The sequence below is a fragment of the Typopeltis vanoorti genome, chromosome 17 (genome assembly GCF_054136105.1).
Source record: "Typopeltis vanoorti isolate ZY-2024b chromosome 17, IOZ_Tvanoo_1.0, whole genome shotgun sequence".
NCBI classification, from domain to species: Eukaryota; Metazoa; Arthropoda; class Arachnida; order Uropygi; family Thelyphonidae; genus Typopeltis; species Typopeltis vanoorti.
Genome location: NC_143565.1, coordinates 35,932,771 through 36,051,783, shown reverse-complemented (window position 1 = coordinate 36,051,783; position 119,013 = coordinate 35,932,771). Strand labels below are relative to the sequence as shown.

Here is a 119,013-nt window from a genome sequence, read left to right as displayed (position 1 = left end):
GAGACTAAGTGGGCAGTTCATATATATATATGAAGTTATATATATATATATATATATATATATATATATATATATATATATATATATATATATATATATATATATATATATATATATAGGTGCAAATTTGACTTACTTGTCTGTTTGCTTACTTGGGAAATAGGAATTAAAACCAAGTATAAAATTGCTTGGTATCTTTAACGCATAGCATACCCAAGGTAAAAAACTTTCTACATTTTTCTCTCATCCTGAGATTTTTATTTAATAAGGTCAAAGCACCTTGTGGCAACTTCTTTAGGTAATATTTATAAGCTCTGCATTACTTCAACCTTGGCATTTTTTGGCTATGGCTCCCACAGACGAGACCTCAATAAAGGTCGAAACCGGTCTGGGTAGTGGCTCTTACCTTTAATGCATTGCATCATACATCTCCTCAAGGGAGATGTATGATGCTATGCATGTATGATACTCCTTTGCATTAGGGGAAAATACTAAGGAAAGTGATGGGATCTTACTCCACCTTTACCACGAGTTGCCTCAGACTCGTGGTAAAAGTTCATATTATTCATATATGAATAATATGAACTCGATGAGTCCATAGACTCATCGAGGAAGGCCCTAACATCATGTCAACAACTATTCGACATCCACACAGTATCTATCATACTTCGCCTTGAACTCATTTACAGGCATGGCACTCACAACAGACTCTGGAAGCTTATTCCACTCATTCACCACTCTCCAAGTAAAAAACCTAGCTCTAACACCCTTGGTAACCACACTCTTGCCCAGCTTCCATGCATGGCCCGTAGTCCTTCCACCACCGGTCCTATTCTCAAAAATATCTTCTGAATTAATCTTATAGAAATCCTTCAGTAATTTGAATGTCTCAATCATATCCCCCCTTTTCCGCCTATCAACCAATTTCTGCAACCCACAAATCTTCAACCTATTCTCATAAGGTTCATTCCATAGACCTGCTATCATCTTGGTCACTCGTCTCTGGATCCTCTCCATCTACTCCCCATCAAGAAGAAACCCAGGCGCAAGTATGGATCAACAAAAAATGGGAACGGAATAAGCTCATAAGAAAAACATCCAATTTAGTGAATCTACAAAACCTCTACCATAAAAACTGTTATAGAGAATCACTCAAAAATGAACTAAAAAAAGTTAAACACACCTACTACCATCGATGATGCTAATAAAATCCTAACAAAATCTATCTTGAATTGTGCACTAGAAATAGGAGGTATAAAAAGGCACCAAAGAGAGGAAAAAAACTAAGATAGGAAACCTTATATCTGATGAAGAAAAGAAGAGATATGAAAAGAGATTTGAATGACACCAATAAAATAGAATATGCGGAAATTTGTAAAACTATACGTAAAACGATAAATTAGATGGTATAATAGTAGGAAAATTAAAGAAACAATAGTAATATGAAGACGAACATTATCAGTTGGAACAAAGGAAATAGCTGCTGTAAGAGGAAAAAATTGTGAACTTATAAAAAATAGAGATGCAATAATCAAAAGAATTCAGGAATTTTATACTGAACTCTATGAAGACAAAGACCGAGACATCCAAGAATCATCTATGGATAACTCGAGTGAGGAAGAACACGATGCCACTGAGATCTTACAAGGTGAAGTGGAAATGGCACTGCGGGAAATGAAGAATGGAAAGGCTCCTGGAGAAGATGGAATTACGGTAGACTTCTTAAAATTCGGAGAAAGTCCTATTATCATCAAACAGCTGACTAAACTCTTTAATAAATGCCTAAAACAGAGAAAAATTCCAAAAAATTGGAACAAATCACTTCTAATATTAAATTTTAAAAGGGGCAATAAGGGGAGAAATTAAAAACAACAGACCTATAAGTCCTCCCCACCATATACAGGGTGTTCGGGATAAATTTGACATATTTATAATTAATTATATTTTTCCGTAAGTTACATGTATTAACACACACTTCTCTTCATTTAAAAGTTTGGACCCTTCTTCATTCATATACAAGATGTCAGAAAGGATGGATAGCTGGAACCCACCTGAATCATGGAAGAGAATAACTTGTATCATGATGATTCGTGCCCGCCATCAAAATAAGGATATTACGACTGCTGCCCAATGCTCCCTGAATACAGTAAAAACAATCAGGCATGAACTAGAGACTTGCAATGGTGACTACGAGGATGTAGCAAGAAGAAAGATCCCTAGCAGACGATCTGATTGCGTTCGTACAGCAGAATTCCTCGCAAATCTGCAGGAACAGGTGTTGAAGAACCCTGGCATTGGAATTCGGGCTTTGTTCGTGGAGTTGCTAACTGTAGTCAAGCCCTGGATAACAAGGGTAGCCAATGGTAGACCGTATGTATGGCAGCAGGATTCGGCCCCTTGCCACACCTCTGGGAAAAGTCAAAAATGGTTGTCTGAAAATTTCTACGACTTCACCAGTCCAAATGTTTGGCCTCCAAACTCCCCAGACCTTAACCCCATGGATTATTTTGTATGGGGCGCAGTTGAAAAAGACACCAATCGCACTTCCAGTAATACAAAAGCCCAGTTAATGGATAAAATTAAAACAGTTTTTGCGGCCCTTCCCAGGGAGACTGTAGCATCAGCTTGTTCGAGGTTCCGAAGCAGAATTGAAGCTGTGATCGATGCTAATGGTGGTTATTTTGAGTAAATCTTGTTGATAGTATTGTAATTAACTCTGCCTGTAATGTTTTTTTGTCAATTCATTAAATTTAATAGATACAAAGAAGATTTTCTTTTTCCTTACGAAACTGTCAAATTTATCCCGAACACCCTGTATAATGTCTCCGCAAAAATTATAAATAATAGAATAAAATCTAAACTAGAGGGAATGCAATCCTGTGAACAAGCTGGATTTAGAAAAAAATTACAATACTTTGGACCATATTCACACATTAAGACAGCTCATTGAAAAATCAATTGAATACAATAAACCTTTATGTCTGGTTTATTCCCATATAGACTACGATAAAGTCTATATGATTCAGTTAAAACATCTGCAACACTAAAAGCTCTTGAAACTCAGGGAACTGAGAAACTATATATTGAAACACTAAAACATATTTACAATAATGCAACTTCTGTAATTAAATTATATAAAAACAGTGAAAAGTTGCCAATACAAAAAGGCATCCGGCAAGGCGACACCATATCTCCCAAATTATTTACAGCTGCACTTGAGGAAGTCTTTAGAAACCTCGATTGGGAAACAAAAGGAATAAACATAAATGGAGAAAGGCTGCATCACCTGAAATTTGCAGATGATATTAACCTAATAGCAGATAATCTTGAAGATCTGAAAGAAAGGATAAATCAGCTAAATGAAGCCTCCAAAGTAATTGGATTAAAAATAAATAGAGAAAAAACAAAAATAATGATGAATAAATACATAAACCATAGAACTGTCAAAGTTGAAAACCATGAAATAGAACAAGTTACTTGTTCTATTTCATGGTTTTCAGAATAATTTAATTCTTCATATGTATATTTGGGCAATTGTTATCGTTTGAGGATTGCCAAAGATAAGAGATCGAGCGAAGAATTCACCTTGGATGGATGGCGTATGGGAAAATGAGAGACATATTAAGAAGTGACATCCCTATGAGTCTAAAAGGAAAGCTTTCAACCAGTGCATACTTCCTGTCCTAACATACGGAGGAGAAACATGGACTTTAACAGAAGCCCTAAACAAAAAGCTGATAACACAACACCGCATGGAGAGAAGTATGATAAAAATAACATTAAGAGATAGAAAGACAAATACCTGTATAAGATCTTAAACAGGTGTAATGGATATTGTAAAATACATTAAACAGCCTAAGTGGAGATGAGCTGGCCATATTGCCAGATGCAGTGACGGCAAATGGACTAGAAAAACAACAGAGTGGAGACCAATGGATGGAGCAAGACAAAGAGGAAGACCAAGAAGGGGGTGGAGGGATGAACTGGAACAAATTGCAGGAGTGAGATAGATGGAAGAGGCAGAAAACCGAGTGGTCTGGAAAATCATGGGGGAGACCTTCGTCCAACAGTGGACAGAACCAAAAGGTTGAAGAAGAAGAAGAAATGCCATAGTAAACATACATTTGGCATGCTTATTATGGCATTATATATATATATATATATATATATATATATATATATATATATATATATATATATATATATATATATATATATATGTATATGTATATATATATATATATATATATATATATATATATATATATATAAAAGACCGATGGGTGGTCTTTAAATTTGCTTCATTATTTTTATTATTATTATTATTGTAACACCTCAAATGAGTTCAAGGGCTCATCATGAGAATGCATACCACATAGCCAACACTATTTAATTCTCCAATAACACAGTGGCTTATGCAGCGCCATCTACTATTTACCAATACTATTTTTGTCTGTAATTCGTTTCATGTGTATCGTTCGCCCACCTTTTGTAGGTCTCTCCTTGGCATTTTGTCAAGAATAGTCGATTCATGCTGAAGGGGAGAAAGAAATGAAGGATGTACGAATTGGTCGCCAACATGCGAAATCACGTGCTTTCTTGTCTGTCACTCTACTAGTACTAGCTTGATTTTTGCTGTCGCTTTTTTTGCATTATTTTTTTATTATTAATTTGTATGATGGATCCAGTACAGTCAACAAGTTCTGCTGTTAAACGTTTCAGTAGCTCTTGCAAAAGAATATTGAATAATGTGCTGACATTCTGCGAAAAAGAATCGTCAGAAAGCCGTCTCCTTGTTCTCCTTTCTCAAGTCATAAAACGTGCAAGTGCAATTGCGGGCGTATCGGGGTCGACTGTTAAAAGAATTCGTAGCGAATCAAAAGGTGAAGGTAAGCCAAAATTTAAATCTCCTTAAAAAAGCGCCAGAGAAAGAAAACCATCGAAACCGTAGCTTTGAGTGATTTTAATGTAGACGTTACAAGAACACGAATTTTACGTGGTCGAGAAAAGAGTGCCAACTGTTCCGAAATTGATTCCTGCGCTTAAAAAATTAGAAAAATAGAAAAAAATAATTTTCCTTGGAAAAGAGAAACTTTAAGAAAAATACTTCATGAAATCGGGTTTTGTTTTAAAAAGTCCCAGAATAAAAGGGAAACTTATCATGGAGTGAAGTGACATTGTTTTATCTAGAACGCAGTATTTGAGAGCAATAAGACGTTTCAGGGAGGAGAAAAGACCGATTGTGTATCTAGATGAAACTTGGATTGATAGTAATTTAACTTATGGAAAATGTTGGCAGTCTAAAGAAAAATGTGGAGTGCTACAAACCGGAAATGCCTCGCGGCGCATAATAAATTTGTGTGCGGGTGGAGAAATGTTTTTTTTTTTACCGAATTCAAACTTACTACACAAAGCCAATTCAACTACTGGAGATTACCATGGGCAAATGAATTCTACGATCTTCGAAAAGTGGGCAGAATAAAAATTGATTCCCTACCTTCCTAAAAATTCTGTTGTTATAATTGATAACGCTTCATATCACTCTATTCGATTAAACAAAGTTCCAAATTGGTCTAATAATAAGCAAGTTCTTATGGATTGGCTCTCTGCAAATACCATTTCTCATTCCTCAGATATGCGAAAAATTAAATTGCTTAATTTGGTCAAAAGAAACTCGCCCACAACTAAACTATTTAAATTCGACACGATGCTCAAAGAGCATGGATTTCTAGCTTTGAGGCTACCACCATATTATTGCGATATTAATGCTATTGAGTATGTTTGGGAAGAAGTGAAAAGTTTCATTCGCCATTGTAACGTAACTGGGGATATCGACATGTCGAAACTTTTTAAGCTTTCAAAACGGGCGATTGAAAGTATTACAGTTCAAAACGGGGGAAATATTGCTTTCGTGTCACCTCATTGGAAAATATGTATTGGGACAGAGACGGAATTATCGAAGAATTATGCGAACCTTTGGTGATCAGTTTAAGTGAAAGCGATGGTGATTCGGACACCGATCTTTTTAATCTTCAGATGACTCTGAAGATTAAAAAGATTTGATAATGGTATTTTTTTACAACATTTTTTTTGCATGGGTGTGTAAAAAAGAGTCACAACAAGTCATAAATAATTAATCGGTTTAAGACATTAAAGTGTCTCAGTTCTCTCAACTGTAAGTTTAGAATATCTAAGTTCATTTGAAAAAAATTCTGTTTTTCTGTATAATTATTTTTATTTTATAGAAAACTTTCTTAAAAATAAACTTAGTTAAATTTTTGTTTTACGCTATACCTTTTTTAATTTTGTTAATATTCTACGTACATTTTTCCAACTGTTATACAAGCAAAATAGTTACACTTTCAAAACTACAATGTTCGTAAAAGAAAAGCTAAATTTTCCGACCTGTAATTATAAACAAACTCATCCCAGAAGACAGATTGATTACCCTATTATCGGAATGGATTCTCCTTTTTCTGACATGCGCAGAAGTGTCGAGGGATCTCTAATCTGTGGGCGAACTATATCATAAAATTCTTTTGCCTATAAATAATTTGCTACTCATAGGAGATTAAAAACATTTAAAATAATTAAAAAAATAGTAGAATATAATAATAGACTTGGTTTACATAATAGCTTTTATGTTCTAATTAGAAAATATTAGGGAAAAATTAATGTATTAAACATTTTAAGAATTCAATATATGCTTACAGAAGTTTGTCTAGAAACTCTGGATAATCATTGTGGGGAATAGTGTTATGATGTATTCGAAACAAATATAAAGAATGCTCTGACCATTACCCATAATTCCACACTCGAACCAAAGACTCAACGTGACGTCACTTATCTAATTCTTATCTTATCAACATCTCAATCTTGTCAGAATTCCATACTCTAACCATCACCCAGAATTCCATACTAGAACCAAAAGACACAACCTGACGTCACAGAGATATATCATCCTGATCTTATCTCTAACCATCACCCACAATTCCATACACGAACCATTACCCAGAATTCCATACGAGAACCAAAAGGCACAACGTGACGTCACAGACAGATGTGTTCCCCCAGAGAAATTCCAAGCATTCCATATTCATGACGCCACGAATCCTTATCTTATCTTGATCTGGTTCATAGTGACAGTGAAAGTAAAGCGATATACTGAATTGTACGCCGAATTGTAGAACAGAATTATAAAATTGTAAAATTGTACAGATTTGTCGTCGCCGTCTTCCTGACCAGGTTCTAGGCCAAGTGGCCTGTTCTGGATTCAGTCCATCTTTTTACGCGCATTATCGTTCAGTAAATGCCGTTAATATACATAGCGAATGTATATGAACACTGCGGAATTTTAAAAGAAAAAATACGATATAATATGCATTTACAATATACAATTATCTCTCCAGAATAATATTCATTATTCTGGACAGATAATTCAATTTTAATCAATAAAACAAGAAGAAAAGACTATTCTATACATGAAAATATACAACAAGAATTCTTTTCAGCATGTTTGATGTTTTACTTAACTTTAGAATTATATTGATATGTAATCAAAAAGTCATATAATTTAAATAAAATTCGATATATCCAACAATGTTCTCGGTAGAGGTCAGTAGATGTTCAGTGATTCGGTAACAGTGATGTTTACTCGTACAATTTCAATGTGACTACATAAATCCTGAATCAGATACCTCAAAATAAGTATCTGAAGATAACAATAAGATAAAATGGTTAACTAATATCAGCCTTTATGTTATCTAGGTATATTGCAAACACAATGGCTGGAAGCAGTCGGTAGAATTGTAAATATATTACACTTGGACGTATTAAAATGACAGATCAGTCAAATTATCCAGTCTGGAATGAAATTAAATTTGGAGGATATTTTCGTAACAACCTCAAAATCGAATAAAGACTTAAAAAGCTGAATGATATCCGACGCTGAACTGTTTATTGCTATTTCTCTAGTAAAAACATGCCTAATTAGAAATGGTAAAAAAAGTCAATAAAGAAACCACAAGAATAAACTATTTATAAGTTATGTCATTGCTAAGCGAATTCTGTCACCCATGCTGAACATCATTACAAAGAAACGACGTTCCCGCTTGAATATTATTACTATTACTCATAGTAATAATATCGTAAACCAATCACTGTCTTTTATTCCTTGTTTATTTTATTGTACTGTTCTGTTCAAAACGCAGACAATCACTTACATGTACACTGATATCTTCACTGCACTTGGATTTTTCAAGCATGGATTTCAAGGACCATTTAATGGTATGATTCAATGCCCCAAGGAAATAATGGTAGCTGATATGTGGAGTGAATACCGTTTAGACATAGAAGACGTGTCAACAACCCCTCAAGGTTTCTCCCTGGACAATAAAGATAGCGGAAATGGTTAATATTTTACAGTTTGTATGAACAAGTGAACTATCAAAATTAATTTATGTTCCCATTAGAAAATACTAGAAAAGAAAGAAAAATCTGTATATATTAGCAAACATCAAAGACTGTCTCTGATCGCCAAGAGAATACAAATAGCCCATGTTAAAATATACACACATTAAACAACTGCAGTATAAATAATAATAACACTAACGTCTTATATCAAATTGCTGCATATGAATTAGTTTGTACAAAGCTATCGTCTGTATACACTTGATCTGCAGGTGAAAAAAAAAATGGAGAAAATCATCGAGGACTGGATCCTCTATGAAGTTCTCCACATCCTGACTCGGATTTGAATCATTTGTCAGCACTGAAGTCCACGCACAGGAAAGGGCCACGTCTATGCGGAGATGGACACGTTTAGTTTGAACTGGATTTGCTCTACCAACTGATCTACTCTTTCAGACTTTCCTGCGAATTTTCCAATATCTGGACCAAGCATCTGGATTAGTGCAGGGACCTGAAAAGAATAATTTACTTGTCATGTGCATCGTCAAAGCTTTAGATTCGGTTGATAGTCATGAATTGCACATTTCTGGGAATTTCTATTCAATTTTATCAAACTATTAACTCAATCATATTCATAAATAAAAATTATTCAAATCGCTTGGATAATTGGATTTTGTGTTTTTAAATTTTTTAAATTAAGCTGAATTAACTAGCTTTCACAAACTGGTCAATGTTTAATGGCAGCCTGCTTTTTTTTTTTAATGTTAATCCCACCCACGACTAAACTAATAGCACATTAGTACAGTGGGTGGACTAAGGGTTTATAGAATTCCTTATTATTGTTATTATTATTATTATAATTATTATTCAGGACAATGTGACTTCAAATTTATGGAGTTACATGGTACTTCGGAAATCTCCGTGGTTCTGGGTCGTAAAACTTCTGCGAGTTCTGTCCTTTGCAATATCCTGACAATAGAATAGCGAGTTGTACATCATCCATTTGGCGACTTTCTTGGTGAATGTTTCTAGGACAGGAGTTTGTAAGTCTGCGTGTACGCCTCTTGTCTTCTTGAAATGTGTTTCGATTGATGTAGTTCGTCATTATTACAACTTTGATGTCGGATCCTTTTTGAAGTATTGTATGTTGCATGTGATCTTTTAAACTTATATTGCATTTTCTGTTGTTTGCTGTGTGCGTGTTTTTTTTTTTTTTTATTTCTTTCACAATAGTGTTTAGAGTTTCAGTTTCATATCTGAGAGAGGGAAAAATGTGACTGTTGAAGAATTTAAATCTTATTTTAATGCTGTTGATTTGCGATACACCTCAAGGACTCACTTTAGTGAGGACGGGCGTGGCAAACCCGAGGTGCCTGATGCTGGATCATGCCTTACTTCATATAATATACATCTGTCATATTATCAGTAGACTGATCTCCTTCCCTCCGTTTTTTTCTTCCTTTCGTTCTTTTCTTTTGTCTCTTTGCCCCCAGTGCTATTATAGTATTCGAGGGCTAGAGCTGAATCTTTCCTATTTTGCTATTTCATTTCATCTTATGCAGTGGGAGTCTGCCTAACCCCGTAGGTGGAAGTCCCAAACCACCTGACCAACGTGGGATGAATTGCAGGACAAAACTTCCCATCTATATGGAAAGAGGCCTCTGCAATTCTACCACTTTTTTTCTTGCAGTGACTTCACTTCAAAATGCTAATATGGTTGTGCCTTATAATAGGCACAGGGTTCAGGGCTTAGGCAGAGGGTCCTATTCGAGAAGCATATTACACTCTCCAACAAAAGTAAGTGATATTTTGAATGAGGAACACAGAAGGTATAGGATTAATCTTAGAAGTAAATTTTACATAGCCACTTGGAATGTTCGGGGTCTACAGAAGGAGAGTGTCTGTAAAGAGATGGATAGGTATAAAATTGACATCCTCGGAATTAGAGACCAGATGAAATGGAGAAGGTCACTTCAAAAGACAGGAAGGTAAGCTAGTTGTTTACTCAGGAGGTGACTGAAAACAATGGGATAGCTGTGATACCAAAAACAGCTCAGGCAAGAAGCCTTCTTGGTTATAGCCCCATTAATGATAGGATACTTTCTATTAGACGTAAGGTTCAGCCTACCAATCTATTAATCGTGGTAGTTAATGCACCCACACGGATAAGCCTGATAAAGAGAGTGAGGAATTCTATGAAAACGTACAGATTGTTTTAGACTGCCAACCAAGGAGACATACTTTACATCTTAGGGGATTTAAATGAGAAAGTGGGAAAGATTATCAGAGTTAGGCCGGTGTATGGCATGTTTGGTCTGGGTGAACGTAACACCTGTGGTGAAAGACTGTTGCAATTTGTACATGATAACATATTAGTAATTACCAATACCTTCTTCTAGTAACACCCACGACGGACCTATACTTGGATATCTAACAATGATAGGTCAAGGCAGCAGACTGATCACATTCTGACTTTCCAGCGATGGAAGACGAGCATCTTTGATATGCATACTGGAGCAGATTGTGATACAGACCATCAGCTAGTAAGAACCAAAGTAAGACTAAGACTTAAAATTTCCAAGTCAGACACATTCCACTAGATTGGATGTTAGAGTAATTCCTAGTGGATTCACAGAAGAAATATCAACTCGGTTGGATGATTTTTTTGGAGACCAATGAGGAGAGCTCACCAGAAATGCTTTGGGAAAGAGTCAAGGTAATACAGGATACAGTCAAGAAGCATCTCGGCCCTACAAGACCAAGAAACCCATGGGTATCAGATTTAACATGAGAACTGATCAAAAGAAGGGGGGTCGGAAAAACAAAGAAACACAGGGACTGAAGAATATAAGAAATTAATAGAGAAGTCAGAAAAGCCATCAAGCAGAACAAGGAAACGTTTATACTAATAAATATGAAGAGAGAGTTCCAGATGAGGAGGCACAATTATAAAAGGATGTTTTATTTAGTTCGTGACCAAGTTTAAGCCCAAATTAAATGTCATCAAAGACAGGAATGGACCATTACTAACAGAAGAATTGGAAATTAAAAATACATGGAAAGAATACTACGATGAGCAATACAATAGAGTGGATAAAGACAATTTGGAGCTCTCTCACCAGGCGGTTCCGACTTGGAAACCACTTATACTTAGGCATAAAGTTTAAAGAGCAGTTAAACAGCTTAACAGCAATACGGCCCCAGGTGCAGATCGAATTCCAGCAGAATTAATTAAGGCCACAGGGGATGGGCGGATAAGAGTTTTTCATAGATTAATTACAATAATATGGGAGACAGGATCATGGTCTAGAGACTGGAAGAAGTCAATTTTCATACCACTACTTAAGAAGGGAGATATAAGGCTTGCAAGAACTGTAGAACTATTAGTTTAATATCTCATGCAAGCCAAATTTTATTGACGATCATGCTGAATAGGATTGAAGCCAAAGTTGAGGTAGAGATGAGAAACAGGAAGGTTTTAGGAAAGTTAAGGTACTAGAGATCAGGTCTTTGGCCTTAGACAGATCACAGAAAAATATAAAGAATTCAGACTCCCTCTGGTAATGTGTTTCTTAGACTGCTCTAAAGCATTTGACTGTTAAAAGTTAACAAAATCAGTAATAACAGAGGACTTCAACTCAATCCTAGTAAGACAAAGATTATGGTTCTCAGGAAATACAAATAGGAAAGCTCTTGAGAAACAAGTGTACCTTAATGGAGAAAGAATTGAGGAAGTTAGCAAGTTTGAGTATCTGGGATCCATTATTAATGTGAAGAATTGCTACTCAGAAGACGTAAAAAGAAGAATAGGAATGACTAAAACAACAAGCTTAGACTTGTCTAAAATCTGGAAGGATGGATCTATCTCCATGCGAACAAAGTTGAGGATTCTGGATGCAGTTTTTCCAACAGTGACTTATGGACTTGGAACCTAAAGAAGTCAGATAAGAAAAGGATAGCTGCTTTTGAGATGTGATGTTACAGAAGGCTGTTGAGGATATATACTGAAAGGCATACAAATGAATGGGTGTTAGAAGAGATCTTTAAGTCGAACTTTAAGGCTCCTTAAGGATATTATTATGATTATTATTATAATTATGTGACACCTCCAGGGAGTCCAAAGACTCATCGAGGGAGAGTGTGCCAACAGCATCGAACGATTTAACCACTTCCAACTACTAACAGCGTTCAAACCTGCTTAACTTTTTGCATGAACCATTAGTAGCAGAGGCTCTACCAATCGACCAACCTTTGCTGGCAATGACAGAAAGTTAAAATATTTTGGATACATTGAAGGATGGAAGGAGGACTTTTGAATAGTAATAGAAGGTAGAGTTCCTGCAAAAAGAGGAAGGAGCAGACCGTCAGTGAGATGGATGGATGGTCTGTGTAGGTGTGTAGTGACTGATCTTCAGCGAGTTGAAGCCTCCAGGAAAGCATACAAAAGGACTACATGGCGAAGCCTGGTGGGGCACATCACCAAGCATCGGAGTGACCATACAGCATCTGTGGGTGCACAGTGAACAGGTAGATTTGTGATAGCTTCCTTGATGCAGTCGAAGGATACAAGCTGCTGTGTTTTAGCTTATTTTCTCTGGTTACATTATTCTCCATTGGGATGATTTACCATAAATATTTATAATCATTTATTATTTCACGTATTATTTAACTATTATTTCGTTGAATGATGTAGTTCTGATAGTTATCGTTCTTCACTCGTCATGTTTTTTTTTCTTTTTTTCCCCTTTCTTTTCTAGATGAGAGAAACTTCAATATACTCTATTGGCATTGCTGATCAGTCCCATATAAGAGAGTTTCCAATTCTAGTACGTTCTGATAAGAGATTAGGATAATATCTTCGACAAAGAGAAGTATTTTCAGTGTTTCCATAATTCGTTTATGCTTTTTATAGGCTGAAGACAGTCTCAGAGGACAGATTTCAGATCGACAAGGAAAAAGTTTAATGAAAATTAAACTTCTTGGCAGATTCTATTTATTTTGATCTCGATAGGATACTTTGTGTGACAAATGTTTCCTTCTGCGTATATTTTTTGCTTATATAACTGAATATAAATGTAGTTGATTCCTCATTTTTAAGGGCATTGCATTGTGGGCTGTACCTCTGTTAGCCATGCAATGGTAAGGAAATGACTCAGATTTCAAAAACCCATCTTAAATCCAGCTTGTTATCAGAAAATATATTATTTGAATTTTGTTTAGAACAGGCTTGCAAGTGAACAGCTAATGACACTATAGTTTGTTATTTCTTGTTTATTATTTTTTTTATAGGATCATTATGGTTTTTGATGGTTTCCACCATTTTGGAATTTTCTCTACTCTTAGTTACAGTGATATCTTCTAAAGGATCTGTGTAGTTTTGTCTTGTTTTTCTGTCCTAGCCTGAAACTTGGTCAGATTTCATTTACTAGATTTATTTCTACATCATTCACATCTCTGCGAATTATATTTTTATTGGAACTAAACTTTGCTAGGATAAGAGTAGATCGTTCTATAATTCCGTGATTTATATTTTCATGACTTTTTTGTGTGTGTCCAGTGAATGGTACATCCAGAAACGCGTATTATTGTTTCCTTTCGTTTTATTTCTTTTTTTCACCTTTCCAAATTAGATTGCCTCGTGTGGCGCCAATAGCCAGTTATTAAATTACGAGCGAAATCAAGCATCACATTGATTGCCATTTGGAGAGCAAAGTATGCGCCATTATACAATGATGTGAGCATTGTTGTTGATTTTAAGCTGTTATCTAGCTGGGAAAATGGCCTGCAGATATAAACTTCTTTATATCTACAGTAGCAAACAAATTAATCCGAATACTCACATTTCAAAGAAAAATTTTAATTTCGCAACAAAATAAGTACAAAAATTAAACTCCAACTTTACCTAATAATTTATATGTGCTTCACTATTCCTAATAAGCTCATTAATTCACTTAGGCATGGACTCTACCAAAATAGAACACACTTTTTCCAGATATCAGTTACATCATGTGTTTTGACCATTTTGAAGTGAAGAGTTAGTTTTGCGTATGTAGACTTCAAGGACAAAATGCCATTGTATTAGATGATTTCTTAATTTGTAAATTGAGAAAAATGCATGAATTTTCTACAAAACCCGCTACTAAAGGATAAAATTTCTATTTACTGCCTAGGTCAGGGGTTTTCAACCTTTCAGACAGTACGGGCCGCATTAAAAATTTCAATGAAGCCCGCGGGCCATTAAGCTATACTGCGGTATTTAGAATTGTAAGATGCTTTCCAGATTCACAAGGAAAGCTGTACATTTGATACGTTACATAAAATCCTATAAAAATAAACACACTCAGCTTTAAGAGTGTAGGTAGGAGTCGGGTTCATGATAACTACAATCAATACTTGAAAAAAGATAATTTAATGAAGAACACATTGATTTTTTACAATGTCAATTTGGCAATGTTTTTTCTTGACCAGTTTGTCGATGTTGGCATCAATGTTGGAAGTCACTATGCGCAGAGTATTCTCGAGATGTTGGTGCGTAATCTGAATTCTTGTTCTTGGACTTCATTCTGGAAAAGAATCACATAAGTATGTGCTTCCTAACAAAGCGCAAATCTTCAAAGCATGGCGGCGAAGATTAGGGAATGCGTCCTCAGAAATGTAGTCTTTGTAAAATGTAAGTAAGGACACACTGAATAATTTTTCTCTCAAAGAAGAGTTTTTTGGGGCTTCAAGCAGCTCCATTTGTACTAATTTCGGCAGCATTGACACTGAATGGCATTGAAAATAAATCTAAAGAAGACTGTTGGTTACGAAAATCACTAAATCTGTCTTCGAACTCACCTCCCAACACGGCTCATTTTATAGCATATTCATCAAAAGACGAACAGTTGGACTCAGTGAGAAGCTGAAAATTAGTTAAGTCTTTTTTTGCGAGTTGTGTCTCTCAAAGTTTGAGCTTGGCCAGAAAACTTTGATGTGATCAAACAGAGTGTGCACACCAGTTGATCTTTAGATTGTAGCCGCGTATTTAGGTCATTCATATGCAACGAGATGTCGGTCACAAAGGCCAAGTTTGTCATCCACTTCGGATCGTTAAATTCCGCAATCGGATTCCCCTTGATTCATGAACTGCTGTATTTCGCTCCTTAAGTCAAAGACTTTTTTAAGAACCTTCCCTCTGCTCAACCAACGCATATCACTATAATAAACCACATCGCCTTGATCCGCTTTGCACTCTTGGGTCAAAAACTCCTGGAATTGACGATAATTCAATCCTCTTGCCCTAATAATGTTGACGACAGTCACAATAACTTTCATATATTCTCAAATCCAATAATTTTCGCGCACAAATTCTCCCGGTGGATTAAACAGTGGTAATGGACGAAATCTTTTCCTTTTAGTTCCGGTTCTTTCCGTAACAGCGCAACAAACCCTTCGTTCTTTCCCACCATAGCAGGGGAACCATCAGTTACTACACCCCTCGAGGTTGGTTAAGCTGAGGTCGAAACGCTGGAGAGTTTTCTTACCGGCTTCAAGAATATCAGTGCCTTTCGTCATTCCATTCATAGTACGAGCGCTAGCAGCTCTTCTGTCACATTGAATTGTTGATCAATGCCACGGACAAAGATAGCTAATTGTGCTGTATCCTTCTCATCTGTGCTCTCATCTAAAGCAAGTGAATATGATGTAAATTCGGACGACGTAAAGTTCCTTCAATGTCATTGGCAAGTTCTTTGACACGTCGTGCTACAGTTACCCCAGACAAACTCGGCTTTTTAAACACTTCCTTATTATTTGGGCGGAGAATATCCCCAGCAGCGATGAGACACTCTTTCACCAATTCGCAGTCCAAGAAGGCTTTTGATTTTTTAGCAATTTTTCAGCTATTACATAACTTACTTTGACGCACGCTTCGCTCTCTTCACACTTCACCGCCCTTGAAGGTGATCGAAATTGGACGCATGCATTGTCTCATATTGTCGTTTTATATTGTATTCTTTTGATACCGACACTGACTCGACAAATTAAACACACCGGATTATCCTTGATCGGCACAAAAAAGTACAAATTGGTCCACTTTTCATTAAAAACCCGACAAGAATCACTTGATTTACGCATTTTACTCGTAGACGCCATGATGGAAGATGAACCCAAAAACATGATCCAAAATGGCCGTGTAATGGTTATTATTCACTGAATATAAACACTAATGAAAAAAGTCTGGCAATATAAAACCACAATAGGCTATAGCTGACACGACGAACCTGCGTGCGTTTATACACAAATATCACATTGTTCATGACTGGCTGTGGATAAGATCCTCTTGTATCTATAAGAAAATAACGAAGTATCGAGAGCCTTCGAGATGTATCTGGAAGGCACTAGACAGCGCACTCGAACAAACTACTGCTTCAGCCATCTATCTGCGACGTTATTACTAGTACTTAAGTACCTCTTGGCACTGGTAGATGGCTGAAGAAGCATGTCTATTGAATATTTATTTTTATAGGATTTTATGTAAAGTATCAAATGCACAGCGTCCCTTGTGAATCTGGAAAGCATCATAAAATTCTAAACACCGCAGTATAGCTTAGTGGCCTGCGGGCTTCATTGAAATTATATTTTATTTAATGGCGTTTTAATGTTAAGTAGTTAGTTTTTCAAAATGGCCGGTGGGCCACAGCAAAGAGTCCCGCGGGCCATGTGTTGAAGACCCCTGGCCTAGGTAATAATGCGTCTGTGTACAATTTAAGGTTTAGAAAGCATACTTACATCATTATAGCTAATAAATAGAAATCTCAGAAGAGCAGTGAGACAGAGGAAAGCTAAAAAAGAGAAACAGAAAAGCAATAAATAATTAAAATTTAAAAATAACAGTTATATATGTAAAGAAAAAATGATATCATGCAAGAATGGATTTGAAAGTTCAGAGATCCGTGATCACCATTTATTCTCTTTTATTTTTGAACTTTTTAATTATAAGCACTTATGAGGGAAGCAATTATGACATACTCTCACGTTTTATTTACACAAAATAAAAGAAAATTTCATAGAAACAAAAACAGTGCTCATAAAGGATAATAATAGTTTATTTCGTTATCATTTATAACAGATTAAAGAAACTGAACAACCCAAAATTGAGACCTCATTTTGGGTTGTTCAGTTATAGGAAGAGAACAATATACATCCATTATTATTTCATAGGAAAATGATTGAATTCGAAACAAAAAGTTTCAAGGCACTATAAGAGACTCTAAATCGTGCAATGCAAAGAAAAATCCGATGTCAAAGGTTGTAACCTCAGACCTCCCTAGTCAATCCTGAAACTCTTTAAGTTTAAATTCAGTTATGTAGAAACAAAATTCAATTATGTGAAATTATGATTATGGATTTATATCATACATTTCTGTGCTGTTATTATTGGTAAGACAGAAATCCTATTTTCAATTTAAAACATACTGATATTGCAATTAAATATTATTTCCGTTTAAAAACATACCGGAAGTTTTTTTTTAATACTGAAATTAAAACTGCATATAGAGCTATAAAATATTTTTTCAGTTAAAATATTGAAATTAAAACTAATACTGTTCGATTATAAAATACTGTTTCCAATTGCTATTCAAATAGATTAATGTCAAATGATATGAAACATAGAAGGGATTTCATCTTGATGGATATATCTGATTATAAGTCTGGTAACTGGATTATAGTTTTTTAACATTTTGTCGAAACTAGAGCGATAAAGCCTTGTTCTGAATAATCCTCTCTAGGGCGTGAGTATATAAGGGTGAGGTAGCCCAAAAAAGCTACCGTACTTCGGACTCATTCGTACTTCCTGTGTCGTAGATAAGGCGAGATAAAAAGACTTTTTTGTTGAACCGAGTAAAACAGAATTTAGTACGGAGTTTCATCTTAATGAAAAAGAAATTACAAACACATAGAATAGGTGGCAAATACCACTTGATTTTTTAATCATGTGGTTATCTGATGATGTTTTTTTCATGATATAAAAAAAGAAAATATTTCTCTCGGGAAATGCGTATTCATTTAAAATCCAATGCAGATCTTGCTCATACTGGTATCTCATATGAAATCAGACAGTTCACCATTATAAAATGTATGTTTTTTTTTATTTATTTACGTAAAAGGACCTCATAAATTCTGCCAAACTAAAATTGTAATATTGAAGTTCGCATCGGTATAAAATCGGAGTTCAGTGGAGTGTGCAAAACTATTCTGCATGCTATCATGTTCCAGATTACTGTCGTGAATGAAACAGAAGTCATATTATCTTGTCTTTTCTAAATTTTGTTTAAACTGTTCCCCACCCTCTTCCTCCTGTATTCATTTAGACAAACGTTCTTAGAAATGGTATTATTAAAATAATAAAAAGTAATCATAACCAGATTTCTAATTAGAAAATAACTAACCTGATAGGTTTAGAATACAGGATCTATATTTACTAAAATAAAGAGCCAAAAGGCTTCACTTCGGCGATGCAAAAATTATAAAAATCAAGTGGATATTAGATCCAGCATTATTTCAAAGCTGAATGTAGAAACTGTGAAAGTTTTGTAAAAAATAAGTTGCCAGACGTCTGTTTTCTAAAGTGGTCCGCGCTAGGGCCACTCGTAAATGGGATGTATTCCCGTAAGCTCTCTGGTCAACTTATTTTTACAAAACTTTCATAGTTTCTATATTCGGCTTTGAAATAATGCTGGATGTAATAGGATCTATATTGTTTATTTTGGAAACTGTGAGCTAGCTTATTTATTTATTTAGCGTATCATGATACAACGACCGTGATTTTTTTCAACCTGAAACTCGGGTTTTTCGTCCCCCAGAACAGGCAAACCGGCCCTGTGAACACACACAAATTACTGTCAGGAATACTTGAGATGCAGCCATAGGCCTGATTCATCAGCTATGCCGGTCCACAGCCCGGATAAAATTAGGGGTGGGGGGGGGGGAATGAGATGGTGCCGTACTACCCTGTGAAAAGGGTAGTACGGCACCATCCCTCCCCACCACCACCACCTAATTTTATCCGGGCTCTAGACCGGCATAGCTGATGAATCAGGCCTACGGTTGCGTCTTAAGTATTCCTGACTGTAATCTGTGTGTTCACGGGGCCGGTTTGTCTGTTCTTGGGGACGAAAAACCCGAGTTTCAGGTTGAAAAAAATCCCCTTACCTCCGTATGAGACTAACTCACCTTTAGTCGAAAGAGACCAGATAAAGGTAACTCACGTCACTGAAGGGAATCGAACCCAGGTCTTTCCGACGAAAGAGCTTTGTCTATAGCGACTGAACTACGGAGGCTCTGAGAGCTAGCTGATTGCCGAATTAGGTATAAAAACATTAATTACTCATAAAAAGTAATTAGATTAAAAAATTATGCATGGAAATTATATCCACAATTAAGACCTCTTACCTATTTCTTCTTGAATATCGTTGTGTAGATATTGCAGCACTGCTGTTGCCAGTTCAGTAGCTGTATCGTCAAACAACTGCAAAAAAAAAAAAAAAATTACACAGATCGCTTAAGTTATATTATTATAACTCCAATGTTGCACATTTATTTATAAGTTATTCATATCTATTTATTTTAAAATATCATAGGTTATTCAGTAATGCAATGCCACCACTTTGTTTACTGGAAGCGTTCAAGTAACTAAATATGTTTATTCTCCACAACATGATATATATATATAAATCCACGCGTTGTGTATATTGCAAAATACATCGAGCAGCGAGATGAATGAAAAATCTCTCCATCCACTACCCCTGTATCTGTAAGACGTCTGAGGACTATAGCAGAGCATTGCTGAAGCATGACTTGCTAGGAGTTCGGCGTCCTCATCTTGTATACAGTATGCAACAAAAGTTTATTGTATCCTATATCATTTGCTAATTTTTAACCATAATTATAAGAAACAAGAATGAGAAAACAAACACAGATCAACTGTGGTAAGAAATCAAACATTTTACATTTTCACATACATATTCAGACTTGCAATTTCTACGATGCAGTCTGACTGTATATAAAATATTTGAAGGTAATAAATGCAGTGTTAGTTTTCAAGCGTAAGAAACACAGGGTTTCTACTATAGTTTTCAGGTGTTTTAAATGCAAATATTTATTGAGAAAATTAAGATATAGCAGCATACAAACCAGACAGAAACACAAACGCGATCAAAAGGCATAAAATCATACCCCTATCCACATTACTTTGATTGCTTCGCCCATGATTCCAAATCTAAGAGAATTACCCCAAAGAATTACTTTGGGGTAATTCTCTTTGAAAGCGCAGATATTCAATGGGAAAACTAGAATACGAAACTTGACAAACGTTCCATGAAATGCAAATTTTTCTTCATCTTAAAATCAGCTCTCTGAAGAAACTGCTCTCTTTTTTTCCATCTTTTCACGCATGCACAAAATTCAAAATGAGTTTGTCTATCATTATAAGTGATATTCGAAACAGTTTGCAGCTTATAAGACTTACACTGCACTCTTTTAGAAATATTTATATAGTAAATATAGGGAAATGCACACCTTGAAATTTGCACAGCTCCTCTGTACTTCGTAAACATTTCCAAACTCAGCGGTTTCTTGAGAGCTGGTAGGGAGTCCTGAAGACACGATCCTCAACGTTGTCACTTCTTTAAATGGATTCAGATACTGATAATATGGATAAACTGATACTGCTGGTTGACCATCATTATCAGGTGTGGATTAGCCTGACAACAGACTCGGTTTTTTGTGTATGCACCATAAAACACGCGCACACACACACACACACACACACACTGAGTTTTTTTTTTTTTTGTTGTTGTTGTTGAACTGTCGCCAACTTGACACCTACTGATTAGAATCGGGTGAGCAGCATGCACACAAAATTCCGAGTAGGTGAACAAAATTTTGGTTTTGAAAAATAATGACATTTAAGCAAAATATTTAACAAATAATATATATATTTTAAATTTCTTACCTCCTTCAGGGCCAGATTGTACATTAGGGCTGCTCCTTTTTCCTGCATAGAAGGATGGTCGCTGAGAATGCTGTGTACTGCTACTCTGACAGTTACTTTACTGTTATTACAGGATTTGCCTTCTTCTGACCATTCAGAAATATACATGAGCCAGTCGAAACTGCTACCATGGTAACACAGGTTGCACATCTTATGGAATAGAGCAACAAACAACAATCAAACTTGGGAACTGAAAAAAAGGGCTATGTAGCAAGTTACTTAACTCCATAGAAAATTATCATATTACCTGTAAAGTTGAATCTGAAGAAATATGTGTCATTTTAACTCCCAGATATCCTCACCAGACTATTTTTTAAATATCTTCATGCCTTTATGGCATCTGATGCAAAAAAACTTAAAACGGCTGTGTTCAACAAATTCGGGAGTCGTCGTCTTTAATTCGCCAATTGGCCAGAAAGAAGATATTGCCTCTCCCATTTACTTTACTTTGTAAACTCCACAGTAAATTATCATATTACCTGTAAAGTTGAATCTGAAGAAATATATGCGTGTGTGCGTGTGAAGATGTTTGAACAAAGGGATTCAAGCACAACAAGCTTATCAAGTCAAGCTTGAATTTTGTTGGTACCCATAACAAAATTCATTATTTAGAATGTTTAAAATTGAATGGGATCTTGTTATTGATTTAACAAAAAATGTGCCGTTTTTATTCTTGAACTGGAAACCTGTCCTGAAAACGTTTAATATAATTTAACATACAACAAACTCTTGTGTAAAAGAAGTACGAGTAAAATGAAACTCTTTTAATTTTCATACATATCGTACGCGATCCATTTTTTTAAGTAATCCCAGCACACGACAGGTTACAAAACCTATAGTCCATAACACAGTGAATGGATAAGTGGATATGAGCGACGGATCCTGTTGATATTTCCTCGAACAGTTGGAGGTTTAAGTTCTTGGGGAACATTACGTGAGGAAGGTTATTTCAGAGGGCAGAGATAGGCGAAAGAGGATGAGGAATTAAAAGATTGAAGCTGTACTGTGAGTGGGTAATAGAACTATCCATGAACTAGATGTCCTTATTCTGAAGATAATTTAATAATTTATTGCGGTTTTTTGGCATTCTAAAGTTGAGAAATTTTGGATTTGTACAGTATTAGTTGATTTGTAGGTGAAGACTAATGTCTTGGACGGACTAGTGTCTTGTCTGCAAGGTATGTAGAGAAGAGAAGACTTTGAGTGTGATGGTTGTGTCAGAAAAGAGCACATGTGTAGATCTGCCATTTGGTATTATTCAGATTTTGTCTGAAGATCTAGCATTATATAATATAAAGTGGGATTTTTCTTGGGCGAAAGAGCAGGATCTGTGTTTTTATGGCATTGGTTATGAAAAATCTTGAAAAAAAAACATGGGATGGTTTTGTATTACAATGTTTATTGAATGAAGAAAATGAAAATACTGTAAGCAGGAAAATCATGAATAGCATTTGAGGTTGGTGAGAGATAGTCACTTAAACACAGAAAAAAGAACTTGTGAAAAAAATACGCAGGTTGGGTTATTCAGGTTATTCTGGTATTGGTTGAGAAATCTGAAGAGGGAATGCTATCCGCTTATTGCACTCAGAGAACGATGGGTAAATGCTTTGTTTCGCAGTATCAGAACAGTTTGTACAGAAAACAATTATTTGTTGTATGTGTTTCTTATTAAGTATTTCAAATTACTTAAATTTCTAGTGCAGCAAACTACGTAGAATGCAACTACCAACTCGTGCAGAAATACTTACTAGTTTGGCTACTTCTTCCTGTTCGTCGATTGGTAAATTCTCTATCCTGTACAGGAAGCTCATCAGGTGATGGTCTTTCCTGTCTTGGTGAAGTAGGAGGATGATGTCTTCTTTTAAAGCAGATGCTTGAAGTACTTTAAGAATAAGAATAGGAACATCCCCTGGGAGGTTTCTGTCATTGAGAAAGCGTCCTAAATTAGGATAAATAGTCAACGATAGTTTCATTCAGGGTAGCAATAAATACATGATTCGTGTTAATTTCTCTTTTTAAATCTATTTCAAGTGTTTTAATATGACTAGCTAAACGGAAAAATTAAATCTAATCTGATTTTAAAAAAGTACATCGGTGTCTTTGTGGACCTATGGAAATGAAGTTTGCACTAGACAGCACGAAGAAATACCCATATAGATTCAATTCTAGTTGTCAAGTAAAGGAGGAACTTTTTTAAAATTTCTTAGACCCCTTTTCAGTCTATTTTTGGCACAGACAAGTATGGTATTTCCTCCCAGAAAACTCTCTGGTTTTCTGTTATTATTAAAAATAACAAATAAATAAATCTGCGTAGAATTCACATTATGTTATACACCTGTTAGAAGCCTCTCAATCTTCAAAAACGTCAGGAACTTTTTTTGAAGGGAAACCTGCTTCCTTTAGAAATAAAAAGCGTTAGATAATTTATTTCTTTGTTCATTTATGTTTAAAAGTAAAGGAAGAACAGTTAAGCGAAATAGAAACATTCCGCATTATGGATCCTGGAGATCTAATAATTGCACTGATGCCGTGTTTTCGCTCTCTTGTACTATTACAGTGTTAACGTATTTGAGTACACCAGAAAATGCCAATTATCACCAGCCGTTATGTTAAAAATGGCAAGAAGCTGTGTTTTAATATAATTAAATCTAAGGGTACTGGGGGTATTATTATTTCAGTACAGAACTCCCTTGGGCCACGTTTTGACAGTGGATCGAATCACCTCTCCTCAATAATGTACGTAACGTTTTCACCCAGGGTGTGAGTCAAAATGTAGCTACTTCCACTGACAAATTCATTCTCTATCCTGTAAACATTTAGCCATTTGCACCTGTAAAGACGTATATTTAGAAACCAAGAGAAACCGAACAAGAGTTTCTCCTCACCAATCTTTGAAATCGAACCTTTGTCAAGATGCTCCAATATTCATTAACGTACTTCGAATTTAGAGTACAATACCGTGGCAGAATTACCACACTAGAAAACTCTGAAGTGGGGCATGAGATAGAACGTAGAGGATCCCAAATGGAAACACACATTGATCCCAATAAAAAATATGTTTCTGATCGGACAGTCGAAGGAGTTACAAGCTCTCCAAAGCCGAGGTTTAAGACAAAGACTGTAGGTTTTTTTTCCCGAAACTTTTCTCTCGTTTGCTTAAGTTTGGTCTGTAAATGCGAATTTGTTTTAGTATTAGTTTATCATATATAAACTAAACATAAATTTCAAGCATGAAGTCATTGTGATTACAAATGTTTAGATTCTTCAGTTAAATTTGCTTTACCTGCATGGCTTTGAGGCCAAATTTTCAGAAAAAACATACCTTATAGATTGTATTGTCACCGACTAGAACTCACAATAATGGTAGTTAGAAAGACAAGATTGTGTCAGAAACCGTCAGCCATATTGATAAGTCTCCTTCATTTATGCATGCTGGTTAGTAATCACACTCATCCGCAATGACGAAAGTGATGACAACACACTGCCAGCCCGTTTCCTAAAAAGTTAGGAACTGTTTCTTTACTGTCCTTTGGAAATGAGACGTCACACAGCAAATGCATATAAGTTATTAAATAATTTCTTAAAGATAATAGAATTTTGAGTTCTTAGAATTATTTTCGTAGAGTGTTTGAAAAATAGTCAAATCGAGACTATCTGTATGGGGGTGTACAGGGTGTTCGGGATAAATTTGACATATTTATAATTAATTATATTTTTCCGTAAGTTACATGTATTAACACACACTTCTTTTCATTTAAAAGTTTGGACCCTTCTTCATTCACATACAAGATGTCAGAAAGGATGGATAGCTGGAACCCACCTGAATCATGGAAGAGAATAACTTGTATCATGATGATTCGTGCCCGCCATCAAAATAAGGATATTACGACTGCTGCCCAATGCTCCCTGAATACAGTAAAAACAATCAGGCATGAACTAGAGACTTGCAATGGTGACTACGAGGATGTAGCAAGAAGAAAGATCCCTAGCAGACGATCTGATTGCGTTCGTACAGCAGAATTCCTCGCAAATCTGCAGGAACAGGTGTTGAAGAACCCTGGCATTGGAATTCGGGCTTTGTTCGTGGAGTTGCTAACTGTAGTAAAGCCCTGGATAACAAGGGTAGCCAATGGTAGGCCGTATGTATGGCAGCAGGATTCGGCCCCTTGCCACACCTCTGGGAAAAGTCAAAAATGGTTGTCTGAAAATTTCTACGACTTCACCAGTCCAAATGTTTGGCCTCCAAACTCCCCAGACCTTAACCCCATGGATTATTTTGTATGGGGCGCAGTTGAAAAAGACACCAATCGCACTTCCAGTAATACAAAAGCCCAGTTAATGGATAAAATTAAAACAGTTTTTGCGGCCCTTCCCAGGGAGACTGTAGCATCAGCTTGTTCGAGGTTCCGAAGCAGAATTGAAGCTGTGATCGATGCTAATGGTGGTTATTTTGAGTAAATCTTGTTGATAGTATTGTAATTAACTCTGCCTGTAATGTTTTTTTGTCAATTCATTAAATTTAATAGATACAAAGAAGATTTTCTTTTTCCTTACGAAACTGTCAAATTTATCCCGAACACCCTGTATGTGTTTAAAAAATTAACAATTTTCTGTTAAGTTTATTAACATAAAATTAACAATAAACCTATCTTTAGTTTTAACTGCAGCTTCAGTCCAGTGGAACAATTTCCTACAGCAGGCAGTTCGAATTCGTTTCACTTAATAGCAATGAAGTGGAACAATTTCGTGGTCGAAGGGGATCTTGTATTTTATTAGTCATTATGTACAATGATTGCAAATCGCTCCATTATGTGCAACGGTCAAATATCTCCATCGTTTGCCGGAAATACAAGTTCGAATACATTTCCCATTTTCGTTTTGTTTTAAACTTCACTGGCAGTTGTCAGTGCTTCCAAAAAATATCTTCCGAACCAGAGTAATTACTCGTCTTGTGAAAAACGTTTGAAAGTTAAACCTCAGCTTATGAAACTTTCGTCTTCAGTTCCAAGTTCTCCTATAGTTCACTGAATCTCTTTTCATCATATATTATAGAATCCAAGGATCCGATATTATATGCTTGGATATCTTTCAAATTTAGGGGTATTACTAAACTATTCGTAATATGCTTTTCAATACTTACCAATTACGTCGAGATGTGCAGTTCCAAGAGCCCATGCTCCTCCTTCCGACATAAGATACTCGTGAAATTCGCTAATAGCTTGTCTCTCATCTGGATTCAGCACATCCTGCACTATTTCGATTAGATTCTTGATGAGCGTGACTCCCTGTTAAATATAAATCCGTTTTTATAATTGGGATTTTTCTTTACTTTAAAAAGTTATTTTTAATTTGATCATTATTATTTAATATCAAATATGTGTTTTCTTTATTTTTTTTTTTTGGAATGGCATGAACAGTTGACTGTTGTAGATTTCATCTTAAATGGCTTTCTTTCATGTGACTCCCATCCTATTGTACATTAACACCGTTGGTGGGCCATGACGTTGGATTATCTCAAAGCACTGTTCTGTAGACCAAATCATGGTACTTTTAGGTACTTTTATAGCTCATAAAGTATCTAATAAGTGCAATGTGACTCCCATCCTATTGTACATTAACACCGTTGGTGGGCCATGACGTTGGATTATCTCAAAGCACTGTTCTGTAGACCAAATCATGGTACTTTTAGGTACTTTTATAGCTCATAAAGTATCTAATAAGTGCAATGTGACTCCCATCCTATTGTACATTAACACCGTTGGTGGGCCATGACGTTGGATTATCTCAAAGCACTGTTCTGTAGACCAAATCATGGTACTTTTAGGTACTTTTATAGCTCATAAAGTATCTAATAAGTGCAATGGTAGTGGTCTCAATAATTTCCGTGAAATTATTTCTTATTGTAAATCTCAAAGCTCTATAACTGAGAGGAGACGTCCACATAGCCTTTAAAGTAGTGTTTCTCAACGTTTCTTGGATCATGCCCCACCTCAACGTCTTAAAGATTTTGATGTCCCCCCCCCCTCTAGCATAATAGTCAGCCAAGTTCTGAAAAAGCATAATATAAATATGTATAAATATGTACATGTACATTTTCTAATTGCCCCCCCAAAATATTCAAATTGTCCCCCTGTGGGGAGTATGCCCCACAGGGAGACAATTTGAATTTGAGAAACACTGCTCAATTTGAGAAACACTGCTTTAAAGGAATGCGGAGAACCGACCAGAGCTTCTGACCTAATGTCCAATCCTCACCTTCTCGTGCTGCACCCTGTTAGGTATCTACCTGGATACTGAACGAACGAGGATGGGCTGACAATTTAGGATTTAGCCGAACAAATTGTATTCTTATTGGCTTAAACCAAAATACAAAATGATGGTACAACATGACAGAATTTCATGCCGGCTGGGGTGCCGCCGGTTAAACAAAGCCCCGTTGTTTTCGCAGGGGAATCAGGGCGAACAGCGAAAAGTCAGCTACTAGAACAAATCCTGAACACATTCCAACTCAGAATCACCAGAGATCAAGAACAATAATATCAACATAAAAAGTCTGAATGGCAAAGAAATGGAGCTAGCTGAGGAATTGGATAAGTACCAGAATCGACATAATAACATAATAGGGGTGGCTGAAACAAAAAAGACAAAAACTGGTGAGAATCTGAGCAATAAATACAAAATGTTATATTCAGGCAATGACAATCAGGAAAAAGAAAGTGTAGCTATAGTATTGAACACAAAATACGAGGCTAATCTTGAATGGCAAGCAGTATCAAGCAGAGTGATGTGGGCAAATATCAGAATGGGGAATTGGAACAACGAGACTTATTTCTGTTTATGGTGCCACAGAAGATTCAACTAAGGCAGAAATGGAGGAATTTGTTGAGGCTTTAGAAAAAGCAATTGGCACAATGAAAAAGAAAAAGTTGATCCTTGCTGTGGATCTAAATAGCAGAGTAGGAAATAATTGTCACACATGTAACAATATTTTGGGAAACTTTGGAGAAAAGAGCAAAGTTAATAATAATGGAAAGTACCTATTCGATTTCTGCTCAGGACATGAACTGGTTATTACTAACACAATGTTCCAAGAAAAAAATGTGCACAAATTCACATGGAGAGAAGAGGCAAGAAATAAGAAAATTCTCACTGACTATTATTGTTGATAGCGACGTTTTTTCATTGGTGTAGGATACTAGAGTGTACAAAGGATTTGAAACTGGAAGTGATCACCATTTAGTCTTGAGCAGAATAAAATGAAATTTCATATTGAAAAGAAGTAAGAAAGTTTTAAAGCGAATAAAAGTTGATAAGCTGTCAGACGTGAACTGTAGACTAAAATACACAAACGTTATTTAAGAAAAAATCAACGAGTTTGAGAACAGAAACCAAACTTGTAAATTCAGTGGCAAATCCTGAAAAAAACATTGACTGATTTAGCCAGAGAGAAATGTAGTGAAGTTGTCTGCAAGGATAGAAAAATCAGAACTCCATGGTGGACACAGGAAGTTTGAGGTGCTGAAGGAAAAGAAGGAAGCATATCAAAAATTCCTGGCAAATAAGTCAGCTTGTGCTCTTAGAGAATACAGAGACAAATGCAAGAAAGCTAAATAAACACCTCGTAAAATTATCTAAAACAAAAGTCATGGGAAGACTTTGGCAAGAACATAGATATTCTGGAGGCTGTTGAAAAAGCTCAGAAACGGAAGAAAGAGTCCTTTAAAAGAGATTAGAGATGATAAAGGTGACATGAAAACCGGAGGAAAAGATATCCTTGATATATGGAGTAATTACTTGAAAAATTGATAAATGAAAGAAGCAGTGACAGAACAGCGGTAAAACACACTGACCATGCATACAGTCAGGAATACATATCTATACTTGAAGTAGAGAAGCCATCAAAAGCCTGAATTGTGGAAAGGCAGAGAGAGTAGATGATATTCAACTAGAAATGCTCACGTATGGGGGTAAAAGTCTTACACTGGCTGCAATGCATAGTTCAGAAGGCATGGACAGAGAGACGAATTCCAGATGATTGGAGTAGAGTTCTCATAGTACCCATATATAAAAAGGGAAATAAGACTGAATATAAGAATTCAGAGGTATTTCCCTAGTGAGTGTTCCTGGTACGATTTATGCAAGTATACTTGAGAAACGGTTGAGAAGGATTGTGGAAAGGAAGCTTGGTAAAGAACCAGCTGGATTCAGGACAAACAGAGGCTGTCAGGATCAGATTTTCACTTTACGACAAATAGTTGAGAAATCGTGGAAATATAACAAAGATCTGCATTTAAGTTTTGTAGACCTGCAAAAGGTATATGACAAGGTGTTTCAAGAGAAAAGCTATTCAAAACTCTACTGTTATATGGTGTCAATGGGACATTATATTAAGCAATACTTAGTCATTATTTGATTTGTAAGTCGGGAGTTATAATTGAAGGAAGTACAGGAAAATTGTTTGATGCTAAATCTGATGTCACACAAGGATGTACATTATCCTCTCTGTTATTCATTATCTATATGGATCACATTATGAAGGAAAGTGGTATTAAACCTGATATCAAATTAGAGATGCTAATGTCAGCTCTTAGCTTTATGCGAACGATGCTACACTTGTAAATAAATCCGCTACAAGTATGCAAAGATTCCCTGACTAAATTCAATAACTGCTGTAATAAATTTGGTATGAAAATCAGCCATAAAGAGACAAAAATAATGAAAATAGGCAGAAGCATTGAAGATATCAACTGCATTGTGAATGGAGGACCTATAGAATAAGTAAAATATTTCAGCTACGTAGGCACAATTTTCAGTGAAGATGGTAAATTAAATATGGAAATAGACAACAGAATCAACAAAGTTGGTATGGTAGGAAGTCAACTGAATAAATATCTGTGGAATAACAGTGAAATTAGTCAAAACATTAAATTAATGTATGCAATTTTAACTTATGGATCTGAGAGCTGGGTCAGAAATAAAACGCTTGACCAAAGACTAGAGACCGTAGATATGAGAGTCCTGATAAAGATTAGGGACATGAACAGATGGCATTAATGGCAGTATCATATTAAAAAGGAGGATATAATGAAAGAACTTGGCATTGTTAGCATCCATGAATGCGTTAGTAGAGCTAATCTCAGGTGGTATGGTCACTTAAACCGAATGGGAGAGGAAAGATTAGCAAAACAAGTGTTCTCTGCCAGAAAGACAGGAAAAAAGATCCATCCAGAGGAAGACCAAGATGTAGATGGATTGATACAGTAAAAAATGCTTTTGAAGACAGAAATATAAGATCTGATAATATTGGAGTCTTGACAAGTAACAGACTGATTTGGAGGAAAATTGTCGATAGGAAGTTAGTAATGATGTAAGTTTTTCCTATAGTATTATCATATCCTTCACACTTGTTGAGGGTACATATCAGGAATTTGATGACGATGTAAATCTAGTTGCTTCGGTTCATCTAACGATGAACCGAAGCGACTAGAAATATTCGTTCAACATTTATACTAACGTTTAAAATCGTAATAGTCTCGGATAATAACCGAATTAGATCCTGAATCGATACAAATTTGAATAACTCAAATAAGATAAATTCAGTTGAACAATACAGCTTGTACGTTACCACGTTAGTTACCACGTAAGTTATTCACTACAAATGATGTTCAGCGAATATATGATGGCAAAGTTCTGGCTGTAGTTCAGGTCTGATTATTTCAGATTATAGAAGAAAGCGCACTGAAGTATTAATTCCGTTTAGTACTAGATGAATATGCAGAAAAAAAACAGCATTCAGAACGAAAAGAATGAAAAGGCATGCTCCAGACCAGGTTTTTTCTCAACCGGCGTTCTGCAAAAGATCAGAATAAAAAAATAAAAAAAACATCGTATAAATAACACAGGCCTGCAAAATTCGAGTCATGAAAAGTTGTCTTTAAACTATTAACTGGTTTCTGATTTATTTTTAACCGCTGATTTCAAATATCTCTTCCATTTTTCTCTATCACGTAAGGATAGAGTAAGTAAAAATAGCTTTAAAATAGCTTAAAACGTTTTAAAAATAGCTTTAAAGTAGCTTAAAATTATTGCAAAAAATTTTAATTAAAGTAATTAAAGACTAATCTTTAGTACATACTTTATATTTCGTTGTGGTGTCTTTTCTTTTTCTTTCAAAGTTTCTTTTTGAACTTTTTCTATGAAATTCTTTTCCCGGGTCGTCTCTGTGCAACATTCAGCAATCCGCCATCATGTTGACATTCCACATGCCCTGATACCTTCTTTCCATCTCCTTGATGTCTTGGTGAAATCGCTTTCCTTGCTCTTCGCCAACAGTTTCCAGATTCTAAGGAAAGTGGTCTAAATGAGAGTTGAGAAAGTGCACTTTTAAGCTCATGGAGCATAACCAATCCTTGAATTTCTGTAGCATGTCTTCCACAATCATTTTATGGTTGGGGTCCTTGTGACTTCCTAAAACTTTGGTCCCTACCTCTTTCAAAGCTTTCCACGCTTCTTTTTCAACAGTTGCCATGTTTTCTTCAAACAGTTTATCCTTCATAAGTTTCCTGATATCCGGACCGATAAAAATACCTTCTTTCAGTTTTGCTGTAGATAATCCCAGAAATTTTGCACAGTTGTATTTAAAACACTCGTTCTTTTAACAAAGCCTTGACAAATCGCTTGATCAATCCCAGCTTCATGTGAAGCGGTGGTAAAAGGATGTTTTCCCGAGTAACCAAAGTTTCGTGTAACACATTTTTATTTCCAGGCTCTAATGTGACTCTTTTTGGCAATTCCTTATTGATCCAATGTTGCTCTCGATCTCGGCTGTCCCACTCGCACAAAAAGCACGGGTATTTCGTGTATCCTCTTTGTTGTCCCAAAATCATAGATATGACTTTAAGATCACCGCAAACTGTCCATCCATGATCATTGTAAAAAATTGTAAAAAACCGCAAACACATTAAATTAAATCTTCACATTAACTTAGAAAATATGCCACCTTTCAGAAATATGATAACCTTAGTAGTCAACGACTAAAGTTCAACTAAAGAAATCACACAAAAAATATGTCTGTGACAACAGGAAAGTCATCCGTTATCTCGGCGAATCAGATTCAAAAGCCATCTGCACTTTTATCTGCATCCCTTCCTCCCTCCCTCTCCTATCTTAAGAATAAGAAGTTTCATGGAAATTTCTTTATTTACCATAAAAAGGCACTTATACAACTAATTAGCTGTAAATAAAGGAGAATGAAAATAAATACCAATGCGCTGAATTTAAATCCAAATACTGTACTACTAATAAAAACGATAAAATTAGAAATTGGGTAAAATTGGTGCGCGATGGAATTTTTTTACTATTATATATAAAATATATATATATATATTTAAATAACATACATGTATTTATACGATATATATACTTGAATTTATATATACCGTATGTATTTGAATGGGAAAATATATAATTGAATGAGAAAACAAAAATCTACTTGGAGTGCCAAAAATCAACTAACTTCAGGAACCGAAAAAGAATAATAAGAAGAAGAAAAGATCCCCAAAAAGTTCGTATATAGACGCTACAAGAAGCAATTCCACAGGACATTATTAATAGAATGTTTACTGCCAAATATAATTGAAAGGGTTAACGGGAAAGAGAAAGAAAGTGAACTATTGTCACAAGCATTGTTCAGAATTTCAGTAAAATAGAATCATTGACCTTATAATTAATAAGTTTCAATTTATTTAATTAATCAATAATATTAATTTATTTCATTTATTTATTAGTTCTTAAAATTAAATAACGTTTTCGTTCAAATACAGTTATCCTGTTATCTATAATCCTTGTAATCAGAAAACATTTCGCCGAAAAATCATTAAATTTTGTCAAGTAAAATTCTGTAAAAAGTTTGTAGTTAAGTTATAAGATCAAAAGTTCAATGGAAAGCTCATTCATTTAAATTTTACTCGACTGCGATCTGCTTGTATTGATGCAATTTAATCAGACACAGTCAACTTTATTAAAACAAGAGTTGGAGAATTGGAGATTACATGTCATAAACACAATTATCTGTAATGTATGCGAAAGGTCACGTTTTTTTTTTTTTTTTTTTTTTTGTATGTAAGAAGTATTGCTCCTTCGACATATTACTGTTTTCACACTTGGCTTAAAAAACAAACAGAACTGTTTCGTTTTTAAAATGTTCACTCAGTCAAACCTTTATATCAAGGCAAAAGCGTATTTTAAAGTATTTTTAAAACTTGGATTTTAATGTAAAACATTTTTAACAAACATTATTAATAAAATAAAACGGCTGAAGTAAAGTTTTCTCAATTAATAAAGTTAATTAATAAAGCTAAAAATTAACAAAGTTTTCTCAATTTTATGTATGGCGACAAGTTTATCCTTTAATAAATAGAAATCTATTTAGGCGAAGTTAGGTTTCATTGAATTTTTAAAAGCACATATTATATGTAAGAAATGTTGCATGCCTTAACTTCATTACTGTTATATTATCTTGCAAATGGTTACTGAAATTAATACTATTACGAAATAGGAAGTACGAATAAAATTATTTCGGAATCAAATGATCTTTAGTTTCAATATTAATTGTATCAAACAGTATAATTATAATTTTTTGTATCAAAAAAATATAAGAACAGTTTCAAACATATTTAAGCTGTGAATTCAAGGCCGTAACTAAACTCATACGTGTGCCTGAATGATTTCCAACATCTTAAGATTAGTTTCTCCATGTTCAAGAAATACACGAAAATATACTCACGTCGACATCTTGATATACTACTGGAGGGTCCTTGTATCGTTTTGATCTTCTAGAAACATACACGCTACTATCTCCAGTCTCTTGGCTTGATTCATCGCCAGAATCCGATGTTCGAACAGCAGACTGCGTGCTTCCTGCAGATGTTGTCGCTGGAGTGGCAGCTTCTTCATCAGGAGATTGGAGAGGCGTCTCAGGACTCCCAGCTGAGTGAGAACTGGGTTGCTCGTTTGGGGGTATTTCATTTACCTGTTCCTTTTCGGATGATGTGACAGAGTTAGGCTTTACCTCCTGCGCCGACGCGGTGTCACCTTCGCCGCTACTTAATGCTTCGCCATTAATTCGGTTACTCGTGTCAGGTTTCTCTGCAGTATCCAGAGGTGGTTTGCCCTCGGATGAACTATCCTGTTTTTCTTTAACAGTTGCCTGTACTTCACCATTCACTGCTGGCTTCACTGCATTACTAACTGGCTCAGCCATGTTGTTGTTGATTTTATCCGATGATTCGCTCTGAGAATCGTTAGGACGCCCGTTACTGAATGTCCCGTTTAGAGATGAAGAGGATTGATTACTTGATGTTCTTCTGCCACCGCCGTAGAGGGAGCCAAAACTCAGCCCTTTCGATCCTTCCGCTTTTAAACACAAATTCTCGAAGTATTCTTTTAGACTTTCATTCAGAGGTCTGAAATTAAAATAAAATGGATTAAGTATTATTTATTGATTCCTCAAAATACACTTGACATATATTACAGACACAGTGTATATCGACAATTCGCGTACACTTGAACATGGGCAAAAAAAATTATAATGGCTTAAATAAAAATATTTGCTGAATAAGCAATATTCAGTCTACACTTCATTTTAATGGCAAGATCCCATAGCAACGAATGCCAACGAAACAAAACATGACACAATTAGAAGGCTTATATATGTCAGTATTGGAATAAAGCAGAAGTGCAGCGAAAAATATTTTGTAATGGAGTACGCATCGCACTCTGTCATCTGTGCTGCTTATTGTGTATTAACCCATCTTCAAAGCAAAAGAATTAAGACACAAAAGAAATACTGACGCACCCAAGAATAATTTTTGGTGCAGGGGAAGAATGGGTTAATCATAATAAATAAAACGAAAATCCTCTTTATTTTTTTTTAAAAAAAAAAACTTCTACGATTTCTAGCCTTACATTTAAAACTAAAAAATTTGCATCACTTCAATGAGAGCACCTATGAAGGTATGTACAAAATTCATAGCATATCAAATATCAGGACTTTTCAAGTAAAGGTTAGTTAGCAGATCTCACATGGAGATGAATTTTAATCTGGGCGACATGAATTTTAATCTGGGCGACTCGGATATTTCATACCACAAAACAGGAAAAACAGCCAAAAGAACTCACATAGTTTATTACAGACATAGCCGGCAATGCAAATAGGATTAATCAACCTGTCATAAGCAGTAACCAGGTTTCCAAGAAGAGAAGTTATTTGGCCGTGACAACACACCACTGAGCCTAACACAAAACGGAAGATGGAAGAATGGAAGGTGGGCGATATATATATATATAGCTGATATTATTTCTTTATACCTAGTAATCTATGTGATGCAAAGTGCTTGTACGCGAGATCAAATAAGACCTTTATTTTATTGGCAAGGTAAAATATTTTCTTATCTTAAGGAAAAGTCTCTAGGACATATAATTTAATCTACAATGTTGGCTGCACATAAGAATATCATTTAAAACTTTCTTTTGTTCTTTCAAGGCCAAATGCGTATGCTATACCTTGCTTTCGTTAAGTGTAAGTGATGGTCACATGATACAAAATGTACCAGTTAAGCAGTTGTTTTCGCAACGTGAATCAGTACCGGAGGGTGATATAATTTCTCCCATTCAACGACTTCCTTCCTGCGAATCCAGAAGGTAAAAAAATAAAAATAATAGATAAACGAGGATCTTAAATTTCATAGTATAATGAGCAGTTTTCTTAAGCACATATGTACATTTAGTTGGAATCGTTTTTTCCTCCTTCAAAATAGCCCAACAGACCAAGCGAACAAACGTATTCAGAGAAATAGTAGATTATGAGAGGTAGTACTAGATGCCCTATCATTATTAGAATTAGATTTCTAAAAACGCCAGTTAACGTGGATGCAGATCCACGTTAACTGGCTGTAATATGTCAAGGAGAATAAGAAAACTAACTTAAGTAATAATTATACTGCTTAAGTTTCGTTGAATTATCAGAAAAGCGTTAAGGTAGAAAAGAACAAAGTTTAGAGATTGACGCATTGCTATGAAAAGGAACTAGAAATGGTTGTCCAGTTAAATAGGAAATTTTCTGAAAAAATTTTCTGAATGTAAATTTTCTGAAGCCAACCAAGGCTGGAATAGGATTTCTTATTAATTTACAATGGCTTTGCAAAGCGATATGCAATTATGCCCTTCATTCAGACGAGACTTTTATAGAGATTAACAACTGATAGGGGTGCTATTCTTATGAATAATAACTTCGATTTTGTAAGTTGTAAATCTCAGAGTCAACGAATCATATAAAGCTGTTAAGAGGTAGAATGAATTGAATTCTAAGGATATTTTCACATCCAAGAAATCGGAAAGCATTCAGTAGTTTTAAGAAGGATTTCCAAAAAAAAAAATTATTATTATTATTATGATAAGGGAATGCTAATTTAAAATGTCAGCCATTGAGATAAACTTCTCGATTATACAAATATAAAGAGATCTTGAAAAAGTATTTACAGACTTAGTATATTATTCCCCGTTGTTAGTACTTTTAAGAAATAATTTAGAATGAGATCGAATGACGACCAATATCCCAAACTTTCTTGGTTTGAACACAAGAAATGTTTTTAAGAATGTTACGATTCTTAAATACAACCAGTTTATAGTAGACTCAGCTCGCCAGCAGAGGGCTACCAATCAACAATGCCTGTATCATTACCAGCTTTAAAATACGTTGATATTTAAAACTGCGAGTGATCTGAATATTTCAGTATTTATAATACTAACAACAATTGCTTTACTTGTCCAAAATTAAAGAGAGAATAAATATAAGACTTATTATTAGTTATAAACTCTAAAAAAATTTTTTTCCAGTGAGGTCAAACTCTGTGAATAAAAGTTGCCACATTCATACACCAGAATTTAGCTATTAAAACTTGTTTTATAGCTAAATATTTGTTTTATAGCACTGAACAATATGGAAAAGTACATATTGTTATTAGAGTTAACGTTTTAATTTTTTAGACAAAATATGTTTAGAAAAATAAAATGATGGAATACTTACTATGGAAATATAATTGGGAAAATCAAGAAATTGCCGATAGTGCTGAAATATCAGTGGGACGACCCAGTGAGAAAAATGGTCTGTTTTACCTAGCGCGCAGACTTCTCTTGCAACTCTAAATAAAGAAGAGAAGAAGTGAGGAAGGAGCAAAGCCTGTGAAAGCGACTGCTCCTAACTTCGTTTTCTGGGGAAGTGACTCACGACTGGAAAGTAGTCCTGTTCGCGAAGCATGCCAAATATCGTAAAACACGCACTCGAAAGGAAAATATTTAACTAAAATACAAAAAAAAAAAGAGTTCTATAAAGTAAACTGTCGGAAACCAGGTAACTGTGAAAAAGGGGATGATGAAAAGGAGAAAATAATGGCGGAAAAAATAAAAACAAAAATAAAGCATAAGAGCTCAGAGAGATGGCAGCATTTTGAATACACGTCACCATGAACGATGACAGTTATTTTTAAGCTCGGGAAGGCATTCTCATGTACTCATACTTCATGGAAACATGACACACCCCGTGATGTTTAATTAGGTTTTTGTGGTAACTGAGAAATTTAAATTTCTAGGATCATTATCTTCATTGACATAAAGAATTGCTCTATTATAGACATAAAATATTTTAATGTAATTTTTTATCAGTATCCATTTATCAAAATATATAGAGGTAACGTATCCGTTCTTAAACCAACAGGCTGGGCTTCGAATCCCAGCAAAGATGTTTGTAATTGTCGTACTAATTCTCTGTATAAAGAGAGCTAAGAATCTACCAGGTATCCTTTTAGCAGAGACTTCACGCCCAAAAAAAAAAAAAAAAAACCATGTGAGGTAGAATTGGTCACAGGTCGCATTACTATCACTTTGGAAGTGATAGCAATGCGACCAAAAAAAAAAAAAAGGAAAACGATTAATGTATGTAACAATCAAAAAGGCAATGATCTCTGGACGTGCAAGCATTCTAAACGTCAACTTTCTAAGATCTATTTTTCAGTAGTTCCACAGTGTCATTACTTGAAAAGACTACAAAACCAATTACTTTCTGGTGATTTTTACTTCCTTTTTAATGACACTTAAAAAAAAAGAGTATGCGTGGGGCCTCGAGCGCGCGCGCACACACACACACACACACACACACACACACATATTATTTTCATTATTATCATTTATAAGGGAAAATTAGTAACCAAGATTGGAAATAATACATGCTGCTTATAAAAATGTGCTGTGCAAAACGGACATTTTTATAAGCAGCCACTAGTCATTGTCATGATATTGAATTTAGTATCGCCTTTAGCTTATGTACCCAGTTATTCGTCCTTTTTAGCATATACTTTTATATAATTTTGAGTAATTTTGCCACATATGAGTGATTTTTTTTTGTATCTACATCACATCATTTTACCTAATTCGGCCACTAAAACGATTTGTTTTAACCAGATTCCAGATTATTTAAGGCATGAATGAACAGATATTTTAATTAAATTTGTCGTTTGGATCAGATATTCAAATTAAAAAAAAAACATATTTGGTTTTTCCAAATATGTTATTTTTATTATTTTACAAAAAGAAAAAACAAAAAGTGTTTTGCCTGCGATTCAAAGTGCTGACGCAGTTTGTGAAACTCTCATGAAAAAAATAATAACGTCATAAGTGTTTCTTCAGGTATTTTTTCTCCTCTGTGATTAGCAGATTACAAACGGAGAGAGAGGAACAGTTTTCGAAACCTTATGACCAAGGAGGAGTGAACAAGTCACGAATGGAAGTCAGGATTGTTTTTATGACGGAAACTCTAGCTTATCCCACACGGCAGGCAAGCAAGTAAAGCAAGAAAAACACACGCGACCGATGGACCACAACCAACAGACAGCCTCATCTTAACTGATTTAATGTAATATAATGCGACCAATGTGAGGTATGCTGATGATACATACCACCTTGCTAGCAGAATGCAAAGAAGATTTGAAGGAATTTTATGAATTTTATGAACGTTAAAGAACAAAGTGCTAAATATGGTCTTAAACATAACCTCAAAAAGACAAAAGTTATGGCAACGTGTGAACTTAAATTTTGAAGTCGATGGGAAGAAAATGGAAGCAGTTAACAATTTTGTGTTCCTAGGATCCCGAATTGATAAAGATGGTTATTGTACCGAAGAAGTTAGAAGAAGATTATTACCCGAAAAAAAAAAAATGCCAAATTTAAACAAGATCTTTAAAGATATTAGCCTCATAACAAAAATCAGAATCGTGAAAGCAATGGTATTCTCTGTGGTGCTGTATGGATGTAAAAGTTGGACCCTGAGAAAGAACGAAAGAAGGAAGATAGATGCATTTGAATTATCGGTTTGGAGACGCTTACTAAGAATACCATGGACTGCAAAGCAAACCAATAAATCAGTGATAGACAGAATAAAGCCAGATTGCTCCCTTGAAGCTATGATCATCAAGCAAAAATTGTCATACTCTTCGGACATATTATGCGAGCAAATGACAGTCTGGAGAAGAAGATGATGATGCTTGCTAAAGTTGATGGAAGCAGGAGAAGAGGAAGACCAAGAATTAGATGGGTGGATGGAGTTAAAGAAACAACTGTAGTGCGCTTGGAGATTCTGAAAGACATGGTCAGGGACAGATCGGAATGGGGAGTGTATGTTGGTGGAGTTCGTGGAGTATGTGTGTTTCTGCCAATTCAGAAACCTGTCTTATTATATAAAAATAGAACTTTTAGTTATTTGGCCTTTCGAAAACTCAAATTTAGCCATTCCCAAAGCCAAAATCTTTCCCAATATTTGTTATGTATTCCACTTTTATATTATAATACTTTCAAAAAGATTTTTTTAAAAAAATGAATGTAGAACAGTTACTACGTTATTAATAAATTATATACGACAACAGTCAAAAAATAAGAAAGCGGAATATTGATCAACTAAAAATGAATTTCTCAACAGAAAAAAAATTGAAAAACATTTCTCTAAAAAAAAAAAGGGGGGGAAATTTTTGCCAAATATATTATCCCTTAAATGAATGAATTTTCAGTCATTCCCATTATGATTCCATTGCTGTACTGATATTAACTTATTTCAAAAAGCAGTTACTTTGCTGTATAACGAAACTTTAATGGTTTTGTTTTTATGGCGGGCTATATTAATTACTTAAGAATGTCACCCAGTCGATGTTAATGTACCTTGAGACAATTAATAGACTAATGTATATGAGCATAGTATATTTTGAACATTACCACAACATATCTACCAGCACTCTGATGCGTATCAGAAATTGCACTCTTTCAAAGAACGACTGCCAAATCTAGAGTTACAAAATGCATCCCCCCCCCTTTTTTTTTTTTTTTTTTTTTTTTGCTTATCTTCTAAAGTTTGTTTCTGCAAGTGATCCATGCCTTTCGTTTCAGTACCAGACGTGCCACATCTAAATTTAGCGTGGACCGAAAGGACTTAAAAATAGCATAGAAGAAACGATCGTGTCAAATCCACGCCCAGCAGACAGTTTGAACATTTCCTGTAGGTTTAAAGGACACCGAGAAACTCAATTTATGCTAACAAATATGAAGAATAATGCACATATTTTTAATGGAGAATAAATATCACAGTAAATTTAAAAATAAAACAGAAAAATAAATAAATAAAAAGTGTAGGGACTACTTCCATAAAGAAGTAGACGTTTTTTAAAAGACATAAATATGCAGTCAAATCAGAAGTGCGTTTAAAATACTTTAGAAAACTAACTATTCAACGCTGACCTTGAAAATGACACTTCCGGGTGAGGGGGTGGAGCGTGAAGGGATGTGCGGTGTTCGACGCTCGTAGTTCGACTTCTACAGTGAGCATGCATATTATTAAGAATGAATCTCTATATAAAACGAAAGCTTGATTTTGATATATATTTTTTTCACTATTGTATTTCTTTGCACATTACATTTTCATGTATAATAATGCTACAAATTCTATGCTGCTTGCAATCAATTCAATTCTATTAATTCAGTCAATTATATGCTTCTTATTTCTTGCTGATTTTAGCAACTTTGTTATCATGAGTTTTTTTCAGTTCTATCTTTTGAAGCCTTCCATGAATTTGTAAGATGTAAAAATATCGCTTTCCTCATTATTACAATTTAGTTTTAAAATCTTAAGATCAGTGGTTAGTTTAAATTTTCCTTGCAAAGAAAATCGCTCTCTTTTATTTACAGCCTGTATTTAGTTTTTTTCTTATTGCTATTTCTACACTAAGCTATTTTAGAAAAATAGAAGGAACACGATTTTATAATTCAACTCAATAACAGAAGTCAATAATGACCATAGTTTTTATATAGTAGAAAGAACAGTAATAAACGAAGTCCCAAGTTCCAAATCACGCAGAGAGAATAATAACAATAGTAATAATAGCAAGAGAGAATAATAACAATAGTAATAATAGCAAGAGAGAATAATAACATATAATCACATCTCGATTAACCTTGCCATCGTCAACCTGTCATAGCACACCAAGAATCTAAAATACGAATTGATAATATTCATTACCGAATATGCACAATGTATGTTATATTATTATTATTATTATTATTATTATTATTATTATTATTATTATTATTATTATTCGTGACACCTCCAAGGAGTCGGAAGATTCATCGCGGGAGGACACCTACTGTACAACTCTCCGTCTCCATTACTACACCGAACCTCTACTACCAATCACCTACATCAACGCCATCTACTGCTCACAACCACCACCATAGCTAGTATTTTTGTCTGTAAATTGCGTGTGTTCTAAAGGGCCGATCTGTCTGTATGCGGGATGAAAAACCAGAGTTTCCGGGAGACAAACCCTGCTACCTCCGTATGAGATCGGCTAACTCACCTTCAATTGAAAAAGTCCATATAAAGATTCCTCCCGTTATCTTTATATTTTTTCTCCCGAACACTATGTTCTCAGCTATCCTTTGAAGTCTTGTGATATGGTAATTAGATTACTGTGATATGGTAATTAGATTTGTCCGGGAGACAAACCCTGCTACTTCCGTATGAGATCGGCTAACTCACCTTCAATTGAAAAAGTCCATATAAAGATTCCTCCCGTTATCTTTATATTTTTTCTCCCGAACACTATGTTCTCAGCTATCCTTTGAAGTCTTGTGATATGGTAATTAGATTACTGTGATATGGTAATTAGATTTGTCCGGGAGACAAACACTGCTACTTCCGTATGAGATCGGCTAACTCACCTTCAATTGAAAAAGTCCATATAAAGATTCCTCCCGTTATCTTTATATTTTTTCTCCCGAACACTATGTTCTCAGCTATCCTTTGAAGTCTTGTGATATGGTAATTAGATTACTGGGTAGTGATAAGATGGGTAAACTGAGAAGGATCTAGAAAATCAGATACTGCAAGGAAACATAGTACCACTGTAAGCTTTCAACTAGTATTTCGAAAACTATTACAATTATACAACCAAACGTTTAAAGGTATCAGCAGTCGCCATTTTGTTATTTAAAAATTTAATTAACGTCAAATGTGACTGAGTGGGAAGAACTATTTTCATGCAAAACTTGATCCAAATTGCCTTGTGGAAGTTAATAACTTTTTCATGCAAAGGTATCGTGCATGCAATGAAGGAGGGAGAAAATCTAAATCGTAAAGCTGTGGTAATATTGTGTCCAATTCATTATGACAATAAAGACCTCGTAAGAAGAGAAAGGTAAATATGTGATAGATCACTCCATCTACCGGTATTTATAAGAAGTAAGGTAGTTTTCTTCTATCCATATGTGACATTTTGAAAACTTAAGCAATCGTTGTCTGCTTTTTCTAAATGTAACTTGGTTCCAGAGGATTTCTCTTATGTATAGAAGAAATACTTAAGAACACTTCAGTAATCTTCGAGAATATTTGTTTTGAAAACATCCTCAGAATTAGCTTCTTAAGACTGATTACATTATTTTAAGATTGATTGCATTTATATTATAATCGACAAATTAAACACTATGATTCATATAATTTCTTTCCGTTAACTGAAGAACATTATTATTATTATTATTATTATTATTATTATTATTATTATTATTATTATTATTATTATTATTATTATTATTATTCCAGGCAACTCCAAGGAGTCCTTAGACTCATCGAGGAAGGCCCTAACATCATGTCAGGAACAACTATTCGACATTCACACAGTATCTATCATACCTTGCCTTGAATTCATTCACGGTCATAGCACACACAACATACTCTGGCAGCTTATTCCACTCATTCACCACTATCCAAGTAAAAATCCTAGCTCTAACACCCCTGCTAACCACATTCTTACCCAGCTTCTATGTATGGCCCCTAGTCCTCCCATCACCAGTCCTATTCTCAAAAATATCTTCTGGATTAATCTTATAGAACCCTTCAGTAATTTGAATGTCTCAATCATATCACCCCTTTTCCGCCTATCGACCACTTTTTGCAATCCACAAATCTTCAACCTGTTCTCATAAGCTTCATTCCACAGACCTGCTATCATCTTGGTCACTCGTCTCTGGATCCTCCCCACCTCCTCCCCATCAAGAAGAAACCTTAGAGCCCATATCTGGGCACAGTAGTCTAGATGGGGTCTTATCAAGGCTCGATACAGAGGAACAATAACTTGTTTGTCTCTGCTTGTTAAAGTATTTTTCAGAAGCCATGTGATTTGATGAGCTGATTTAGCCACTTTTGCAATGTGCCCCCTAAACTTCAATTACCCTATCCACCAACACTCCCAAATCCCTGGCCTCATCAATCTCCTGGAGTACGGTTCCACCAATGTGATATACTATTGCTAATCTTTTCACCCCAAAATGCATAACCTTACACTTTGCCATTAAATTGACATCCATTTTTCCTAGCCCAGTCCTCCAAACTATCCAAATCATCCTGCAAAATTTTGACATCCTGTGCACTCACAATTGCCCTACCCAACTTTGCATCATCAGCAAACAAGTGAACACTTCCTCTCAGATCCTTTCCTATATCATTGATGAACAAATTAAAAAGTAGTGGTCCAAGAACAGAACCCTGCGGCACACCACTAGTCACAAGCCGTCCTTTGGACTCAACTCCTGAATAAACCACTCTCTGGTATCTCTCCATCAACCACCTCCTATCCATCTCACCAACCCTATATCCATCCCCATCTGCTCCAGTTTACTGATTAGAGTTCCATGTGGTATCCTGTCAAAAGCCTTGGCAAGGTCCAGTAGAATCACTGTAAACCCATTACCCTTATCCAGTTCGGCCGTCACTGTGTTATAAAACGTGAGCAAGTCACTGAGGCATGATCTACCCTTCACAAAACCATGTTATCCCCCATACAATATCCCATTTTCATCTATCCAATCCTGTATTCTTTTCTTGACTAATTTCTCCAAGACCTTGACAACGATTCCGGATATGCTAATCGGTCGGTAATTTACAACAGCAGTCTTGGAACCTCCTTTATGCAGTGGAACTATTTTTCCCTCTTTCTACCCCCTCAGGATAACCCAGACCCGAGACTCAAATTAAACAAAATGGTCAAGGGTACTGACAATTCTTTAGCTGCTTCACGTACGACACGAGCTGGTATACCATCCAATCCCACAGATGTATTGACATTGAGGTTTTGCAATAGACTACTCACCTCCACTTCATTCACCACAATTCCCGTATAATCTATCGGTTCATTCATTTCTGCAATGTCACCACCTGTATGATATATTCTTGCAAAGTGCTCGCTCAGTAGCTCAACTATATCAACTGATTCGGTTACCTCCCTACCATCGGCATTCTTTAAAATCATTCTGCCATATACATTTTTTCTTTTACTTGCAACATATCTAAAAAACTGTTTAGGATTCTCTTTAGCCTGCATGGCCAATGTTCTTTCGTAATCCTTTTTTGCTTTTCTTACCACACTCGTTAAACATTGATAGTCATATTACCATAGCCTCTTTGTGAGCGGTTTAGGAAACCCACGTTCAGGAAAGATTTCCTCCCCCATTCCATCTAAGGTGTGGAGCTCGCTTCTGAAGTTGGTCTTGCAAGTAGAGCGGCAGTGAATTGCATGAATCCTGACCTCAGATTGTTCACACAGATGTGAACAATCATCAAAGATGCTTCATCGAGAGAAAATAAAGAATACTAAATGATTGTAGTTATTTACAATACCCGTAATGAGGAGAATTTAGATTTAACCAGTCTTCATTAAGTGCTGTCATAAACTGCTATATTAGTCATCAATCAGTTCGTGCAATTACAACACATTCGGAACATCTGAGATTAACTATAGCGGAAGTTGCCGAAAGACGGAAGACTGATTTTGAAAATTAAACAAAGAAATGGCAGACCACATAAACTAACGGAAAGGGATAACAGGCTGCTATAAAGGTTTGGTCTTTCCTTCAGTGCATCGGTGGTTCCTTGCAAGCAGAACATATAACTGCACGATTTTCTCGGTTTTAACAGAAGGGCTGCTCTTTAAATCAGACGAACATAATTGGAGAATGATGCAGGCCAAAAGAGCATCAGGCCAGCTTGGTTGAACAAGTGGACACCGTATCCGCTCTCCGATCAACAGGCAGGCCGTGGAAATGATGTCGGTGAATGCCTTTAGGTGGGAGATGAATTTCATTTCCGGTATATGAGACTACCATCTTGTCTATTGGAGGCCTGGAGTGGCTTGAAAAAAAGTATTGTGTGATATTATTATTTCGTCATACCTCCAAGGAGTCCGAAGACTCAGAGAGGGAGGACACCTACTTTACAACTCTCTGTCTCCACCACTTCATCCAAAAACTACACCGCACCTCTACCACCATCATCATCAACACCATCTACTGCTCACCACCACCACCACTAGTATTTTTTTGTCTGTAAATTGCGTGTGTTCTGAAGAAAAATATCTAGAGCAAGTCTTTCAAATCATTTAGTCCTTAATCCACCCACGATACTAGCTGTACGATAGGTTTATAATTTTTCATGAGTCGGATTCACATAAATTAATAAATAAAATGAAATACCAGAGTGCGTCGGTCTCACATAAATTAATAAATAAAATGAAATACCAGAGTGCGTCGGTCTCATGTGCTAAGTGTTGACAGGTAGTAGGTAGATAATTCTACGTTATCTACCTACCCGCCATTATGGGTTGTAGATAACGTAGAATTGGAACTCTTCACAAATCTACGTTACCTACACTGTGGTGGTTATAAGAAAAGAACCCAGCTAGGTATCTATATGATAATACGCAGTCAGATCTCACAGCTGTGGAACACGATATGAGGAAATGGAGGAGAGCAAAAACCTGCTCCAGCTGTCTTTTTTTTTTTTTTTTTTTGAGCTACGACGTCAATTAAGTGCATATAATAATACACCCAAATTTATTATGTAAACTGGCTGCCATTTCGGTAGAGGAATTGGCCAAAATATCAAAACGTGCGAATATATTTTCCAATAGTACATGATGTGTTTGCGTTTTTACTGAAAAACAATAGCCTAAGTCGTAAATAAAAGAAAAATTAATAATACAGCGGTACATTTTAGCTCAAGCTTTAATAAAGCGGCAAATAGAATGCGGCACTCGTCAATGCATTTCAACGATGACAATGAATAAAAATGAAAAAAATTATGAATCCTAATATTACTGGGTGAATAATTGAATGTGTCGATTTTTCTACGTTAAGAATTCAAGTTTCTTAGCAGAGAACAAAACACGCTCCCTACTACCTGAACACTTAACGAAAGACCAACTACGGGAAAATACGGAAACGAAAAAAAAAAAAGGTTCCTCAAGTCGAGATTAGCATATTAAAATATAATATGTTAATCTAGCATCATAGAAGTTACCAAAGCCTTATATCTCTGATTGCAGTTCTGCGCTGAGGATCAGTCCAAGTTATATAAATAACAACAACACGGATCAATGGCCTCATTCTCCATTAGGTGGCAAAAGTGGAAACACCTAGTGATCATGTAAGAGCGTTTTCATCCCACATGTTAGTTGTCACCCCCCCCCGATAATAGTGGTGATATGTCTCAATACTACGATCTTACCTGCCGACTACAGCATTTCTTCATGCTCCTATTTTATCCATCTGTTTAAAGATCACTTCCAGTGTTGGATAATAAACTATGCCTCAAGACAATTCATTCTTAAATGCTTCAAGGAGCAGGATGGTGACTTATCATAATTTATTGGCAGTCTGTTTTAACTCGAGTAAGCATTTGTAGAATGAAGTGGAACAAGCTTTTCGTGTACAGAGCAGTTGTCCAATGCGATCTCTTCTACATGAGTTAGAATAGCTGAGAAAAATCCTTTCGTAGACTATATATATATATACATATTTCTTTATTTATATGAGGCTTAGGTGACTGTATACCACTAAAATAATAATAATAAAAAAACGGTAATCCAATGCCATATCAGGAAGAGCAGCATCCAGTTTATAAAACATAACACGGGAATAAGATGATAACATTTATATTAAATGACAGCACGACGTTTCATCCTACTTGTATAGGATTTCTTCATACGTTTCCACCGGAAGAAATCCTGCACAATTAGGATGAAACAGCGCGTTGTGAATATATATATATTGTTAGAATAGAGCCTCCGTAGCTCAGTCGGTATAGACGAACCCTTTGATCGGAAAGACCTGTGTTTGATTCCCGTCTATGAGGAACCGTTACCTGATCTCATTCGATTAAAGATGAGTTAGCCAGTCTCATACGGAGGTGGGTTTTTTCCTGCCGGAAACTCGGGTTTTTCGTCCCTCAGAACAGGAAAACCAGCCCGTGAACACACACACACATGGATATGCAGTCATAAAAATACATACGCAATCCTTCATTAGGAGAGCTCAACCAACGAGCCCTCCTAATGAGGAAAGAGGGAGGGGAACACACGCGAATAAATAAATGATATGTTAGCTCTGTCAGAAATTCAAACCAAGTTAAACAATATCTGAGACAGTTGTAATTCGTGACACTGGTTTTATTAAAATGATATGTAGGACCCTTAGACGTGGAACTGCTGTATTTTGATATTTTTGATATTTTAAAATGTAGATAATACGTCACTACATCATCTAGAATGTCAGAGTATGAGACTTAGGTGACTACTAAAGTAAAAAAAAAAGTAAGGTCAATGCAGTTTTGCCGGAACGTTCACAGAACTATAACTAAATTCAGGCTCTTCTGTGTGTATAAGTATTTTACATTTACCTTTTACAACCTTTCACAATTCAACTATTTGCCTACATAATATTTATACTGACATTAATGTGGTATCGTATTAAAGTAGTAAAGTCTTCTTTTTGATAGAGGACACTCTTTTACTAAGGTAATGATATGTCGAACGTAAGAAACATCGGGTAGATTCTAGCAATCACCGTCAAAAATTGGGTGATCAACAGGCTATTTAACACTTGCAATAAAAATACAGAGGGGTGATATATGAGTGTGAAATCTTAGTAGACAGTGTCTTATTTTCTTCCTACTGATATCATACTACATTAACATCAAGAAAAAAATGTGTCTTCTTTTAGCTGAGCTCTGGTTGTTTTTAATGACGAAATATATTCTGTTCTCTAAAAATCGGTTTCTAGACCTTCTCCATAATACCCCCCCTCCCCCACCAAAAAATAAAAATAAAATAAAATAAACACACAGTTTAGACTTGATTCTTTCACGAGTCTTCTTGGGAGTGATTTTGGAAAGTTTTTAGCATATTTCTTTCATAATTGCTTCCTTAGAAAATTGATCCATCTTCTTCTTCATTTTTCCAAGGAAACAGTTGTAAAAGAAATATGCTTTAATGAACTTTCCAAAATCACTCCTAAGACTCATGAAAGAACCAAGTTATGTGTTTATTTATTTATTTTAGTGGGGTAGGGGAGATTATGGAGAACGTATAGAAACCGATTTGTCGAGAACAAAATTTCTTTCATCATTAAAAAATCAGAGGTCAGCTAAAAGAAGACACATTTTTTCTTGTGCGAATACTAAGCACTAAAAATATACAGAATAGCATAGCTTTTAATTTACGTTTAAGATTTTACGAATAGAGAAAGGAATTCAGGGGGGGAAAAACAGAGGATGACACACGTTAAGACAAAGAACAAGGTTGGCTGTTTCTTTATCTTTCGTTTCTACTCATTCTGAGTATGTGAAAACCAATGTGCAATTCCAATTCCATTTAGAACACTAAACAGAACAAGAATGGATTGTGAATCTGCAAAATTGCTGCGTGAAACTAACAGTTGGCATTTTTACGTTCACCAGAATGTACGTCATAACATTACACATCCTTCGCGCAGTGAGTCAAGAATGATTCAGACTTACAACATCCACGTGAAGTTTTACGTAAGAATGCCGTAAAAAAATCAGAAACCCGAAGAAGTTGGTAATACTGTGTTTAGCTAAGAAGCAAACAACGAATGATGGAAACACAACGCGCGCGAGCGAGCGCGCGCGCGCGCGCACACACACACCCACGCAAATAAAAAGGAAAGGGAAAAGTAGGAATTATACTATGCAGTATGAAACTAAAAATAGGCCATAAATGTAACAACCCAAAGGTTCTATTAAGGAAAGCAATAAATTAAACGTTTAATAAAGAATTTTTTATTACGAAAATCCGAAACTGGAATAAATTTTTTTTCTGTCAATTTTAAAAAATTATGAGCTGTAAAACTTTTAAGCTGTTTACAGTTTTAAGCTCTAAAACAGCTTAAAACTGTAAATATTATTACAGTTTTAAGAGCCTCCATAGATCAGTCGCAAGATCATTGCGACATTTGTCCTTCGATTATGTGAGGAACTTGACAGTTTATTAACTGAAAGTGAGTTATCTGGTCTCATGCGGAAGTGGCAGGTTTTTTCTTACGGAATCGAAAGTTTCATCCCTCATGATATAGAAACCACACATAGAATACAAGCTATTAACCGGCTATTATAAAGAGAATAAGGACCAAGTGATCTATTCATTCAAGTTTGGTTTCGAATGTCTGCATGATATCGTGTGGATCTGATCGTAAAGCTTCAACTATGATAATCATAATTATGATGGGCAAAAAATATAAATCAAAAATTGGTGGCAAAGAATACACTGTTTTGCCAAAAATAAAATAATAATGTTTTTACAACAAGGTTGTAAGAGAAAGAAATAGTTGGTATTTAACATAAATAAATAAATAAATAACACCTCCTCGTGATAGTGATTGGTGCGCAACATTCTTGGAGAAAAGTGGAACTAGAAGATTTATACTTCAAATTGTAAGCAGATTTTGTTCCAAATAAAACAAGAATTGAATTTAACTATTAATTCGCATCATAGATATACTGGATGAATTCAAGAACGAAAATGATTATATATGAATAATTACATACCTTTACAAAGATTTAGAGTAGAATGGTTGAAGAAAGTTTGGGTTAAAGAGGGAACTGAAGCGCAAAATCAAAGCCTAGGATTTTTTAGGGGGGGGGTTCTCTCTCTCTCTCTCTCTCTCTCTCTCTATCTATCTATCTATCTCTATCTCTCTCGTGTGCGTTTGCGTTTTTCTCCCAATAGTAAGTAACCCTACCAGGAGGTAATTTATTCTTAGATGCTCTATTGTATACGATGCATATATTACATGTAGCTTCCAAGTACTGATTAACATTTCTATTTATATTTTTGTAGGAATATTCACATTTGCATTTATATTTTTACATCTATATGTACATACAGAGCTTTCGTAGCTCAGTTAGTATAGACGAAGAGATTTGGTCGGAAAGACCTGGCTTCGATTCCCATCAGTGACGTGAGGAACTTTAATCTGGTCTCTTTCGACTAAAGGTGAGTTAGCCGGTCTCATATGGAGGTAGGGTTTTTTCCACCCGGAAACTCGGGTTGTTCGACCCCCAGAACAGGCAAACGGCCCCGTGAACACACACACACACGGATTACAGTCATGAATACGTCCAAGCCATATGCCGGTCCAGAATCCGGATAAAATTGGGGAGGGGGGAGCAATGGTGAACTACCCTGTAAAAATTTCACCAGGAATACTTTGTGGGCAATGCCTACAAAGTCACCTACGGTCGGAAAACGACTGAAAGGGAAGATCAGATCAGATATGTACATATTCCGAACTTTACTTCCATATTTATATTTTTATATATGCATATATTTACACTATATAATTCATACAATATCAGTAATTCATGTTACATTACAACGACTGGAAGTTGATCTTATTGGCAAATTGAATTATTTCTGAGTAATACTTTTCGATAAGTCTCTGTTTTGACACCGGCCAGTTGTCTCCGGAAGTGATGATGCGCGTTGTATTACGGGCATCGGATGGAGTCCAGAAGCTGACAGTCGTAAAGCACGTGGTCAACAGTCTGTTGAGGTGTGGACTACAAATGCTTGATGGTAATTCCAGGATATGGAATTTTTGTAAGCAGTGTCTTAGTTTTCCATGGACCGTTAGCAGTGTGGTTAAACCTGGAGAAATGGCGTTTTTTCTGATGCTTGGCAAGAATTCTTTTGTTGTTGATCCGTTTTTTTTTTTTTGATATTTCCCATTCTTCTTCCCACAAGTCTAGGCTTCTTTCTTCCTTCTGCAAGTGTTTTTATAGCAGATTTCGAGTACTTTTGGTAAATTGTTTCTAGCCATTTACGTGTGTGTGTGTGTGTGTGTGTGTGTGTGTGTGTGTGTGTGTGTGTGTGTGTGTGTGTGTGTGTGTGTGTGTGTGTGTGTGTGTGTGTGTGTGTGTGTGTGTGTGTGTGTGTGTGAGAGAGAGAGAGAGAGAGAGAGAGAGAGAATGAAATAATGTAGTTCCAAAGATCCCGTATATCCAAATGGGACAGATGGTAAAATATCCAAGGATGTATGTGGGTAGAAAGGTATATTAAAATTCATGCATATCCAGAAGTACCACGAATGGAGTGAGGAGTTTGTGCATTGGGAAGTATGACTTGGACAAACACTACTGGCATTAGTGAAAGTTCGTTGAAGAAGCTGCACACGGACATGGATTCGGGGTTTGAGATGCTGAATTTCTTAATTAACATAATTAACATTAGAGGATATGTGTCCATTTAACTAGCTACCTCGGATTGGAGAGAGAGAAAAAGAGGGAGAGAGATCATATTCAGTATTAATTTAATCGAGAAAGTGTCCGAGTATCGTAAACTTTTCGAGCAAAAATATGTACATAGAAATGCAAAACAGGTGATTATAATTTTGTCAAACTTACAACTTAGGAGATAGACTAGACAGTACCATGACAAAATCTGCAAGGGAAGGACGTTGGCAGTGTCTACAAAACGTTCACAGGGTATTTGAGAATGCATTATCGGACTGCATATCCAGAGTAAGGGAATTAAATCATTAGTACTATATTACTGAGCACTAAGGGAGATTACTACGTGAGATTAGTACTAGTCAATGATAGTACTCCATCACTGAATAGTACAAAACCTACAGCATGGTAAGGAAGGCAAACCAACCATGAGAGAATAAATATTGAACGAGCAACCAAACTTTATCTCAGTGGTGAATAAAGGGAGAAATAACTGATGAATACAGATGGTAGGAAGGAGACAAAAGCAAAAGATATAGTTTAGTGGCTGAATGTTAATTTTTGCAGAAGTGGATATAATGCAATGACTGACACAACAGGAATGAGAGTAGAAAAATTGAGATGTTCATTAGATTAATGAATCTCGATATGTATAAAGCTATGGAAAATTATCCGTGTGTTACGAAAAAAATACAAGGTTTAATTTAATCCTCAGCATTGTAAAAGTCCCAAGCAAGTGGAAGATAAATAAGTTTACCGGCTGGGTGGCCTAGTGAATACAGTCTCCGCTAAGGAACCAGGAGCTGTGTTTTGTTCGAATCCCGCCTTGGGAATGGATATTTGTGAAGGTATTTAAGTAGAAAATGAATTCCATCGCCTGGTATGAGATCCTTACAGCGCTTGAAGGGACTTGAAAAAGTTCTCTTTTTGATGCGGGAGCAGTGTTTTCCTGGATGAGCTAACGGGAATTAGTTATAAACCTTCGTGGGTGGAATGGACATAAAAGAAAGATAGTTCAACATATAAGAATGGATCTGAAAAAAAGGGTAACAAAGTATAATTTCTTCTACTATCTCAAGAGTGATTGCTGTTTTCGAAAAATAAACTAGAATTCTGGAATGGATACATGCGAAATATGATACTCAATAAATGCAGAAGGATTTTGTGACTGGAAGATCTTGTCTTAGCAATTTACTCTCCTATAATGCAGCGTTCTGTCAAATGCTTTTGTTAAGTTAAATAGCATCATAATGTAGCCGTTTCCTTCATCCAGCTTGACTGTTAGCACCTTATTAATCTATTATCTGTAACTGGTATCTGTTAAATAAACTGGAGTAAATGAGGATGATGGATGATATGGATCAAAGAGAGCACTTGATCAGTGGAGTGGTATGCTGCAAAGCTTTGTACTCGGCTCTCTGCTGTTTAATTTTTGTATTGGCATATTAATAACACTTGAGAAATCATGTGCTTTATGATACTTGCACATATGGACTAGTGTGTTCAGATTTGGTTGCGTGAGGCACGAGCAAGTTGCTCAGAGGATTTTAGAGGTGGGTACTCGTAAGGGTGTGACCCATGCGATGCTTCTTATAAGAGCAGAGCGGATTCAGGATTGCAAAAATTGGTTTGATCTAAATAAAGAAAAAAAGAGATAAAATAGAAACGCATAAGTTGCTAGAGGAGTTCTGCAGTTAAGTAAAAAATTTAAATAGATAACAGGATGGGAATGAATGAAGATGATCCTTGTAAATTGAACCGGAGTGTGAATAAACAGGGATGTGAGGACTAGAAATTTTCGTCTGTAGTAGTGAGAGCTTCTGGAAGTGGTTGCGAGTAAAGTTTCAGGGAATGAGTTTAAAGAGGGAGGCATGACAGGTATTGTGGAAAAATAGTTATTGTAAGCCTCCAGCGATGAATCTTTGCTAAGTTAATAATAATTAATAGAATAATTCTAATTATCCATCTTCTTTTCGAAACAAAAAAAGGCAAATAATTAGACCGAATTAATTCATTAACGCAAAATCCTTTCCAAAACGTAATCATTCACATTGCTTTATCGAATTCAAGCACAAGTTAGCTTTTATTTGTTTATTCACACACATCTTCACAACACCTCAGCTAAGTGAGACCCTCTTCCTTCCATGTACCAGCAACCCACCGAATTCCGAATCTCCATAGACACTATGTAGCGAGTTTGAATCCCACTACGAGAATGGAGGTTGAATGGTCTTTAGGATGATGATGAGTGATTTTCATCATTAAACAAGAGAATGGTTTTTCACGAGAGACCAATATCTTACTTTAGCTGCTAAACATTTCATGTTTGTTTTCTAGAACACTTCTAAGGTGCTATATAGGTGTCAATCTTTCGTGGGTAGAATAATATAAACAAACAGAATTTCAGAACTTCAGATAAAATATATACAAAACACCTATGGATTATATTATGCTATTTTAATTATTTTCATTCAAGTCAATTTGTAATTTAATTTTTGGTTAATTTTTATTAATGTAATTGTAATATTTTCAAGAACTCTCACTTAGATGTTATCTCAAGTGCTCAAGATTAAGAGTGCTTGCTATAAGTAAATTTAAGTGACTATAATACAGTCTCATGGATATTCTTTTAATTATGAGAGAGAAAAATAGAGAACAAATCGCCAACACTTAACCAATGAGGTTTTTAATTTTTTTTTTTTTACTTTCAAGAATGTGTGTGTGTGTGTGTGTGTGTGTGTGAGAGAGAGAGAGAGAGAGAGAGAGAGAGAGAGAGAGAGAAGAAAAAAAAACCATAACTTAATTCTAGATGCTCCTTTTCATAAGTCCTTACTTTCTGACGCTTTCATCAAATACCAAATTCGGAGACTATCGGGCAGGACATTACTTGAATGAAGGTTGCCTAGGGTTGCCTAGTACAATGAAAAATAATGCATTCACAATAAGAAGAAAATAATTTCAAATCTTCTAGTATGAAGTTCATTTCCGCTGGTAAGGTTTAGAGGAACTTTTCAGTCGATTAATAAGTTCACATCCCGTTCCATTTCGCTTTCTTATTAGTCTCAATGGCCTGTAACGGCTAAGTAACTTTGCTTCTTAGAAACCTGCTACCGCTTATGATAGAGCGGTTAATCTTATCTGCACTCTCTTCTTTGGCTGTAAATTGCACATGTTTTGCTCCTGTTTGCCTGTTTTGCGGAATGAAAAAACCTTCCACCACCGTACAAGATCGATAACTCAACTTCCTTCATGAAAGTTCTTTGCATCATGGTCTATACCAAATGAGCTAGGGAGGCTCTATTAATCAATGTTTAGTGTAGGTAAATAGCGTCTTTCTTTAATCCTGCAAGAAATTGGGGATTTTAACCAACATCTCACAAATCGACAGCAAACACAAATAATGCTGCTGATGATTAGGAAGGTTGCCTTTCGTTACCGAGCTGCAGAAATGCAGCGATGGTGAAAGGCGATTACCGGGTACCTATTAATTTCCAAAACGTTAACCTAAAATAGAGTTGTCTAGTCTCTTTTATAAAAGACAAAGGTGTCAAAGAATTTATTTTAGTTATTTATAATAACTAAGAGTATCAAAAAGCATGTTGTTTCTCTCATCCCCAGAGGTTTATCTTTCTCTCTGTGCCAGGTCTGGATTGACGTTCGGAGAGTTTTCACCGAGAATGTATTAAAAATTGACCTTTTACCTAATATTATGCAGCTTTAACTATTATACCCTAACAGCATCTGACTGAGCTAAGCTAAAATTCTGAAAGATCAGATTTCCATTTCTTAATCTTAGTATGGATCAGAAAGGGGAATCGCTTCGAGGGTCGCTTAAGAGTGAAAGCTAGATAACTGAGAGAAGACCTCCATGCATGTAAGGAACAGAAGAAAGCTTCTCATCCAAAGTCCGATCTTCAACTTCCCAGGACTCACCCAGTTGGTAGGTATCTACATAGACTTAAAACCACATATGCATTATGATAGTATAACATAATGAAATATCATGTTTGCTGGGGCATCAGTGTTTCTAACGTGTGGTGCGAGTATCCCTGGGGGATACGCGAAAGGACTGTAGAGATTATGAAGCACTTTTTTTTTTTTTAAATTTGATTATTTCTATTAATTAATTTATTTTTTGCCACCGTATTGTCACAGATATGTGCATGTCTATAATTAATGTCTACCTAAAAAGTATAAAGCAGTTTTAAATAAAATGTCTCTTGGCATGCATCGACTGACTTCTGTCAGGGCCTGATTCAAGTCACGATCCTTCCAACTGCCTAGTTCAAATTGGTTGCATTATTCGTACTTGTGTCACAAGTTATGACGGAGTACGGGTTATAGCAGAGATCTCTTATTGTGTTATTGGTTATTTACAAATCTTAAATTCATTATAATTAATATTAAAATGTTTAATTAGTATCAATATCTTTTGTATATCTTAAACTCTTTAATATGGATTAATGATTAAAAACTGGATTTTTGAACTGCACAATAGATAACAGAGAAGGAAATGAAAATTCTTGTGGTATCGGTGAGAAAGAACTCCTTGATGCATTAGGATCAAATATTTGTAATAAAATAATGAGTGTGAAACATAATTTGTTATATCCCTAATGTTACAAAATAAAGACATCTTGATAATTATTTGTGTTTGAATGACATATTATTATAACTTCTCCCAAACTTGCATTTGCCTGATAGGGAGTACGCTGGTGTTACTAAATTATTAAAAAGGGTACGTGGGCACTGAAAATTTGGGAAACACTGGCCTAGTTCAACATGGTTTCTCGTTGTTTTCGCCTGGAAACCAGGGTGAATAGTGGGAAGTCAACTACTGGAAGAACCTAAAACTCAGCAGAACTGTAGATAGGTACTATTAATGCGAATTTTCATTAATGAAAAAAAAAATAGTTAGAGAAACTTCATAAATTGCATAATACCAGATCAACAGAATTGGTGTTACGAAGAAGAATAAAACATGTAAGATACCGCTAAGGAATAACCATACGGCTATTTATTTAAGCAAAGGAAGGAGAAACTATAGTATTCGATATCAAGCACAAATCTGTCGAATGTCAGACAACTTCAAGTAGAGGAACGGGGGAAATTTGAAAATGGGAAAAATGGAAATTTTTTCTTCTTTCTACATGGCTCCAGTCATGTAGAAAGAGATGAAATGTCTGAGTCACTTCAAAGGGCAACTGAACAAAGAAAGAAAATAGTTTTTTGTTTTTTTTACTTTTTTTTATCCTCTTATCTTAATATTCTCACATTTTGTCTTATCTGCTTTTTACAGGTGGACAGTTTGAAACTAATTCAGTCATCTGGAATTCGCGCTTCTGACCGATATTTCCAATTTATACAGTACAGCTGGTGTAAAACTTTTATACCTCCTGTATGAGTATTTCCACCTCCAGACATACAAAATATCCTTATTTTCAATTTTCATATCACCTTTTATTATCTTTGATACCTCCACAAGTTTCGTTGAAAAACTTTGTGGAAGGACAAAATGAATTTGCGCCAAATACATGTTATTAAAAACGGATTTTTTACTTTAATAAAAAATTTGTGAAACCATGAGAATATAACAAGAATCTCTATTTATGTTTTGAAGATCTAGAAAATTAGGATGTATAAGATAAATGTAAACAGGCCATCATACGAGGGTGGTCTGAAAAATTCTCGGCCTAACAATGAAAAACGAATTTATAATTTCAAATTTATTTTTATTTTTCAACATAACCCCTTAACACTACTACATTTATTCCAGCGATGCTCCAGCGTCATTATCCCGTCTCTGTAGTGGTTCTCAGTAAGATCTGCAAAATACCCCTCTACAGCTGCAATCACTTCTTGATTCGAAGAAAAACGCTGCCAGCGAGGAAGAGTTTTAGTTTTGGGAAGAAACAGAAGTCAGAGGGAGCCAAATCTGGGGAATAGGGTGGATGTGCCAACAATTCATAGTGCAGGTACCTTAATTTTCCCATTGCCAAAACATCTTTGTGGCAGGTGCATTGTCCTGATGAAAGATGATTTTTTCTTCTTTCTGCAAACCGGGTCTTTTCTCACGAATTTTTTCGTCCAGTCTGTTAAAAGATCGGAATAATATTCATTCAGTTATTGTTTTACCCTTTTCAAGATTATTAATAAACAAAATGCCTTTATCATCCCAAAACACCGATGCCATGACCTTTCCTGCTGATGGAACCGACTTTATCTTCTTTGGCGCTGAACAACCGGTTTCTGTTCATTATTTTGACTGCTGTTTGGATTCTGGTGTGTAATGGCGAATCCAGGTCTCATCCATAGTAATAAATCGATGCACAAAATCAGTTTTATTCTTGTTAAAACGCTCTAAGTAATGTGAGCAAGCACGGCACCCATCTTGCGCAAAGCTATTTCATTTGCAATTCTTCATGCAAAATATATCCTATATGTTCTTTTGAAATGCCTATAGTCTCAGCAATTTCACGCACTTTGACTCGCCAGGCTTTTATACTTTTTGGACGTCATTCACGTGGATGATCTTCAATGCCGCAATTTCACAGGGATGCTTATGACAGATGTACCAAGTTTGAAAAAAAAAAATCTTATCGATAATATTGCCATCTATGGTCGAGGCCGAGAATTTTTCAGACCACCCTCTTACAGAGCAATAAACAATAGGGAGTATTTGAAAATGTATACTAGCGTGCTGTTATTCACCATTTATACGCATCACCTTATTATAGAAGGAGGTGTTAAAGCTAGTATCAAGTTCACAGATATTAAACACATAGCATTACTTAACACAGCTATCTTTGGGTTCCTAAATAAACTAACTAAATAAATTAACGGTATCCAACTTATCCTAAATAAGTTGGATACCGTTAACTTAAAACTAAGTGAACAACTGCTGCAAGCAAGGTGTGAACATCTATAATAAAGATCGAAAACTAAGAAAATAGATAGCAATATGGAAAACATTAACTATATTCTCAATATTTAATCTAAAGAACAAATTAAATATTTCAGCGAAATAAGCATAGTTTTTAGTGAAGATTATGATATTAAATATATAAATAAATAATAACAGAACGAGACTGGTATGGTAGGAAATCAGTTGTACAAATCTCTGTGGAATAAGAGAGAAATTAGTCAAAATACCCAACTAGCAATGTTTAAACCGATTTTTAACTTACAAATACATTGGTGTCGAAAAGCTAAGGACGAACTACATTTTTATCTGTATATGAAAAAATTTTCATTACTACAGCATACTAATAAATTATATTATTAAGTATGTGACACCTCCAGGGAGTCCAGTGTCTCATTGAGGGAGAGTGTGCCAACAGCATCGAATGATTGATTCCCTTCCAACTACTAAACGCGCTTAACTTTTGTGTGAACCATTAGTAGCAGAGGCTCTATCAATCGACCAATCTTTGCTTTTACACAAAAAATGCGTTATAAATTTCGTACAAATTAAATTGCAATATACTTTTGGCAAAATTTACAAATTTTCTAAGGACATAGTTAAGAATTAATGTCCAGTGTTTACAGAAAACTATCCGGAGAGACATTTCAGTATGGAATATGTCCACCCCGAACCGCGATGCAGCTCTCACATCATCATTCTAGCACTCATGATCAGGAGTTCTTGAGACAAACCGGCCCACTGCTCCTTCAGAGCAGGATAAGGCCTTGTTTGTTTTCTGGGGGGAGGGGCAATTTCGAGAAACAATGCATCTCCCTATTGCATCCCAAACGTGTTCTATAGGGTTGAGATCTGGGGAGTATGCTGGCCACACTATTCGATTTTTATTCTCGGTCTTCAGAAGTATGTATCCACTAATCGTATACGATTTAGTGTGATATTGTCATCCAAAAAAGATGAATTCTTCGCCTACAGCACCACGGGACTATCGAACATGACGTTGAAGAACTTCATTGCAATATTGTTCACAAGTTATAGTCTCATATTTCAGCAATTGAATCTCGGTGCGTTCATTAAGCATAATGCCTCGCCACACCATGACCCCATCACTGCTGTATCTATCCGTTTCAAGAACGTTCTCGCGATGGTGAACAGTACCAGTAGTAGTAGTGTCACTTCTGACAAGATCAAATTCAAGATAAGATAAGGAATCGTGACGTGATTGGTTGATAAGAAGATGATGTCATTGTGAGCATGACGTCATGAGATTGGAATGTTTGGAATTTCCCTGGGGGAATATGTGTCAGTGACGTAAGTTCTTGTGTTTTGGTTCGCGTATGGAATTATGGTAGAGATAACGATTCGTGTTGTGATTGGTGGTGCAGTTCTGACAAGTTCAAGATCAAGATAAGATAAGGAATCGTAACAAGGGTGTGTGTTGTTATGAGATGTAGATAAGTGACGTCATTTGTTAGTTGTAAACAAGTGACGTCATTTGTTAGTTGTAAATAAGTGACGTAATTGTTTTGAATGGAAAAGGGAGATATATTAGTGAATAAGGAATCGTGTCGTGATTGGTGGGACACTTCTGACAAGATCAAGATCAAGATAAGATAAGGAATCATGACTTGAATGTTTGTTGTTACGAGATGAAGAAAAGTGACGTCATTTGTAATTTGTAAATAAGTGACGTCATTTGTTATGTGCAAATAAGTGACGTTATTGTTTTGAATAGAATAGGGAGATATATTAGTGGATAAGGAATCGTGTCGTGATTGGTGGGACACTTCTGACAAGATCAAGATCAAGATAAGATAAGGAATCACGACGTGGATGTTTGTTATTATAGAGTTTGGAATCTTTGGAATTTCTCTGGGGCCATCGTCTGTCAGGGACATCACGTAGTGTGTTTGGTAATATTTAGAGATAAGAATCGTGACGGTATGTGTTTGGAAATTTCTGGGGAACATATCTCTCTCTCTCTGTGATATCACATGGCGTTTTGGTTTGGCTATGGAATTGTGGGCGATGTTTTTGAGATAAGATATCTTGGAATTTTCCCATGGTGACACACATCCGTCATTGTCGTCATGTTTTGTTTGGTTGTCTATAGATGGGTGTACTAATTTTCCAATACATTTTGGGGTATTTCTTTCCTGTTAAAGGGTGAGAATTCTTAGAAAACCGTGATGGCGGCAGTGTTTCGAGCTTTTCTATATAAATGAATCTCGGTGCATATTAATTATATACTGGTGTCCCTCAAGCACACACCTTTTTTTTCCATGGCTCAACTGTATTTTCTTCTATATTCGTATTCTAATTCAAATTCATATTTTATTCATAATTCATCTGAATATTTTGATTTGTTTAAAATTAAGATCTTAAAGTTCAATAAATAAATAAATAAACAAATAGTGTGTGAATTCACGGCGATTTCGAAAGTGATCTTACTTAAACATATATAATACATCATGTTTGTTCTTTTAAGTTTACATATTTATTTCACAGAATCATTTACAATGCAATATGCAGAAATAGGAATTTACAGATATCATGAATGCATAAAAACTATTCAGTATTAGAATTATGCTTACCGAAACATATGAGCGTTGATTAATGAAATTACAAATATCAATTATTATGTTTAAGTTAAAAGAAAATTAACTTACATTTCTTTCCAAAATGGGAACATTTTGGCACTATGCTTCTCTGAATAATTTAATTATATGCTGGTGTCTCTATGATATTTTAAAATAAATTAATTAAAATAAACGGACAGTTAAATGGATTACAAAACCTTTTGTATGTATTCTAGAAATTCTAATGATAATTTAAAATTACTTACAGCTTTCCAAAATGGCTCTTCTAAAGACGAATATTCAAAAAATATATATATTCCAAAATAGTTGAATTTTATATCCACACCACAACACAAAAACAAAAACTACAAACAACGAAATTTCTGTAAATACTGTAACCTGAAATAGTTGAGTACTTCGTCCTTTAGATTTCAGCCCGTAGATGCTAAGCTATTGTCAAGAGCAATATCTTCCAAGAGAATGTTTACTACAAATCGCGGTTTTCTTCAAAGGGATCTTTCATGAAGATGACATGAGTCACATCCGTAAATTGAAAATTGCGGTATTGCTCAAAAGGTATCATTTTCCCAAGTTTGGATGTTTCTCAAATACTTACATTTGACTAAGTGATTATCATTCACATCATTGTGATGACACATATCCTAAAATTATCTATTCTTCGTTCCCGTGGGAAATTATTGCTGTAGTAAATTAAGGCTTACATTTAATTTTTTAAAACCAATATTGACTATTAATTTTATCTGCGATTCCTGTGCTCTTAACCGATTTCTGTAACTGAAATTTATTTATTTTATTTATTTTTTTCTTTAGCATTAGTAATTTTAAGTAACAGATACATGCAACAAACAAGGTTCTGAACTCGCCATTGCCTTTTCTTTTAGAAATTTCTTTTGCCAGCACACAAAATAAATAGTTAATTCTTATTATTTCAAATGAATATTAGCTTTGTAATATATACTTTGTTAATTTCTATGATACCTTTTATTTGACTGTAATATTATTAACAAATGGCTCTGTAAAATAGCCAAATTCTTACAGTGTTGTAACTTTTCAGGTGAAATCTTCTCCACTAAAATTCTGGCTAGTACTTTAATACCCCGTTTATTATTTCTTTTGGTTCCAAAAGTTGAGAGTTTCATGAAATATTTGAGGAGTTGCATGAACAAATAAGACTTTTAATTCACTGAATCAAAAAAAAGTCTCTGGTTACTTTATGGCATGAAATTTCACAAGGAAAAAAAACGTTATGGTCTTACTTAAATTTGAATAACACATCAATGACACCCAATGTGTTCATTTAAATTTACACATTTTATTTGAATGAAATATTATTTACAAATTGTATTTACTGAATCTAACATACAGAAAATAAATAAATTGAAAAATACATCAAAGGTTCTCTCCCATGCTTGTGGAATTGCCATCATGTGGTGTTTGACAATGTGATTCTCATCTGAAAGTTAATTTTTCATTAGGTGATCATTGGGAATTTATTACTGTAATAAAATTAAGGGTTACATATTTAGTTTTTTGAAACCAATACATATACTTCTGAGAATTATTAAAACCACAGAATCTTCCATTATGTTTCCAAAAGCATTTAAACATACACGTTATGTTTTCATGTTATGGGCATCCAATTTCATTTAAATCAAGAACAGGTATTAACCTCATTAATGCTTTTGATTTTTCTCTTCCTTTGGCGAGTAATATTTGATATTTGCATGTTGATTCTATCATCCAATTTTTACTTTGTCCAGAGATAGTGAACCAATTTCCTACTTCAGCTGATGGTTATATTTTATTAACCAAGAATTCTGTTTTTTAGCTCTTTCAGGTAATTCTTTCCAACTACAAGGTGATTTTGTCAATGCATATCTTACAATAATTCCATCAGAAATACAAATTTCTTTAGTCTTATTTGTTCATGCAACCCCTCAAATATTTCATGAAACTCTCAACTTTTGGAACCAAAAGAAATAATAAAAGGGGTATTAAAGTATTAGCCAGAATTTTAGTGGAGAAGATTTCACCTGAAAAGTTACGACACTGTAAGAATTTGGCTATTTTACAGACCCATTTGTTAATAATATTACAGTCAAATAAAAGGTAACATAGAAATTTACAAAGTATATATTACAAAGCTAATATTCATTTGAAATAATAAGAATTAACTATTTATTTTGTGTGCTGGCAAAAGAAATTTCTAAAAGAAAAATCAACGGCGAGTTCAGAACCTTGTTTGTTGCATGTATCTGTTACTTAAAATTACTAATGCTAAAGAAAAAAATAAATAAAATAAATAAATTTCAGGTACAGAAATAGGTTAAGAGCACAAGGATTCGCAGGTAAAATTAATAGTCAATATTGGTTTTAAAAAATTAAATGTAAGCATTAATTTACTACAGCAATAATTTCCCAAGGGAACGAAAAATGAATAATTTTAGGATATGTGTCATCACAATCATGTGAATGCTAATCACTTAGTCATATGTAAGTATTTGAGAAACATCCAAACTTGGGAAAATGATACATTTTGAACAATACTGCAATTTACGGATGTGACGTCATTTTCATGAAAGAACCCCTTTGAAGAAACCGCGATTAGTAGTAACCGTTCTCTGGGGGGATATTGCTCATGATGATAACATAGCATCTATGGGCTGAAACCAAATGAAGAAGTACTCAACTATTTCAAGTTACAGTATTTACAGAAATTTAATTAATTTTTCAATTTAAAATTAATTTCATTCTTTGTGGATTTTGTGTTTGTGTTGTGGTGTGGATATAAAATTCAACTATTTTGGATTTTTTTTTTTTTTTGAATATTCGTATTTAGAAGAGCCATTCTGGAAAGCTGTAAGTAATTTTAAATTATCATTAGAATTTCTAGAATACATACAAAAGGTTTTGTAATCCAATTAACTGTCCGTTTATTTTAATTTATTTATTTTAAAATATCGTAGAGACACCAGCATATAATTAAATTATTCAGAAAAGCATAGTGCCAAAATGTTCCCATTTTGGAAAGAAATGTAAGTTAATTTTCTTTTAACTTAAACATAATAATTGATATTTGTAATTTCATTAATCAACGCTCGTATGTTTCGGTAAGCGTAATTCTAATACTGAATAGTTTTTATGCATTCGTGATATCTGTAAATTCCTATTTCTGCATATTGCATTGTAAATAATATCTGTGAAATAAATATGTAAACTTAAAAGAACAAACATGATGTATTATATATGTTTAAGTAAAGATCACTTTCGAAATCGCCGTGAATTCACTCACGATTTGTTTATTTATTTATTTATTGAACTTTAAGATCTTAATTTTAAACAAATCAAAATATTCAGATGAATTATGAATAAAATATGAATTTGAATTAGAATACGAATATAGAAGAAAATACAGTTGAGCCATGGAAAAAAAAGGTGTGTGCTTGAGGGACACCAGTATATAATTAATATGCACCAAGATTCATTTATATAGAAAAGCTCGAAACACTGCCGCCATCACGGTTTTCTCTAAGAATTCTCACCCTTTAACAGTAAAGAAATACCCCAAAATGTATTGGAAAATTAGTACACCCATCTATAAACAACCAAACAAAACATGACGACAATGACAGATGTGTGTCACCATCTTATCTCAAAAACATCGCCCACAATTCCATAGCCAAACCAAAACACCATGTGATATCACAGAGAGAGATATGTTCCCCAGAAATTTCCAAAGACATACCGTCACGATTCTTATCTCTAAATATCACCAAACACACCATGTGATGTCCCTGACAGACGATGGCCTCAGAGAAATTCCAAAGATTCCAAACTCTATAATAACAAACATCCACGTCATGATTCCTTATCTTATCTTGATCTTGATCTTGTCAGAAGTGTCCCACCAATCACGACACGATTCCTTATCCACTGATATATCTCCCTTTTCCATTCAAAACAATAACGTCACTTATTTACAACTAGCAAATGATGTCACTTATTTACATCTCATAACAACACACAGCCACGTCACGATTCGTTATCTTATCTTGATCTTGAACTTGTCAGAACTGCACCACCAATCACAACACCAATCCTTATCTCTACCATCATCCATAATTCCATACGCGAACCAAAACACAAGAACTCACATCACTGGCACATATGCCCCCAGGGAAATTCTAAACATTCCAATCTCATGACGTCACGCCCTCAGTGACGTCATCTTCTTATCAACCAATCACGTCACGATTCCTTATCTTATCTTGATCTTGATCTTGTCAGAAGTGACCCTACTACTACTAGTACCACTTTCACGCAGATCAAGTGTCGTATAAAATCGCAGGAAAGACTACAATGACCGCCCAATTTTTATGGATACAACACACCACTGAAAACGTTCTCTACGATGCATAACGGGACCTAGACTACAAGCCTTCGGGTGTGTAGGCTTACTTGTCGCAGACATCTTGCCACAGTTTGTCGAGATATCCGCGTACTTGTGGTTGTGCTTGAATGAAGCGGACTTGCAAGCTGACCTGCCGTGGTGTGGCGATTACGTTTTGCTATTATAACCAAAAATATGTCTTCATCCTCCATGGTAGAGCGAGGGCGACCTCTTAGCGAACATCTGTAACACATTCCATTGGTTTGAAACACTACCCAGAGCTAGATACAATGCTCTGTGCGATTCCAAACTCTCGGGTAATATACGTAATTCTGCAGCCTTTTCAAGCTTTCCAATATTTCTTCTCTGCGTGAAATCATCTAGATGATGTCTTTAAATACATTACAAGCCATCCAAGTTTGCAACTTTATTGCTTCACGAAAAGAGCTTCTTTCAAACACAATTCACTTAGCGCAGCCTTTTGCCTTTTATCCAGTTGAGTGTTGCCACGTGACCGCCTTTGCGCGCGATTCGAAAATATGAATGTTTACCGATTTCTACTTGAAATAAAAAAAAGTAATGCAAATTTCTACAAGCTCATGCGTCTGAATTTGTCGTTGTAATCTTCAGAAATAGTGTCAATCCTTAGGTTTTGAACACCACTGAATGAGAATCATTTTGGAAATAAAAATAGAAGCCACAAACATCAGAGGTTTGAGGAAGAATGTTTGGAGAGTAAGCAGACGGAATGAACCGCAGAATCATACTAAAATGAAGAAATAAAGCTATTAGAAACGATCTTTACGCTATTAGATAAGAAACTTATGAAAGCTTCAGATCTCCTTCAAAACTGAAACAACTTCTAGACATAATTGCTTTCGATTAACCGATTGATTTCGGTTAATCAAAATCAATCAGAAAACTTAACCGACTGATTTCGATTAGCAGCTGTTTCTTGTACTTCGAAATGCTTTGCTATGTTTTATATTTCAGAATTACATTTAATTCTGCTCATTATAATATAGTAGATACTTCACGTTAAATTTTTTAAATCGCGTAGGCTCATATACAATGTTAAATGTACAATAAATAATTATCCTAATGAGATGATTCGAAGCCTATATGTAGTGCAAGCCTAGTTTGCAAAGTAGTTAGCATATCCAATCTCCAACCAACAAGCTGTGGGTTCGAATCTCACAAATTCACAAAACATCCATTTCAGGGATGTTTTGTGAATATCTTTAGGTAAATGTAGATTAAAGACACCAAGAAATTATATATTTGGTTTAATCCTTTATCCAAGTGTAGGCAAACAAAGTTTGCGCCTGAAGTATCTTTCAGGACTGGGGCAACTCGTGGCAAAGGTGGACTGAGTTCTGATCACTTTTCTTAGTATCCCATAATGCAAAGCATATCTCCTTGCGGACATGTATAATGCTATGCATTCAGGGAACGATCATTACCCAGACCGGTTTCAACCTTTATTGAGGTCTCTTCAGTGGGAGCCAGAACCCCAAAAGTTTCCCCAGTCCTGAAAATACTTCATGCGCAAATTTTGTTTGCTTACACTTGGATAAAGAATGGAATCAAGTATATAATTTCTTGGTATCTTTAATTTATGTATAACTAAGTGAAAAAACTTCGAACTTTTATCCAATCCAGAATAATTTAATAATAAGGTGTGACACTTTTTGGCAACTCTTATATGGAAATATGACTTCTGCATTACTTCAACCTTAGTATCACGTCATACTTCAAGCTCAAATATCCTTAAACTGCAAAGACTGCAAAACAAATGCTTACGCGTGATCTTAAATGCACCATGGTACATTAGAAACTTCATCGAGACACAAATGTCCCTTATATCTACTCTTTCCTGCAATCTCTAGCAGTACTTCTCAAAATCGTCCTCACACCCAAATGAATTAGTTCAACAAGCAGCAAATTATGATGAATTGGAATTATGCAAATATAGACGACCTAAGGCCATCCTAGTTCCCTTTCAGGACCTATAACTTGTCCAACTCGGGCTGAGCACGTACCTCATAAATTTCTCCCTACACAGTAATCTTATCAGATAGCATGGATTAAAAGCATTATGCTTCACCCTTAAACAGTAACGGTCTTGGTTCTTAGTATCACCTCTGGATTTGGCTCCCACTGACGAGACCTCAATAAAGGTCGAAACCGGTCTGGGTATTGACCCTTCCCTTTATGCATAACATTATACATGTTCGCAAGGAGAGGTGCTTTGCATTATGGGATACTAAGGAAAGTGATCAGAACTCAGTCCACCTTTGCCACGAGTTACCCCAGTCCTGAAAATACTTCAGGTGCAACTTTGTTTGCTTACACTTGGATGAAGGATTAAACCAAGTATATAATTTCTTGGTATCTTTAATTTATAGCATAACCAAGTGAAAAAACTTCCAACAACATTTAGGTAGATGTCTCTGTCCAGCTAACTTGAAGCCTCAAATGGCTAGAAAAAAATGCATGTTTATTCTCCAGAGCAAGGAGAATATCTTACCCTTCGGGAATATCTTACCCTTAACCCCCCCCCCCCCACACACACACACAGTACTAATACTAGTTTCTTAAAGTCTAACTGCTTTCATGGGTGGGAGTCACAAAAAAGAAAGCAAAATATTTTCTGAACTTCAGGGAATTCTTTATAATAAGCGGTTGCAGCTGTTTGTAATTACGGCTGAAGCAAGTAAGGCTATGAGACCAGTGTGTTATGTCGGTTGCTTCTGTTCTTCTGACTGGTTTGCCTGTTTTCGCGGGATGAAATCATGAAAAGAAAAGCATAAACTATTTGTAATGATAATTGATATTTGTCTTATAATTAATGACTCATAATTTACTTAAGCTTATTTGAAGAATATTTAAGTATTTCGGTTTTTTTATTTTTCGTTATATGATATGAAAATGATTCTAAGTAACAGATTTCAAGATAAATCAAAGTTCTATAGAAGGTTCTGTCTAATTACTAAACATAAATATATTATCGGACTATAATTAAACTAACATTTCCCCCGCCTGATTATATATACCTGCAAAAACATAAATTCAAAATCCATTTTAGTTTTTAAATACTATTAATAACAGATCACAAACAAAGCTTCCTAGAGTGTTGATTTTAAATGGTTATTTTCAGAATTAATTACTTATCATATATTTCACTTAATGTATCAATTCAATATATGCTTCGTCTTAAGCATACAGTCGAGATGAATGACAGTATTAGCGTAGTTCTCATGGCACTTAGAAAAATCTAAGAGACCTGGTTCACGAAACTTTTTTTGTGTATGTGGAGGGAAAGCTTTTTTAATTTAAACTTTTTTTTACTTTAAATCAAGTGAAAAATCTTCTGTGTATCTATAAAATAAAAATTTTGGAGTGTCATTTTGAAAATGCGATTACAGAGAAACAGAGCACTACATTTAAAGACAATGAAGGTAAACAAAATACTTCACGGTTAGAAAGCTCGGATTATTTATTATTAGTGAATCTGATATAGCCATACAGTCAATAGCCCATGTTTTTTTTTAAATAAAAAATAAATAAATAAGCAAATCATAATTGCTTACATAATAAAATACTGTATATATAATAAATTTCAATGTCAAACTTAATCAATATTTTGTTCCAAGAATATTTGTTTATTTCGTCTTAATCGATCATTGCCAGGGGGCGCAGCCGAATTATTATACTGAGAGCAGTATTCTAAAAAAAAACAAGCTTTGCTAATTGCTTTTTCTTCCGTTAACCAGCGCTAGTTTATTTAGTTATGATAAATAAGCAGCTAGTGAACTAAATCAAAACTTTTTATATATCTGTGTGTTGAGAATGAATTTATTTATCATATATGCTTAGCATTTTCCATGTCTGATTGAGAACATGATTATTGCAAGTCACTTAAAAATGATATGACATTTATGGATCTTCCCGAAGATGTAATTTTCAAAATATTGTCGTTTTTACCAGTTCATGAACGTTTAAACGTCAGCGAAATAAATCAAAGGTTTAAAGGCATCTTTAAAAATCAAAATGCGTACTCAGAAATCTTCTTGTAGAATCTTCGTCTATAATACATTTTTCCAAGAGAAGAGGATTTATCCAGTTACATTCAAATTCAGAGTTTTAAACTTGGATATTTAAACTTGGATAACTCAGATATTTCTCCAGTATACGGTTGCCATGCAACCGTATACTGGAGAAATATCTGAGTCAAAGATTAAGTTTCTTTTCAACTGGATGAATTCTATTCTCTTGGAAAAATGTATAATAAAGTGCAAAAATCTGCAATACTTGCATATCCTGAATTGCTTTATTATATTAGCATTCCTTTTCAATATTGGAACTCATTTGTCCTCGCTCGGTAATATTTCATGGACTGTTCTAGATGTAGCACGGAATTCTGAAAATGAAAACAAGATTGAAAACTTCAAGAAACTGTCACCAGCCAAGTTTAATAGCATACGTAAACTGTATTTTGAAATAAGCAAAGATGTGTTGGATACTGAGTTTATTCATATCTTTCTCTCTAAATGCAACTATTTAAATAGTTTGCATTTGTATTTAATGAACTACAGTTCGTTTCCACTTCGTTATATTTCTCCCTCTGATCTCACTCTAGCAATGTACAGTTTATCACGTATAGATAGTTTCATGGTAACTCCAGAAAAGATTCCTTCCTTGAATCTCATAGATCATGCGCGTGGTATACAGAAATACAGAACGTCGTGCACGAGTTACTAAACAAAAGAGACCAAAACAGGAAATGGAAGAAATTTTGTTGGCATGCAAATGAAGTTAGTCCTACTTCTTTTTCCAGAATCATGGACTGCAATGCTTTTTTTAACGTGAAGCATCTTTCTCTTGATAATGCTAACAATATGAATGTTAAAAAGATGATTTTCAGTATAGTCCTTCCATTTACTCTAGAATATTTAGATCTTATAGATTTTGAGCTTACTCGAAAATATTTAGAGTAAGCTCAAATGCTTACTCTAAAAATTTCAGAGTAAGCATTTGAGGAAGGACTGCAGGTTCTGCATTTGTGACAATATCTGGGATCCTTTCTTGAATTCTACTTCATTCTCGGAACAGCAGCATGATTACAGAACTGAATTTCCTTGATTCTCACTTTAATACGAAATGAACCTTATTTAGGTATTGCCTGTTTAAAATCTCTCAAAAAAGCTCGCTATTTCTTCCTGTGCATTGACTGCATTTGAAAAGCATATAAAACCGACTGTGGAAACATCCAGCCCAACTAGTATGTTATGTAGAATTCCAGCTTGTGAAGATTTCGGCGTTTCACGTTACTGGTGATTGTAAAAAACAGTTCCCTTATTGAAGAATGTAGCACTTGTGGGTAGAAAACATCTGAATGCTCAAAAGCATTTAGATCACGTTCAGATCAATAACATGTTCTGAACGTGATTTGAAGCATCTCTCAAAGTTACAACATGTTTTAAAGTGACTAAGGCTCAGATCCCTTGGAGGAAATATGTATCTTGATATGGAACCTAGTTTACGTACATTATGTTATATTGGCGCATTGTCTAAGTTTGTTGTAGAAGTTGACATGATCGATCTTGAAACCGAAAAATTTTGGAATTCTCTTTCTAATGTCTGTAGCCTACGCCGACTCTGCTTGATAAGCAAATGTAGAAGGAACTCACTACACGTCGTGCACGAGTTAGAAAAATGTATAATTTTTCTAACTCGTGATTTAGATTCTTCTCTAATTGCTTCAAATAGTAATAAGATGAACAACTGAAAGGTGCATCACATTCATACCGATATCTTTAATGCTAAACTACTTTCAGATATGGACCACGCCAACAGAGATTCAGAAGATTCATAACATTGAACTGGGTAATAGATTGTACAGATTGCGTTAAGAAAATTTCTGAATGTAATCTGAGTTATCTAATGTACTTTTGTACATCTAAGCCACTGAAACATTTCTCATAAGGCTGCCTTATTTGCGATTTCCTTGCTGGGAAGATGCTTAGATTTCAAACTATAATTACCTTACTGTTTAGTTTATATATTTAACAGCAAAAATATGCACGTATCACGTCCGAAAGGGCTTTTTCAGTAAGATAAAATAAAAGTATAAGTGGCACTAAATTGTGTGAACTGTTTTCTTGAGTAGTGGCTTGCTTAATGTTTTTGATGAATACTTATTTGTCATTATTCATTTTATAATGACTGCTAAATGAATGAGCAAAACTGACAGCGGTGCTTGCATAGTCTCGGAGTAACGGTCATGGCGCAATATCGAATATGTTCGAATCTAATCAAGAACTAAAGTCACCGCTGCTAGGTCCTTTTTTTCAGCCACTTACAGACGATATACTTCGATCTACGCAGGAAATGAAGATCCATCTTTAGCTCATGCACTATAGACGATTTATTTATTACTATTTGTGACAATTTCTTATCGTTTCGAATTGTTTAAAGTATTTTTGTAATTAATATGAACTGATTTAAACCGAAATTGAGGGGAATGACCTAATAAATTTTAGAAAGATTCCAAATACAAAATTTTAATAATGCACACACAGTTAGAGACGTATAAATATGAGTACGGATGGAAGAACAACACAAATATCATAAATTCTTAATATAATCAAATGTAGCATATGTTATTATTATTTTCGAAGTTCACGCGGTTAGCCTAGTGGCTTTGCGCTTCGCCACCATATGCCTGGGGAAGGAGTGTCCTAGGTTCGATTTCCGTCGACGACGTGAGGAGCTCAAGGATCTTCCTCAGCCATAGCCAAGTTAGCCGGTCTTGGGCGTGGACAGCAGGGTTTTTTCCGCCAGTTTATTTGGTGTTTTTCATTCCGCAAGCAGATAAACCGGTCCGAGGACACACATGGATTACAGTCAGGAATACTCACACAGCCATAGGTCTGATTCGTCAGCCTATGCCAGTTTCGGAGCCCAGATAAAATTGGGGGGGGGGGGACTAGATGGTACCGTGAACTCCCGTAAAAAGGGGGAACGCTGTATCATCACACAGAATAAAATAAATTATTTTCGAAGTGGCAGAAACATTTCCAACTTGTTCCATGCTCTGTTGAAGCACTTCTTTGTAAATTACACCATTCAATTGCATCATTAGATAACAGCTTACAGTCATGACCTTGAGAAGATAATGAGGTAATTGATAGTAGTGTATCTTGCTAAGGTGTCTACAGAGAGACAAAGAAATTAAAATTTAAAAGCATTATTTTAAAAAAATAATAATAAAAAGCTTTCGACTCTGAATTCGCACTAAAGATGGGTAGCTCATAGTTCAGTGTTCCAAATGAACTAAAGTTTGACCTGATACAGTGTATACCATCGTGGATCCTAGAAGGTCAGTGATGGCAGTGGCTTTCAGATCCTTTTATACGAAATGATAATAGCATCGAAATGTCATCAAAGCAGTAGAATGCATTCATCTAAAGAAAAAAACACATGTTGCCTCTTTTCTCTCTCTCTCTCTCTCTCTCTCTATTTAATCTTGCCAAATGATAATTCAAGAAATATGGCACGAGGAAGTGAGTGGTGTCGAGATCAACAGCGCCTGGAAGTTAACTGACCATTTGGAAAGCAGCTGTCGGACTACATTTCTCGATTTAAGAGGAACAACAGAGTAGGAGTAAAGTTGATAAATAATAATATTAGGTAGGAAGATAATGGAACATGAAAAGAAGCTGGAAGAACATGGCAAGAATAATTCTGGGAAGATTTTATTTATTATTTAATTATGCAGTTTAGTCTGGAAGAATGATTACTTGAGATGGGGCTAGAGTGACGGCAGTAAATGATACAGTGAAAATGTTTAATGAATATTTCGTCAGCGTATTTCATGTTGGGAGAAGAGAAATAGCATTAAATACAACGGAGGAAAACTGGAATTTTTTTGAATGCAGAGTATTTGGGGTATTAAATAAGCCTGAAGCTAATAAATTGAGTGACTGGATGGGATATCGCCATGTGGATTAAGAGAATGTGCAATGGAATTGACGAGAGCTGCCAGACGGCTTTCCCTGTTGTCTGAGTCGCAATGAAACATTAAGACTCTTGCAACAGGAAAAATTCTTGAGGCATGGAAGGAGGGAAAAGGTAGTTCCACTGCTTTAAGGAAGATTCAAGACAGTTGTAGAAACATCGACCAGTTGTTGTTTCAGAAGTTGGTTACAGTTAGAATGTAAGGCTACATGGATGAAAGCAGTAATTCATACAAAAAAAAAGCATGGATTTAAGGAGTTACATTTTATATTCGAGTTAACAACTGCATTGGACAGAGGAGACACATGTACACAGCAATTACTCTCGATTTTCAGAAGTAACTTGATAAATATAACATAATAAACCGATCTTAAAATTGAGGAAAATGTGAGTGGCAGCAGATTGGCGATTTAGATATGGAGATGATGATGATGATGATGATGACAGATTTCAGTGAGGGATAGTGAGAGTTGTCTGGAAGAGGAGGTATTAGCAGTCTGTCATATTGTAGGCTCACAGACGTAGAAAAATTACTTATGCGCCTACCAAATCACAGGCCTAAGACAGCAATGAATACATCATATTAATTTTATGAATGCGTCATATTAATCCTTTGAATGCGTCAAAATATTGACTAACTAACGGAGAGCAACATGCTTGATTTTTTCCTAACGCTGTACATATACTATTACTTGTTTGAAATGAACTATGACGAAACTACATTTGTGGAATCTCATATTGGCAAAAACCATCGCAGTTAAATTCCATATGTTTCAGAATGCAAAATGAAAAGTACAAACGGGCACTATTTAAGGAAGAAGCATGTCGCTGAAATAAGAAGTCAGGTCAAGATGTACAGAATTCAAAAGTCCGGAACAAGAATTTCAAATATTTATTTCTCCATTTTTTGCAGATGTAGAATCAGTTCCAGGTGGCTCTCAATCTGAGAGCCACCTGGAACTTCACTTTAACAGGTAATAAGAAACTTAAAAATACGTTTAGAGTATCTCATCGTAGGACCTCGGTAATAAAGGCACACACGTGTATTTGCAAGTATTTCCTAAAATATAAAATCGAAACTGAGGAATATTATGAACACTTTTAAGGGTATCCAGCACAAATTGAAATGTAATGCATGACCTTCGTGAATATCAAGAATACTACACACACCGATACGCGTCTAATGGCGCGTGTCGAAATGTGTGGTCTGGCGGTATGCTCTTGATAAGTTTTTGTGAGATCTCGTAACGTTAATGCACCCGCTTAGTTTGTCAAGAAGGAACAAGTAAAAAAATCTTTAAAAATAATAATAAAAATCGCTTTGAAGAATTGTAACTTTTAAATTAATCGGCGTGTCTTGGATGGGTTCCAAAACTATTGAAATTAAGTGAAGGTAAAAAAAAAGTGCTATGAATAAGAAACGGTCACGGTAAGCGCAAAAATTTGGAAAATTAGGAATTGCGTAGAGACCGTATGCCGTCAGTTCAGTGTCGTAATTTAAAAACACCTATATTTCACTTTAATATTGAGGCAAATCGGTCAATGAAGGATGAACAGGCATAGGATAAGTAAATTCTTTCCAACCTGTAATTACCTGTGAAACCCGCTTCCGAGGATATCTACAAAGAATGGCGACTTTTGTCTCTGCAATAAGAGTCATAGAACGGACTATCCAAAGAATTTCAGGAGTCCATTTCAATAATTCCATTTCAGTTTCTGCCTGTTCGGAAACCCGTAATCCCCAACACCAACAGGAAGCACCGTCTTTATATTGAAATGGACTCCTCGAAACCATGAAATTCTTGGATAAATCCTTGTTGTTGTAATTTGTATTTGCAGAGCCAAAATTCACTGTTCTTTACAGAAATCATCAGAAGCGCATTTCACAGATAATAACGTCGTTTCAACGTCGAATTAAAACAGCAGTAGAGTGTATGATGAGATGAAACAAAATTCCATATAATCCTTAATCATTGCCAAGTCATTATGTGGAAGCAATCCAACAAGCGTTTGGAACAGCATGTGTTGCTTCTATAGTTCAAGCCGATAACGGATCTGTCATGATCCATTATCCTTTGGATATCCTTTCGTTGGGAAGAAGAATGGAATGAATTCTTGTTTATGAGCCACTGAAGCATATTTGCGACTTTTATCCCAAAGGCAATGGCTTCCACTAGGATGAAAACTTTACAATACATCGACTAACACTGAAAATCGTAGGAGGGACATTATCGTGTGTTCCAACATATGTTCAAACCACTGCAATTCCCTGGTTTGCATATATAAATAATAAATAAATCCGCTCATACCTTCAATCTCAATTCATATTCTGAATATGTAAAGATGTTTTCTCTATTACGTTGAACGCAATAAAAACTCGCAGGCAAATTATGGTTTCTTTTCGTTGTAATATCTAGGTTCAGTTGTAATAATGAAGTATCAATATACAAAAATGTTATGAAAAATGCTCTTTGTTTATGATTGTCTATGATTTTTCTTATTTTTCAGCATCTGAGTTGCTGTTACAAAAACTTACGTTTCGATAACCTCTCGAGGTAAATCTGTGATTTCCTGTGGAATGGATTTGCCAGTCAGAAACACGGCGACTTCATGTGTGAAGCTGTTGCAGTTGTGTTCTGCAAGACTATACGTACCAGGTCTAAAAGAGATAAAAAGAAATTTGTTTAGAAAGCATGTTAAAATCCGACTAATTTGATTCATCTAAAAGTTCAAAAACAACTCAAGTTATTTTAAAGAAATAGATTTTCCAAAAAGATTTCTCCATCCAAGTATGTGGCACGAATCAACAGATATAATTATTGAAAAACGATCTCTAGCTTACTGGTCGATTAGTGTTTGCACCAGAACCACAGCATGTAATTGAAAATACGGTTACTACGTTGTGAGGAGCAAAACCGAGATTTCAGTTATTTCATGCAGAATGTCTCATTGACGGATGTCAGTGGAACTTATCACTGACATCCGTGACAAATATATATATATATATATATATATATACAGGGTGTTCGGGATAAATTTGACATATTTATAATTAATTATATTTTTCCGTAAGTTACATGTATTAACACACACTTCTCTTCATTTAAAAGTTTGGACCCTTCTTCATTCATATACAAGATGTCAGAAAGGATGGATAGCTGGAACCCACCTGAATCATGGAAGAGAATAACTTGTATCATGATGATTCGTGCCCGCCATCAAAATAAGGATATTACGACTGCTGCCCAATGCTCCCTGAATACAGTAAAAACAATCAGGCATGAACTAGAGACTTGCAATGGTGACTACGAGGATGTAGCGAGAAGAAAGATCCCTAGCAGACGATCTGATTGCGTTCGTACAGCAGAATTCCTCGCAAATCTGCAGGAACAGGTGTTGAAGAACCCTGGCATTGGAATTCGGGCTTTGTTCGTGGAGTTGCTAACTGTAGTCAAGCCCTGGATAACAAGGGTAGCCAATGGTAGGCCGTATGTATGGCAGCAGGATTCGGCCCCTTGCCACACCTCTGGGAAAAGTCAAAAATGGTTGTCTGAAAATTTCTACGACTTCACCAGTCCAAATGTTTGGCCTCCAAACTCCCCAGACCTTAACCCCATGGATTATTTTGTATGGGGTGCAGTTGAAAAAGACACCAATCGCACTTCCAGTAATACAAAAGCCCAGTTAATGGATAAAATTAAAACAGTTTTTGCGGCCCTTCCCAGGGAGACTGTAGCATCAGCTTGTTCGAGGTTCCGAAGCAGAATTGAAGCTGTGATCGATGCTAATGGTGGTTATTTTGAGTAAATCTTGTTGATAGTATTGTAATTAACTCTGCCTGTAATGTTTTTTTGTCAATTCATTAAATTTAATAGATACAAAGAAGATTTTCTTTTTCCTTACGAAACTGTCAAATTTATCCCGAACACCCTGTATATATATATATATATATATGTTAAAGATACCAAGTTATTTTAAATATAAACCTGGGTTTTTACTCCATTTCCCAAGTAAGCAAACAAACAAGTCAGTCAAGTTTGTGTCTGCACGTCTAGCTGACCCTGCACGTAGTGCAAGTCCAAGGCAACTCGTGGTAAAGGTAGAATAAGCTCTGATCATTATTCTTAATATTTACCCTTAATGCAAAGCACATCTCTTGGTGGAGATGCTATGTATTAAAGGCAAGGGGCCACTACCCAGACCGGTTTCGACCTTTATTGAGGTCTCATCAGTGGGAGCCAGGCTAAGAAATACTAAGTTTTAAGTAATACAGAGCTTATAAATATTTTACCAACATTTGTTTATATTTGTTTTGAGATAGAACGGGAAAAAATGCGTCTTTCTTTTTTTCTTCTTCCTGTATCATTATAAAATTGGATTTACAGCATCTAATTTTATAATAATTTGGGTTGCTGTAAATCATGATGCAGTTAGAGTTTGTTTAGCTCATGGTTCTAATAATAACTTCTGCAACTGGTACTGGTGTTTTAATTTTCATATATGCAGTTTTTGGAGCCTCTATTTGTTAAAGATATCCATTTTAACGATAAAATTAAATTAATTAGTTCTACTGAATTTTTAAAATATCTCTGTAACAGTTCATTTATTTTCTAATAAATTTATCTTTATTGAGGATTTTCTACTTTTCAGCAGTTTCTCTCGAACTAATTCTGAAGAAATCTTTTCTCATGCGCTTCTTCTCTCATTCTCTCTCATCTCCTTTTCTTAGCAGTCTTCAAGCTATGTCGATGCTTTCTTTCTTTCTCTCTCTCTCTCTCTCTCTCACACACACACACACACACACACACACACACACTTCGATCTTCAAGTCGGCGGGTAATCCATTTTATCTCAATAAGAACTTGTATATTTGTTTAACTTTTGTGTGAACTCATGGAGGATGATAAATTTGTGATAAATATCCCGTTTTTTCGTGCAGAAGGAAAAGCTAAAGGGCAGAATTATATCATAATACTATAGAAACTAAATATTACCTGTATGCTGCTTCTCCTAGTGCGAAAATATATTCAAGAAACAAACTGTACGGTAATTCTGTCTTACCAAGGTTAAGGATCTGGTCTGGCTCGCCCAAAATTGTTCCACCCTAAGATAAAGAAAAATTCACGCAATCAGTAATATAATAAATTAAAATATATTCCGAAAATATGCAAAACACGCAGACATGTGATAAAGTGATTGCTAACGTATCCTTTTCAAGAAAACACTTTCCTAATACTATCAATCCATCGTTCAAATCATTTAAGATATCGAGTGTTCGAAACAGTCTCCGTAGATCAGTCATTCGACGAAGCTCTTTTTTCAGAAATACTGATTCGAATTACATCTAGGATGCGAGGAACCTTTATAAAGATAATTTTTTACGCTACTCTTAATCAATACCATTAGTAGCAAGTTTTTAAATTAAGGAATTTTTTTCATCCCCCCCCTTAAAACTTCTATTTCAGAATGAACTTTTCCATTCTAACATTTATTACGTCAAATTCCTGCTTTCAAACCTTTGCCTATGATCAATCTTCTTCGTTTCCTTACTTTCTACAAAGGAAGAGAAAGAAGGACTTTCTCTTACTTCGTAAAAAAAAGGAAACAAAAGAGAGATGAGATTTTACAATTTAATTTTGACCCCCTGGAGCTTATTTTAATTTTTTTATAAAGTAAATGGAAACTACATTGCCAGTTAATTTATTTGTTCGCGTCTCGAAAATTTACATTTAATAATTACCGTTATGGACTTCGTAACTGTCAATACATAGTAATCCTCCTACTTCTAACAACCACTTTTGGACAGATAGCATGGAAATAGCCCCATTTTTCTCTTTCGTCTTAAGCTCAATCGCCTACACTGTTAATAACGGTTCTTCTTTAAAACCCAATTAATGTTCTGATAAGGGATTAATCCTATCTACATAGTGTATTTATGACTGCCAATCGCGTGTGTTTTTCTGGCCGATATGATGGAGTTCCCTCCTGGAGACTTTGGATGAAAAAACCAAAGCCTCCAGGAGGGGAACTCCATCACCTCTATATGAGACCGTATAACTCACCTTCAAATGAAAGAGACCAAATTTCGCGTAATAGACGGGATTCGAACCAGTCCTTCCAACCGAAGGACATCGTCGAAACCACGTGAGCTCCGGAGGAGGGAAAGAGAATATATCAGGCAGATGCTCTTAACAGCTTAAACAAAATTTACTACATCTCTCATAAAAGAACACATCTAAGTAAAGAAGTAAGTTCCAATGCTTAATTATCTACTGAATTTTATAGTTGACTTAGCTCGCATGTAACCAGAAGTGAAAATTTATATTCATAAATCCATAGCAAATATTTGATTACCGCAATTCTGTCCGATAAACCATTCCAATCCGATCCAAACCGCTGATGATTTATACTCATCTTTCTTTGTTGATAAACATGGATTTCTTCAAACAACATTTCAAGGGTAGACTTTTTCTGTCTGGAACAAATAACCTAGCGAATCTCAATGCTGATAAACCACAACCAAAATGAGATGACAGCTAAAAGAACCAGTAGCAGATCAGTGTCCTGTGTGGTTGCAGGTGAGGGAGTATAAGAAAAAATAAACATCTTGTGAAGTTTCTTGTTGGAAGTTGTAATTGTTCGTTAAAACCAGAGCAGCTGCTGCTCTAGTTTTAACGGACCCAACAAAAAGTGAAGGATGATATATGCTGGTTCATAGAAAGGCTAATAAAAACACACAGAGCTGAAACATTGCGTTTGTGAATCGTGGTTGAAGTGAGTCAATGAAAGAGGGAGCGAATTATCTGTCAGCTGAATCGTTCTCCTCTGGACAGCAGCAAGAATTTTTAATTTTGTTTCGGGTGCTCTATGCTCTTCCCCAAACATATAAACAGTATTCTAAGGATGGGTGCATTTTGGATTTGTACGTAGTTAATAGCTGGATGAATGAAAAGTACGTCCAGGCTGAGGAAGCTATTTCTAGAATAAAAAAGTAAATGAAATAAAAATATTTTTATGTTCTTATAAATCAGTGTGAGTAAAAACTCACATTGTTTTTTAATAAATACATCGACCTCTAGGCAACATGAAATGGGTATCCTTTTAATGTTTTCCTATTTGATCCTTCAGGGCAAAAGTAATCATATTCACGCAGAGAAAGACTAGAATAGAAATTAGCACTTTTATAATATTCGAGAAAGTATATTTTTTTTTTTGGTCTTTCATTGACTTATGCCACTCCTGTCAGAGAAATTTATATGCTTTAGTTCCTCTCAGAAGGGGAGAGGAGCTCTGTCTTCCCTTCATATATGCTTGCTAAAATTACAAAGTGTTTTCAGATATAATAGAAAAGCTTCTTTTTTCTTTATTTTATTTTTCATTGTATGTAAATAAAACTTTTATTCGCATATATAGCGGTTTCACATATTGTGCAATTCAACTTCAATGTACTCCAATATTTCATAGCGACAGCTGGCCGCACAGAGTTCACAGTTCATCGGATTCCTATTATTTAATACCTCAAATGGAAATAAGGTTCCATAACGCTTTCAACTACGATTGTTAATTATTTTACTTTCATAAGAGAACATGCGAAAACATTCGTCCTCCATTTAGGATGAAACCGAACACATTTTTGCGCAACTGGAGATATCATCAAGAAGCGTAAATAATTAATAGCAAAAATGTGCCCAATTCTCTCTTCTCCACGAACTCAAAGAAGAATTATTTCTTATTCGAGTTGAATAATCATTTCTTGTAATAAATTATTTCTAGCGATAACTAGTAAGATACAGCATGCACAGTAAAGCGAGGTATATCATGTAATTTACCACTTGACGTATTAGGTGGGAGATTAGATGAGAAAAATCCCAGTGGTACTAACTCTAGGGGAAGGCTATCTTATTCCCTGTTCTTTGATATCTTAACCTACATCTCATGTGGATGTTACAGGGTTTTTGTCTAGGAAAAAAAAGAGAAACTGCCACTGGCAGTTTCTCTTTTGGAAGTTTTGGAAATATGAGTAAAATTAGATTAATGGCTCATTTAAAACCGGCTTATCTTAATCTAATTTTAATTCTGTTTTCAAATCTACTATGTCTCGGTCAATGGCAACTTATCTTTTTTTTTTTTAACTAGAAAAACCTTACGGCATTCATATAAGATGTAAGAGAGATATTTATCTCGTCTTCAGCTCAAGAGCCTTTATAAATGCTTCGCATATCCTGTGCGTGTTCAAACTCAAGCTATTTCCAACCAAGCTCCGAGTAGTCTGAGCTACAAGAGGAGCTTAATGAGATAACTATATCTAATTTACGGTTTTATCACCAAGATCCTTCAGATGTTTATTCTTCAAGACATATTTCTACCCACCGCAAAAACACACACGCACCCACGCACGCACGCACGCACGCACGCACACACACACACACACACACACACACACGCACCACACACACACACACACACACACACACACACACACACACACACACACACACACACACACACACACACACACACACACACACACACACACACACACATTCATGCTTCATTTCAAAAAAATTCTCTTAGTTCATAGGGATTATATTGTATTATATTTTTACATGCGATTGCATCCCGTTCCAAAATTCTTTTAATATTGCATAAGTCACATTAATTCTTCACAAGATTTTTGAGGTAGTATTGTGTTCCTTGAATTTAACAGATATCGAAATAGTTCTGAAGAAGCCGAAATCACCGAGGTTGTGGAATATCACAAGGAATATAAAGTATTACTCTTCGCTTGGGAAAATGATGTCACTTCCGGAAAATGTGAGCTGCCAATTTTGTCAGATCATCTCATCCGATAAGGTTGCTTATCGGTGGTACTATCTCTAGGAGAAAGTAAACGTATTCCCCGTTCCCAGACATCTCAACTTTCTTCTTCCTGCCAGAAATTACGACAGCAGTCAGCAGGTATTGCCAAAATTGTATTAATCGAGATAATTGAGAAGGGGGTTTAAGCATTAAACGTGGCACGTAGCATTCAAGAATAGTGATTGTTATACAAAAACAATCAGATTAGAAATTTTATAAAAAAGTTAACTTAGAATTAATGCGCTAAAATAATATACAAACTATTGCGTATGCAATTATATTTGCATATTTTTAAAATATACTGCGATTGCTTTTACAATCGCTGCCATATTTATGTAAGAACGGTGGCCATTCATAATTAGACATGATTCGGTAGGAGTATAAATAATTCGTTTGTTTGTAAATAAAAGAAAAAAACTGGAATACTCTGATATTTGACTGATAATTTATTTGAAAAGTAGTTAGCAGTCAAACTGATAATTTATTTTCAAATTCTAAACCTACCACCATAATATGGTTTCGACAAACGGGAAAGCGACTTATTCTTATTATTATTATTACAAGAAACATTCATTTCATGTTTTTAACGAACAAATAAACCACAAAAAATGCGTCGGAAGTGAAAATATTGAAAACGTGTGTTATGAAGGTTTTGTCCTGGAAGTAATATCAGTATTCCCCGAATTGTGTTTAATATTCTGCTAAACTTAAGCGGGCAACTGTTCATTATGTATCGCCATCATTTCTAATCTTGAAATCAGAGTTTCTAGTATAGCAAATGAAAAGTATTGTGAAAATAGAGAAAACAGCACTTACTGGCCGGCAGCTCTCTACTCCTCCGGATCCGAAGTAGTACTCCCGTCCATACGCAACGAGTCCCGTATGCCAGATTCCTGGTAATGGTTTACCTAAAGTTCGAAAGAGACCAAATTTGATAAGTTGTGTGCATGCATCGGACATAAACTTCTATTTCTTAAAAGGGAATGTTTCTAAAATTGATTGCTCCCTTGAGGAAAGACAGTGATTGTCAATTTCAGTGATCTTTGTAATTTGAGTGAAATTGAAGTTCAACGTAATGAAGTAACAAAGATGAGCTTACCGTAGCTGACTCAACTCGATCACAGGAGAAGTAAACGTGATCTAATTCAGTATAATGAGCGGTGTCTTCTGAGGGAGGACGGGGGGGGGAATAATAATGGACCATTACTACAAAAACGGACATTTATCTTTTGTTTTTGTTCTGTTTTGTTTTGTAGTAAAACTTTTGTACAATAACATACAGCATATTTACATGAATATCCTAACAAGCAATTATGGAGTGAATGCAATTGCTTTTTCGATGAATTGTCTTTTGATTAACAGTTTTCGATGAATTTTCGTGGAAACTTTTATCCTAACCTTTGGATATCAATAGGCAACCCGTTCCTCTTCGCCTTTCTTCTCGGCAGTTGAATATATATTTTGCCAGTGTGTGTGTGTGTGTGTGTGTGCGCGCTTTTTTTTTTTTTCTATTTGTTGGCTTAAAAAAAATCAAAGTTTTCTCCTAAGGTCAACCTTCCTTACCGAAGCTAAAGATCGACACTAACTCAGAACAGGCTGCAAAAAGACCCTAGAAAAAGTCTGAAATCGAATTTATGCACATCAGTCTTCTGATAATCTAGCGTCATGGAAATTATTATGATCCTACACAGATACCTGGAATGAGGAGATTTTGAGAAATTTGGTATTGGGAACAGTTACTAAAATTTATCCCATCAGTTCAAATTTTTTACTGTACATTAATACATTTTTTTCTAAACTGTATATCTATAAGATGTAACTATAGTTATATCATATTTATAACATACATTGAAAGAGAAGTCCTTGCAGTAGAAATAAAAATTAAACAGTACTGTAATGATTCCATTATTTCGTTCCTATTACAGAAACGCCATCTGGCTACAATACAAGACTGTAACTTCATTTGGGTGGGAGGTCTTAATATAGCTGTTTCGCATATCTTTTGTGGAACTTCCTACAGTCATGCGTAGTATTACTCGGTAAATTTTCTAAAGGTTTCCTCACAAGAAATACGAGATGCGTTTTTATTTAGTAATAGATAGAATAATAGTTCTACACTACTTCAAATGAAAATTCAAAACGAAATTGAATGGAATTACTTATGATTACTGTTGAATGAGCTTAATGGAGACTACCTCCCTCACACAGTATAAAAGAGCATTTAAATACTGCGATAGTCTGATTACTAATTGACATTAGTTTGTATACTACAAACTGTTCAGTCAAATTAGTCGAATGGCTTAAAGAATAATCAAAAGTCACTGTAATGACTCTTTGCCAAACGGATCTCTAACTACTCTTATTACAAGAATTATTAGACAAAAAAATCGACCTGCTGTTAACTCTTCGATTCTAAGAGTCGAATATTACTATCGTACCATAAGTTTTATGCGACAGAAGTAATCAACAGACTAATTAATAAAAAAACAGAGAACTGAAAATAGCAAACAAAATCATATAATCATTATTCCTATCCTTCATCACTGCAGATATCTTTATGGGTTTCATCTCTCAACGGATTGCCACAGAATTTGGAATATAATAGTTCTTCATGTTCCTACAGGTTTCTTCAAGAAATTCATTCAGCCTAAGTGAACTGACAGGAAGATAGGGAAATTGCAGTTGGTCCTTGTCATTGCAGACGCGTCTTCTCAGAGTTGCATCTTTTAACCATTTTTCATTAATATTTGAATACAGTTGTTTCTTATGTTGTTTAGAGTTACCTAGGAAATTCAGTCCAATTGGATCCAATTTAATGGCTTGAAGGACGTTGTGATCCTTCTCAGACATCTCACAGATCATATCATACAACAGCGCAACTTTGTGGCAATGCAAGTCACATGGTTTAACTTTTTCGACAAAAGTTGGAATGCACTTGTTTCTTATTTTGTCTATGGTTCCTTCTGACAATTATCACAAAAGTGAACCGATAGGGAGAGAGTTTGGTTGCAAAGGAAGGAGAAGAATGGAAAATATCTACATTGATCACACTATTAAACCCAATACTACCAATTATTTCTGTACAGTTTTATCTACTTCTATAAAATAAAATAAAAAAATTAGTATCAACTTATAAAAAGGGAATTTAGAAGAGACTACTTGACTGATATTATTTTTTAAATTATCGAGAACGTAAATTCCCTCTGAAATTTCAGGAATACCTTAATAGCAAATTAATTATTAAAAATAGTGTCAATAAAATAGGCTTCTAAATTCTAATTCTACTAAAACTGCCTTCTTCCTTAGCAATGATTTTTTATTATATATAATGCGATGTGCATATGTGCCAGTAGGCACAGAAAGAATTGATGATGACAATACGATGCATGTAAAAAAAATCAAGCGCTATCACGAATTCTAATTTCAAGTTAATTCTAAAAGTACAACAATGAATTAATCTAAAAACTGGAAACATAATAAAAAAAAGTATGTAAAACCATACTGTGGCAGGGCGCTACAAAATTCGGAATCCGTTATGAATTCACGATTACGGTACACTTTTGAATTGAACATTCCTCTCTGCGCAGTTAACGAGATTAAACTGAATGACCACGTTAAGTGCACATCCACCATTCATAGAATTCAATGCCTTCAGAGACAGTGCCAGATGCAATCTATACGATAATGAGAAAATAGCGGCTTGTGATTTTTGGGAGGACGTAGAATTCAGACCCATGTGCCAATACAAGTATCACGAAAGCTTCTGTAGGATGTTCATGCACAGCAATATCTAAAGTGAACCAAGAAGGTCTGATCAAAAAAAACATTAATCCTACAAAATAAGTCGAAGATAGATTGCGGATTGTTGAATCCGAACGAAGGTTACAACAAGAATTATACAGGTAACAGATAGTCGAGAACCTTTCAAAAGGCTATACAACACAATAGTTAAATGCACAGGATCAATCAGAAGAAATAATGAGGTGTACCGATCAGGAATAGAGCACAGCAGCAGATGACTTCGTTGAGTTTTACTCTTGTCAAATAAATACGAGCAGCTATAATGGTAAAAGGAACACCGAAACGGAATATTATACATTTCCAGCTGTCTCCTGAACCGGATCAGATATGGCGACAGCAGTAATGGGACAGTCTGAAGTGAGACAGCAGCCACGTGGAACTTTGTGCAGTCTATTCCCAGTTGCAGCTGACATGAGAAAAAAATGAAGATTCCATTTACTTTTAGTTACATGTATCAAATAAACTGGAAACCGATGAAGAACTTCCAACCAACGAAGAATTTGTTACCGGATGGTAACAAGTTCTTCGTTGGAAATGTTTTAGGAAACGCATGTGGAGGGGGGGATTCCCAGAGAATGCCAGAAAGAGAAAAGTAAATAAAAGAAGAAGAAACAAAGTTGTTTTATGATGACGAAGAAGTGGTGACTAGCCGCGGTATATGTCTTAAGAGATTTATAGGAAAGTTGTAAAATTGCCAATGCCACGCTGAGCTGCTGGTATACTCATTTTCAGTAGAAAATGAGTATACTAGCAGCTCAGCATGGGCATGAAATAGAGAAGCACCTCCTTCTCCAAAATAATGGAAAAAGTCATCAATGCTCAACTTCTCCACTATCTAGAGGTACACCAGTTAATCAGAGACCACCGGTATGGATTCCACCATTCAAGATCCACGGCGAACCTCTTAGCTTACATAATCTACCTCTGGTCATTTGCCATATTAAGGTTCAGAGAAACATAGGCTATCATTCTTGACATTTCAGAGGTTTTTCATAGTGTTTACCATTGAAGCACGCTAAGAAAATTGCCTTCCTTCCGCCTACCAGCCACCCCTCTGTAACTGTATAGCAAACGACTTTCCCTAGTCGTTTGCTGCGTGTCATGGTGAATGGCACCCTCTCTTCAAGCATAGAAATTAATAAAGGACTGCTCGGGGCTATGTTCTATCACTCACCCTCTTTCTCATATACATAAACAACCTAATCTCATTTACTACTAATCCTATCCACAGCTCTGCTGATGATAGTACTCTCCATTCATCCCAGTCTTTCGATAAACCATGTAGTGTTCAGACATCACCAACCTTCAAAACATCATCTGCAACCAATGCTTTAAACACTGATCAGCATAACATCCTTCAATGGGAGAAGGAAAACCTAGTCATCTTGAGTTCTACAAAAATTCGCTCTTGGCTTTTATCCAAAAGGGATCTCCGTTCATCTTTCTTTACCTTCACTAATACACAAATCACCAGACCAGGATCAGATCTCTCGTTGAATTGACATTTACCTCCAGCTGTACCAGTATAAACACATCACATCAATAGCTTCCTCAGCCTCTCATGAATTAATCTAATTGTCTTGTTCAGAGGAACTTACGACATGCTTATATTAAAAAAAAAAATTGCAAGTTAAAGGCATCCTAAGAAGAAAAATGTATTATAGAGATCGGGGAAATTTTGTTTTTTCAAAAATTAAGACGAGGGTTGAGTTTTTTTAGCATTTAAGAAAACAAAGATTATGAGTTTGGATATCAATTTTTATAGATGTAGAAGCAGATATTCGAGAATTTACTTATTTGTGCAGTGCAAATTTAATCAAATAAGAAAACGCAGCACCATTTCCTATTTGATAAAACTTGTAGTAGGCCATTTTTGCATTATTGCAGCATACAAAAATGAATGACTATAGTGAGTACAATTTCTTCATCAGATCATTCAAAGATTCATCGGAAATGTTGAAAATCCTAATTAATGTTAACAAGAAACAAAGTATTATTCTATATATATATATATATATATATATATATAGAATATTATATAATTATTATATAATTATATAATACTTATATATAAAATACTTAAATATATATATATATATAAGTATTATATAATTGGTGTTTTCGACTTATTTCGGTGTCATGCGTGTGTGCATGTGGCATATTTGTCATCGCAGAACAATACCGGGTACTAACTCACCACCCTAAAGATTAGAAGCCTAGTAACATGAATTATCAATCAAAGTCACGGTTGATAATCACGCTACGGCCCGAACAGGACTTACTTGACCTGAAGTCGAAGAGATTAAAGCACAGTTATCCTAAAGTAGGTTTCATGTTGCCCTAAAATTAGAACAATGCAGACTAGAAATTAAAGATAGAAAGCAGCAGTTCAGGTGCCAGTGCCGATGAACACTAGAATACGATTGGCGAGTTTAAATATCGGGAAAAAAGAATAAGTGGCACATGCAAGACGTTTTTGAAGGAGTATAGTTTTTACAAAGAAATTAAAGAGAAAAATCGTAATAATTACAGACGAATTTTGCCTTCCGGTTACAAGTGTAGAGGTAGCGGTTTAGTAGTCGGGTTACGCATTGATATTTCGCTTATATCGTGCAATAAATTCTGAACTTTTTTTGGAAAATAAAGATAAAACGGAATACGTAGTGATTATATCTGATATTCTAGAGTACTGTTTTTTTTTTTTTTGGTATCTTATCTCCTTTGAGAGAGAGAAATTTTGCTGCATACGTAGACCACACAAACATTTACAATGGTAGTATGCTCATATACAGACTCCAATCATAATAAAATCCTCCCTTCCTTCCTGCTTAACGCTTACTCTTAAACCCACGCTTCATGGTGCATGTATTCGAAATACAATCTGACGGAACTGGGGGGAGGGGACTAATCATTATCCCGAATCTCATATCTGTATATTGAGCGTTCTTACGGTCGGTTTACCTGTTCTGAGGGACGAAAAACCCGAGTTTCGGAGAAGGGGAATCCTTCACCTCCGTATGAGACTGATCAACTCACCATTGACCACAGCATTGAATGGATTCGAACCCGGGTCTTTCCAACAAAAGGGCTTGTCTAAACCAACTGAGCTACGGAGACTGAATTTAAAAAAAAAATAAAACTCATACTGGGTATAGGATTTGTGATTTTTTGAAACTCTCTCTCTCTCTCTCTCTCTCTCTCACACACACACACACACACACACACACACACACACACACACACACACACACAAAGAAGAAATATAACAAACAGGTAACGATTTTTAAAATATTCTGAAAGCATTTTGGATATTTTAACCTATTTTATTTTGCAAAATATAATCTGTTTATTATTATTATTATCAGTGGCGGCTCGTGGCTTGAAATCGTGGGGGTGCTGCAACTTTAGAAATATACATACATACATACTCTAAGTACAGTTTATATGTGTTTGGATAAAATATCAAAATTATGGTAAAATTTGAAAAAAAATTAAACATGAAAAAATATTGTTTATTACCGAGAAAATTATACAGTTTGGTATAATTCAAAATTACTTAAAAATAAAATATATTCTTCTTGTTTTGTTTCATGAAAAAATGTTGTTTATTATCGATAAAGTTATACAGTTTAGTATAATTCAAAATTACTTAAAAATAAAATCCATTCCTTTAATTGTAATTAAAGGAATAGATTTACAATTTCTGGACATTACCATTAAATCCTTTAATGGTAATGTCCAAATATTTAAAGAGAGGGAGCAAACACGATAAGCACTACGAACACTCTACTACTGGCGCAAACTGCATATAAATAACAGTGGAACTGCGTGACGGACAGTGCCGCATTATGCTAATAGCTCGCATCTCACTATGACGTGCATATGCTTGGGCGCGTAGCAATATGACACCGTAGTAAACACAGTGCTGCTAGCGTCCTTCGCCCTCCTAAGTGCTACAAGATGGATTTTTATTATTTTTTATACAAAATAAAAGAATTGTATAGGATTGTTGATGGTAAAATTAAATATTACAGCAAATATAAATAAATTAATAAATATATTTATATATCGAGAAAAATTGGGGGTGCTGCAGTTCCGCAATACCTATGCACGAGCCGTCCCTGATTATTATTATTATTATTATTATTATTATTATTATTATTATTATTATTATTATTATTATTAAATGAAACAGAACGGGAACATACGAAGATCATATATTCCCATGCATTGATTTTCAAATCAGAATCCTAATGCTGTCACTAATATCACTAAACCCTCTTTTGAGCTTGGTTCGTCTAATTTAAATGGAGAAATACAATCGTTTCATAAGAGTCACGAAGTTCAGAGATTCAGAAAAGCTGCATTATTTTTATAATCTACAAGTTACTGTAATTGATCTAAGCATACTAGATTGTCCCATTATATCAAACAGTATGGGCTGTTTTAAAGAAAATCGGATTATTGTTACTTTGAATACGCATGCTCTCTTCTGGTGTGGCGGTACCATTTCATCCAGACAAAGAAATGTCGTTATTAAATGAATGCTTTATTCATTATGTAGAATAAGTGCCTGAGATCCTGCAACCCGAATTTTATCGCAACTTTAAGTATCACCTACTCTCTTCAGCAGGCGAAAAAAAAAAAGTGACTTGCTATGAGAATGTTTACAGTCGTATTTCTTTCTTTTGTCGTAGAATTTTTCGTGCATGTGTTTCTATACATCTTCCGATAGGTTGAAAATAAGACGTTGTACGTGTAACACTCCCTAATTCCTGGATATGATCTACTTTACTTCCGTCTACAGGAATGTGATCAAGTACTGCCCCAAAAATAGGAAGCCACACTTTAGTCTCAGCCACAGCATTCTCCGCCGGGCGCCGACCCGATGCTACTGTCCTTGGTAACTGATAGAGGCAGGGATCGTTTACTGAATCAGAGTGGCTGCCTGTCTTAAACAGCATTTGTTTGCGCCTGTGTGTGTGTGTGAATGTGTACGTGCATGTGACTGAATAAGAAAAGGTATTACGGAGACAAGAATTTTAAGAAACCCATTCTTATAATTTCTGCACAAACAGAGTCCCTTTTTTTCTATTGCAAGACAGAATTCACTTGCAGAGTATACTTTTTAATTCATACAAAAAAGTTGCTTTTCGTAGTTTGAATTAACAGCTGTTTTTAGAATACATCAAAGCAGCAAATGAGACGTAGCAATAACAGAGTGAAACCGCTGACTTATTTGTTGTTCTGATGTATTAAAAAAAAAGATGAGAGAGCAGTTTCGAATGCGACATTTGATTTCCAAATGAAACATAGAATAGGCTAGGCGTAATCTTATGATAATAAGATGTTTCTCAAATAGTTTATTTATATGAATATGCCGTTTATTAGAGTGCATTGCTACTGTATTTGTAATTCGAGTTACTAATTAATATTTCCGGGAAGCCTAATAATTTTTCTTTATTTTAATTTAATCTGAATATCCTAACCGAGAGTAGAAAGTGAGATTCAGAGAAGGAAAATGAAAAAAACATGCTGAAAGTTTAGATGTATCTAGAGATGTATCATGTTTAGATAATGTAATTTATTAAAATTATGTAACACACCATCGATAGTAATACACACTTTTAATATATCATTTTATCTCATCTCATCATCTTCCTTTTATTATTTTTAAGTCCTATCTCATGACAGAATAGAAGATGAAAAATAATAGAAATTAGTTAGTTCGCGGAGAGTGGGAAGGTAGTACATCTGTAAACGAGCAGTATATCTGTAAGAATTCAGTCCTTAACAACCTCGTTATTTTGTTGATAACAGCTTGGACTGCGGTTAAAATAAGTTTTTAACACAAATCATGTCATTAAAATTCTACTGAAGATGCTCAAAAGTAGATGGAATACGTGCCGCCACAGGATGGCGGCACTTGTATGCCGTCATCCCTTCCCTGAAAGCTTGATTGCTTAACGGTAGACACTGGCTGCCTGTTGATCTTCAGAAAGTTAGTTTGGGAATGAAAGAGTTAGATGATTTATTTATTTATAAACACTGGTCATAAGGCAAAATGTCTTCAACTTCAACAAATATCGATTTGGATAGTATGAAGTCGCCAATTATAGTTCGAATGAGTATTATGGATATAATACTCATTCGAATATATTCGAATATATCATACTTATTCGAATATAATATAATATAATAGCACAAACTGCTACATGCCTTTATTTCTCTTCGGGAATATAAAAATAAAAATAAAAATAAATAAAAAATCCTCTTAAGAAGGTTTTAGGAATACATTTTTCCAAGTGTTCGAATAATAATCTGTCACATAAGTTTAGAACTTCCACAGAATTAATATAAAGGGTATTATACAAATAAATAATGCGAATTACTGTACTAAATTAAACCAGTTCGACCACATAGACATGGTAGAATCACATAAATGTTTATATAAAATGCTTTTCGTATTGTTCAGGGTTGATTTTCTGATCGTCGATATTTCCATTATTTTCGCAAGAACTATCATCATGTCCGTGACAAATTTGCGTGCTTCGTGAACACTTCCCAGTGTATGGGCTTATATTTCTCTAAAAATCCCAACGTGTAAAAAGTTACAGCGCGTTCATGACACGTTTAAAAGTTTTTTGGATTATGTGCTATAGAATAATTTTGGTTACCTGATTAAGTCCATACAGATGGCCTGATTAGAATCAAAATTGAAATGACCGACAGATTTTCATAAGAATTCGAAATACAAATTCTTACTTTAAATTCTATTCAATCGCATTACCATTTCAAAAATTACTTGACTGATATTGAACCTCAGACATCTTCATGCGTACACCCTAAGTTCTAATTTTATTAAATTCTATCTAGAATCCATCCAGTTATTGAGCACATTTTGTTCCATTCCATTACAAATTGCATTTGATAGATAAAGCTATTTCCATCTTAATGAAGTTGCGAAGAATAATACCTAAAATGGCTGTCGTTCACATATTGCATTTATCATTATTTGCATTTTATAAAACAGCCTATTTTATAATCTGTTAATGAAATCCTAAAAAATGATCTGATTGACATGTTTTTCAATTTTTTTAGTATTTTGTTTAGTCTCGAGTAAACAAAATATTTCATAAAAATACTGTATATAAGAGCTAGATGGCTTGATATATAATTGCAGACTCGTTAATACAACTATTTAGAGACCACGAGACACAAGTGGAATGGGTGATGAAAAAAAGAGACTTTTTTAGCAATATAATACAGCTCAATGCGTAGTTAGCATCACAAAGTTATTGATTCCAAAACAAGTGGAACAGAAAGGATTTTGTAAGTTGGGGTTAACACAACAAGACTGTTGCCAGTAGTCAACAGGGTGAAGCAAGGAGAATCTGTGAAAATAGGTGAAAAGTGTCAATGGCCTACAAAGAATTGAAAAGAGTAGTGCTACACCATTTTAGGCTGTCTGCCAAGGAGTTCACTAGATGACGCTGTCAAAAACTGAACAGTTTGTCTTGCTTCCATATTTCACTGAATATATGTGACATAAACGAAGAAAACACCTTCTTATTCAAGCCACACATGATATGAAAACAATGATTTAACTTTAAGACTAATACACTCTTAAATATTACGAAACTACAGGCCATGAAATATCGAAATAAATTTTTCTGTAGATCCTTTTTCCGAAACAAGTTTATGTGTCAAGATTACACTTTATTATAATACATTATGCTAAATGTTAAACTCCATCGATCCATGCCCTTCTCTGTGTCTACTCAGATTGCCAAGAAGACTAAATTAATTATCTAGCCTGTGCGAATGCAACTATGCTGTAACTAAATAGTTCAAAATCATTAAGACTTTATTCATTCGATTTATCAACCATAAAAAAATAATAAAATGAAAAGAAAAGAAGTGCATATGAGTTAACGAGCATTAGGCTGAAAAATATTATAAACATGATAAATAATTAGAGATCTTATAATCATTTTTCTCGTGAATTCAATTCGATCCCATAAATATTACTTTTAATAGTAACTTTTGTATGTTACTAATGAGCGTTACATTATTAGGCTGAAGAACTGTGACTGAATATTGTACTGGTAGAGCTTTGCATTATATAATATTCAGTATGGTGCAATACTTTCTCTCCTTTTAGAACGACCCGTTGAAGTGAGAAATGCGAATTGCTTCTTATAACAATTCCTAACATTTGGATAACTTCCTTTGCAGTCCGCAATGCTTTACGGGAATGATCGCAGTACATTCTTTATGTTATTAGTTCTGCTAAAATTGGCAACAGTTCAGTGAGTGCAATATTAACATCACACTTCGAACAATCATCGTTCAAGGTTCAAGTGTAATAACAGATTCCTTCGTTTTTTTCCCCTTCTTCTTCTTCAAATAAAGATGCAACATTAAAATATGGTGGTTCTTCTTTCGCTGTTTAAATTCCACCTTGAATCTTTCAGGTCAAACTGAACCCTGAAACCGGAATAAGCATAAATCTCTTCGGTACGGGATGTGGTATGTAAGTCGCGGAGCTCTCTGAACTTGAGAAAACAAGAACCTGGAATACATATCGTATGACTCACAATTGGCTGCTTTTAAAACAGTAGGGAAGACCGTGGTTTGGCAAAAGGAGTTAGGCGACACACTACCGAAAATGCAACTTAAAATGCGTCATTTTCTATGTTATTCTGCGGAAGAGAAGAACTTGACGCCAACCAAAGCATGCAGTTCAGAAAAACTATATTAAAAAGTGTTTTTTGTTATGTATTTTAAATAAATGAGATTTTCTTTCACAATGAATACCAGTCAGTTTAAAGCAAAACTAATTCAGGGCATAGCAGTGATTGGTTTCTACAATAAACCAGTTTGTTGAATGCCAGGACATTTCAATGTTGTTATATTTTAATATAATCAAAAGTTTACATAATCAAAAGGTGCACTTTTTAGTAGGAATTATTGCAGAAATGTGTATTTATACTTAACTTTAACTTAAAATAAAAGGGTTTCACTATCTAATATTCTCAAATTAAGCGAATATCGTTCAAAATCATGTCTGCCATTAGGAGAACAGACACGGAGTATTTTCTCCAAGAAAATTAAAAAGGTGCTTATTTTCAGAACTTTAATTTACTAAAATCCTTTTTTTGTCCCATTTATCTGAAATCGGAGCCATACTTATCTCACTGCTTAAAAATATTCAAATAAGCGTACTACTCTGAAGGTATGTGATGGAATTTCTTATACATAAAGTTTATAATTCTATAGACTATATATACAAATGAACAAGTTTATAATTGTCGACGAATTATATACAACCTTTATACAATGTTTAAGCTATACGTACACAAACAGTTCTTTCTTTTTTTCGTATGAACGCGTTTGGAGTTTAAGCCGAAGTCACTAAGATTTTGAGACAAGTACAGTATATTATTAACTGTGTGATGCTCTCTAAGCTATTTGCCTGTTCTGCGGATGAAAAATCCATTTGTCCTGTGGATAAATTGAAAAGCCCTTTATAAACGTCCTTCGCTTCTTAGATGGGATTCGAAACCTGATCTTTTCAACTGAAGGGTATCGTCGACACTAACTTAAAGGGTCCATTCACATAATTAATCTAATCTTCCAAACTCGAGATTATTTCGTAGATTTTATGTGTACATAGACGTGGGTGTGTAGTAATATACTTCTTATTACAATAATACATTTTATTTTATTTTATTTATTTATTTTTACAGTTCTTCCCAGATTCATTTGAACATTGCAATACGACCGCACCTAGAAAGAAGTTGCAAAGAAAACCTCATTAGAGGGAACCCTAGCGATCAATATGCTATTTTTCATGTATTTTTATCACTTCCTAAATTTCAAATAAATTTTTTAAAAAAAGTTCATTATGAAAAAGTGAACAAAGATGAAACTTAGATTCGCGTGCGCTGCCTGTCTCGAATTGGTATGGTAACTATGGGCTTAGTGAGTAAATGGTCATAAAAAGATTTTGGGTGGGAAAAAAACGAAAAGAAAAAATTAATTTATTGTATGAAGCAAATAGCAATCATACGATCTTCAACGAAGTGTTGAGAATCCGCAAAAGATGAATCCAGTATGGCGAACATAGACTGCAGGATATCCCTACGTCCCTATGCCTCTAGAAGTAGTGCACACACAGGTATGTAGGTAATCAGCGGCGAGAAAAGCACGGTATCACTTTTCTCGTTTCTAGATCTGGTTTCATGTCGCAGGCTTTTGAAATTCCAACTAAGATCTAGAGATGGCTTCAGGGTCTTAGTAGCAGTAATCTTCGTCGTAATTCCAACTGATCCAGGCGAATTCATCTACTTTTTCGTCACAAATTCATACAGAATTCAGCGAAAATAAAAGACAGTTTAATCAAAATACTGTAATATACTGGAATGCAAGAGCAAGCATATCCAGTCAGTTTTGGTGGATTCGTTCAATTTAGAACTTGAATCATTAGGATCTAATCATGATAATCTTTACTTTTTACCACAAAATAAATTAGAGCATATACACTCGTGTTCACAGAAACCGCATCAGCTTACATAAATATAGTTTTTCAGTAGTTAAATAGTCATTTTCAAGATATTTCGTTCTGTTACATTATCTATCATACCCACGGATTTCTGTATAATGTAATGGTTGCTACTATTGCGTCATAATTTTTTATGCTACAAATAGACCGCAAGAGGTAGTTTTCGCATTTTCATGCTGAGATTGCTACGGCTAGTTACATGCAATTAACACCTCGCAAAAAAGGGGTGATTCAAGATTTGAATAGAGAAGGCTATTCCTCTCGTGAAACAGTTAAAAGGGGTGTCCTGTAGTCAATCTACTGTGATACGGTTGCTGTCGAAAGTGAAGGAAACCGGATCTGCTGAAAGGAAGAAGGGGATAGGAAGAAAGCCACTGTCTACACCATGCCAAGATCGAGTTCCAAAGCGGATCTACCTCAAAAATCGATGAAACGAGAATGGCGAAGAACAAACGGGAGTTGGGTCAAGCTCTGTAACTGTCAGGAGAAGACTGATTGCCAAGCGCCCTAAAAAAGAAGCCTTTGTTAACAAAAAAAAAAAAAAAAGAGAGAGATTGGTTTGGTTAAATTGGTGCAAAGAGCATGCCAAATGATCCCTGATCAGTGGAAAAAGAGTAATTTTTTTCTGACGAGAAAAAGATGACGGCAGACAGACAGTTTGAAGACAATCAGGGGAAAAATTCAACGCTGATTGTCTGGCGTCAACAGTAAAATTCTCAATCAGTCAGATGATCTGGGGCTGCATATCATATTATGGTGTCGGTCGCTTGCATTTTCACAAAAGGTTCAGTGAATGCACAAGTGTACCAGAGAAATTTAGAAGATGAATTGTTGCATACTATCACAGACCACTTTACTGTAACGACGAACTGCATCTTTCAGGATGACTCTGTCTCTTGTCTTAGTTTAAGTAATGCTATTATAACCCTAAAATGTACCATATGAATTAAGTTTAGTACTTTCTTCAGTATTTTTGTTTCAGGTTAATAAGTGGCTCAATGAATACTTGACTACCATGACCAGGAAACAGCCAGATCTCAACCCCATTAAGAAGTTGTGTTACCAAATGAAGATTGAAATACACAAAAAGAAGCTGAAAACACTTCAAGCTCAAAGTTCAAAGACGCCATTACAAGGGTGCGGAACTATAACTTGACAGTTGCGTCCATCAGGAAATTGATTTTGTCAATGTCCCACCGATGCCGAGTTGTAATAAAGGCAAGAGGAGAACCCACGAAGTACTAAACAGCAAAAAGTGAATTTTTAGTTGAACTAAATTTTGTTACCGGTATTTGTTTTTTCCAGTGAAAATATCACTAAACACTCCATTTTGAAATATTTGCAAATTTGTCGAGTTTGTTGTCATTTCCTAATTATGTTACTTCTTGTACTGAAAGGAGATAAATATTAATCAAAAATAAAAATGTTATATCATCTTATTCATTATTTGTGACAATTATTGTGTTATTTTTCCTTGTTCCTTTTCAAATAGGCATTCAAATTTAATAACCAAAAAAAAAAAAAAAACATGGTTACAGCAGGTGATGGGTTTTTATGAACAAGAGTGTAATATATATATTCCTATAATTTTATATTCTTAGGCTTAAAGAACCAGTGCGCCATTTTCCAAACTTGATATGTTCTAATGAACTTCTCCCCCTTCTTTATCTTATAATTAAAAATTAATTAAAATAAGAATTTAAATAAATACATTTTAAAATAATTTATACTTAAATTTTCTTATATATATATATATATATATGTGTGTGTGTTAAAGATACCAAGAAATTTCATAAACTTGGTTTTTAAACCTTTTTCCCAAGTAAGCAAACAAACAAGCAAATCAAGTTTGCGCCCGAACACAGTTCAAGTCTGAGGCAACTTGTGGTAAAGGTGGAGTGAGCTCTGTAAAAAGTTTTTTACCTTGGGTATACTATATGTTAAAGATACCAAGGTAAAAAACTTTCTACATCTTTCTCTCATCCTGAGATTTTTATTTAATAAGGTCAAAGCACCTTGTGGCAACTTGTTTAGGTAAAATTTATAAGCTCTGCATTACTTCAACCTTGGCATTTTTGGGTCTGGCTCCCACTGATGAGACCTCAATAAAGGTCGAAACCGGTCTGGGTAATGGCCCTTGCCTTTAATGCATAACATCATACATCTCCGCAAGGGGATGTGCTTTGCATTAGGGGGAAATACAAAGGAAAATGATAGGAGCCTACACTACCTTTACCACGAGTTGCCTCAGACTTGAACTACATTCAGGCACAAACTTGACTTACTTGTCTGTTTGCTTACTTCGTAAAAAGGATTAAAAACCAAGTTTATGAAATTGCTTGGTAACTTTAACATATAGTATACCCAAGATAAAAAACTTTCTATATATATATATATATATATATATACCAATTTGCTGCTATCATTCTCCCCAAATTTTCAGTAATTTGCAATCACTATCAAGTCAACAACGGAGATTTGTTGCTTATGATGATAATGAGCGAAATTCATTAAGGTCATTAAATATTAAAAACAGCGATAAATGGGGAAAAAGATTAATTAATGAGTGAGCGAAAATGAAAAACAAAAATATATTTCACAATCTGGAGCATTTTCGACAAGTCTGAGAAAAGCAAGTGTATAGAAGAACTATGTTATGTTCATAAACGTCTTGCTTATTGTAATGACAAGAGGCAGATTTAAACGTAAAGAAACTGAATGTCCAAAGTTATCTTCGTCTTTGACCTTGACTTCTTTGGTTTATGGCTCGCAAAACTATGCCAATCGAAAAGCTGCGCAGAGTTGTCCCTAACTATAACATTATCCTAACCGTGTCCTTGAACTTTTCAATGGAATGCTGCACAGATATAATTTATTTAATCACAGATGCAACAAATAATGAAGCCTTTAATAGATAATTATGTAAACGATTCAACAGATACAAAAAAGCTATTGAATTATAATGGTTGTTCCACCTATCCGATATAAATCATCTAAACTAACATTACAAATTTTAGTAACGATCCGAAATATTATCTAAATGCAGAGTCACTCAGTTACATACATCCAGACAAACAAATGGTCGGACAGAGGGAAGCTATTTGATTCCTACGCATGCTGTTTTCGATTTTGCATGGTTTCTTGGCTTATACAAGGAGTCCTGCTTACTAAGAGCCATAGAAGTTATATCGCATTGTTTTTGAGAAGAGGGAAGTTATTCTGCAAGAACTTGAAGGCAAGACAGCATTCATGGGCTAATACTGATTCATATTTTTTTCCCGATGTTCTTTTACATGTAATCAGTGGTGAGCTATAAGGGACTCGCGGGGGATCGCGCGAGCCCTTTGTTAAATTTTTCTCAAATTTTCGAGCCCCCTTGCTCTTCTTGTTTACTTTTTTATTTTTCAAAAAAAAAAAAAATTTTTTTTAAACATATTAAGCGACAATCTCATACGGTAACCTAACAAAAATTAGTCTATTCGGTAGTGTATAGATTACTTGGAATTATTGTTTCAACTCCTCTATAACGAATGCGCCAAGTTTGAAAATAAAATAAGCGCATGCGCTATCTTTACCCTTCTTCCTTCTGGTAGCCAATCGCATGGCAAAACCAGTAGCCAATCAAATGTTTTATAAAAGATTTCATCCTTATTATATTTTGATAGTTAAAAAATGTTTTTCTTATGTAAGATAAATTAACATAGTTGATTGTGTGCAAATATTTCATGTTTAGATTATGAAATATTTGTTTAAAAATGATAGCCTTTAGAGGTTGATTGTCCTCTCATACGTTTTGATTGGAATTTGTACACAAGTTGTATTAATAAAAGTTTTAACGTGAAATACGGCTTTTTTTTCTTTTTTTTTTCCTTTTTTTTTTTTTTTTGCTCGACGATGCGAGCCCTTTGTTAAAATTTCCATAGCTCACCACTGCATGTAATCCCATAAAGGTTTAATGGGTTTCAGATCAACAAATGAACAGGTGAATGTCATGTTAGTGTAACTACTCCTACGCTCTATGGAATGATGCTTCATTTTGTTAGTAACAGTCATCACAATAAAAATCAGCAGTGGGAATGTTAACAAAGGATGTTGTACCAATGTATCTGTTGACTGGCATCAGTAATCGAAATGTATTGCAGAAAAATCTGATTTACTCTACCTCTCCCATGTTCCCAAGACATGATTAGGTTCTTACTGCTCTCTCCATATCTTTCATTCTTTTGGTTTGTTTGAGTGATATTTATTTATTCCTTCGCTCATTATAGCTGGAGTTTTTCCTTTTGAGTGGCCAGAATACTTGTTCACGACATAGTCATTTGCTGTTAAAACCCAAATGAACACGAATGCCACGCATGACACTCTCCGATACATCGTGTCGGACTGTGATACGCATCGTGTTCATTGACTTCATTTTGTTTCGGTTATAGGTTAAGGTATTTTGAACACGGTCTTCACACTATTCATACTTATCAGAGAATATTAATTTCGTAATACTAGCGCCATTTCTAGAACTCTAGCAGGATCTACTAAATTGCTGTTTTTTTTTTTTTTTTCATTTCTTTTTCTTTTTTCCTTTATAGTAACAAATTACTAAACGAGGAATCCAGATATGACCAATGGATCATTACAATAGCTTTACTAGATTGTAAAGATCCATACTGTGGTGGGTAATTTGATGCTGCTTCGCTTAATTTCTATAATTGCTTATCCTTAATTTTTAGTTCGCGTGTCACCATTATCTTAAATATTAGGCACAACGGTCTGCTACTGCCAAGTAACCTGGCAGATTACAATATACTGTTACGTCTACCATCTGCATGTATTCTTTGGTCAGTTTCTTTGCCTTATAGTATAAAACACAAGCTTCCCGAAGGGGGGAAAAACCTGCCAGTTTCAAATATGGTTAACTTTGTCCGTATGATATGGATTAATTCACCCACACTTGAAAAGCCCTTGAAAAAAAAACACGGGCCAAGCCTACCTGCTTCCCTTTCTTAACTGATATTAAGACCCAAATATAGAGGTAAATCTAGAGACCAAGTACGTCCATCCATTTTAACCATTTACCCTACATGCGATGGATACCTCCAACTGAATAAAAATCCATTTGACAACATATCGCACAGGACTGGTTACAAAAAAGTGATGCTGACGTCATCGAAACTCAGTCCCATTGAGTATTAGGTTATGTTCGCAATGGGATTGCCACATAGCGAAATCATTTATGTGTTACAAAACTGTAGACCGCTCATTATGTTTCAAGAAGCCTGCAAAGCACATTTTCCTTAATAAGAAATAGCATACAACGCATTAATGTTGACCTGTTTTTAACAAACGAGTGCTGTAAAATTCATTCTAGTCTAAGAAAGAATTATCAGTGCACAGTTTCTAAACAAACATATAAAATCAAGAAAATGCAATCAATCTAATTTCTTAAGGGTTTCGACACGATGAGTAATATACGATTTCACACCGTCTTAGAGGGTGATATGTGTTGGTATATTAAAACGGAGAACATAAAACGTCTCCTTGATAATAGTCTTTGAAATCGAAGAAAATCCTTATGTTGTTACACTCGTATCTCCATAATGCGCCTCTATTCAATGAGGAGGTACAACAGCGCTTCTAACCTCAATCCCCGCTGCTCTTCTCTGTCTATTGACATGTTCATGCATTTTTAGTTCCATAGTTCACCAGAATAGTAGTGCGCCCGCTTATTTAATTTAAGTTTTAATTTAATCCGAATTGTGAACAAAGACTTGCTATTCTTAATCGGCAGAAAAGAGTCGTTTTTATTTTTTTCATCCTGCGTGTGCCTGCACTCATAACTGCTTTAATTATAACAGTTGATATTATTAAAATAATAATCAAATAATAACTGTCAAACATGATACAAGTGTACCGAGACATTAAAGGAGTGTAAGGAAGGAAACTATATTCTTTGAATCGTAGGTGGCCAATCCAAAAACTGGTTCGCAACCCACCAGGTGAATGAGATCATCTTGCCCTGGCCTGCGATAGATCATAGTACAGTTTTATAGCATAACAGTTGTTGGTTGTTTGTATATATCCTCCTGCTCCATACAACCACATATCAGGATGACATTATACGGAAAGCTTCAACTTTAGTTTCGTGTAGGTTTCAGAGGAAGAAAAAACCGAAATAAAATTTAAAAAAAATTAAGTCTTACTCTAAAAGCATCTCTAGGACTATAGCTACGCACTGCGGTTTGGCCTTCACTCCTCCTCATCGTCCACGCACACGTGGCAGAGTAGTAGGCAAGAGAGAATATTCACCATTTATCAGGAGATCTTGTAATGCATTACTATAAGGTTTGGTTTGAAGTGATAGCAGCTAGTCGAGACCATTGTTATACCTTCAAATGGAAGAGGTTCTGGATTCTCTTTCCCTTCCCTACCTCAGTGACACATTCGAATGATATTTTCTATTCTCCAAGCCAGAAGAAAGAAAGAAAATAAGAAAAGCCTTAAATCTCAAATCCAACATACTTCAAATAAGCAAAGAGGTGGTCATATACTAGAGATGAATAAAAGGTTCACAAACTGGAAGAGGTGGAGTAGAAGGAAGAAATTCTCTTTCATTCCTAACCATAAAAACTGCAAAAGGTTGGGAGTTATTCGATTTTCTTTCTTCTCTTTTTCAGATTCCTAAAATGACCAAATGAGTGGATGTTTCGAAAATGCAGAAAAAGAAGCTCTAACAGAAAATGCCATCCACGAGGACGTGATACAAGAAGTGGAAGTCCTCCTAAGTAGTGGGCAGCGAAATTTCACTGTAGCGACGACTCTCTTGAAGATTACCCTCATTCTAGCCATATATTAACTACCGTAAATGAAGAATTGGAAAATAATGATTATGTCAAATCATACAGAACAATTTGTTTACTAGGTAAATTGCTATTTTTGAAACACTCACAAGAATGAGGAAATCACATTCTGGTCAGTAGGCCAGAAATCGTTAAGGTCACCAGTAGGGGCAATGGCTGCCGAGTTTTTTTTTTGGATTTATGACTATCGAACATGCACTGAGATATCTGACGATCGGCTTTCCCGAATCTTACCAAACTTTAAGAGAAAAAAACCTTGGCCAGCACTTGTTAATTACGCCCAGATTGAAAAAAAAAAAACGACTCAATTTCTGCTGATGTACTTTGGCATGTAAGCTGCGAAGAGCATCTCAGCATTGTTGGATATGTTGAGTTACGAGGGACAACTATAGCAGATAATAACAAGCGGTGGTGTGGTTCAGTTCAGTGCGGTCCTTCAAACGTAGACCATGTACTCTGAATATACTTAACTTCTCTTAAGCATAGACGGAAGATTATTTTAGAAGTGGCTTCCTGAGGTGGTTGTTTTATTGTCTTGTAGAGCAGTATTACCACCCAGTGATGAAGCGCTACTCCATGCGATGAATATACCACCCAGAGAGTATAGTTTGGCATTTCCTTTCACGATGTGTTTTAAACGTAAATAATCGCTTTTATCAACGTTGTTTTACAGAAAAGACACACTAACCAGAAGGTGGTGGAAAACTGGTTTCATGGACAGGACAAATAATAATAATAATAAATATAAAAAAAAAAGAAAAGAGTACTTTAGAAAAAAAAATGCATCCAAAAATTCAATATTCATGACTCTCTTAGACTAGTGATCTGCCACAAAGCACGGGGCTACGTTTCATCTCATCCTTAGCCCTTGAACGATAAGGGTTCAGGGTTAAAACAAGCGTCGCGTAAATTGAGCTATTAATATTTTCATTGTGACATTCACACCACGAAGAATTAATGGAAGGAAACTCGTTTCGAGAACCACCCTGTCGTTCATACTAATGGTCGTTGGTTCCAACTACTATCGCACTTTCTGAGTCAGAAGTATATAGGAGTTTACTAAATGGAACCAGTTATAACTTTCTCCTCCCAACCACCCCACCTTTCATTTCCCCACGAGCAACCAAGCATGTCTGCCAACTCGGGTGAGGCATATCATTTCATTCACAGCCATGTATGCTTTCAACAATGTGTATAAATTCCACTTAAGTAGTTAAAATATGGACAGCTCCTTCTTTATTTTGTGAAGCTGAGAAAAAAAAAAGTAACAAATAAGGTGGATTTTAAGAAGTGCTATAATTAACTTCATAATTAATTTCAGATGTTCTTATTATGATGTAAAATCTAATAAGAATAAAACAACGAAAATGTTGGTATGTTCTTACTTTTTTTCAAATCCTGCCTACTTTACATCTAGTAGGCAGGATTTGAAAAAATATTTGTATTTTTGCAAATATTTTTCAAACCATGATGATAATTACCTAATTCCAACAACCGAAAAAATGTGTACTCATTCGTGCCTATCCCATTCTAATATAGAGGAGATGGTGAGTTGTGTGGAGTAGAGTGCCCTCCCACGATGAGTGTCCGAGGTGTCATGTAACAGTAATAATAATTAATCATTTTAAAGAAACTGGCAGTTTGAAACATATGAATTTGCAGCAAGTCTGAGAACTTTCATTTTCTGAAGATTGCGGGAGAGTTTTTTTTTTAAATTCTAATTCTAAAAAGAATCCAATTTCTTCGATTTTTTTTTCTATGAGATTTCTACAGAAGAAAGTGCGCATATCAAAAGTAGCTTTACTGCAAGAGATGAAGCGGCAGAATTAGAGACGCCGTACCAAATCACTCCGGAATTGTTGAAGCGCATGTAACAGGATCTGAATTACACCTCTGGTAAGCTCATGAAGCTGACACTGAACTCAATCATTCTAAAGACAAAAACATTATATTCTAAGCTGTCATTCAGAAATTTTGTTATTGGCTGTTATTTCCTATCCCAATAAATTGTGCATTGAAATTACCGAAATCATTTTGTGGAAAAATTGTATGTAAATTCGAAGTTATGGCTTTCATTATGAACAGTCACAAAAAAGACGAAAGATATCTGCAAAGGTATCTACCTTTCCTCTGGATAGAGGTTATTCAGGAAAACGAAAAGAAATATTTAAAAGATTCAGCTACCAAGTCATAGGTTCCAGGATATGGTAGTTTAATCTTATAGTTACGATAAAGTATCAGGGTGGTACAATCAATGAACCAACTAAAATCTAACAGCTTTGATTAGTTTTTTTATTTGTTGTTAACACCATCATCCTAGAGATTGAAGATCTAGAATAATCTTTCTCAGTAATTATTTATCTCATGGCTAAGAACTATATAATCCAGAAATCTTTCACCAGAAACCAAACATGGTCATTTTGGACAAAAAGACCATGTTTGGTTTCTGAACTGCTTTCGAGAGTTTCTAATTTCCGGGAGAAAGATAATGGAGGCCTGAAATGAGATAAACCATATTCCGTAAATTCAATATATTCTTGGAGAGGTAACATAAAAATATGGAACTGTTGCTTGATGCGTGAAAACTTCTCGAAACCTTTCAACAAACAAATCAACATGATACCAGAGCCTCCTGGCCCGATTGAATTCTCACCGACCAACATGGTGTGGTTGAGAATTCCACGGTGGCATGGATGCTTGTGATTAGGTTAAATAAAAATATAAAATAAAATAAAAAACCTCATCCTAATTTTTAGCCGTAACTATGATGCATTGTTCTTCAGCACTCTTCAATGCTATGTACAACCCGGTTAGTCGGTCTTCTCATCGTGTTTTTTTTTTTTTTTCTTTTCTGAAAAACAAATAGATGATTAGCGAGCACAAACAACTGACAGTCAATATACTTCCCTCTTAGTTATAACTGAACATATTCCAAGAGAAAATCTGCTGTCACTCACGTCAACAAACAAATCGCAAATGGAGCAACTTCAATCGGTGGAACTGAAAACGCAAGACATCATTCTACAACCCCGATATCAGAGTTTCTATGACTTTCGCCTCTTCACTAAAACGAAAGAACAATCAGTGCTTAAATTTAAATGATGCGTCAGTAATTTATAAAAATTAAACAAAGAAATGCGTCTCTCTCATCATCTGCTCAAGGTTGAATTTTCACTTCGTTATCAGCTAATCACTGTCGTGGTGTAGTGCAGCAATTAGCGGTGTCATTATGACACTTCTGGACGTAGTTTTCCTACGTGCAAAAGAGAAAAATAATAAGCTGCAGTTCGCAAATTTATAACCTGTTTTATATGGTTTTATAAAATAGCGAGATTGTTGTTTCCCCCGCATATAAAGCTTTATATGTACAATACTTTAATTCTGCAGTCTGCAAGAGAAATAATGCACATTAAATTATTTCAATTACTTCCGCATGACGTCATTCACTTCGCATCAATGCGAGGAGTATTCTGCATACGCCTCGCACTGATCTTTTGTTGTTGATGTTGACTTATGAACTTTTAGTGATCTGCAAAGACCGTTATTTGTGATTTAAAGTATATCGCTAGTGAGCAAGGGGGCATTGAAATAAAATACAACTTTCAAGTAACAAACAAAGATATTAAAATTAATACGAGAACAACAAGAATAATGTATGTTATGATTATTCACACAATTGAACACAGACAAAACAAGATATCATTCAAACAGCAATTTGACTGGTGATACAGAACAATTCAGATTCTACCCAAGAATCTAAGAATAGTCCGTCAGGTAGCCCTGTAAATGGACTGTTCCAAGTAATGCTGTTTTTTATAGACCATATTAGGTCACTTCGTTGAGGTTGAATGGCTGTAAATAGTTGGATAGCTTGTTTGAAGTTGCACCAAGTGCACCGATAACTATTGGGATGACTTTGATGTGTTTAAGTCACAGCAGGCCAACTTCGATTGCCAGATCTCCATATTTAGTTATTTTTTTCCAATTCTTCCTTGTTGATGTTATCGGTAGGTACTGCAACGTCAATAATCCAAACTTGTCCATATTCAATAATTATGATGTCAAGTCTATTGTGTTCCAAATGCCGATGGGTTTGTATTTTAAAATCCCAGAGAATTTTTGCTGTTTCGTTTTGTTATTATTATTATTACACCAAACTGTTACTCTGCAATCAGTCATAAAGTGCAAAGTAGCAGATATTACTTCACCGCTCTAAACCTGCACACCAAGACAATATCAATGCAATGCCCCACAGAAGAAAAGCGACAAAAAACAATAATAGACCAAGAAATAGTCAACCACGAAATAAGAAAAACAGACTGGGAACAGGAACACCTGGCATCAAATTCAGCAGATATCTTACACAACAATATTAAACTCACACAGAAAGGACGCTTTATGGAAAGAATTAAAGCGATATCCAAATAACATAGCTTTAAAAACTGAATATAAGATAACAAGGAATCGTCTTACAACACAAATCAGAAATGCAAAAAGAAGCTACTACAGAGACAAAATAACCTTTGCACAAAACAACATGAAACAAACCTGGCATCTGATCAATGAGATGCTAGATTGTGTTCCCAACACCACCGCCTCCGAAACCATAAAACACAGCTTCATGAAGGACCCAAAACCTATCCAACAACTAGCAAATGACTTTAACCAATACTTTGTTTGAACTGGAACAAGAACTGCACAGAAATATTCCCCCATATACAAAGCACTATGCCTAACAAGACCTCAGACAACTAATTATATCACATATAAATACAATAATCACTACGGAAAGGCCACGCGAAACTTCTACATCCCAGACATGATAAACAAATTACCTTTTGAATACAGAAACCTTACAAACTACAATAGTCTGAAAAAGAGCTCTACGGACATACTATGAACAAGAAACACGCACCCAAAATTCCATACAAACTTAATGAAACACAATATATTCGTTCAGGATTCCAGTTAAGCGACGAATCAATACATTCCAAGTTATTGTGTGCGTGCGTGCGTGCGTGCGTGTGTGCGTGCGTGCGCGCGCGCGAATTTCTCTATCATAGCTTTCGTAGCTTCCCAACACAGCAAAAAAAAACAATAAATAATAACCAACTGGTGTTATCCTCATAAGCTTACATATAAGCTTCGAGGATGAAAGCAGAGAAATTAGTTCTCATCCAAGATGTATCATATGTAACCAAATACATGTAATGTACGTATCACATGTAAACCAATGTATGTAATGTAAGTATCATATGTAAACAAATGTAAGTAAAATGTATCATATGTAATCAAATGTATGTAATAACTGTAGCAAAAGTATGCAATATAGAATGATTATATCCATTGATATTGTATATATAGAGTATAAAATTGCAAAAAACATCTGTAATAATTCATCATTATGAATATTATAATAATAATATACTTTTTAAACAGTTATTGTTATTATTATTATTTAAAAAAACTTTATGTACGAGAAAGTATTTGTTATGCATAATTGTGTTCCTATAATGCATGTAATTTATCTGAGAAATAATAAAAAAATAAATAAAAAATAAAAATTATTATTACTATTATTATTATTACTGCAGGTCTACAAGACTCGTTTTAGGAGGCCACTCTGTTCAAACTATTGGTCAATTTACATCATAATCGATTTATTTACAGTTAATGCTTATCAACTTAAAATAACAATACAAAATTACACAATTTCTGTCATACATCTCCTTAAACTCATTCATGATGTTCCACTCACCACTCTACCTGACAACGCATTTTAGTCACTCGCCATGAGAAAGCGTTTCTTCTCATTCTCCCTTCGCTGCTTGAACTCTAATTCACTTCTATGATTGGTTTCTAGCTCTTTTCCTTCTTGCCATATACTGAAAAATATTTCCTGCATCTATCCTATAAAACCCATTGGCTCTAAGTATAAAATACTACACTTGGAATTCTTATATCCCCATGTTTCTGCTCACAACACCGCATTAAATCTTATTAAAGAGCTACTGCATCAGATTTATTTTTCATAATAAGTAAGACAACTGCATGTCTCCCTTTATACTAGGTGCGATGTCATCAATATTTAAGTTAAACAGCAACAACAAGGAGTGACAGCACAGAAATCCTTGGCATCCTGCTTGTTACTCTTCCTCTCTATGAGACAGCTCCTTCAAACGGAACACGCTATCATCAATCATTTAATCAGTCCTCCATCTTATTGTCACCAATCATTATTAATCCCCCCATTTAAATACTACCTTACTATGGGGGGAGTGGACTGTGTGAAGTGCATCAATGTAGCAAAATATTTGAATTGTTTTCATGGATTTAATATTAATTATTGATATACATTAATTATTTAATTGACTTCAGTAGCTCGGTTGTTAACGATGATACCCTTTGGTTGGAAAGACAACAATTAAAGTCCCGTCTAGAATGGGATAAATCTCTATAGAGGCTTTTCTTTTTTTATTTTTTAACTCGCAAAGCCTATAAACAGGCAAGAGACAGGCAAGGCACAGCAAACTATACACATAAGCTTAATCATTCCTATCACAAAATCAATTAAGGTTTTATAAAATTAAATTACTGAGCCTTCCTGACGTGTTAGACCTTGACGGCCCAACAGGTCAAGAGGAAAATGAGATGAAAACAATAATTTAATTTGCATATATTAACGTTAATTATATTTTTATAGATTGAATGGATTGGAAGAGTTGTAAGTATTGGAGATGCAACATATATCAATCCAATGCACAAGATACAATGCGATGTTAGTTATTATTTAAGAATTTCAATAATGTATATTATAATAATTGAGCAACCATTCGAGAAAAAATTACTCATCATACTCGTTTTAGTTTTTTCGAAGCTTTTTTGCAAATGTGTTTTTAAAATTTTCCTTGAAATGTTATTATTTTTTCTTTCATAACCTTAATAGTTTTAGTTTTTTGTTCATAAAATTAGCTTGTGAGCCGTGTGGCTCCCACAGGTCTGTACTATATTAATTTATTATTATTATTATTATTATTTGACACCTCCAGGGAGTCCAAAGACTCATCGAGGGAGAGTGTGCCAACAGCATCGAACGATTGTCTCCTTCCGACTACTAACCGCGCTCAAACTTACTTAACTGAGCCATTAGTAGCAGAGGCTCTACCAATCGACCAACCTTTGCCGGCAAGATTTAAAAAGCGAGAATAGCTAGAGTAACAACACACGCGCGCGTGCACAGAAAAATCTATTTAATTCTTTATATAATAATTTCAAGATAATGCGCATTTTGTATTTTTTTTTTAATATTAGATTCTGACAACTTGAGAATACCAGGCGCTTATTGAAAAAAATTTCTAAAACATATACACTGAATATTTTGAAATGAAACAAATAAGTAAAATAAACTGTACGGATATTTGATTCAAACTCGCATTTGTTGCATGTAAAGCGATGGCGATAAATCATATTTACATATTAAAGAATTGAAGCAATAGCACACATAGAAATATTAAATTCATTAAGCAGCTGTCTACGTACCAGCTAATTGCTGTGAAAGCGATTTTTGTAATCCTTTTGAGAGATCATAAATATAAAGTTGAACTTCGAATGACGTCTCAGCTTCCACTTCTGGATAGTCGTCTGCTGCACCATTTGAAGCCATTTCCTTGCTTCTGTACTTACTTTACAACAGTTCGCCTCCTCATGAAACTTTCAGCGTTTGTTATTACAAACGCGCCCTCTTTTCTTCCAAAATATTCGCTGGTGGAGTGCTCATTCCCTGGCATTTAGCCCGGAAGTTTGCTAAGTCGACTGTGGCACGCCAAAATTTAAAGCGAAGTGAAAAATATGCATTAATATGCACATTGTTTTCGTTATTTAAAACAACTGATAGTTGTCTTATGATAATAATTCAAAGAGAATAAATGTTACTATGTAACATTATCTAATGATTTCAAAATTCTTCCTGATTTCGAAAGAAATGCAGACGAAATTTTAACAAGAAATATTATTCACATATCAACTACCGATAAATAAATATATACATATGTATTTTTTATTGAGAGTAAATTTAATAAAGTAACAATATATTCACAATAAAAGAAATGGTATAATTTGTATATTTAATAAATATGTCAACTAAAATCCTAATTTAAGATTTGTGCAAAATTAAGTCGCTGTTCTAGTAGCAGCCCACCAGTACCAGTGTACTAGTTGCTGTATTAAACTTCTTTATACTGCTAATGAAAGTTCACCTTTTAAACTATGTATGAAGGGCGGAACCTGCAACTCCTAGAGAATATATAGCATAGTATTCAGTGAAGGGAAAAAAAAAAAAAAAAAAAAAAACATTTATATATATATATATATATAAATTCGAGTTCAACAGACTTTTAACTCATCTCAGACCGAAGCTATGCGCAATACAAAAATTAGTTTATGTGCGAGACTCCGCCCACTGTTTGCTATTATTGTTTCGTTAATACTAATTTCATGAAAATACGATCACTGTTAAAGAAACGTCCACATATCGACTTTCTTTAAGTTAACTTCACTGTAACAATTCGTCGGATATTCTGAAATATTAATAGCAAGTTTTTCTAAAGATAAATCTGCAAAATATACAACTCACCATTTAGAAAGAATAAGATACTCTCGTTTTATTTCTTACCAAATATTTACTTTCGAGATTATGCTCGAAATTATTATTTTGGAATCTAGAATTTTTTGCCAGGAATTTCATCACCCGGTGTGAGACTATCATCCTGTTTATTGAAGGCCTGAAGTGGCTTGAAAAAGTTCCATGTTTGGTCTCTAGAGCAGGGTTTCCAGACTATGTAAAAATAAATAAAATAAAAAATCGATTACGATAGGAAATGGTGATGAATCATGACTGTGTTCGATTTCCTAGACACAGATGATCCAGACATTGTAATAAAACTCAGCTTTCTATCTTCTGGCGTTCCGACAACAACAACAACAACAAAAAAAAAAAAAAAAAAAAAAAACGCCCCCACTACGCAGACGATTTCTAGTCACTGGTACAAATACTTTCCTCAAGGTTTTGCTGCTGCTGCAGGTCCGTGGTCTCCCCTCAGACTTGCGTGATTTGAATACCAATAGCCTAAAGGTCAAGATTGTCTACCTTCCACCGAACACAATCTCAATTCCATCCCATACAACCCCCACCAAACACAACTTGATCCATGGGTTGTAAACAACCCATGGATCAAGGAGCAATGTCCACCTTCAAGCCTTATTACTTACGGACAACACTCAAGGAAACTGCGGAGGCTATTCAAGTGTCCGACAATGTCACGTTGAGAGACTAACGGAAGTTATATGACATCATGAACGGAATCTCCAACATTTCAGCAGCATCGTGTGAAGCATCAAAATCATGTATGAATGGTGTCTGGCATAAGATTTAGCCTGATTTCTAGATTCTAGATTCGCAAGAGTCCGACACTACCCTTGCGTCAATAACAGATAATGTGACAGAGATAACAAAGGAAATAGGACTAGATGATATAGAAGTTGGTGATATAAATGAGCTCCTTTAGAATCGTTGTGAAGAGCTTTCGATGGAAGATTGAGTACAGCTAATGGAACAACTGTCCAAAGAAGACACAGAGGAAAGTGAAGCTGACTCTGCAATGGCGGTTATGACATTAACAGTGAAATCAATGCAAGAGGTTATTGCTCTTATTAATAAGGAATGTGAGGTCTTCTGTGGCAACGACCCAACTGGGAGCGGAGATCAACCGTTAAGAGAAGAATTGAGACAGTTCTACAACCATACTATAACTTATTATCAGAAAAGAAGAAACCAAAAAGAACATCTATTCTATCGTTTTTAAAGCACTAAATTTTGTTTATTTTTCTTAAACATTATATCTACAATTTTCAATACGCAAATTTCATAAAATAAAACATTTTTCAAGTATTTTTTGTTGATAACTGAAAATCTCGGAACGGAAAACCTAATTTGCATATGTTCCCATTGTCTTTTTGCTCGATTTACGCTGGAAATCTCATGACCCGAACACAGTATTGAAATAAAGTAGGTTATCATTAAAATGAACCAATCCTGCTTTTTTCAAGCGATATATTTACTTGCATAGCTCAAATAACAAGGTTCATTCGTTATTTAGAAGAAAGCTGAATCTGGTTCATGTGAATTTATGCTTCAGAAGTGGGTTATATTTAAGGGAATATGCACCATGCTCTTTCTTTTGCTGACACTGAAAGAGAAACGCAGAAGAAAGGGCACAGTGGTAATTTTTTTAAACCTGGAAACTCGCGCGGTTTTAATTCCTCAACGTAGACAACTGATCATAGAATATACACTATTTCAGACAATAGTAGTCCAGTTAGTGTTAAGATCCAGGGATGAGAGTAGCTGCATCCACCTGGCTGTTTGAACTCAACTATTTGTGGGAGACTAAGAGTCGATAATGGCTGCACACCGATTTCCAAAAGTTCGGGATAAAAGTGTTCTATTGGAAAAGGCGTTAGCCGATTTTGTGGGTACTTTTCAGATATAAGAGGGCGGTTTCTACACGCACTGATTTTCGGTGGCGAAAGATAAACTCTTTTTGGAAATATTTACCGATAATTAACTCATTCTTTTTACGTTATTTTATTCATGAGTGATTGTTTGGATGTTGTAATTTTTGTTTTATTATACTCTATATTGTGCGTCATGGCCCCGATGCACAAAACAGTGGCGTGCGATTCTAATGCGCCCGATTATGTTCACAGCAGTATATGAGAAATGTACTACGGAACGAGAGATTTATGGAAGCAGGACGAAACTAGTGAGCATGTTTGTCGTAAGACGTTCAGGAGCGAATGCCAGAAGTGGGAAGAGAGTAAGAAGTTTAATAGCGGCGAGTCGATAGACAAATTGCGTGATAGTGGGATTGGCGAGGTTGGTGTTACAAGAGATACACGAGTACGAATAAAGCAGTGGAAAATGAGGAGAATGACAAGAGGGTAATGAAAAAGAAAACGCACTTGTATAGAGTTCTTCACAGAACAAATCGTGAGCGTGAAGTTGGAGAGTGGAGTGAAGGGGAGATGCAAGGGAAAGAAAGAATAATATGAAAGAGTGTAAGCGTGTAAGAGTGTAAGAATAAGGATCAGATATCGAATGTTGATTCATTGATAACAGGAGTGCTTGAGGAGAACGTGACAAAATCGTGTTTTCCTTCTGCATCGATTAAGGATGTCAGTAATGCTGTAAGGATGAAGAGAGTGAAGGTGAAAAATCTTTTTCTTTTGCTGGTACAAATGATTTAGCAGGTGACGTGTAGTGTGGGAGAAGATATGAAAGAGTTGCTAATGCATGCGAAAAAAGAAGAGTTAGAAAGTAAAAGCTGTGAGTCTGTTGCCATGGTATGACAGAGGTGAGCAGAGATGGAGAATGAATCAGTGCGCAGATTGTGCAGGAGGAATAGTATGGAGTTTGTGGATGTGTGAAGTCAGTTTTATGTAAGGAAGGGTTTATATAACGCGGATGGTTTGTATCTGAATGGATTTGGTGTCAGGAGTCTTGAGAAAGTGTTGCTAGTGAGAGTTCAGAAGTGCAGAGTCAAGGAAACTAGAATGTTCAGAGGTAGGATGCAGGTGGGGTCAAAGCAACCTAGTGGTTTGTAAGTGGAAGAGTAATCACATGATGCTAAACGTAGCTCCGGAGGTTCTTCAGTTTAGTGGGCTAAACAACAGAAGGTGGACAGATATGAAATAGTGGTTTATGTTGAGTCCAGGTAAAAGCAGGTGACTTGCAATGTACCACAGGGCTCAGCACTTGGTTCTCTGTTGTTTAATTTGTACATCAGTGATTTAGAAAATGATTTGAAATGGTTTGCTAAAGATGGCTAAACTGGGAAGAGTGGGGATAAAAGAAAGTGATGCAGAGATTCTGTAGTAAGACTAAAATAGACTAGCAGCAGGGCTGATTTTATCATTAGGCGAACCAAGGCAATCGACTAGGGGCGCTAAGACTTCGGGGCGCCAGATTTTGCTACATAATTCGGGGAAAAATTACAACCTTCGAAATAATTAGTAAAACCTTGATTAATAATAAAAAACTGAAATAAGTCAAGCCGTCCTATATTACTTATGTGTCAAAAGACACATAAGTAATTTTATCAAACCAGTCTGTGATATGATACACGATGGGAGAGTCGAATTAACTCATTAAAGCCCCTAGGATATAATTTGTCCGATGTTTGCGAAGCACTGTAAGAAATATCTCAAGATGTTTATGTGGATTAAGTGGAAATACCATGAAATTAGAAGCAAGTAGTCTTCTTAAAACTTTAAGGAAGTTCAAATTTATCGCATCCTTAGTAATGTGGTATAATATCCTTTTTGAAATAAACTTTACAAGTAAACAACTTCAGAATACAAGCCTTGATATAAATGGTGCCATAAATTGTATTAATGATACAAAGAATTTCTTAATGAAAATCCGAAATGAGGATGAATTTGAAAAGATGTTAACATACGCGGAAAAAATCGCTGAGGTCTTAGGTGTAACGCCTAATTTTGAACAAGAAACAGTTAGACTTAGAAAAAAAAAAAGAAAAAATTTGTGTATGAAGCAGAGGATGAATTCATAACAGATTTTATTAAACAAAAATTTAAGGTAGATTTTTATTTTTCAATCATTGATACCGCAATTGCATCTGTTGATGAAAAATTCAAGCACATGTATTAACGAAAAGTTTGGTTTTCTTTTAAATATATATGAATTTCGAAAAATTACTTCAGCAGGACTGCTTAAAAAATGTTTAATATTGGAAAATTATTTAACTCATGATAATTCTAGAGATATTGACGGAACAGATTTATGTAATGAATTACAAATGATAGCAAGGGAATTCCAGAAAATACTTCCTCATGAGATGTCCTGTCATACATATGCAAAAATAATTTAGAAAATAGTGTTCCAAAGGTGTTTATTGCTCTGAGAATTTTTTCGACATTGCCAGTATCAGTAGCAAGTTCAGAAAGGAGTTTCTCGAAATTAAAACTCACAAAAACTTAAACTCGCTCTACGATGGCTCAGGAACGACTCACTGGTCTAGCATTAATATCCATAGAGCATGAAATTGCATCTACAATCAATATAGATGAATTAATTCAAAACTTTGCCAAAGCAAAAGCCCGAAAGATTAATTTTTCATAATTTTTGTATTTAAGATGTAATAATTTTCTTGCTATACAGATATTAGGAGTAATCATATATGTATACAAATGTATTAGTTTTGATTAATAAATTTTTTAATGTGCATAATGATATTATTTTTATAAATCTCCGCATGTGTAGGTGTGCTTGTGTGAGTATGACAAAATATATATAGAGAGACAATATATAAGGTTTTGATCTGGGAGGTAGCCAAATGTGTGGAATTTTCAATTAAGAAAGGGTACATGTGGAAGTACCGGGCTGGTGAGTATGACAAGCTCAGGAGATTGCTTGGTTCAGCGCCATGGCATGTAAAACTGCAAGGGCTGGAAGTTGATAGTGAATGGGAAGTGGTAAAGGAGTGTTTGAAGGAGATAATAGCTGACTCTATACCTAGCCTAGAGTCCTGATAGTAAATCAAGTAGGGGTTAAATGGATGAATAACAGCATTAAGCTTGAGCTGCAAAAAAAAAAAAAAAAAAAAGAAAGAAACAACTGTGGATGGAATTTAAGGAGAAAGGTGACCTGCAGGCACACGTACAGTATAAAGCACAGCCCAGAAAGGTAACGAGTGTGGTAAGTAAATCAAATGCTGATTATGAAGGGATATTAGCCACGCTAGCTAAAAAGAATCCCAAACAGTTTTTTCGATATGCTGCAAGTAAAAGAAAAAATGTATACCGCAGAATGATTTTAAGGAATGCCGATGGTAGAGAGGTAACTGAATCAGTTTATATAGTGGAAGTACTGAGCGAGTATTTTGCAAGAGTATATCATTCACCTCAATTCCCATATAACAGGTTATATGGGAATTGAGGTGAATGAAATGGAGGTGAATAGTATATTACAAAACCTTAATGCGAATACAGCTGTGGGTTTGGAAGGTATACCAGCTCGGGTCTTACGTGAAGCGGCAAAAAAAATGTCAGTACCCTTGACCATTTTGTTTAATTTGAGTCTCGGGTCTGGGCTAGTCCCGAGGAGGTGGAAAGAGAGGAAAATAGTACCACTGCATAAGGGAGGTTCGAAGACTGCTGTTGCAAATTATCGACCGATCAGCATTACAGGAATCGTCAAGGTTTTGGAGAAAGTAGTCAAGAGATGAATACAGGAATGGATAGATGATAACGGGATACTGTATGGGGGACAGCATTTGTGAAGGGTAGATCATGCCTCACTAACTTGCTCAGGTTTCA

At 35.1% G+C, this 119,013-nt stretch overlaps 1 protein-coding gene across 1 annotated transcript; it reads right to left on the bottom strand.

Moving 5' to 3' along the window:
• Window positions 1-8,485: 8,485 nt before the first annotated feature.
• LOC150097292 (uncharacterized) lies at window positions 8,486-112,312 on the bottom strand. The gene is made up of 11 exons (XM_090407752.1): window positions 112,159-112,312; window positions 84,217-84,308; window positions 79,536-79,645; window positions 77,078-77,200; window positions 34,227-34,905; window positions 26,583-26,727; window positions 23,191-23,381; window positions 21,404-21,592; window positions 19,843-19,918; window positions 17,179-17,231; window positions 8,486-8,920 (listed from the first exon to the last, which is right to left on the bottom strand). Exons 1-11 carry the CDS (start codon window positions 112,280-112,282, stop codon window positions 8,801-8,803), a joined length of 1,902 nt encoding a protein of 633 aa, XP_090263878.1. The 5' UTR covers window positions 112,283-112,312; the 3' UTR covers window positions 8,486-8,800.
• Between the last annotated feature and the right edge of the window lie 6,701 nt (window positions 112,313-119,013).

Excerpts from the sequence above, each read along its gene's own strand:
- LOC150097292 (XM_090407752.1), bottom strand. The coding sequence starts at position 112,282 with ATGGCTTCAAATGGTGCAGCAGACGACTATCCAGAAGTGGAAGCTGAG. Across the intron at positions 34,906-77,077 it reads CCTCGAGAGGTTATCGAAAC|ACCTCTGAATGAAAGTCTAA; the intron begins GTAAGTTTTTGT and ends TTTTAATTTCAG. Across the intron at positions 8,921-17,178 it reads TATTTATTAGCTATAATGAT|GTCCCTGCACTAATCCAGAT; the intron begins GTAAGTATGCTT and ends TATTCTTTTCAG.